At 33.2% G+C, this 132,040-nt stretch overlaps 1 protein-coding gene and 1 long non-coding RNA gene across 5 annotated transcripts; both read left to right on the top strand.

The window, feature by feature from the left end:
* Positions 1–25,936: 25,936 nt before the first annotated feature.
* Positions 25,937–131,090, top strand: LOC126748660 (toll-like receptor 2). Of its 3 annotated transcripts, XM_050458038.1 has the most exons (6): positions 25,937–25,998; positions 26,544–26,758; positions 42,564–42,746; positions 74,205–74,595; positions 82,812–82,991; positions 130,776–131,090. In XM_050458038.1, exons 2-6 carry the CDS (start codon positions 26,714–26,716, stop codon positions 130,778–130,780), a joined length of 804 nt encoding a protein of 267 aa, XP_050313995.1. In that variant the 5' UTR covers positions 25,937–25,998; positions 26,544–26,713; the 3' UTR covers positions 130,781–131,090. The 3 variants fall into 3 exon arrangements, with proteins under 3 accessions (XP_050313995.1, XP_050313993.1, XP_050313994.1); XM_050458036.1 differs by lacking the exons at positions 25,937–25,998; positions 130,776–131,090 and adding an exon at positions 129,141–129,722 and having other exon boundaries at positions 26,556–26,758; XM_050458037.1 differs by lacking the exons at positions 25,937–25,998; positions 26,544–26,758; positions 130,776–131,090 and adding exons at positions 29,963–30,266; positions 129,141–129,722.
* LOC126748661 (uncharacterized) lies at positions 49,512–51,460 on the top strand. Of its 2 annotated transcripts, XR_007664793.1 has the most exons (4): positions 49,520–49,772; positions 50,636–50,797; positions 50,856–50,999; positions 51,253–51,460. It is a non-coding gene; the product is annotated as an uncharacterized LOC126748661 (long non-coding RNA). The 2 variants fall into 2 exon arrangements; XR_007664792.1 differs by having other exon boundaries at positions 49,512–49,772; positions 50,636–50,999.
* Positions 131,091–132,040: the final 950 nt, after the last annotated feature.

The following is a 132,040-nucleotide window of genomic DNA, read 5'->3' as shown; positions in this document are numbered from 1 at the left end:
AAATGTCATTAATCATTGCCCATTTAGATTTAGATGAGTTTTTTTTTTGCATTTTAAAAATAGCAAGGTTGCCAATTTTTCAACTTTTTATTATTATTTTATTTTGGTCATAAGTGGGGTTGCCACCCTTTACCCATAGTGGAGTTGCCACTATCTCCTTTTTTTAACCTCAGATGGAGTTGCCGCCTTCAAGCGTAGTGGAGTTGCCACTAGCTTTAATTTTTTTTTACCACAGGCGGAGTTGCCATCTTTTAAGCATAGTGGAGTTGCCACTACCTCAATGTTGTTTTTACCACAGGCGGAGTTGCCACCTTTTGAGCATAGTGGAGTTGCCACTACCTCCAGATTCCCTTTTTTTATGATAGATCCACAAAAACAATTTAGTTGTTGAAACATTTTAAAATACAATTTTTCTGAAATACTCACATTTTAATTTTAATCCTCCGAAGGCCATGGTCTCAGTTAATCATGCGCAGCTACAGAGGTCCGCTGACCATTTCTCTGCAGGACATATCTTTCAATGGGTGGTACCTTTTTGACTGCAAAAGGACCCTTATTTCGGTTTTAACTTTCCTCCGCCAGCTAGCTGTGAGTCTTCAATAGCCACAACATCTCCCATAGTAAACAATTTGGCAGAGTATCGAGACGCATTAAAATGCAGGGCTTGTTTACGTGATTTTCTCGCATCCGAAGCCTGGCCTCGGAAACAGCCTTGTCTGCGTCGACAAAATCATCACATGGAATATCTTTTAAAAGTTGCTGTGTTGACTTAATCGAGGATTTTGACCAAAATGAAGAACGCAAGGAGCGTAGCCTGTCACTGTATGGACTGTTGCATTTAAATTATCCTCTATTGCTGCTATTGCGGTAGTCCAAGTATTATCATTTTTATCGGTAAGACTGGCTCTTAATAAATTAAACACTGTTCTCATAACACGTTCTACTTGGCCATTTCTGCTTTGAAAATGCATCTATTATTACTAGGATTTGTGTGCAACCATTTGAATTAACTAACGGGCCAGCATGATCAATATGCCATAATTCTAGTATATCATTTGGTTTTTCCCCATGCTGCCAAAGTCCATGTCAAGGGCCAGTGTGTGATTTCCCCAGTACGCATGCTCTACAATTCCTAATATATTTTTTTAAACACTTGCCCATCCTAGGCCAAAACAAATGTTCTCATATTTTCTTTAAACACTTGTCCCAACCAATATGAGAGTATATGTCATGGTATAAACGCATCGTAAGCAAACGTAACAAAAACAACTTTATAGACTGGATCGGTATTTGGGTTACGAAGCACTTCTTGGCAAAACGCGTCGTTGTTTTGGAATTCCCGTAATGTTTGTTTATCATACAGTTTATTTGGGTTAATTGTTTTTAGGGCACACACTTTTAATTCACGGTCATCACTGGTAATGGGGTTTCGGCTTAAATAGTCCACGTGTATCATTTTGCTACCCGGTCGGTACTCAATCGAAAAATCGTAATCTTGTAGTTTAACCCACCATCGCGCTACACGGGGATGAAGGTTCTTTTTAAGTGATGTTGCACGCACTGAATTACAGTCAGTGAGCACGGTAAAATTCACACAGTATAGGTACGCTCTGAAATGTTCTATTGCCTCCACTATAGCAAGAGTTTCTAAATCATAGGAGTGATACCTGGACTCGTATTCTGTTGTACGTCGGCTTACCGGGCGCACTTCACTATTCTATTCTTCACTATCTTTTTGTAAAAGACCAGCTCCAATTCCAATCGAACTCACGTCAGTATGCACTTTACAGCGTAAGTTTGGATTATAAATCCGCAAAACAGGGGAATCAGTTAATTTACTTATAATTAATTGTCTAGTTGCTTCACATTCATCAGACCATTCAAACATACAATTTTTCTTCAACAAAGCAGTTATAGGCGTACTTAGTTGTGAAAATCCCTTAATAAATTTACAGAAATAACCGGCGAGTCCCATAAATTGATGCACATTTTTCACATTTTTTGGAGGAGGAGAATTAACTAACGCGTTAAGTTTCTTCTCACTAGGACGTGTTGTTCCTTCACTTAATATAACCCAAATATTCAGTTTGTTTGACAAAAAACACACACTTTTCGTAATTTAACGAAAATTCAGCCACAGATAAAGCATTTAAAACTTCTTCCAAGTTTTTTAAGCCTTCCTCAATCGATACACAGGGCACTAAAACATCATCAATGTACACCAATGCTTTTTTGTTTTTAAGAGAACCAAGGGCTTTATCAATTGCACGCTGATAAATTGCAGAAGCGTTAGTATATCCAAACGGCATCCGGTTGAACTCATAATGCCCATCTGGTGTTACAAAAGCTGTAATGTGCGTGCCTACAGTCCTCTTCTATTTCCATTTGGTAAAATCCAGATTTCATATCAAGTTTGATAAAGAACTTAGCATTACATCTTAGCACACAACTTAGTCTTGGATGACAGGTAATGGATACCTTTCACCTGCCACTTTTTTTACATCATGATAGTTCACACCCACCCTTAGTTGGCCATTTTTCTGTCTTACTAAAACTATAGGGCTGGCATACTCTGACTGACTCTCGCGAATAATACCGTCCCTTAATAGTTAAATTATTATGTCAGCAACTTGAACACGCTCTTCATAAGCTAAACGACGGGGGTGATACACTACGGGTACATTGTCTTTTAGCCTAATAGTCATCTTGCCGGTGGTGATGCGATCAGGTGTTTTGCTTTTATATTTTGATAACAATGATTCAATTTGCAATTTTAAATTTCCTGGTAGGTCTGGTTGATTAATTTTAACATGATTAGAATGCTGTAGAGTTAATACTACTTAAATGTCTTGTGGCTGATAGTATAACTCAATTCCATTACCACCCTTTTTAACAGATACAAAGGGTTGAAGGATAATATCCAGACCAATTAAAATATCGATGCCACTGGGAAAAACTCGATCGTCAATAACAACAAAATTAATTTTTTTTTTCCAAATTTTATTTTCGATATCGCAGTAAAATTTAGTGGAGAAGTAAAACCTTTATGAATATCGATTCATTAGTTGATAGGCTCTCTAATTTAAATTTAGTAGAAAATACTACAACAACAATGTCTCTCACTGCCGCAAAAGAAATTGCTCACACAATCAGACCATTCACAGGTCGACAAGAGCATTTAAAATATTTTATTAACAGCGTAGATACTTTTTTTAATAGATACGGAGCAAATACAAATGACGAAAGTCTTAAGGAGTTTGTACTTGCTTCAATTACATGCAAAATTATCAATCAATCAATCATATGCTTTATTGTCAAAAAATTAAAAAAAATTGTAGACAAAGCTAATAAAAAAAAACATATAAAAACAAAACAAAACACACAAAATAAAAATAAATATACAAACAAAATAAATACATGCAAAACTGTACAAAAACAATGTACCTGGTCAATATACATCATGATGTATTAAATCTCAATAAAAATAAACACAACAGTCAATAACAGTAAATTAATTAAACACAGAATGCTAGTGCAATTTATTTACTAAAAAAAATAATATATTCTCTATTTTAAGATATAAAAAGAGCCAGTGTGTGTGTGATACCCAAAAAGTTATCCTAGAAAAAAATCCTCCACTGCGTACAAGGCTTTTTCCAGAAAGTACGCCTTCAAAGCATTATGAAATCGAGGAAAAGAAGTAATTGATTTAATTTCCAAAGGCAAATGATTATGCATCTTTTTGGCTCTGTATAGAATAGACCTTTTTACTAACTCGGGCCGAGGGGTTTGCAGATAAGAATCATGCACTGCGTTGCGAAGTGAATAATTGTGAGACGGCCTACTTGGCATTTCTGACTTATGTTTGCGTACTAAGCAAATAGATTCAAATATGAATAAAGAGGGAAGAGTAAGTATCTTATATTATATTTCTTGACAGTGAGCTCTGCTATTTAGTCCAAGCAGATACCGAACTGCTCTCTTTTGGAGTTTAAAGATGCGCTCAAATTGAGTCACACCGCGTGTGCCCCAGAATGGAAGGGCGTAACGTAGATGTGACTCAAAAAGGCCATAATAAACTGTTCTTGATGTTTGAAAACTTAATTCCCTGGAAACTGATCTTAAGGCAAAACATGCTGAACTTAATTTTTTATATAAGGCATCAATATGCAAGTCCCATTTTAGGGAGTAGTCAACATTAAGTCCCAAGAACTTCACAGATTCAACGACGTCCAAACTGGTGTTGTTAAGTACAAAGGGTTGAATAGTAGTTTTATATGATAAGTCTTAGTTTTTGAGACATTTAGGCACAGAAGATTAGAATCGCACCACGATTTAATGGTAATTAAGTCATTAGAAATAGTAGCATGTAGTGCCCTAGCATCCGGATTGCTCCATGTAAAGCTAGTATCGTCAGCAAAAAGATTTTGCCACTGATGTTAAGATTGGCCATGTCATTTATAAAGATCAGAAACAAAATAGGGCCCAGGACTGAACCTTGAGGTACTTCACATTCTATTGGTTTGCAAGAAGACTTCGTCGTATCAACCTTTACAAGCTGATTTCTGTAACTGAGATACGATTTAAACCACTCAAGGGGCGTTCCTCTGAACCCATAGCGATTCAATTTGTCAATTAAGATGTTATGGTTTACACAATCAAAAGCCTTGGAGAAATCACAAAAAATTGTTGGTGTTGAATGATTATTATTTATACTGGTGTAAACACTATTAAAGAGAGAAAACATAGCATCATTTGTTACTCAAGAATCCAAATTCGTGAGGAGTAAGAATTTTATATTTAAACAGAAACGATAAGAGCCTTTTTTTAACCAATAGTTCAATGATCTTTGATAAAGTGGGAAGGAGTGCGATTGGGTGATAGTTTGAAGCTTGTTGTTTATCTCCTCCCTTATGCAAAGGAATAATTATTGCATTCTTAAGGCAGGTAGGAAAGACTCCATTTTGGAATGACTTGTTCATTAAGTTTGCTAGATGGATTAAGGTGCAATTTGGCAGATTAGAAAACATTTTGAGAGTGAGCTCATCTGTACCAGATGATGACTTATTTCATTTATTGTAGTTTGAAGCTCTGTTGATACAATGTGGGGTAAAAAAGAAGCTGTGTAAATTTTCATTTGGGAGATATAAACGAGGATCGTGAGAAGGTGTTATGGTAGCCATTAGATTTTTAGCTACATTAACAAAGTAGTGATTAAGGTCCTCAGGTGAAGTAGGGATAGTGCTAGATGAAGAAGTCTTATTTCTTAATTCATTTACAATAGACCATGTTTCTTTGGCAACATTACTTGATTCGATCATCCTTTTATTATAATAAATATCTTTTGCAGCTTTTATAGTCTGTACCATTTTTCTATAAAGCTTGACATAGTTATGAAAAATTACGCTGTCTGTAAATTTTTTCAGGTGTGATAATGAGCGCATGTTTTTTGCAGAAACACGTAAGCCTTTAGTGGTCCATGGCTTATGATGTTTAATTTTGAAAGGTCTAAGAGGAAACGACTTATCTGTATCGTCAGAAAGAAAATCCCAATCAGCCGTTTGGCATAAGTTCTTGAATTGTAAGAAATTATTTATGCCAAAAACACGGCCTAATTTACGTAACGTGTTTCAGAAAATCCGGAATTAAAAACCGTACAATCTACGAATTCAGGAGCAAAAGATGACACGACATAGTCGATGGTACTAGAACTATTTCTTGTTATTCTGGTAGGAAAGTTAATATGCCTTCCTATACCCATTAAGACGAAAATAGAGTGAAGAGATTCTTGAGCAGCACACACACTGGAAAAATCAATATTAAGGTCGCTACACAAAATTAATTTACCTTTTAAGGGCAAGGATTCTAGTAAGCTTAGTAGTTTTTGGAGGAAAGTCTGTAAGTCAGCGTCAGGTGTTCTATATACATAAGTAATATAGAGGTCGTATGTATTATGGTAAACTATGGAAAATTGAAATACTTTTTCTGATAAAAAGTTATCAAACTTAGTTACCGGTGAAAAATCGTTGTTTATAGACATAATCATAGTGCCCTCATGAGATAAATTAGTTCTATTAATTCTATCTTGCTATTGTAGTGTAATTTTGAACAAAACAGGTTCATCAATGTTTAGCCAGTGTTCGGTTATAGCAACTATTTCTGAAAAATTTAGCTCTTCTAATAAAAAAATAATCGGAGGGAGTCTGTGTTAGTAGGTAGGCCCTCCGAAGCTAGCATTAGCTTGACACTGGTCTTGGTGTGGCCTTCGAGACAGACGTTGGAAGGCTGGTCGTAGAGGTATGCGAAGTAGAGCTTAAGAGTTTTTAAGATGGTGGGGTCTCTCAGTCTAGCCAACAGGTACCATCCATTTTCCGCATCAGATTTTTGGGATAGTCGCACTACTGGAGGAGTCATCAGGTCCATATTATGCAGTCCATCATCATCGTTGGCCTTCTCCACAAGTTTGAAGCTGACATTTTCTTGCTTAAATGACTTAGATGCAGCTATCGCATCTTTATCTGAACCAATTTGAAGCATATTGAGCTGATTTGAGACAGGTTTGGGAGTTAAGTTTTAGTAGCTGCCGGTGGAGAATATAACGGTGGTAATGGACCCATCCTCCGTCCATCCACTACAGCACCAGCCGGCCATACGTTCGTCTCTTTTAGCTGGCTAAAAGGATCCTTGTTTTGGACACCTACTTTAAAGCTGGAGTTCACACTGTCTTCATTTTGCTTGAAGGGAAATCGAATAAAAGCATTAGTCTGGAGCTTATCTTTAACGTAGTGAGCGAGCCGGTTTACTGTATAGTCAGGAGAACTATTGGAGACGATTAAGTAATGCCATTCTTCTCTAGTTATGGTTTTCTGAGGTGAAACCGTTATTCTTTTTATAGGGGGCGAAACTTCTGATTCCTGATCGGTCTGTATAGAAATGGAAATGGATCTTTTTGCTATTGGTGGAATGTATTTAGGGATTTCTTTTCACTGTCAACTGTCAACTTTTCCATTTTAAGGACCATTTGATTAATACTCTTCCGTAAATCTTCAATTTCCATAGCAAGTTCTTGTTTGGGGGAATCATGAATCTGGATCTTGACGGATTCGTCGTGATTTAAAATAAGTGAAGACAGGTTAAAGAGCTCTTGTTTCATATCCCTGATTGAGTGAAACACTCTTTGACTCTTGACCATTTTCAGATCTACTATTGGCAAGCAAGTTGTGAATGTCATCCATTTTCTCAAACAAAACCTTCCTTTGGGATCATTTTGACTCAAGATGTCATATAGTTCTTTAATGACAGGGTAGAGGTCCGTATTCTTTTTGAGACATGAACCCAAAGCATCAACAATGTCTAAAGGAATCTGCGCTTTTTGTAACTGTGAAACCTTGTCGTGAAGGTATTTTAAAGTAGGAGAGTCACAAACATTGCAGAAGAATCTAATGTTATGGTACTTTTGATTATACAGTACCTTTGTTGTGGAATTATCCAAACCAGTACAGGACATGCAAAAATTTCGGCGACATTCTCCGCTACAGCGAAGCTTATATTTTTCTTTCTCCAAGATGGTCTTTTGACAGGAATCACACTTAAATTCAGCCATAATTTCTTAAGATTGATTTCAAAAAATGGCCAAATATTTAAATAAAAAATATTGTTTCGTGAACGAAAACTATTTGTAAAGCAGGAGACCGGAACTGTTTATTATCAAATCACACGCACTGCGAAAACTTGATGTTGTAGAGTTAAAGTTCAATAAATTGTGATTTTAAGGTCAAGTTTAGCTTAACAGGTACTAATTTAATCGGAAATCAAAACTAATGTTTATACAGAAAGCAAATCAAAACTATTTATAGCCAAAGCACACGTACAGCAAAACTTCGCGTCGCGTCTGGTAAGGTCAAAAACAGAAAGTTTTAGATAGACGAAGCTGGCGATTTTCTTTTATATCGATCAGATTTAAAATCTTGGAGCGATATAAAAAACGCTTCAAGTCTCAAATTCAGCGATAAAACGGATAGACATGTATTACTACATCAATTAAACTTTTTATGTGGAGATAAGATTCTAGAGGGGATTGGTATCCCCTCTAGAATTTATCGACAGACTTAAATTAATACTTTCCAAAATCTGTATTAAGACTCAAGCAGACGTATCATTATGGGTAGGAACAAAACAGGCACTACAAAAACAAGCTGAAGCCACAGCTATAACTGTACTCATTGCTAATGAGCCTAGCAAACTTAGAACCATTTTAATGATCCATAATCCCCTTCCTTGGAAGACGCAAACAAGCTCGTATTCAACCATAGCCTCGTTCAACAACAAATTTTTTCTAGATAGATAAAGTTATAATGGGCCGACACCCCCTCAACATTCTTTAAGGTCTAGGTTCGATAATTTTCACAATATGTCTAACCCAAACCCCACTTTAATCCACAACATAGTCCGAACCACCAAAATATTTTTCCTACTCAGCCAAAGTTTATCCTAATTAGACAAAACTTCCCTCAAAATTCTTTTTCCCAAACCTTCTCTTCGACACCTCAATTTCCAAGCCAACCTGTCCCAAAAAGTCCCAGACCAGTACCTACCCACTTTCCAACGAATAGACAAGTGTTTGGCGAACGAAAAAATGTGTTTGCACCCGAAAACTCTCAGAAACTCACAGAAAAACCGACTCCAATGTCAACAACAAGCAGAATTCCTTCTTTACAAACACGAAACTCCAGAAAAAACCATTTCGAAAACCAACAGAGAAACCCCTTTGTTGAAGATCCCCATAGAAATCCCCTTGTTTTTACAGAAGTAACTAATAGATAATGAACTTTCAAACAGACCTCAACAAAACCAAATAAATCAGATTCAACCCCATAACAATTATTAATTATACGAAAACAGCTATAACATGTACCTAGACCATGACTACGCCTACAGTAACAACACAGACTATGATCCGGAAATACCCTCCCCTAAAATTATTAATAGATACAGGATGTCACACATCACTGCTAAGACCCATTGTAGCTGAACAAAATTTACATAAAATTTTTAATTCAAACCACACCTTGGTCACCTATACTGGTAACACAAAAACAAAAAATAAAGCTTGTATTCCCTTACTAAAAGAATTTAATTTAAACGAAGATTTAGAATTCATTTTGTATAATTTTCACGAATACTTTGACGGCATATTAGGTTTAAGCGATTTGAGAAAACTTAAATTAAATATGATCTCAATAATCGTTGCAATTCTTGTAAAATTCCACTTTTCTATGAAATGATTTCAACCTCCAAAAAATAGAAATTCCACCTAATTCAACAGTTTAAAAAAAAATTAATACAGACTTACAGGAAAATTAGGAAATTTTTATGCCCCACTTAAACAATGGAACCATTGAAATTCCACCTTGCTTACTAAAAGTAAAAAATTAAAGCGTTCATTTAGGAATGAAAAACCTGACAGACGAAAGTATTATAGTACGCTTTTACCCTGACTCAATTAGACAAAAGACCTAAAACTTTAAATTTTTAATATGGAACAACTTTTAGATATACCATTAGCAGAAACAAAACAACATAAAACAGAAAATGCTGTCGAATTGAATATTATTTCTTCAGAAATTAAGAATAATGACAGTTTCTCTTTAATAAGATCACAACACCTTAATAAAGAAGAAAAATACGAATTAAAGAAACTTATTTCAGAATTTCCAGATATTTTATACAAACCAGACGATAAACTTACATTTACCAACCATGTTAAACATAAAATAAAAACTACGGATGAAATACCAATCCACACAAAGACCTATAGATACCCTTACATTCATAAAGTTGAAGTAAAGAAACAAATTTCAAAAATGTTAGAGGATGGGATCATCAGATCGTCATCCAGCCCCCCCTGTTTGGATAGTCCCAAAAAAATGGATGCCTCAGTTAACCAAAAATGGCGCATAGTCACGGACTATAGAAAACTAAATGACAAAACTATAAGTAACGGATATCCTATACCCAACATTTCGGACATACTAGACAAATTAGGTAGAAGCCAATATTTTACGACAATAGACTTAGCGTCCGGTTTTCACCAAATCGAGGCTCATCCAAATTCTGTCTAAAAAACCGCGTTTAATGTCGAAAACGGACATAACGAGTTTATCCTAATGCCATTTGGGCTCAAAAATGCGCCCGCAAGATTTCAAAGGGTAATGGACGAAGTCTTAAAAGACCTTATAGGAGTCTTGTATATATATGTACAATAATGCCTTGTATACATGGACGACATAATCATATATTCCACTTCCCTTCAAGAACATATTTCAAATTTAAAAAAAGTGTGTAAAAGATTGCAAGAATACAATCTAAAAATTCAATTGGATAAATGCGAATTTCTCGCAAAAACTGTAGAATTTTTAGGACATGTCGTAACTACAGACGGCATTAAGCCAAATCCAAAGAAAATAGAGGCCATAAAAAATTCCCTATCCCGAAAAACCCTAAGGAAATCAAATCTTTCCTTGGGCTAGTAGGTTATTATAGGAAATTCATTAAAAACTTTGCTCATTTAACAAAACCTATGACTAATTGCCTAAAAAAGAATAAAACAGTTGTACATAGTCCAGAATTCGTAAATTGTTGCGAAACTTGCAAGAAAATTATTACTAACGATCCAATATTCCAACACCCCGACTTTTCCAAACCATTTAACTTGACAACCGATGCATCGAACTATGCAATTGGTGCAATTTTATCTCAAGGACCCATAGGAAACGACCTCCCTATCGCTTACGCATCTTGAACCCTGAATCCCGCAGAAACTAATTATAGTACTATAGAAAAAGAATTACTAGCTATAGTATGGGCTACCCAATACTTCCGCCCATATCTTTTCGGGGCAAAATTTAAAGTGATTACTGACCATAAACCACTCCAATGGCTCTTTTCAATCAAGGAACCAAATTCAAAATTATTCCGGTGGAGGCTTAAGTTGCAAGAGTTCGATTACAAAATAGTTTATAAAAAGGTCAAAGCAACACAAATGCCGATGCCCTAGCCAGAGTACAAATAAATGCAGTAGATCAAAATGATCAAAACGACAAAGAATCAATCTCCCTAACTATGACTCGACGAACTACCGCAAATTTCAAATTCCGAATTGGACGAAATATTGAATAACTTAGATGCTAACTCAAAATCTAAAATTAATATAATATCTGATATCCTTTTAAGACCAGCTTTTCAAACTACACAACCAACCAACCAACTCACCTTACACAAGAACAACAAAAAGAAATAGACGAATACAAAGACGATTTAGAAACTATACATTCTAGCTCAGAAAACCATATTCTAGGAGCACCTTACGTAAAAAAACCATTAAACGTATGTAAAAAATCAATTAGTTTTTCGTTACAGCAATAACAATCAACTCAAAATAGAGAAAGAAAATATTTTTGATAAAGTAAGAACCTATATATTTTTACCAAACGGCCCTTTAGAGGATACCATCTGTGCAATAATTAAAGAACATTTTGCCCTAAAACATACATATATGTATTTTAAAAATAAAAACCTAGAACCCCTTATCCTTGCAGTATTTCAAAAATATTTTATAAACAACTCATTCTCTCTATATATTACAAACATCATCCTCGAAGATGTAGTAGAACCAGATATTCAACAAGAAAAAATAAAATTTTATCACGAAACAAAAACTTCCCATAGAGGAATCACAGAAAATATATCCTCCCTAAAAAAAGTTTATTACTGGCCTAACCTCGAGGACGATGTAAAAACATACGAAAATCTTTGCGAAATATGTCAAAATTCGAAATATGAGAGACATCTTCATAAATTAGTTTTTAAGCCGACTCCAATCGGATATGAACCCTTTGACCACATTTACATATACATCTTTAAAACTCATAATACCTACTTTTTAACAATAATAGATAGTTTTTCTAAATTAGGACAAGCGTACCCTTTAAATACTCAGATGAGTACTAAAGTCGTTGACAAACTAATTATATATTTCAATCATTACGGAGTACCCAGAAAAATTACCTCAGACAACGGAAAAACATTTAAAAACGAAAATTTACAAAACCTATGCTCACTTCATAATATATAAATTCACTGTTGTACTCCTAGAAACCCAAATTCAAATAGCCCCATTAAACGTTTTCACTCAACATTACAAGAAACTATACTACTCTAAAATATACTCCCTTTCAGATAATTAAAGGAAAACTAGACTTTAGAAACCCCTTAGAATTATCAGAAGAACAAATTATAAGTAATTATATACAGGAACACTCAGAAAATCTACAAATAATCAATAAACAACTTCACGACTCACTTACCAACAAACGGATATTTTAGAAAAAAGAAATGAAAATCGTAAGAAGGATATACTGATCGATCTCGATAAACCATTATACGAAAAAAAGTTTTCACAGGACATTAAAAGACAAAATAAATAAGAAAAACTTTCATCGCCCATTAAACAAAATGAAATGCCGTTTTTCAAAATCAAAGAGCTATCCATAAAAAAAATCTGAAACTTCAACGTTTTCTTTCAGATGAAAACCTATCATTTTCTTCTGGCTATCATGCTCTCAATACACCTAGCACCAGCTTTGGGGATAAAAGAAATAAAAAACCCAATACTTCCCGTTTTGCCTAGGCGCCGCATTCATTAGTAATTTAAAACATACGGCGCTATACCATGTAAATAGTAGTACAATAGAATTATGTTTAAGTCAAAACAAAAATATTTTTTTAATTTTAAATAATACTTTAGTTAATTATACCAAAGACCATTATATGTCTATAACATATAAGAAATTAATTTTTACTTTGGACTTCTTAAAGTCTAATGGAGATAACACTCTTATTTTTCACAAAAACAAGAGAGATAAAAGAGGTCTTATCAATATCGTGGGTAAAGCCAACAAATAGTTATTTGGTACACTAGATGCAGATGACGGAAAACGATTTGACTCTTATCTAAATTCGATAAAAGGTAACGAACAATTAGTTACAGGCAATCTTATCAAAGAACAAACTATCTTGACCAACGTAAAAAAAAAGGTTTAAATCACAAATAATTAAGATTAATGATAATCAAAATCAAATATCAAACAAATTAATATTAATGGAAAAACAAACCCTAAATACTTCTCACGCCCTTTATACTTCAATTACGTTAGATAATGTTTTATCGGAATTAAATAAATTAAAATATTTAATAGATAACATCGATAATGCAATATCTTTTGCTAAAGCAAATATTATGCACAACTCAATTTTGAATGCTAATCAACTTAATGAATTGATAATTCTGGTTAAGGAATTATACGGTAAACAAAGAATAATACATTTTAATGAATTTATTAATTACTACAACCTCTTCAGCACACAAGTAATAATAAAAGACGAAGTAATAATTTTTTTAATATACATACCAATTATCATCCCTAACCAATTTTTACTGTATAACCAAACTATAGCCCTTCCTAAACCCTATGTATTACTCAATGGAGAAATTCAATGGTCAACCTCCATACCCTGTCCAGCAATCGAAGGCATCTTTATCTACAACCAACAAGCACTATCCAATAAGGAGACCCTGCATCCAGAAACTTCTATCTACAGGAAACAATGAATGTGCAATTACCAACATCCAGTTTATGGAAACCACAGTCGAAAGACTTCATGGAGAAGAACTTCTAGTAATACCAAAGGAAAAGATCACCGTAAAGACAAATTGCCGTCCAAACTACCTGCTCAGACTAGAAAAACCAAGCAGAATTAAACTTTTAAACTGCCCAATAGAAATAAATGGAAAGATATACGAAAAAAAAGAAAAACGGATTTCCAGTACGTCCTTGAAATTCCAGACTTCAGCCTACCACAAGAACAAAACGATGTGAACCAGAATCTCATAGTTCAACAAGTCAAAAAAGATACAAATAAAAAAGACACAATTCCCAGATCTACATGGTTACTTCTCACAATTCCGATAGCAATCATTGGAAACTTGGTATTCATCGTATGGAAACTTAAGAAAGCCCTATCAAAGGAAAGTGCTCAGAAAATTCGTGAACCTGCATTTTCTGAACTTGAGGAGGGAGGAGTTATGTGACTCATAAGCCACATCGTCAATCATCAACCCTTAGATCCTTAGATAAGATATGCAAAGAACATAATGTGGTTACTTGTTTACATATTTATATTACAGTTAATATTTAAGTAGAACCTAAGACCTTTTACTGTTACTTGCTAATTGATATTAGTACTGTACGTAGTCACTTTAGTATAAGTCGTACTTTGTACTCGATTGTTAAATAAATAGTTTTTTTTACAATTATTGACTTTCAAGTTATTTAATTATATCACAAACACCAATAGCGTAAACAACTTGGTTACCGAATCCGACAAAAGCACGACTTTTATCGTTCGGCATGATCACTGCGCCTAATGTTTTATGATGGATACATCGGCGCCGCTGTTAATACGATACGTGAATTCTGGAGCTTGATTCTTGCACAAGGTAGTGGCTATGGGTGTTGTAACAAGCTGGCGTCATTTTTTGATTACTAATGCCTTCTGAGGTTTTCCATTTTTGTACCAGCAATTGGCTTCGGTGTGGCCCATTTTCCTGCAGTGTTCACACGTTAGCACGGAAACAGTTTTAAATTTGGATACTGCAGGTCGTTCATTCTGCTTAAAGCCGGTACAGTTGTTTTGTTGATGTCCATGTTGTCCACATTTATAACACTTGCCCGTAAATTCTTCCGCTATCTGAGAGTGTCGATTTTTGGCTTCGCGTACAGGTGGTTCTCTTGCATAGCGTTCAATTTTGCGAGAACTAGAAGGGCCTGCGATATTTGGTCGTTTTTCACGACGTGCATCAAACTCTCCAAACAGCTGTAGAACCTCACGTTCGCAATTTGGTTTTTGGATGCGAATAGCAGCACGTGCTTCACTATGGCTCAAACCATATTCAATCATACTGAGATATAACGGTCTCCCATGGTAACTGATCGTTAAATCTGCAGATCACTTTGAGTTTCTGATTGCCATATTCGCACAACGACTCACATTCGTTGCTGCGAAGTGTTGCTGCCGTGTATGCACGAGCTTCAGGAGTTTCCTTATCAGGAAATGCTATTGTCAGGTCCTCGCAAATTTTTTGCCATGTTCTGCAAAATGGTCGCCAATCGCAATAATAGCGATACCCACGATGACGCAAGGCATCTCCGGCTTTCGTGATCATTAATAAATCACTTACTTGCAGTTCTTCTTTTAACTTCGTACACTAATCCAACCATTCTTTAATCGGGTAGGCACTTTTATCTGGGTCAAAGTTTGAAACCCGAAATCACGTATCGACGGCAGGAGCGTGGGTGTTGGTACGTCTGTCCGAAACACTGGGCGTTGGCTGTGTCGACGTTGCCAACTTGGATTGACGCGCCAACTCAGCAAGTTGTTGCTGTTGGGCAGCCATTAAACTAATTAAGGTCTCTTGTCATTGTACCTTCATACGTTTTCTTGGGGATGCAGAGGGACCTGCAGATGACTCCTCCTCAGAACTATAGTCGGATTACCGAACAGATGGAGTAAATGATGTGCGCAAAATATAGGCCCGCCCATCGATGCAACCTTGGCAGATTTAGACGAGGAGAATTATGCCTACTTATTTTAAATTATTTTACCGTTCAGCTTTGCTTTGTAAGCAGCTTTTTTTTAAATATAATACGGTCGCCTGTAAAATGGGTCCAAACCGATTTTGAGGTTGTGCCAGGTAATGATATAATAATCCCTTTTAAGTATTTTATTATGCAAAGTTATGTTAATATATTGGGGTTTACCGAAAAGGGATAGGTAATTCTTTTAAGTAATCGTGCCAGGTCAAACATTTAGGGTGTAATTGGCCAGGTTTATCAGAACCGAGCACTACCTGACCGCTGGAAGTTTTGCCTATAATAGTAAGGACCAATAAAAATTGTCATACCTGAGCAACAATGGAGCGCTCAGGGAGCGCTTTTTTCTGATGAACCCGGCCATTATAAAATATAATTTATGATCATAATCTGGTTTTGAGAATTACTTAAGTAGCTTTTATCTTTTTTTAAATATGTGTTTTAAAATGAAAGAAGGAATAACAAGTTAAGGGCTGCGCTGGTAGGCCTGTGAGATTTAAATTTATAGATTGGATATAAGTATATATTTGCGAAGATTCAAATATTCGAATAGCAGAAAATTCAACCAAAACGATCTAAAGCCGCTCGACTAATAAAATTAAATAAAACCCCAAGTCAAGAACCCTATCGAGGCTCTAGGCCACATCTCCGGCGCAGAACGATCACGTGACCACTCCATCTGTTCGGTAACCCAAGTATATCACATTCATTTTGCCGAAAGGACGCAGATTCGCTGCCTTCCGCCATTTTACACTTCGCACCAAACCTTAGTTTTTATTGTTTTTTATAATAATTAATCCGTTCTTTGATCCCACTTCTGATGTAAACAGTAGTAATATTTTGGGGTTGATACCCTTAAATAAAAGTCATTAAATTCACAAAACCAACTTTTAATTTGCCAACTCGACAATTCAACTTATTTTATTCTCGAGCGCGTCAGGCCGGGGACTGATAAGTACCGCGTCGTATTTCCAGCCTCTTGCCGTGCTCGGCAATTCTGCTGGATCAGCTCTCTGGCGATCTGGAGATGTTTTTTTTTTTTAAGAAATCCTTTTACAAATATATAAATAGAGCGCCATTTTCGAGCATTGGAAGATGTATTTGTTGTGTTCTTATATCTCTGATAACACTTTTTTTTTCCTCTTTTAGGGTTCGTCCATTGCGCCCGAATACACCTCAGCCGAAAGGCTTATTGTGCTCACCCCGATATATATCTATACTACTAAGCCTAGAAAGGAACTTCTGGTTCCTTTTCGCACATTCGGCAATTAAGGTCTCCATTATACACTCCAATTCTCTTTAGGTGTTTTTTTAATGGCCCTGTGTCCGGTTCTGATACCTATCAGTGTTCTGAGTTTGTTCCTCCCAAATGTAAGGCGGTCTCTAGTAATTTTTTCGTTTATTTTGAAGTTCATAAACGTGTTTTCTCTCTTCAGCTGTCTCACTTCTGTCTAGTGAGCTTGATGTCTTCTTTTCACCCAGTTCCTGATCTCACTGCGTGAGTGTGCTTCTTGCATTTCCCAGAGTAGGTTCCGGTCCGATGTAAGTCACCGTCGAGCCTTTTCTTAGGGTTCGTTAAGGCCCTTAGGGCGGCTTGCCTATCTGTTATTATTAGGATCTGCTTATTAGAGTATGATCTCCTAAGGTTTTCTCTAGCACATTTTAGTATCGCAAATATTTTTGTCTGAAAAACTGGAGAATGTCTTCCGAGCGGATCACACGTTTCATGCTTAGGTTTTCCTTCAAAAACTCCAGCTCCGGTTCCCTTGTCGGTCTCGTCGATCTGTTGTGGCGTTAACTTAACAGTGTTACTATTTTGCCAAGAGTTTGCAGACGGTAGCTCAGAATTATTGGAGGCTTGGGATTGTTCGAAGGTTCAGTCATCTATTAAAGAATCTAAACTTGATTATAACAATTAAATAAGAGGGCGCCACTTAGTTTTTTTTATAAATAAAAGAAAACTAAGAAAAAGACTTGGTATATAGGTTTCAATTAACAAATAAATGACCCTGGCTAAAGTAGATTTAAAGAGGCAAAAAAAATATCTTAACAATACAACCAAATTATATCTACATCAAAGATATGTGTATTTAGATCATGTTCTAATCTGTTAAATGTTAATAATTTATTATGAATTAAAATATGAATAATGATTGATATGATTAAAATAAGTTTGACAAAAGTAACATTTAAATTATGATTTCACTACTAGGTAGATTTCAGCACTTGAAAAATTAATTGCAATTATTAAAGTTTTTAGTATATATTTGTAGTACGCAGGGGAAAGATCATGAACCTTTTTACTTAAGGCATATCAGCTTTAACCGAGTTATATCTACTTAACTACCAAAAAAGGAACTGAAAAATACTGAACAAAAATTAACTAAAATTATAGATAAGAAATTAAAGTATTAAATTATGATATTGATTAAATATTTGTAGCAATAAATTGAAATTAAAGGTATATTCATAAAAATTTAAATAAGTGAGACAAATCTATGGTTAGTAATATTTAAATAAATGGAATAAACTGGCCTGTATATTCCTCCAAGAAATGAACGGCTAGCATTCAAAACCGAGGCTGTGAATGTATGCCATTTGTAGCTCAGCTATCCGGACTGGGAATCTCTAATACTAGCTCTAGCTCCACCGCTTTCAGCAATTTCCCGGGGAAATCAAAAGCCTGCAGCCATCAATAATTGAAGAAAAATAAGAGGAAAACGGAAAAGTAAAAGCCTAAAACAACGGTTGCCATTGTATTCACTGTCCATAAAAAATGAATGGCGTTAAAAATGTGACACACTCACCTTGCTAAGTTTCATTTTCGATCCATCAAAATCTTACCAGAATTATGAATTAAACGGTTCCCTAAAGGAACAAGATTAAGGACTATAAATTACAAACCATATTGGCCACTTCCTGCTTCACAAACTTCGGAAATAAAAAACTGGCCTTTTACGTGCTCTGCTACCTGCGACACGGGAACAAGTCGTCGAAAAATGGCCCAGTACCGACTAAATCAGTAACGACCCCACCTCTCGCCTGAGCTGCCAATATCAGCCAATCAGAGGAAACATTAATTAAGACCAACCGAAAGCATGGAGAATTAAATCAGGAGAGTGATGCCTTACAGTAGTAATATGTCATTGACAGTGTGAATTTAAAGAAATATGAATAAAAGAAGTTCACTGAAATTATTAATGTAATTATTGAAATTAATGAAATATCAATGGAGCGTTAGTGAACTAAGGAGTAGAAAAATAAAACGCTACATTTACCCCCTTCCTTGAAGAAAAAAAGTTAGCTATGAAATAGTTGATTTTTTTTTAACATCAAAAGTGATTTAACAAAAAAGTTTAAACTATACTAGTTACCAATATCTAATAATACCAAAGAAAAATTCCCGGATAATTATTATCCTTTACTAAATAACAAACAATTCTGTAAATTATCTGTTCCACGATTTAAATATACAAATCTTCTCATATTGACTTAATTCAGGATAACTACGTGTATCATCCGTTCCTGAAGGAAGACACAATCGGTATGGACATAAATTAGGAAACTCTTAATATCGAGGAAGGACACAAGTTGGTAAAACTAACTTAAATTAAACTTAAATCAAAACTTAAGCTAAAATTATGTACACTCACGGCATTTAATTCTACCATAGAAATCAGTTACCATAGAACTCCAACCTAGGGGAACACTCATGGAAGTTGCAATCAAAGGAACAACTTCTCTCCAAGAGATGGTGTTGTGAGTAACAAAAAAAATCTACCCTTTTTAGATGGCGGATTTCAGCAACTAGAAAGAAACTGGCTAAGATAACTCAAGCACCAGATAATAAACACATGGGCAAAATTTGTAACAGCAATATCGATTGCCACATTAGTTACCCACTACCAAATTCTGTGTGCCCCCAAATCCATTTCTGAACGGCACTAGAATATATCTTGCAGCATATACAGCCATAATCTAAAGTTTTGATAGAATTTGTTTTTCATTTGACTCAACCACATAAATATCCAAATTAATTTGAGGTAAGGAAGGATACCTTCGTATAGTCCTCTAATAATCCGATCATGGTCGAGACCACACCAACAAAAAAAAACAAGTCTACTATTGGTTTTTCATTACAGCATTCTGTGATAAAAAAAATTTGGACAAAATCCAATAATGAACAGGTTGAACAGTAATGTTCATCCTCTGTCAGGTTCACTGACCCCGACAAGGACGGAAAATAGGCCAGAAATATAAGCTCAAACAGTCAAAGTTGACAATAGGTTTATAACCACCACTAGGTTATAACAACCCACAAAATATGGCCAAGAAAAACTAGTCAAAACTGACATAAAGTGTATACTCATTTATGGAGTATTATAACCATCAATTGGTGGCTTTCAAAATAACGTATTGTGTATAACCATATACAGTTTATAACAACCATCAAAACATAGCCCTCGGCTATAAAAATTAAAATGTCAAGTTTATGACATACTCTACATAACCACTAACAGGTTATACCCAAAAAATAAAATATGGCCCAAATGACCAGATTATAAGATAAAAAAAAAATAAATGGTAGGAAGTCCGGAATGATGTCAATACTAGAAGCAGGAATCTAAGTGAAGATAACAATATTCTATATATAATTTCCAAATACAACTACTCCAAAGAATCGGAATCATCATTATTAAAAGGCTATTATTAAAAAGCTTTAAGTCTTTCATATGCCATTTACCGGCATTAGAACCATCTTCATTAGACAAAATATAAACCAGATTTTACAAATTTTTGCGGACAATACTGTGTACATACTTGGGAACTAGTTTAGAAGTAAACTTATCAATAGCGCTAGATAAAACTTTATTCTTACGCCAAACATGATCACGTACATTAAATGAGGCATCTCTCTTACGCAGGTTGTAAGCTTTAGAGTTTCTCTCATAGGCAGTATGAAGTTTATTTTTTACTTCTGTAAATATCTCTTTCAAACCTTTCAGGTTTTCAGCATAAGTATTCCTATCTCCTGGGCAAATTTCCTGATCAATCTGAATATCGAAATTAACGTTCTTGTAATAATTTCCTGATAAAGGAATATGCCTCCCATAAACTAAAAATGAAGGGGTTAAGCCAGTTACTTCATGGTTTGAAGTATTTATTGCTTGTTGAATTCTTGGAATATGTTTGTCCCAATTATCACGTGAATCTATATAACTACGTATAGCGGTTCCAATTGTACGATTAGTTCTTTCAACAAAGTTACATTGTGGTGAATAAAAAGGATTAAATCTGATATTGAAATTATACATTCTACTAAGATTTGCAAAAGTTTTAAATGTAAACTGACTGCCATTATCGCAAATTAGTAAAGATGGAGGACCATGCACTAAAAATACTCCATCTTCCAATATCTGTTCAATATATTGTGATTTAGAACCAAACAATTTTTAACGAATTTCAAAACATCCTGGCGCATTTTTGGCCAATAATAGTATTCCTGGATTCGATTTAGGGTCTTTAGGAAACCAAAGTGTCCACATTCAGGGGGACTATGACGAGAATTTATTAACTCAGTCTTTTGTGGTTTTGGTACCAACATTTTCCATTCAGAAATATTTACCTTCATAAACTTAAAAACATAGTTTTTTTCAACCTTCCATTGGGGATAATTTTCTGGCTGAACTACAATCTTTTGACGCAAGTTATCATTATAAATATCTATTCTGTCTATATCAACCTCTCCAATCACCATTTCATTACTTAAAGAGTTATAATCATCCTTGATTTGTTGAGAGTTACGTAATAGAGACAATGCATCTGGGATAACATTCTGAGAACCTTTCCTATGAACCAAATCAAATGTATGTTGTCTCATATGAATAGACCAACAAGCTAATTTACCACTGGGATTCTTTAACGAACTTAACCACAACAAGCTATAGTGATCGGTGATAACTGTAAATTCGACTCCTTCAATATACGGACGAAACTTTTCAATATTAAAAAGGGCAGCCAAGCACTCTCGCTCAACAACAGAATAATTTCTCTCAGTTTTAGTGAGAGACCTGCTTGCATAAGTAATAACTTTTTCTTCCCCATCTATCATCTGAGTCAATACTCCTCCTAAGCCTGTATCAGTGGCATCACTCTGAATAACAAATCTTTTTGAAAATCTTGTTGTGAAAGGATTGGTGACGAAACTAACAACTGCTTTATTTTGATAAATGAAGCCTCTGGCATCAGTCCATATGATTGATTGACCCTTTTTCCGTCCTTTAAGTAGATCATTAATAGAAGACATCAAAGTAGAAAAATCTTTGATAAAATGGCGATACCAGGAGCAAAATCCTACAAAACGCTTAATTTCCGTAGTCGTCTTTGGACGAGGATAATTGACCGTAGCGGAGACCTTATCTGGATCAGTCCTAAGAGAATTCGAACCCATGATATAACCTAGGAATTTTAAAGAGGTTTTAAAGAAATCACATTTTTCTAAATTCACCGTAAGTCCAGCCTCTGGCAATTAAAATCTTGGACATATACGGGGACATAACATATGGTCTTCTCTTAAATGAAGGTGAATCACCTGTGTCAATCATACAGGTAATGAGAATAGTTCGGCCGAGCTTATCCTGGCTACTAATTTCACGAAAAGATGAAACAACTTGACCAGCAACAGTTCGCTGTTGCTCAGAAAGCTCTTCCAATAAAAACAAATCAGGACAACCACCTGTCAAATGCTCCAAGACATCAAGCTGATGACCACAAAAATCACTTCTAAGATGCCACGAGCTATCATGAGACAAACGAGATTTCATTCGGGCAACAGTTGAATCAGATGCTACACCCTCAAATTCTTCAATGACACTTGCGATGGAATCTAAACTCTTTTTAATATCAGCTCTTTCCCTATCATAATCTAATTTAACTTTCTGTAAAGTTATGCTAGATCCCGGAGAATTTTTAATAAAATCTTTCTTTTGTCACCAACGTTCCGAACAGTAGCAACTAAACGAATTTTCAATTCATAATCTAGTTCATGTTTCAACAAATGATTATGTTGGAAATTATACAAATCCATGGTGTCAAAAAAAAATTGTTCCAAAGAATTCAAGAATAAAATTAAATCCCAAAAAAAAATTAAATGTCTGAAATGACCTTATCTAAGAAACTTGATGGCATGAAATGAAATTGATCTAGGTTGAGTTTATATGACAAAACAATATGAGACCACAATATCTCTAAAAAATTGTAGAATTAAAACAATGTCAGTGGCACAATGATGCATAAACCTTTGTTTAAGGGATGACTGTAAAAAATTTGTACAGAAAAATTTAAACTTTTAGTGAGCCAAAACTAATGTTTTTTCTAAATATGGAATTGCTTAATTGTTCAAATTAAACACAAATGTAAATATTCTGGGTTGGTTCCACCCTGTAGATTTGAAAAATTGCAGTATTAAATGTTACTGTATGTAATAGCACTCATTAGTTCTGGGTATATCGAAATTGAAGAATAATATTTTAAAAACAATTTATTAATCTGTATCACCTTGTATAACATATGCATATGTTACCCATAAATTATGTTCCTTCCAAAAACTAAAAGTCAGAACAGCATTTCAAATCCCAAATACATTTGCCATATAGAAACCTAAATGAAGTGGTGACACCATGTATAATTAAAATGTGAATTTCCATAACTATCCAAAAAAAATTTCAAAACTACTCAGCAATATTTCCGGAATCCAGAATAATAAAGGAAGTGAAATGTTTACAAGTATAAACTTCTCAAAGTTTAATTTAAAGATATTAACAATAAATACCTTACCCTTCCAACTGTGATCCATTACAACTTGAACATTAAAGATATCTTGTCCCTAAAAACTATTAGAATCCTCTTAATGTCTCTGAACACCATGCAAGTAAGTACATACTTTCTTATACACCCAGCATATACTAAACACACTGTATTGTCGCAGATTGTCAAATCATAGTCCTTAACAAGGATACCTCGAAAAACAATAAATATCAAAAATATCCTATACAGTGCTTTCATTTCAAAACGATCCACCCTTAATTTTCTTAAAAAAAAACACGTCAAATTAGATATACAGGGGGACGTTTAATTATGCATTTACTGAAGTTCTGTCAATCACTTCCAGCTTACCTCACTTTAATATGTCAAATCAAACCCCCATCGTGTGATACATCATAGTAAGCAGCGTAAAATTCTCTATTCAACGTTACAAAAAAAAATGAAATCGGTAAATGTGTAAGCAAACAGTTAGCGAAAATGTCTAGAAATAATGAATATCTTATTTACGCCAAACTTGGTATGTCAATACTGGTGGTATGTCAAATGGCTACCCCATGGTGTGATACATTATTTTAAAGGGATATATATTTTATACATTATTTTTATTTTTTATTTTATATTATTCTGTCAAAAACTCAATATATTATTCGATCATAAACAACACAGACAATTCGCAATAATTCGGTTTTGAGAAACTGAACCAAATACCTTTAAATAAAGATGGTGATACATTATTCACGTATTAAATAAGGAGAAAGATACATCGCCGGTTCCAAACGATATACCAAAGCGTCGTTTACAAATCGCACTAGGCAATCCGTTATACTCGCACGTCAAATGTCAACGTCGTCAACTTCATTAACGTTATTTAATGTTTTTTGTTGGCAACACTAAAATGTTCTGGGTGACCAACATCAAAAGGACACAACCACTATAAAAATGGTGGCCACCATTTTTAATGATGGCCACATGGTTTTTGGGTATCGTGGCCATATGCATTTATGCTAGTATTTATGTCTATCTTGTATTGATAACGTGTAACATTTACTGATAGTTTAAATATTGTCTTGTCAGTTTATGCACAGCCTACTACGGCAAATTTACTTTTTTCCAAAAAATCGGGTTTTTTACGAAAAATAAATATTACTTATAACATATCGTTACAAAGGTAATTTTGCAGAGATTTAAAAAATGCAAAAACCAAAATGTAACACCTATCAGAAAAAACAAAGTTGATGATGGTTGGCAAAAGACGAAACGTCGTTTTAAAAATCTAAAAACACCGTCATGTAGCACGAAAAAAGTGGCAATGCAAAAGTGCAAATTATTTTCAAATCGAATAAGAAATAAAAAAATATATTATTTTTTTATATTATTGATTTTTTAAATTTTCGTATTTTTCCGAATAACTTTGGAACCACTCCGAATTTGTAATTTTTTTAAACGTCAAATTTGAAACACCTTATATGTACCGCGTGGGCATTTTATTAGAGGTTAATACCTTTTCTATGAATCTACAGGGTGTTTAAAAAATTAAGTGCAAAGCCCTTTAGCTTCAATCGAAGTTTCATTTTATTACATTTTTGTCTACAGGGTGCTCGTTTGTAGGGGATGGTTACCAACTTTGTTATTTTAAATATTATATCCAATCATTATATAAATCAGTTTTGCATTCTACTCTTTAATCAAAGTATTATTCTACTTATAATATACCGGGTGACACAGGAAAAAGGGAACACTTAATAACTAATTTACTATTCAAGATAAACAAATGAAATTTGGTATTTCGATAGAAATATTATAAGAACATCTTTTGACATATTCAGTTGTTTTCCATCACTTTCAGTTTAACCAGAAATGACACTAACTTTATTATTTTGAATGGGACACTTGGTATATTATTACGTATTTCGATAAAAAAATAATATTCTGATAATAATTATACTGCATTTGCTACTTTTTGTTTTATACTTATAGAAAATACCATTTTTTTTATTTTAAAATAGGGTGGCATGAATGCGTTGAAAGTTTTAATTTTTCATCAAGAAATCACGGAAACATAGTTTTCGTTACATTTTATGATTTAACTCTTTTACACGTCTATTTAAAATGTCCAAACCATTAATTTTGGCATTTACTTTATTTTTTTAACTGGCACATAATTGGGAACAACCACTTTGAAATGCGGTTTCTTTTTTTCAATAATTTGATATGATTATTTTTTAAAACGGTTGATAAATAAGCCCATAAGAAGAAAAAAATTAAGTCATATAAATAAACGCGTTTAATTAATAGAAATAGCATAGATAGCTTTGGATTTCTTGATTGACATAATAATACATGACATCTTGTCAAGATTCAAATAAATTTGCCGTAGTTTTTGAAAGAATTTCAATGGTTACTAATATTTGAAATATTTGCTGATTGTATTTCTGAAAAACTGATTTAAGTAATAAAACACAAGGTAAATTATTATTTTTCCGTAATTACTTGACTAAAAATTAAAATTTTCAATGCATTTATGACACCTAATTTTAAAAAATTATTGTTTCTATGAACATAAAACAAAAAGTGGCAAATGCATTATCATTATTCTCAGAATATTATTTTCTATCAAAATACGTAATAATATACCAATTGTCCCATTTAAAATAAAAAAGTTATTGTTACTTCCTGTTAAACCAGAAGTAACGAAAAATAATAAAATATGTCAAAATATGCTCTTATCGGTATACCAAATTTCATTTGTTTATCTTGGAAAGTAAAAAAGTTTTTAGTTAAGTGTTACCTTTTTTCTGTGTCACCCGGTATACACAAGCTTTTAAAATATTTTGTCTTTAAACTTTAAATTTGTTTGGTTTTGGTCTTAAAAAGTATACAGTGTGTTAAATTTTGAATGAGCACTTGCTTTTTTTAAATGAAATGCTCTATATATTTTTATGTCTATTTAGGGTTTTAATTCCTTTGAGTAAATATTTAATATTTAACCTGTAATTATCAAAATTACAGGTTAGTACTTCATCCTAGAAGTCCTGCTTTAGCTCTTCGGGCATCCAGTCACCAGAATAGAACTAGAAGAGTTCCAATTACGAAAATTTTTATAAATAATACTTGCAGAATGCAGCTCCAGTATAGAATAGTTTAGGAATGCCGGGCTATATTCCGAAAAACATTTGTAAATGTACGTGAAGAAAAGAAAAGAAAAGAAAGTAGGCTTTATTAAAGTAAGTCTTCAAAATAACAAAAATAATTTTCAATATTTAATTAAATAATAATGAAATGTAGCTTCCTATTATATCATTGGAAAGCATATTTTAAGAGCTTCAAGATGATGTATCAATCGACCCTATCCAAAAGCATATTATTTCACCCTTATTGGGGTTGCTGATAAGGGTGAAATAATATGCTTGTTTTTGTTCTTTTTTAATTTTATAGAAACTGTGTTTAGCGTTTTTTCGCCGTTTATTCAGTTTTTCGTTCCTTATATATAGGGTGATTGATGGTTGATGGTACCTTAAACGTTTACGGAGAACGGAAAATAAAATTATTTTGAAAATTTGGAATCATGGGTTTTAGCTAGTGATCTAACGATTAAAAACGATTTTTAGCGATGCAGCGTTGCCGCTTTTATCAAAAAGTAGTAGCAACTTTGTTATTTTAAATGAAATACCCTGTATATTATTTTATTTTCTGATCCGCTATCGCTTTATGATTGTTTTTGTATAAGATATTCCTATATCTATTTTTAGAGGTTTTCGATAAATTAATTATTTTCTTTATTTTTTGACCAAAACATAGCTCCAAATAAATTTTTATTACTACGGCACTGGAACGGGAAGAAAATTTAAATTATAAGCGTAATTTTGTATTCCACATTAGTCTTCACTATAAAAATTTGTTCCACATTATACAGGGTTGGTCAAAATTAGTGATTGTGAAAAATGAATTTTTTTAATGAAACATCCTGTATATTCTAAAAGGAAATTAAAATCCCTTTCTAGCGAGGTATCATGTTCCTATATCTAAGTAGTGCGATTTCTGAAATAAAAGCAAGTTTCTGTAAAAATCGGAATATTTTGACATATTTGCTTTACGCTGCCATGAAAGGTCATGACCAAACAATGTTATGCTATTGACGTTTGACAGTTAAATTTAGTTGATCAATAATAGTAATACACGTGAATTTTTCTTAAAAAAAAATTGTTACCTAAAAATTAATTGAAATGGAAAGAAATAGTTATGCAAATTAAATTTTGATGAATCTATTTATTATTCATGGACAATGTGACAAAGTTCAACGAAATGTACCCTAATTTACAAAAAATTGATAAAAGAAAATTTGTGCGAATACAAAATGACTTTATACAATTTGTTTCATAACTTAAGAATGAGTTAATTAGTTATTAAATTTTCCAGAAAATCTTCTACTACTGTGCGCAAAATGTGAAGGTATTTACGGCAGTTTAATGACCCTTCGTAAATGAAAAAGGCTATTTGATTGTATTTTAGTAAACAAAAAACATTAAAACTAAATTTTTCTTGAAATCCCATTTTCTTAACCGCATGTGGATTTTGATTAGCCCAAAAATTTTGATTTCTTCTATTAAAAATACCTTCTCTAGAAAACTTTGCTTCATCTGTCCATATTATTTTTTTTTAGAAAGTTTGTATCCTCTTGAGTGCGTGTCAGGAGTGTCTCACAACATCGAACGCGACTTTGGTAATCATCCAGTTTCAGCTGATGTACTTTTGAAAATTTAAAGAGATGCATATTATTGTCGTCTAGAATTTTTTGCACAGAATAATAAGTTAGGCCTATATCATCTGCTGCACTTCGGATGGATGCTTGTGGATTGCGTGAAAGTAGGCTAAAACATTCACGATGTTGTTCTCATCAAACCTTACAGACGTTACTTGGTTAAAATTGTATAATTTTTAAGTTGTGAACCACATTGTATACTTGTATATTTTATATTCGCACAAATTTTCTTTTATTCGTTTTTTGTAAATTGGGTTACAATTCGTTGAAATTTCTGCATGTTCTTGCTACAATTTTGTCACATTGCCCATGAATAATAAATAGATTCATCAAAACTTCACTTGAAGAACTATTTCTTCCATTTTAGTGAATTTTTAGGTCACTATTTAAAAAAACACCCAAGCGTATTTACTATTAGTCAACTAAATGTAACTGTCAAACATCAATAGCATAGGATTGTTGAGTCATGACCTTTCATAGCCATTCAATTCTTTTTTCATTTCATAGCCAAGCAAATATGTCTAAATATTCCGATTTTTACAGAAAATTGCTTTTATTTCAGAAACCGAACTACTTTGATACAGGAACACACCTTGCTAGAAAGGGATTTCAATTTCCTTTTAAAATATGTTATATGTTATTTAATTAAAAACATCAATTTTTCACAATTATTGTATCTAGCGGTAAAATCACTAATTTTGAGCAACCCTGTATAACGTAGAACAATTTTTTATAGTGAAAACTAATGTACAATAACTTCGTAAATTACGTTTTTTCGTTAGTTACGTAAATTTCAATTTTGTGTGCCGCAGTAATAAAAATTTGTTTGGAGCTATGTTTTGGTCAAAATATAAAGAAAATAACTAATTTTTCGAAAACCTCTAAAGATAGGTATAGGAACAACTTAAACAAAAACAATCATGAAGTGATAGCGGATCAGAAAATAAAATAATATAAAGGGTATTCCATTTAAAATAACAAAGTTGCTACTATTTTTTGGTATAAGCGGCAACGCTGTATCGCTATAAATATTTTTAATAGTTAGATCACTAGCTAAAATCCATTATGCCAAATTTTCAAAAAAGTTCCATTTTCCGTTCTCCGAAAACGTCTAAGGTACCATCAATCAACCTGTATGGCCATTTCAAGTTTTTAAATTGTCTCCCTGTACATTGGTATAAGAAGCAAGGTCTTACTTTAAAATTATCGTATATATTTTAAATGATATATTTAGAAATCACATTAATATATAAACATTGTTTTAAACCAACCACGTTTCAATAAAAGCATTGATAGAAAATTGATCAAAACCGCGGTTACTAAGATTAGTTAAAAGTCGGAATTATAAAAAATAATTATTTTTTTACTAATGGAATTTGCCGATTAAACTTATTTAAAATTAAGCTATATGATTTATATTATTAAGAATTAAATTTCTTGGAAATCAATTTAGATGATTGTTCTCCAATTTTAATTAGCTTAAAGTGTGTATAAGTTTCTTTAGAAAAAAAATATTAATAAATATTTAAAAACTGTTAAATTTACCGCAGGCACACATTATGCCCGGATTAAATTAAACTTCGCCTGAGAACATACGATCTTATTAAATTGGACTCTTGACAGTCCGGTAAAACACCATTTTAATTGACTCAATTGATGTTCTGCTTTGTTCAGAACCACCATCAACTTAATCTGGAACAAAAATTAGTTTGTGTTTAAATAAAATCAATTTTTTTCTCACTTCACTAATTATTGAACAAGGGCTTATTTTTGACAATGCATATTCTATTTTGGTGATATAAAATAATGCGGCTCATTAAAGAATAATTTCAATTTATACTAATCAAGTTTATTAGCTGCTACTTTAAACCAGTGCGTGCTCGCAGAGATGACTTCATAACAACTGAAACGAATAAGTAGTAATGTGAATTTTTTGTGGTTGTATACATATATCTAAATTTCTGTAAAAGGGGGTAAGTATTTCTTTTTTTTTTTAACTTTAATTCAATTACTTAAAATTGTTAAGTCCTATTTATTAATTGGCTAATTTTTAAAAACAAAAACCATAATAATTTTTTACTTAACAAAAATATTTCAGTTATCTGTAGGTGTAAGGTGTGATTCACATAATATGAATCTATATATAAAATCCTTCTTTACACTTCAAAACTTTTATATTTTATTTATAATTGAAAATTGTAATTAAAACTTACATTTTTCTTTTGTTGGAAAACAAAAAATGTAAATCATTTACACAAAAGATTTATTCATATTTTCTATTGTAACTAAATACTAGCCAAATACTCCAATATAGTCAGCGTAAATTCGTGTACATTTTGCATATGTGCCAAACAAACTATTATTAGGTTAAACTCTTTTTTTATAATATCAGGTAATTGATTTGGCATTGACCACACCAATTTTTTACAATACAATTTGGACCATTCCTTTTGAATTACGGCCTTTAATTGGGTATTGTTTCATATTTTATGGCTTCGTAAAGCGACTTGCTAAGAGTCCTATACATTTTTTAACCACTGTATTTTATAATAGTCCATAACCTTTTTCCTTTATTACCGTAACCTGTTTTTATCACACCCTTTTTTACCTATTATTGATTTGGTAAGCATGGTTAATTGAAAATACTGTGTTATTGAGAAAATCTTCTCGCCTAAAGAAATTTTACTTACTACTCGCCACAAGAAAGAGAAAATAATGGGAGTGGACTTCGTGAGGGCTTCTTCAAAAAAATGATTTAAATGTCGTATCACATGGTATATCGCATAAATGCATATGTAATGTATTTTTTAAGGTACTGGAGGATTACTAAGTTTGTTGAAAAAGACTTCTAACCAAGTATACCTCAAAACGGTAATAAACAAACGGAACTACTATGAAAAAGTGGAAAGTACAGCCATGAGTAATTAATTGCCTCTCTTTCTTCCTAGCAGTGCTCTTCATGAACCGTTTTGAGTTAAGTGCAAGAAATACATTCCGATACTTTCCACGAGTTTGGTTTAGATATGTTGATGATGTGTTTGCCGTGTTCGACAAAAGCAAATGCAATATTGATAATTTTGTAGAACAACTCAATAACTGTTTTCCATCTATAATTTACCCTCGAACAAAAAACAAATAACCAACTTCCATTCTTACTCTTGTCATCAAAAATAATAATTAGTTAGAATTTGATATGAGGCATTTATTTCCAACAGGTTTGTTACCCAATTACAGGAAAGAAAAAAAAGAAACAATAAAAAATATGTTGAAGTTTTTACTTTAGTACATGCAAAGCAGGAAAGAAAAAAGAATATACCAAAATATGTATAAAAATGGAAAATCAAAATGCTTAACATTCTATGTACTCAAACAGACTATTTATATACATACTAGAAAGACTCTGCATCACCTATTTACTTTATTATACTTTCTATAATGGACCTTAAACTGTCAACAAAAATATCGAACCGTTCATGTAAATTAATATTAATATAATTCTAAATGCCTAGAATTTATTCTGGGTACCCGAAAATTTAATCTAGCCAAAAGGGTGGGACAGTCAATCTTGTTATCAATAATGTTATATAAGAATTTTATGGAAAGAATTTATCTTCTTTTTGCTAAGGGTATAATATTAAATTTATTTAAGTATCCAAATCTCTGGCTGGAAAGACACCTTCCTAAACCAAATAAATTAGGTACCAAATTAGAGATCCGTATTCTATTTTTGAGCGTATGTAAGAGAAGTATGTGTTAAAGTATTTCGAATCATAAGTAATTCCCAGATCAATCGCCTCATCCACTCTGGCTAACACAACATTATTTGCTCTATAGTCAAAATTTTTTATAGTGAAAACTAATGTACAATAACTTCGTAAATTACGTTTATAATTTCAATTTTGTGTGCCGCAGTAATAAAAATTTGTTTGGAGCTATGTTTTGGTCAAAATATAAAGAAAATAACTAATTTTTTAAAAAAATTGATTGGCAACAGTTTTCTAGAAAATGAGAGAATAGAGCATTTATTAACATTTAAATATAGTCTATTGACATTGCACCAATTCTCTACTTTATTAAGATTTACCTGAAGGAATTTGCAATCGTCTTCAGTATCTATTTTTGTGAACAATTTTATATCATCCGCAAACAGTAAACTCTGACAAGACAGTAATTTGGCAAGATCGTTTATAAACAAAAAAAAAAGAAGCGGGCCCAAATTAGATCCTTGCGGAACTCCCGAGCACACTTCATATATAGGAGACTTAAAGCCTTCATATTCAACGAATTGTTTACGACCTCGTAAGTAAGATTTTATTAAAGCAACTAAATCCTTAGAAAAACCAAAAAATGTTAGCTTATGAAGAGGTACTAAGTGGTCAATTTGGTCAAAAGCTTTGCAAAAAATAAGGTATATTACATCAACCTGATCTCTATTATTCAAATGCTGACACAAATACTCATTTAGGCAAGCCAGGTTTACTGTAGAGGAGCGATTTTTGACAAAACCAAATTCATTAGGTGCTATATCTAATTTGACATGGGCATATATTCTATTATAAAGAACTATTTCAAAAAGTTTGGAGAAATTACATAAGATCGATATAGCTCATTAATTTTGAAAGTCGTTCTTCGGTCCCTTTTTGAGTATCGGGGATATTCTTGCAGTCTTTATTTATCGGGAAATACTGTTGAAGACAAGATAAGATTAAGACTCATTATTATAGATAAGCTGATTAAGACATAGGTTTAAAGTTAACTTTAAAAACTCTAACACATTTCTACAAGATGAAAATAAGTAAACTTTAGCTGCAATACCATACGATCCTATCTTGATGAGAGGCTTTAATAGGGTTTTCAAAGACTTAAATCTCAGAATGGTCTATCAAAGTTCGGCCGAGTTACGATGTCTTTTATGAAACCCAAAAGATAAAATAAGACCAATGAAAAGTCTGAGGTCTATGATATTAATTGCAACGATTGTAATAAGAAGTACATAGGACAAACCAGAACAGTGTGGCGTGTGGCTGAACATGTTTTAAATACTAGTCACTTTGTAGGGATAGACAACTAAATAATTAAAATTACTAAAACCAGTTAATAATAATAGAAAATCAGATACATATGAAAGTTTAGCAATATTCAAAAATAAACAAAACATTATTAACGAGGATAAAGGTGCAATCCCTTATAGTCACTTATTGTTAGTATTTAAGATTTGTTCGGCCATGCTTTATTGGATTTTCCGCTCTATTAAATACATAGTTAGAATATAAGGCCATTTGTAGGTAGTTTTAGTAACTAGTTTAAGATACTAAAATCATTAGCGAACCACGTGTCGAGAGTAAAAATAAAGAGTTTTGTGTAGTTGTTAGTGGTAAAACTGTTTTGTAATTTAAGTGTTACAAGTAATTACAAATACATTGTGAGCTTATGAAGAATACCTTATGGTATTAAACATCTGGGGTTGCCAAGTTTCTGTGAGGCCTTCCTGAATTTTTTTTGGAATTTTCTGTATGTTTAATTTGTATTGTTAATCTTGGCGTTGAGGGACAGATTTTTCGCCTGGAGTTTTTCAATTTTGGGTATAGTAAAAGAAATATTATTTGAAGATAGTGGGTATTTTTGTTGATTTATGATAACGTCACTTTGGCTAAAAATAAGAGCACAGTCCAAAAAGGTTACTTTTTGGAAGTGAAAACAATTCTCGTCGACAGTTTCTGGCGATTTTGTACAGAAAAGTAAGGATTTGTTATGAGCCACTGTGTGTATTTGGTAGTTGTTTTATAGCTTAACGACAATTAACAATAGCTATTATTAGCAATGGGATGAGAGCACATCCAATTGGAACTTATTTATATATTAATATTATATTACTGAACTTATATATTAAGCATTAACACAATTTAGTACAGTAGCATTTATTATTAACAACTACTTTTGTTTCGTTATTAGGTATAGAATATACATATTTTAAATCCCATAGTTTTTGTTGAAAAATAGTTATTTTGATTACTAGAATTGCCAAATAACTTAAAACTAAGAGGCCAGTCTTTAGGTTTGTTGTGAGTGTAGAAGCATTCTTAATATCTTCCGTTTTAAGGCATTGCCTAAGATGTCCTGCCTGATTCTCTTTAGTGCCGGACATCTGTATAGGATGTGCTCTGCAGTCTCGTCTTCCTCCATGCATAGTCTGCATTTGGCGACTTCCGCCAAATCAATCCTATTTATGTGGTGATGCAGTCTGCAGTGGCCGGTATACATTCCCATTAGGGCTTTTAGGTGGTTCCTGTTGAGTTCCCTTGTGGTATCTGTTACCTTCCTTGTTACGTCCGGTATGAATTCTTCGCATGGTTATGTCCTGGCAATACCTCCCAGTAGCTTTGTTGTGCACCAGGTCTGAGATTGTGTGTTTTGCCGTATTGTAGACAACGCCTAATGCTGGTTCTGAACCTGGACTAGTTCAGGTTGGATGCTACTCCTTTTTTGGCTAGTTTGTCAGCCGCCTCATTTCCTGTAAGCCCAGCATGTCTCGGAATCCATGTTAAGGTAATTTTGTTTCCTTCCCCAAGCAGTATGAGCTCATTTTTGCAACTCCATATTGCTCTAGATGTGCAGGTAGAAGATTCTAAAGCTTTCAGAGACGCCTGACTGTCACTGTATATTTTGATGGTTCTGTTTTCAATTTGCATTTGGCTAAGCAATCTTGCACAGATTTCAATGGCATATACTTTCCCCTGAAAAATGGATGAGTGTTTCCAGAATAGACAGACCTTTCTGTCCTTGGGTGACTGCAGTATATTCCAGCTCTTACTCCAAAATTGGTTTTGGAGCCGTCTGAATATAATAATAATAATAATAATAATAATAATAATAATAATAATAATAATAATAATAATAATAATAATAATAATAATAATAATAATAATAATAATAATAATAATAATAATAATAATAATAATAATAATAATGACTTTTATTTTCCCATATAATACAAAGATAGAAACTTATTGCTAAGGTCTGTTACGGCGCAGTCTAGCTTATAGCTACTCTACTGAACCCTATACCTTAAGCTAAAACTAACTACATAACAATTTACATAGGTACTATAATTTATATAAAAAAAAGCAAATTATATCTAAATCAGATTAGCCACTATAAAACATCATAATATACTACATCAAATATTTAATGTAAGACCTACTTTTTCTTTTAAAATATACTTCCGGCAAATGTTTCAAATTATTTGGAATCCTGTTGTAAAGCTTCGCTATATTATAAATAAAGGATCTCTCAAAGATAGACGTGGAGTGACGTGGTATGGTTATAGAGCCTTTGTCGCGAAGATCTAAGTTATGTATTTCAGTGCGAAACTTAATTTTTTTGTATAAATATTCTGGACATTTCCTTGCTATTATTTTATAAACTAAAACTATTGAGTGATAAATACGCCTCTCATCCATTCTAAGCCAGTTCAACTCTCTTAATTTAGCCGATACTCCCTGTTCCTTGCCCCGCAGACCCCAATTAACCTTACGCAATGATTCTGTATTAGTTGGATACGGTATTTATCTCTCTAGCAAACATGGTCCATATACTACATCTGCAAAATTAAAATGGGAAAGCACTAAAGAGTCACAGAGCATCCTTTTCATTAAAGTTGTTAATAAGTGTCTTTGCTTAAATATAAGTTTTAAATTAATAAAGGCTTTCTTTATACACATATTAATGTGTTGAGTGAACCTTAAACTGCTATCTAAAATTAGGCCCAAATTCTTAGCAAAATCGGTGACAATAAGACTTTCGTCATTTAACGTTAATTTAATATTAGGTAATTGTGAATTTTGTGCCCTGTTTCTACCAAAAAGTAAGACTTGAGATTTAGAAGGATTGAGCTCTAAACAATGTTTCTGTGAGATTGAAAGAAGCGTACTTAAATCTTCATTTAATTGATTTATGGTTTGTAGCAATTGGTGTAACTTACAGGATTTATACATTTGTGTATCATCTGCGTAAAAATGAAGAAGTGCAAATCTAATGTATTTGGCCATCTGTGAAGTATACAATGTAAACAGAAGATGTCCCAAAATGGATCCCTGTGGAACACCAAATAAAAGCTGTTTTTCATTGGACAATTTACCGTTCAATTTTACCCTTTGACTTCTACCTTGTAAATAACTAGCAATTAAGGTGCATGAATGTATATTAAAACCCAGATATTTTAAAATTGCCATATACTGAGATGTCCGCTTTCTCTAGTTCCATCCGTTTCTGCTCCCAGTCCGCTCGGTCTGATATATTGACCTGGAACACTATTAACTCATGTTTAGTGTTTTTCTTGACATTAGGTCTGATGGCATACCAAGTGTGCTGTGAGTGCACACCTTCTCAACCAGTTCAGTTGATTCCATCCAGACTTTGTAGAGATGCCATTTATGATATGGTGCAGCCTGTAAGTAGTTCTTATGGCTTCGCCTTGCAGGTATATGTGCAGAGGGGTCAGTCCAAGTAGTACTTCCATCGCGGCTGTCGGGGTGAATCTAATCGCCCCTGAATGAGCAAGCAGGCCTGCCTTTGAAGGCAGAGTTTTGTTGTGTTGCTTTGCTCCATCACTCTAATGTCTGATGACCTGTGCGTATAACCACTGCATGTGTTTTGGGTTCATTCCCCAGGTTTTGCCGCATATCCTGCGACAGTTCCGTAGGGACAGTTGTCAAGATGCGAGTTCCAATTAACGGTCCTATCTAACGTTATATCAACATATTTCGCCTCCGTTGCAAATTGAATGGTTTCACCTTTCAAGATTAGCGGTTTGAGTTCGCCCACATTCCTTTCTTTGGTGAATGGCACTATTACCATTTTAAGCGATTTAATGGACATTTCTTTGCTCTCGCACCATTTTAGAATGATGTTGAGCACTTTTTGTAGTGCTATTGATATTGCTTTCTCATCATTCCCTTTTATTAGGATCACCAGATCATCTACTTAAGCTTGGACTTCGACCTCCCACACTCGAATTATGGCCAACAGCTCGTCAATGAGTAGCGACCACAGGAGGGAAGTTAGTACACCTCCCAGGGGCATCCTCGCGCGATCTTGAAGCGCACACGTTCGCCTTGTAAGGTGGTCGTTATTCTTCTGTCACTTAGCATGGCTTTGATCCTATTGCAGATAAGAGGGCTGACTTCTCTTGCTGCTGCTCATTGTGGACATTTAGCGGGCGGAGGCGAGTCTTACATACTAGTGTTAATTCAGATAAATGTCTTAGTGGCCAAAGAGCATTTTTAGGATAGTATATTTCAAGATATTGCCAAATGACTTTAACTTTTTTAAAACTCAATATTTCAAGATCTAGTCCCTAGACGAGCAAAAAAAATTATTCGTAATAATTTTTCTAAGATCTCATTAACACTAAGAATTTGTGTAACTGCAGTAATAATAACAAATTAAATTCGCCATAAAGGTTTTGTATTTTGGTTTTGAATTTCTCTGCGTTTTCACTAATAATTACAATGTTGTTCTCGAAATTATGTTTCCTGCAAGAGAACTAAGGTCGTTTCTGCATGAAGTTTATTTGGTGTTGTTTTGAAATGTGCAAATTTTGCGAAATAGTTGCCAGGTCATTATTGTCTAGTCAAAGTCGTTATGCCCTTCTAATAAATTTATTTTTAGGTTTTGTGTCTTCTTATAAACCTTTTTACATGCGACTTCAACGGGTTTAATAAATATATTGCGTGGGTATAGATTTGCAATTTTTGGGGTAATAATGGAGTCGGAAGCGCTAGAATTAATAAGAATGGTAATTTGTTTTTTAGGATGATAAAAGTAAGGCAGCTCTATTTTTTGGGCTATGTTATTTAAGTTAATGTTTGGGTATAGGCCTTGTCTTAAAAATTTTGAAGGCCTATATGTCTAATATGGAGAGTCAGTAGAATATTGATTGGAGACTTCAATAATATCAGGGGGTTGTTCGAAAAGATGATAAGGATCAACATTGTTGTGGGCAGGATATGTCTCTACGTTGGTTGGTTCTTCGGCTGGTGAAATTTTTAGGGTCTAAGCGTTGCAAAATATTATCGTGTCTAATGTTATGTTTGGGGGTTTGAGACGGGCTTGTGTGTTGGAGGAAATACGTTCTTTGGTTTACCGAAGGTTTGGGCGTGAGTGGGATAATGTCTCTGAAGAGTTCTTGATTGTATTGGGACGGGCTAAGGAATTTATGGTCTGATGGAAATAACATTGGTTTTGTTAATTAGCTTCAACAATGTGAGTTCAATTGTTAAAGCTGATTAGGTCTATGATCTTGATTTAAGCAAAGTTTTAAGCGTGTGTGGTGAATTAGCAGTTAAAATTAGTACATGTTGGTTTTTTAAATTTGACTTAGCTGGGCTAATTTTCAGGGTTCATCGATTTCGTTCCTATTTTAGTATACTGAAAATTATTAATTTTAAATTTGGTAAGTTATTGGGTCACCGAATTTTAATCTTAATGCACCTTTAATTAAGAGCCAATATGTTAAATCAGGCCTAGAAAATTGAAAGTCTCTTCTTTTATCAGTGAACTTACATTTTATTGCCGCTAAGACAAATTTTTTGTGATCGTCTTTATCGTTATCGTATAATGATCAAAAATCGTTTATGGATATAATAAAGCTTTCTAAGTAAGTTTGTTCTCCCAAAAGGGCTGGTCAAAGCAAAAAACGGATTCTTAACTTTTCCATATCTGAATAACTTACAGGTTCGAAAACGGTCACCACAGAGCGCAATCCTAAAATTTTACATATCTGGGGTAAAAGAATATTCTCCCAATCTAGGTGGGAGCGTGGTTCCATTTGGCATGAAATATATATATAACATAAATAAATTATTACAAAAATAGTACCAAAGCAAAAATATTAGCTTAGTACATCAAGCAGTAAAAAGAGCAGATAAAAACTATACACGTATGAATTTGCCACCTGCAGCTTAAAACAGACCGGTTCACTGTGTACATGTATACAAGAAAACCAGGTCAATGTGACTAGAAATTACAGAAAACAGATTGTCTATTTTTTACATTTGTCTCAGATTTGTCTATTTTTCATTTTAGGAGGATATATTTTCTGCCAGTTATATCTCTAATTTTTTATCTCGAATTTTCCAGGAATTTAGATTAAAAATGTTAATAGTGGCCAACTGTTTATTTACCAACGCAAATTTTCTGTTGTTCTTTATTATCATTGATTTAGCATCTATAAATGCCAATGAAATTAAATTAGGTTTTTCGTTTTCTGAAATCATGGATATACCTTTGCGAATTTACTTGACGAATTCCACTTAAAATACGTGTTGACGTAGTATTTATTCGACTTTTGAAATTTTTTTGTTGACTGATACGAGTGAAAGAGTGAATTTATGGTTATTTATTGTTCTGCTGTAAATAATTGCAGTTTTTCTATTATCTATTTAAACGCAATTTCATATCTGCAATTTTAAAGTGATGTGGCAGCAGTGATTCTTGCATTAGGTGATAACCTGAAGGAATACGAAAAACTTGATACAAGGGATTAAATAGGCAAACCATTAAAATGGCTTGAAATGTCAAGTGGCTAGAATGAAATAAAAAATCGAGTTCAATTCTTAGATGCAAAAATAAAATGCTCAAAATTATTTTCAACAATTTTCTAGTTGCGCATAACTAATTATTAATTTGTAGCCAAAAAATTAAATAATAACGCAAAGACAACAACGAGAATACTTATCTTTTATTTACTTTATTACTGCTTTTATGTTTAGGGGATATGTCATTCGTTTTAAACAGCCTTTGTAGTATAGGAATAATCTGCTTAAGCGTTACTAATTTATAAGCAAGGCTTCTACATTTGAAATAGTAGGTTTTTGTCGGCGAATAAATTCTTTATGGACACCGGTAGTTCTTGAATCCCGGTAGTGTGGGACTCCGGCCCGGTTACCCAGTAGACCTTCCCCAGCTGGTTGGTACCAGTTGGTCCAATTGGCCCAAGCTATTATTCTCTTTAGTAAGAGCTTCACTTTGCCCAGGACTGTCGCCCTGGTCTGATTAAATGCGTTGCAGAAGAATATTATGTGAAGAGTGCTTTCTTCCACTTCCTCACAATCTCTACATAGTGGTACATCTACTTTTTCGGGTCTGTGTAGGTGTTTCCTACAGGGTGCATGGTCTGTGAGCAGCCTTGCTATCTTTTGCAGTTGTTGCATGGAGAGTATGTTCTCCCCCTGAAGGGCGTGCTAGGCCAAAAGGTATTTGGAGAGTTCCAGCTTTGGCATCTATTCCCAGTAGCTTTTATGCTCAAATTCCAACCGGTGTCTAATATCCCTTTTCCAGATTTTTTTTCTGACACAACATGTGGGTTCAGAGCCTATGTGTATGTGGCTGGACACCTTCATTGCAAGTTGGTTTGACCTTCTTGCAGCACCATGGTTGCCTATATTCTGTGATAGGATCACTCACTGGCCTTTTTTGTTCTTTGGCAAGGGATGCAGGATCCTCCCAGCAGTTTTGTACAGTCTTTGACCTGGTCCCAAACTATTATAAAGCGTTTGTTGCTGCCTAGTCTCCTGTAATAATTGCGATGGTTCAGTCTTTTTGCGCCTCTTCTCTCATCAGTTGAACACAGGTCTGGATTGGTATTATGTCTGCCTGTAAGTCTGTAAGAGTTTTCATGACCTTATTTGTATTATTTAAGTGCTTATTGTAGCTTGTTTTTAACCAGAGGCACTCCTAGATATATGATCTTCTCTTCGTGCCAAGAGCACTCAGTCTCTTATGGACTCTAGTTTTTTCCTTTTTATGAAGCCAATTAGGGGGATTCTTGCAGGTTTTGCCCAGTTAGTCGTGCGACGACAACATTTAGATCTTTTTGCATTTTTTCGAATACATGAGTCTGGTGGTCCCTCCCTGTGCTAGTCGAGCGATGTCATCTGCGTATCCCACAGCGAGATATGCTATCTCTCAGTAATGTCGGCAGGCTTTCACAGCAGCGGTGAGAGTACTTCCGCTTCCGTTTACATCTTACACACCTTGGCTTTTATCTGTTTGGTAGGCATCTTAATGTCGATGTAGAGGGCTAGCCTGTAGTCCATTATTGCTAATATATCTTTCTATGAGGTTTTTCTCTATTTTCAGTAGGAACAATGTAAGGCAGATTGGTCGGAAGGTTTTGGTAGAATACTTTATATTTACCTTCACGGGAAATGAATCACAGAGGAGGAATCCTTTCTGATATATGCGCCGTGGCTCGTCTAGCCCGGATTATTTTGTACAACCGGGTAGTAGCAGTTCTTTGCCCTGCTGGAACATGATATGTATAATGCCATTTATTCCGGGAGACTTAAATGGTTTGAAGGTGTTTATCGCCCATTAAACTTTCTCGTAGGTCTCGTAGGTAACAACCATTTTTGCCTGTTTTCCGTTGCTTGAAATAACAGAAGTCGGGTATTGGACCTGTATTGAATGGAGAATTTCCGAAGTGGATGTTCAGCATTAAGCTGAGCGTTTCCTTCTCGGTTGTTATATGACAATGTCCCAGAGAATATATGGTCTCCATTGGAATTTATGCACGAAACAAGGATCTGTTGCGGCCTTTTCGCTATTGCCTTGTGGAGTCTTGCATATGCTGGTAGCTCAATTAGGTCCATGCATAGTTTCCTCCAACCTTCTCTTTCCGCCTTTTTTATCGCGTCATTCTATCTGGTTAAGCTTTATCTATATTGACACTCCCAGTTCTCTTCATTCTGAGATTTAATTTTAATTTTTTTAAAGAGCTTTCTTACGTCCTCCTAAGCTCACTCAGTTCCACCAAGAGGTGTGTCCTGCCTGACATTATTATATACAATATTAGGTTATTTTTTGCCTTAGTTTCCAGCAATAAGCATTTATTCCACCTTCCACCTAACTATTATAGGTATGAAGCCATATTGTAAAAATACTCAATTTAAATAAGCATAAAATTTCCTTACTAATTATAAGCTACGGAAAAGTACCGGGCCCAAAATAAGACCACATGGTGCTAAAAGCAATCCTAGGCTAGGACGTGATATGAATACTAATGAGCCTCCGAACAATGGTGGGAATCTACCCACATCTGTTATCCAATTGTTTGGGAACAGAACAGAGGGTCTTTAGGTCTTCTAGAATATTTTTAGAAAGGAATAGCTGAGAGTTATGACCACTCGTGTTTTATTTATAGAATTTTGGTCGTTTATAAAATAAGAGTTTATTAAATATTTTTATTTTAATCACATTTTGTTTTTTAGGTTTATCGTTCGAAAATGGAGCTGCTCTGGATTATGTTCTTTATTTTATTGGTACCTCAAAGTCTGTATAGCTGCCAAGAAAGTAAAAAATGTAAAACGACTCGAGTTTATGGCTTAAAAACATCAGATTGCTATAATAAAGATATAAAGGAGTTTCCAAAATGTCTGGCGTCAAACGTAGAAGTAAGAACTTTTATTCAGTAAAAATAAGGATAACATTAGTTTAAATTAGTAAAAGAATGATGTGTACTTTATCTACATTTTAGTGCAATTTTAGCATTTTTTTCAGCGTTTTGAACGATGAAGCTTTTCACACCTTTACAGTGCAAGTGTGCTTTTTTATGTGATTGTTTTATATACCACTTAAGCTTACTTTTTTTATGACCTTTTGTTAGTAAAGTTTTTTGTTACAATTAGTGTATTCCGGCCTCATTTTGGAAAACTTTAAAGTGTTTTAATATAACACCTAAAAATTCAAAGTTACCAGCTCACTCCAATACTGTTATCGATGCTGAACAATTTAATTACTTTTTTATTAATAGTATTTCGAAGACTAATTCATTACCTCTTAATAATGAAATAAATACCAAATATATTAATATATATTTATATAATACAAATATATTATATAAATATATTAATATTTGGTACATATTAATATAAATATATAAATATATTAATATTTATACCCTGATGTTGAGAACAAGTTTAAGTTTAGGGAGATGAGTGAGAGTGATATTGAGAATATAATATCTAATATAAAGTCTGTCTCCATTGGGTCTGATGCTATTGGCATTAAGATGATTTCCTTTTTAGTCCCTTACCTTACTCCTTATATCAAACACATCATCAATAAGGCTCTTTCGTTATCCAGATTTTCCAGCGAATGGAAAAAGGCGGATTTATTACCCATTCCCAAAGTAAATAGGCCTGCTGAGCTCACGTTACCGTCCTATAAGCATCCTACCTACCCTTTTCAAAATACTGGAAAAAGTCGTGCACCAGCAATTAAAAACATTTTTTATAAATAGTAAAATTATTCCTGATACCAGTCTGGGTTCATATGCCGGCATGGTACGGAAACAGCACTATTGCATGTATACGATGATATTCTTCGCGCTAAGGATAATAACAAAGCTAAAGCTACTGCTGGATAACTAATGGATAAAAAGAAGCTACTCCAATGGTGCTGTTAGACTATAGTAAGCATTTGATACTCTTGATCATTCTATTTTGCTTGCCAAATTAAAATATTTTGGCCTACACGACTCAGCTTTGTATCTTCTTTATGATTATTTGGCTAATAGAGTGCAAAGAGTACGTCTCGGCTCAGCATTTTCGCAATTGGTCAGGGAGTTCCGCAGGGTAGTATTCTGGGACCACTTTTGTTTTCAGTTTACACGTCTGATTTTCTTTAGTTTCTTAAAATATGCAAGTCGCATCAATACGCGGATGATGTTCAACCTTATCACTCATTTTCAATTAATCAAATTAATACCGCCATAGGGAATCTTGATGCTATTGTGCAGGTGTCTAGTTGCCATAAGCTGGCTCTTAATGCTGCTAAGTCAAAACTATTGGTTTTTGGGATTCCTGTGTGGAATGATTTGGGCGTAAATGTCTCCATCCAGAGAGTTAATCTGCCGACTAGCTGCGAAAAAAACTTAGGTATATTTATCGATAATATCATGTTTCTAATATTTTACAAAAAGCTTACTATAAATTAAAAGTCTTGTACATGTATTAAGATAATTTATCAACTAACATTAAGTTAAAGTTAACTCAATCATTAGTCCTCTCAGTGATCAGTTATGGAAGCGTTTTATTCTGGCCAGCCCTTGCTCAAAGAGATAAATATAGCTTGCAAAAATTACAAAATGCTTGCCTAAAATTTAGTGATTGTAAGCAAAAATATGACCATGTAACAACGTTATTTATCGAATCTCAATCGCTAAGGCTGGAAGAACGATTCAAAGTTTATATGGCTAGTCTTATTTATAAACTGTCCCCAGGTACTTATATGAGAACCTGGTAAGTTCATGGTCGTGATATGCGTCATTCTAAAAATTTTTGTACCCCAAAGCATAAAACTACCAACTTTTAAGCCTCATTTAGCTATACCGGTGTTAAAATCTATAATACATTCATTGCCTCATGATCTGAAGTGTAAGCACTCACTCGCTTCCTTCAAAATATCGACCAAACTCCATTTTAATAGTAGTTTCTAGTTTAGTATTTTACGAAAATCATGTTTTTTCTTTTTTTCACTTTTTAGTTAACTGCATTACTTGATTAAATGTATGATATGATTATGTCTATATAGGATCGTTTTGTTTTATAAGCTAATTTATAGTTTGAACTTATATATGTATTATTTTGAAGTACTTTTTTTAAGTGTGCGGTTAGATAGAGTATTTATATTTATTTATTTATTTATTTAGAGTATACATATTTATTTATTTATTATTGTCAATATTGTTTAGTTATAAACATTTTGTAAGAAAAAAACAGATAAGTTAAATGAAATTGAAAATGTTGAATATACAGGGAGTCCCGAAATTACATCGCAATATTTTACCAGCCGCATCTTTGTCTAAAAATAAGACAAAAAGTCCATATACAGTATGGTTCAAAAGTGCATCGTTTTTAAGTTACAGGGTGTTTTATGAATCATGTTAAACATGGTTTTTTGTTAATATATCCGGAACGCCTAGTTGTAATCTTTTGAAATTTTCAACATTTACTATTGGTTTTATTAAAAACTGATATTGCAACCATTTTTGCCAAAATGTGTACAGGATCGTGTAAAATAAGTGGTCGGTAAAGTTTAAAAGTTTAAATGTTAAAACTTTTCTTCTAGCAACTCCGTGATAATTTTGATATTAGAATTGAAAAGAACAAACATTTTTACATAAAAAAGGTGCTCTTGTCTAATTTCGATAGGAGCTTCCGTTTTCGAAAAAATCAATTATTAATAAATCATGAATTGGTATTTCAAAAAGTAACGACAAATAACATCTTGTAAAATAATAGTTGGCTGTGTTTGTTGACAATTAGTTTATTTGTTAAATTTTGTTTAACGTTTTGTTGACATTTCACATTTTTTAAATTTGCTTTGGCAAAGTAAATTAGTTCTTTTTTGTGATTCATTTTTCAAAAATTATGGATAGATTGACAAATCAAGAGTTAGCTGACATGCATTTTGTTTATGGTTTGTGTAATGGCAGTTCATTAGCGGCTGTCCGTGAGTATCTCCGAAGATTTCCCCTAAGATATGTTCCAGATCGTCAAGTTTTTATAAACACTCACAGAGATTTATGCAATAACGGAAGTTTTCAAAGAGCTCGTGTACAAGGCAGACCACAAGAAGATTATAATTTAGAACATGTTTTAAATTTTTTTGAAGAAAATCCGGGGGCAAGTATAAAAAATGTGTCAAGAGCCACACATATCCCTCGCTCTATAGTAAGTAATTAAAAAAATTACTTATTGTTACGATAGTAATTTAATTTTTATTAGATTGGAAGAATGCTAAGATCCCAAGGGTTACATCCGTTTCATTACCAGCGGGTCTAAGATTTAGAGCCAGACGATTTTCCGTTGAGGATTCAATTTTGTCAATGGGTGATTAATAATCCAAACTTAATTCCTTCCATTTTATATACGGACGAAGCCACTTTCACACGAAATGGTTCATTTAACATGCATAATATTATGCATTGTTGGGCAGATCAAAATCCAAGAGCCATAAGGCGTAGTAATTTTCAAAGAAGGTTTTCGGTAAATTTGTGGTCGGGATTAATCGGGGACCAACTTATTGGCCCGATAGAATTACCCAATCGGCTAACTTCGAAGAATTATCTTCATATGCTGGAAAATAATCTTGTGGAGCTTCTGGAAGAAGTTCCTCTTATCTTACGCCAAAACATGATTTTTCGTGAGTGGATGAATAACCATTTTCCTGAACGTTGGATTGGTCGAGGTGGTCCTATAAATTGGCCTGCTCGATCTCCAGATCTAACTTCGTTAGATTATTATTTATGGGGACATTTAAATGAGTTGGTATATGCCGTGGAGATAAATACCCGTGAACAACTGATGCAAAGGATTAATTGGGCTGTTAATGAAATAAAGAGAAATCCATTTTTTGTTTTAAGGGCTACTCGCGCAATAACGCGTAGGGGAAGATTGTGTCTTCAGCAAAATGGAAACCTCTTTGAACATTTGTTGTAATTTGTGCTTTTTTGTTTGGTGTTTTTATGTTTTTTTTTTATGTAATAAATTAATGGTTCCTTTTTTTACCTATTCAATTACATAAAAAAAAAACAATTGAACTCGAAAAACAATTTTTGATATTAAATAAAGTATTTGTGATAGTCTTAGGTCATGTTTATCCCCAACGGATTTTTAAGATGCTTTTTAATTTTATTAACTGTTACCAAAATAACTTACGCGTTCTCTTTGCAAAACATTTACATCTAATTTTTTCGAAAACGGAAGCTCCTATCGAAATTAGTCAAGAGCACCTTTTTTATGTAAAAATGTTTGTTCTTTTCAATTCTAATACCAAACTTATCACGGAGTTGCTAGAAACAAGGTTTTAACAATTTAAACTTTACCGACGACTTATTTTACACGACCCTCTGTACATTTTGGCAAAAATGGTTGCAATATCAGTTTTTAATAAAACCAATAGTAAATGTTGAAAATTTCAAAAGATTACAACTAGGCGTTCCGGATATATTAACAAAAAACCATCTTTAACATGATTCATAAAACACCCTGTAACTTAAAAACGATGCACTTTTGAACCATACTGTATATGGACTTTTTGTCTTATTTTTAGACAAAGATGCGGCTGGTAAAATATTGCGATGTAATTTCGGGACACCCTGTATAATCAGTCAATGGCTCAACAATAATAAAAATTTGATATAATACTTTAATATGGTTGCTCTAAATATAGCTCATAATCTTCATAATAGACCATTTAACACTTAAATGGCTTATCGATGTAACGATATATTTAGCATCGCTAGTATTGGCTTTTCACACGATGGTAATTACTCCAACCCTTAGGGGTAGCATTCACCCTTATTTTTTAATCTTATTAATTGTTGAAACTGTCCGCTATTTACGTCCATTTAATAGTATACCAATTGTTCAAAGTATTCTCAGACATTGCAAAAAATATCGAGTGTAAGATTATGACATCTACTAGTGATGCAGTTTCTTAAATGTTTTAAGAATTCAGGTCGATGGCATAAATTTCGATTTCAGATGTCAAGGGGTGATCTCGTGGGCCAAATTGAAAAGAATGAAAATTCATATAAAATCACTGTCAACTCCAACACCTTAGGGGTAGCAGTCACCCTTATTTGTTTAAATGGGAAGGACTACCTAGTTTTAACCTTATTCATTTCTTAAAAATGTCGGCTGTTCACCTCCAGTTAATATTATATGGTAAAGGTTTAAGCTCCTAATATTGTAACGAAATTCAGGAACACACTTTTATTGGCAACGTCAAAAACTCTAACCTAACTCGCGTTGACTGTCGTATAATTGTTTTTAAGGTAAAAACTGAATAAGCAATTAAAACTGAATAAAATGTCCCGAAACGTGGTCTCTTTTAAAGATATATGGAATAATTTGAAATGTTTAGAATTTTCTACATTGTTTTTGCTGAAAGCGATTAATAATAATACTGACTTCCAAAACAAATATACAACTTCTGGAAAATTTAAATTAAGCCTTCAAGCTGTTGTGAATAAGTATACCAAAAGTTTACTGTGGCCGTTTTGTATTTAAAGTTGAACAAAGTAGCGACATCTAGTGTCATATGTTGTTACTTCTGTGTTTGTCCACTATGCGAATGTCACTCTGTAACGGTGTTAAGTTGCAGTATTAAATTAATTATTATATTGCGTATGAGCGTAAACAAGTTGTTTTCTTTCATCTCGCTTTAGGTTGCGTTTTATTTCGGGTTAAACTGTAAAAAGTCTGTTTTATAACATCACAAACAAGATGAACTACTAAAAACTATACACTATAGGTAAAAAAAAATAAACTAAACGTAAGTAGAACCCTAAATAAGCTTGACCAATAAACTTACATTTCAAAATACGAGCAAAAGAGTGTAAAACTAAAAAACTAAAAATATTTAACATTTATATAAATATATTTTATTAATAATTTAAAACAATGTCATAACCTTAAAAATATTTTTTTTCTACAAGATGGGGATAAGGGCGCTTGGCAGCCTTTGTTAAGTAGCTCTTAAGAAATTATTAAGTTTTTTAATAATTTTTGAGCACGAACTTAATAAATATACCTGGACTGCTAATGCATATGGCCACGATACCCAAAAATGACCCCTGGCTGGTGGCCGCCATTTTTATAGTGGTTGTGTCTTTTTGATGTTGGTAACTCTGAACATTCTTAGTGTTGCCAACAAAAAATATATTAAATAACAGTAATGAAGTTGACGACGCCGACGTTTGATGTATGAGTATAGCGGATTGCCTTAGACAGGCGATGTATTTTCCTCCCTATTTAATGCTTGAATAATGTATCACCATCTTTATTTAAAGGTATTTGGTTCAATGTTTCTTAAAACCAAATTGTTGTGAATTGTCTGTCGGTGTTGTTTATGATAGACTTAGAACATTGAAAGGCTAGAATTAGTAAACAACAACTTTGTTTGAGTCCAACATGTGCACAGGGGCAAGAGGGGTGTTTTGTTTACAAACATATTTGCCGATTCTCTGTTGTCAAGTCGACGCAAATTTCCAACGGACGAAATTTTTAGCTATATTTTAACAACCATTATAACGTTAATTTAATTTATTTGTGTTGTATTTTATGGGAAAATTTAAAATAAAAAGTATAAATACTACAATTAACCTATTTTAAGAAAAATAATATCCTTAAGCAAAAAAAAATAAAATTATTAACATTCTTATCCCTAAAACTGCTTCTAAAAAATTTGAAGCGACAACACCGGAGCTTAAGCGCCTGAGCCATACGCGTAGTGTCATCTGTCAAACGGCTTTTTGTTTATTTTCGGGATTCGTGTATTTTCTTTAATTTTCGGTTTCAAAAGGAAAAAGGCCACATTTTAGTGTTTTTTTAAATTGCTAGGATGGGAAAAACTTGTGTCGTTTGTGCCGCATCATGATAAAAAGGTGATTCAAGCCGATCTTTTCACAAGTAAGTACCGATAGTTTCATAACATCACATCATGGGGTAACCATCATCATAAACGTAGAATAGGGGATCTTATAGATATAAACTTAATAAAAACTTGAATGTGAAAGTGTGTGTAAAATACCAAAATATTTATATTTTTAAATCTAAATATTTTTTTGAACATATTCATCTATCAATAGGCTATAAAAAATATAAAACTAGAATTTTGTCCCTGGTTTTATTGCAGGATTTTATGTTTTTTTTTTGTTGTTTTGGCAAAAAGAAGGCATACCTAATACCCATGTACCTATCTATGTATAGTTATGTTTTTTTAATATAGACATTAGGTAGATAGATGAAATTACTAATTTTTTATTGCCTTTAAAGAATTTTGAAATTTATTTAGATATTGATATCTATGTATAAAGTTAATTTTATCTTTCCCTAAAATTTGGTCGATAATTTTTTTTCTGTTTTACCATATTGCAACTTACAATAATATATATAGTAATTGGCACCACATATTAATTCATTACTGTAATTTTTTTTGCTTTTTGATTAAATATCAAATACTTATTATAGACTGCCTAATATATGCCCAAAGGGAACAATGGATTTCATTAATGGAAATCAACGCAATTAAACAGAACATATTTGTTTGTTCAGATCACATCCTTAGAAGTGATTTCTTATATAAGGAAGATAATATTATCAGTAGCCAGACTATAAAACAAATCAGCTTTACCTCAAAGATAATTTTTTTTAAATATATTTTTCTAGTATAAAAAAATCATCACAAAAAGGATTAGTGTTACTCATATAAGCTTTATTTATAACTAATACTAATTAAATTAGGTAAGTGTGTAAAACTATTTTTTTACTAGGATTTCTGATGCACTGGTTAAAAACACAGCAGCGGATAATTCAGTTAATTTACCAAGTGATTTATCCTTCAAAGCTGCAGGGGCAGCTTTCCTGAAGAGTGCAAAAACTTCTTTAGCTTCCAAAATGGTATATAGTACAAACAGTGAAGCTAATATAGATAAGTATGGATAATTAAAATAGATTAATATTTTTGATACACCAAATTTTGTATAATTACAGATCTGATCATTCATCATCAACAATAACTGCATCTGAGATTAATAGTTCTACAGTAATCGTGGGGTCTAGGTCAACAATTACTATTTCTCATCAAAGCCGTTTTTGTTTAACTGGTACACATTCCCTAACTCTGCCAAGGAAAAGGTAAAAATACACTCAAAATAGACTACTAGTTTTTTGCCATGTATTATATATATCTTATTTAATTGTATTATATATTAAGTGATATAGTATTTTATTGTGTTATATTTGTTTAATATTAAAATATTTAATATTAATTAAATGTATGATATTACAAAGATTCTTTATAATAACATACATTTTATTGATCAATTGGATTATCATAATACATTTTTTTAATTTTGGTTATACTATATTTTTATGTATATTATTCTAGGGTAAAATCAAAATGATATCCTGAGGACCTAAGCACTGATGATTCCACCGTTTTAAAAGCTAAATCACTTGTCACCAAATTATAGAAAAAAAAATAAAGAAAATTAAAATTCGAAGATTGCAACAAACAAATTTGCGCCAAAGAAATTGAATTAGATCTCAAGTCATTATTAAAATACTTAAGAAATAATAACATGATTTTCGAAAAATGTTGGGCAACATACTACATATTTTATTTGACTTGTAAAAGTACTTGTTTGTATATTACTAATAAACTATCTAATCTATTGTACATAGTCTTTATTCTTAGGTAAGCTTTGTTTTTTAATATAAATTAATATGATATAATAATTGGTATTATGTATTATATAGGTCACTATTAAATGTTTCAAAACCATTATAAGGCTAAATACTCATAATAAAAATCTTATAACCTACAAAAAACCTGCAACTCCTTCACAATTTGAACATCCTTGTAGTTTTAACTTTTTCCGCTGAAGCAATACTGTCTCTTTGAAAAAGTCAGCACCATAGAATAATAATATATATAGAAATATATAGAATATATTTTATGTAATATAAGTAAGTGATGTAAAACTGAGTTTTGTCCAATATAACAATAAAATTTTGCAAAATGTTAAAAATTTGTGTCTTAAAACATGATTTATTAAGAAATCTATAATATTATATTAATAAAATATTTAATTTCCATAAAAATGCTTTGACAAAAATGCTGCCTTTTATTAGGACCTTCCTCTAATGAAGACCGTTAAAAAAAACACATAAATAGCTCATAAATGGTAATATTACTTATAGTCAAACTCTTTAATAATTAATAAAAATTTATCAGGTAAATATTTGTTGACGACGTCACTGGTAAAGAGTGCTTGTATCGGTGACGTCAACAATGCGATCGAGCGGCGTTGCGATGCCATTACCGTTTTCTCGTTTCTTCGTACTTTATTTTCATTTATTTAACGTATATTGACTTCAATATATTCGATATCTTATCAAATTTATTTTTAAAAAATGCTTGATATTTTATTAAAGGGGAGCAGTAGTATTGTTTTAAGTTTTCGGAAAAAACTGAAAATTTTTATGATATTATAAAGTGATTTTTGCCATTTCTCTATAAGCATTTGGCATCATTGTATCAGAGATGTTGCAAGCAAACAAACCTGCCCATAGTTCCACGGCATGCTACTTCTAGCCTTTCAATGTTCTAAGATGATAGAATAATATATTTTTACTATATAAACTCTTGCTAATTACAAACCTTCATAAAATCATCTATATTTTGATTTTTATAGATGGTTGTACCTATTAATGTGAAAACACTGTACATGGAAGGAAAGTAAAACTCGTAATAGTAAAAATAGAAAGAAAATAAAAGTGTTTTTAACTGAATTTTAAAGTGCATGCATTTATCCCAAGTTGATTAAAACTTTGTCTCATTTTAGGTGAGGATTACGCGCTTTCAAAAATTTTAACGAAATTCTCAAGTACAAGAAAAATCACAGATCTTGCGACTATAATTTGTGACAACTAAAATTTGTGACAAAAATTTTAGTTGTGATACAATGTTGTAGTTGGTGTGTCAATTGGTTTTACCTGAACCGAAAATTTGGTAATTTTGCAATTACATTTAATTCAATAACTCAAGATTCGCTTATTAAAATTTTTTAAAACTTTGCACAAGGGGTTTGCCAGATTGGTCTCTTCAAAAAGTTGTCTTACATTTTTTCTGTAAAATGTACAGGGAAGCCAATAATTGACCCCCTTAAAATTTACATGGGATTTCCTATGTTTCGCTCGGCGACGCACCAGCCGGTATACATAAATAAATTAGAAATATCACAGAGTGAATCGTAATTCTAATATATATTCTACGGTTACTTCAGAGATTTACGGTTTACCGAGCACATTAATTAATCTTTGCAAAGAGCGTATATAAATTTAAATCAAATTTATCAACATCGCAAATCCTATCAAAATAAATTAAAACAATGTTTTGTGAAGTCTATGTTTTGTCCTAGGTAAACCCCTGCGATATAGTTTATAGGCCATGCTGCGGCAAGCTGGTTGAACACGAAATCAAAAACTTCAAAACAATTGCCTACGATTTATCCACGGAATTAGAAAATATAATTATATTTCTCACATTCTTAAAGATACCAATTGGTTGAATATGCAACATAGGCGATACCTACATTCTGTTACTCTTTTTCTCTTTACTCTTTTATTCTGTTACTTAGCTTTCAGACTTTACCCTACGTAAATAAGAAGGTGTGGTCTAGGAGAGACTATATTAGGAGAGACATTCATAATTTAAATTTAAGATTTTTGGGTATGCTTACCCCTCCCAAACATTCATTGGAAATCTTTAAATACTAAACTTTTACTTTACACAAATCATCATGAGTATAATAATTGAGAAAGTGTTGAAAGTCAATAATTCTTCTTCCCACTACGGTATTAGCTATCTGACTTTGATCGCTAAAACAATTTTTTTTATGCAGAAACATATGCATATCTAAGTTTTTAAAAATACGACTTTTATTTTTTTCATTTCGTTACCAAGTTTGATATGCTCCAGAATTATACCAGGTAACATACTTTTAATAGTATTATGCTCATCACTATAAAACAACATAGATTTATTAAAAATATATACATTAAAAAAAAACCTCGCCATGTTCTTATATAAAGGTATAAAGAATGTATAATATCTATAATATTTTTAACAAAGCTACACCATTATAAAAATATAAAATTACTTTTGAATGTGCGCCTGATTATAAAAGGGTTCAGATTGAATTATATTTGTAACATCAACTAAATGATTAATAGTTTAAAAAAATTGTTGGTGACTCATTTAAAGTCATTCTTAAATATTTAGATTACCACTCCATGTCCGAAGATTAAAAAAAACATTGATATAAAAATCTTTTTTAATGACACCTGTCAAGGTTAATATACAAGGCTGATATCTCTTTGTTATAATATATTATATGTAAGAGAAAAAAGATCGTTTAAATGATATCACACGACACTACTCTTTCTGGTAATACAATTTTCCTAATATTTAGGGGTTGGATATTTGGCTTAATTGAAGCCACAAAAGTAAAATTCGACGTGTAGAAAAAAGTTCCCTCAAAATAAAAAATGACACCTTCGAGCTTTTTTTTCAGATATTTCTGGGCACTGTAGTATTTATTTGTTGTAACCCTGATTAGGTAAATATAAGCCCTACAATAAAGCTATAATTCTATTAAAAAGTGAAAATTAGTTAATACTTACTATTCTTAATTGCAAACGAACACGTCTTTTGCTCTTCCGCTTTTGTGAGGCATACTTTATATTGCCAATACTGACAATTTTCAAATATCTGCCCATAATAATATTTTTAAAAATTAACGAAACAATAAAAAAAGGCCAAAGAAAAACGACAAAAAGAAATTATAAGAGATAAATCAATAAACGCACAATAGTCACATAAGTTCACCTGTCGTGTCGCACCGGCAGATTTATGCGTAAATCAGACAAGACTGTGGAATTTTGAAAAAAACAATAAAAATCAAACCAAAATTAATATACTCTAAGATTTAATTGGTAAAACAAAAATTTTATTAGTTAACACAAATACATTTTCGAATCTAAACTTTAAAAATTATTCAAGACGCGGCCGTTTAACCCAGGCAGCGGTTACCCATCGAATCCCGCTGATAGGCGGCGGCGAAGGTGGCCTCCCCGTTGGTATGCCCACGTTGCCAATTTGCCTTACTCGTCGCTTACACGACCTTCCTGATAGGGACTTCGAACTTCTCTCGAAGTTCTTGGTCAGTTTCTGAAAACAAATTTCAGTGTTTTACGGCTTACCCAAATTCAGCCTGATGGCTTGATCATACAGACGTGAGCAATGAAAATTTTTAAATTTTGTCTGGTGACTTCAGCACACGTGACTAATAATTTTTAATTCCATCTGATGACTAAGCACACAGACGTGTCATTTTCAAAAATTATTTATAATTCCATCTGATGATTAAAGCACACAGACGTGTCATTTTCAAAAATTATTTATAATTCCATCTGATGACAAAAGCACACAGACGTGTCATTTTCAAAAATTATTTATAATTCCATCTGATGACTAAAGCACACAGACGTGTCATTTTCAAAAATTATTTATAATTCCATCTGATGACTAAAGCACACAGACGTGTCATTTTCAAAAATTATTTATAATTCCATCTGATGACTAAAGCACACAGATGTGACGTTTTCAAAAAATATTTAAAATTCCATCTGATGACTAAAGCACACAGATGTGACGAACATTTTTTTTTTTTTTTAATTCCGTCTGATGACTAAAGCACACAGACGTGACATGGATTTTCAGTTAAAATAAAAAAAAAACCCTTACTTGTATCGGAGTGAGATGTATCAAAATCCTCTTCTAGATATTCAAGTAATTGCTCCATTTCACAAGCCACTGACCAGTTCTTTGGCCAGGCTCTTAATTGTTCCTTGGCAGCTTTGGTAATTGCATTTTTACCTAAACGTCTCATTTCAAATCGACCCTCAGGTGTCACACTAACAATTTCATATGGACCCATGAACTCGTATTTTTGCTTGCTCTTATGCATGGTTGAATCTCTGTGCATTAACACAATATCTCCAACTTGGTATTGTATGGTGTCCCTCCTCTTTATATTGAGTGATGAGGTTTTATCGGCATTCTTTATTAGTGCCTTTCGTACTTTTTCTCTATCCGCATTTATATTACGAACTGGCTTGATATCCTCTGATAAATTTTTAACTAACGTCTGAACCAAAGGCGTTGACGTTTTTATCCCTAGTAATGCTGGCAGCGGACTGATTCCAATTGTCTTCTGGATAGTTATGTTAAGAACCAATTGTATTTTTTATAAATGCTTCGGCCATTCTGCTTGCATGGTGGTTTCAATACGAATTAAATTCATTATGGTTCGCATATACCTCTCTACCTGACCATTTCCTCTGTGAATATCTGATGTGACAAAATGATAGTTCACACCCCAAACATCCAGGTATCGAGTAAATTCCAGATTTTGAAAGTTGCGTCCAGCATCTGTTACGATTCTTTTTGGAGTCCCGAACAAAGAAAAAAAATATTGAATTTGTTGTTTCGTTTCCTGTGCTGTAAGCGTCTTTAACGGTAGGAGCAAACAATATTTCGAAAAAGCATCTACGAATACTAGGATGTGTTTATAACCTTCAGCAGTTTCTGTAAGGGATCCCAAACAGTCTGCATGTATTGTATGCATTGGTTCGTCAGGCTTAGGTAAGGGTTCGATGTAACCCTGCAAAGGTCCGGTACCGGTCTTTTTTACAGCACACAATAAACAATGTTTGCAATAATTTTTCACAAAATTACGCATTCGGGGAAACCAAAAATGTTGCATGATATACTCAGGAGTCTTATCAGCGGCTATGTGGCATTGTTCATCATGGAAGATTCGCAAAAGAGCTAATCTGTTATGGCGTGAAATAAACCAACGTAAGATCTTTGTCCCATCTGTCTGTATCTCTTGATGCAATAAGATACCATCCTTCTCGACATACTGTTTCGAGTCCAATTTACCTTTCCTTAAAGATGCCAACATTTCTTGCACTTCCGAATTTCCTCTTTGTGCGATGCGTAACCAATCATTATGAGCTACGCGTCGAATTGTAGGGTTTCTACTCAAATAATCAACGTGCGGTAGGGTACTGCCCTTACGGTAAACAAGAGTAAAGTTATAATCTTGCATGTAAGACCACCATCTGGCTACGCGTGGTATTAGGGTTTTCTTGTGAGCGGTTGCTTTAACTGCATTACAATCCGTTTAAATTTGAAACTGTATTCCCAATAAGTAAACCCTAAAATGTTTAGGGCAGTTCACTATGGCTAAGGTTTCTAACTCGTACGAATGATAATGAGCCTCCGCAGCATTCGTACGTTTGCTGTAATAACCAATTACTTGCATTTTTCCATTACATTTCTGTAATAAAATTCCACCATATCCAATGGAACTGGCATCAGTGTGGAGCTCTGTTGGCAAGTCAGGATCAAAAACTGTAAGCAATGGTCCAGTCGTTAAATGAGTGATTACAACATCTCGCGCTTCTTGTTGTTCCTTACTCCACACCTTACAAAGGGCTCGCTATGTTTCGTCAACCTTGTTATACATGCAGTAATTGATGCAAAATTGGGAATGAACTTGCGAAAGTATCCCGCTAATCCCATAAACTATCGCACCTGCTTGGTATTCTTTGGTATAGGAGAATGAGTCAAAGCCTGAACTTTTCGAGGATCTGGACGGATACCGTCAGCTGAAATTTCTCTTCCTAAATAAATAATCTTTGTTTGAAGAAATTTGCGATGTTCAATGAAAATCGTGCAACTTGCAAAGCTTCTAGCACTTGCTTAAGAAAATTCAACCCTTCTTCTGGCGTTGAAGGTATCAAAATATCGTCGATATAAATTCCTGCTATACTATCCTTTAGACGCCCCAAAGCTTAAAAACTGCTCGCTGAAACACCGCAGGAGCATTGGACAACCCAAACGGCATTCGAAGAAAATCATAATGCCCATCGGACGTAACGAATCCGGTCTTCTCAATAGAATCGGGGTGGACAAGAATTTGGTGGAACCCCGAAGCCATATCTAGGGATGTAAAATATTTCGCCTTTCCCAAACGGTCGATTTGCATGTCGATTAAAGGCAACGGATATCAATCTTTAATTGTATGTGCGTTTAATTCCCTATAGTCAATGCACATTCTGAATGTACCATCTTTTTTCCGTACCAGCAAAATTGGACTAGCGTAAGGCGACTCGCTGTAACGTATTATTTGATTTTCCAGCAAATCATCGATAATCTATCGTACAGCAGCCCGTTCAGCAAAAAAAAGTCGCGGCGGTGCTCTATTGACTATGTGATTATCCATTTAACGAATGTTTAAACTAGCAGTCGTAACCGCAGACACTTTATTGGCAGTTGTTATTATATCAGAGAAATTATTACACTTCGGCAAACTCGTCAGGTACTACGTACGCATGTAGCATTGGATTTTCTACCACTCTATGAAATCCCGGTATCTGGTTACGAATCTTGATACAAATTACATCCAACAAGAACATCGTAATCTAAAATGTCCTTAGACACTATCAAGAAAGGTAATTCCGTCTCTACCCCGGTTATTTTTACATTAGCCCTAAACCTCTCCGTTACATTTATTTTACCCGGTACGATTCCTTTTAGCTCTGTATCATATTGCTCAAGTTTCTTTATAAAAAGCGAGCGTAATTTCTCCGAAATTAAACTGACATCCGACCCCGTATCGATCAACCCTTTTAAAATATTTCCGTCGACAATTATATCTGTAGGCATAGCGGCCTTTCCTATACTGCATAGATTAACTTTACGTCTCTCTTCGATAGAATTCTTTATAAAACGTTTATCAGCATAATGCCCTGTTTTCGCACAAAAAGAACATACCACCCGATTATCAGTGGACGTACTCGGTTTATTATTTATTTCGGGGCTTTTAACAGTCTGTTTATTACCTTGTCGTAAAGAACGGCATTGTTTACGAAAGTGACCATATTTCCCACATTTATGACACGTAATATTACGCTTCGGCTCCGGTATTTCTAGCCTACGGCGTTTAAAAGGCGATTTTCGTTTTACAGTCGTGCATCTTTTACATGAGATTCTTTAATTCCATAAATAACCAATTCTACCAAATCAGCTTCTTTCTATGTAACTCGCAAATTTCGTAATAACGATGTCTTTTTATGTACATATGCATCATATTAAGTCTCTTCCATACTGTTCAGGCACACCAAACAACACTCACAAAATAGTCATGAAATAGTCACAAAAACAAATTATTCGAGAACTTATAGTCACAAAATGTTCAGAACGCATCGGTCAAATTGTCCAAATGTGGATTTGAGAACAATCCTACTTCTGATCTAAGATTTAATTGATAAACAAACATTTTATTAGTTAACACAACTACATTTTCGAATCTAAACTTTAAAAATTATTCAAGACGCGGCCGTTTAACCCAGGCAGCGGTTACCCATCGAATCCCGCTGACAGGCGGCGGCGAAGGTGGCCTCCCCGTTGGTATGCCCACGTTGCCAATTTGCGTTACTCGTCGCTTACGATACCTACAATTACATAAATAGGCCAGCCAATAAGATGGTTTTTACCGCCTGACGATAATGTCGATCAAAAAAATTCTACTCATATCATTGCGAATAAATCGCCCGCTCCGCCACTTACTTTACAGAGAAGGATCGCTGGTTATGAAAGCGAGATGGGTCTGCGTTCAGTTTTTCAGCGAAAGAAATTTTTTATTAAATTAAGAAATGGGTCAGCTTTTGGAAAAGTGTTTGAATAAAATGTTTTTATAATTACGTGTAGATTATTGGATAGTCCATATTTTTTTGTCTAACAAATAGAAAGAATTATTTTTCCAAAATTTTTAAGTTTTTTAATAAATATTGACTCTCCAATATTCCTTAAATAATTTAAAACAACTTTTATTAATGACATTAATGTATTTTTTCCAATAGTAAACCTTTCGAATGAAAACGCGTTTTGCGGGTGTCCGGAGGCCTTTTAAGTAATAACTAGTCAGGATTCACCAAGACTATTGCGGTTTAGCTTAACTTGCCTTAATCATAAAATTCCAAAAGGTTAACAATACGGGATGTCCAAGATAAGGATGAGGTACATGAGGTCTCAAAAGCGGTAGACGAGGTCAGTTAAGTTAGAGAGAATTGGGTAATTTAGTACTTGAATGTAATTTTAAAATTAAATAAAAAAAAAACAGATTATTTCTGAAATTAAACGCAATTTTTCAAAATATATTTTTTTCAAAATGTTATTTTAAAAGCTATATCGAAACAAACATTATAGTCACACTTACACGGATGACTATAATATGGTTAATGATTATAGTCACACTTACACGCGAGTTTAAAAACTTGAAATTGTCGTACATTAGGAATGAAAAACTGAATAAAAAAAGTTGAAAACAATTTTTATAAAATGAAGGGGGAACAAACACAAGCGTATTATCTGACTCTTTTCTACAACCCTTTGGATATTTGGATAGGATGAGATGTACCCCTAAAATCTTAAATATAAAGGGGGAGAGTGATACATCATCTTGAAGTTCTTGAAAAGGGTTCTTCTCTAGTTATTAAGAAAAATAATTTTTTGTAATTTTTATTCTTATTTAATTAAATGTTCGCAATGATTTCAGTTATTTTTAAGACAATAATAAAATCTTCCAAATTCTTGACGTACATTTACAAATATTTTTCTGGATTTAGCTCTGCTTTATTTGACTTTGTCGTTTAGGGATAAATACCTTTAAATAAATAACTAACAGTTATTATTTGTCGTAGGCTAACTATAATTACAAAAGTAAGTTTGTATACAAAAAAATTGAAATAAAAATAGGTTGTGAGTAATTTCTGAACTATTATATGGTGGATAGCTCTAGTGACTCAGGTTGCATTTTAAAAACCACAGATTTTAGGTAGCCCCACAATAAGAAATGAAAAGGTCCGGAAATCTAGGTGGCCATTTAATAGGACCTCTGCTTCCAATCCATTGGTTAGGATAATAATGATTCCAACCATTGCCTACCAGGAACATGAACATGAAGGTTATAATGGGAAGGGAGGACCTTCTTACCTATTGAAATGATAATAAGCAGTTTTCTAAAAATTGTAGAGATTGTAGATTGAGAAGGGAGTCGTTTCGGGTGATTCGCCGCTCAGCACTGCTACCTGTGAGATATTTTGTGCATAACTCTACTTGTCTTAGTTTGTCTCAAAAAGTCTTAGACTTCTGCCGTACAAAGCTATATTTTTGGGAGATAGTTGTCCCACTTCTTGAGGTGTTGGTTGTACCCCTTCCAGGTACTTGAGCCTCTTGCAAAGTTGGGTCGGGCATTCACAGAGCAGGTGTTCTGCTGTTTCTGTGGCATTGCTGCAGAATCTACATTGGTCGTCCTCTGTTATACCTATTGCCTTTAGGTGATATTTCACTGGGCCATGACCGGTTAGGAGTCCGACTGCTGTTCTGATGTCTGATCTGTTCATGTCTAGGAGCTGTTCAGCTCTTTTTCTAGAAGTGGTTATAAACTTTTTTGCCTGTCTTAGTCCTGGTGCTCTTCTCCAGTGCGACAGCAATTGTTCTTTTTCCCACCTGTTTAGGTCTTCGGTGATGTGGGTCTTCATTAAACCACAGTATGGCTCTGGACCATAATATGGTGTTTGAGCCCCTTTTTTTGCAAGGCGATCGGCTTCTTCGTTCCCCTCTATACCCCGGTGGCCAGGTAGCCACATTAGTGTTACTTGATTCTTTGTTGTAAGGCGCTTTAGGGTTTGTTTGCACTCCCAGACTAGCTTTGAATCACATTTAAAAGCTTTCAGGGCCTTTAGAGCAGCTTGGCTGTCTGATATAAATATGTGTTTTCTTTGGAGGCCTTGGTTGATGCACTCTTCTGCGCATATGTCTATGGCAAGCACTTCAGCTTGAAAGATGTTAGGGTATTTGCCCAGTGACTTTGAGATCTTAATGTTAGGGCCTGACACGCTCAGTCCTGCTCCTTCTGTTAGTTTGGAACCGTCTGTGTACCATAGCGATGCATTGTCGGCTTTTGGTACTTTTTTTCTCCCATGATTGGCGATCATCTATGATCACTTCGAATGGAATTTCTAGATCCAGCATGGCCGTTATGTGGTCACGTGGTTTGCTGGCATTTTCCAGTTTAATTTCTTCGAGGATGCGCAGGTGACCACTTAAATCCCCAGGCTTGAATTTGCCGGTTTGGAAAAGCCTGTAAGCACTGTTAATTGCCTCTTTTTTCACGCTTATGTGAAGTGGAGGCATGTTTAGCAGTGTCTCTAAGGCTGTGGTAGGACAAGTAGACATTGCCCCGGTTATTCCTAGACATATCAGCCTTTGGACTTTGTTTAATTTGGTCTGTGCGGTTATTTGTTTGGTCTTCGGCCACCATACCAGCGAAGCGTATGTGATGATGGGCTTAATGACTGTTTGGTAGATCCAGTATACCATTTTCGGTTTTAGCCCCCATGTCTTGCCAACGAGTTTGCGGCATGTCCAGATTGCCACTATGGCTTTGGAAATGGTCTTGTCTAGATGATTGTTCCAAGTTAGTTTGTGGTCCAAGGTAACCCCCAGGTATTTCACCTCGTTAGAAAATGTTAGCTGAGTTCCGTTTAATATAGGTGCTCTGAGTTCTAGCTTCCTTTTTCTGGTAAACGGCACTAAAATTGTTTTTCTAGGATTTAAAGATAATCCTTCAGTTTCGCCCCAGTTTTGTATAGTATTTAGGGCACTTTGCATTCGATTCGATATTACGCCATCGTGGTTGCCCCTAACTATTACTACCAGGTCATCTGCGTAGCCTAGAACTGTGAATCCGGATCTACTTAATATGTTAAGAATTTTGTTTACTACTAATGTCCACAGTAGAGGTGACAGAAGCCCTCCTTGGGGACATCCTTTTACTGTGGTTACTGTTGCTGTCGCTCCATTTATTTCTGCTGTGATGGAGCGGTGCTTGAGCATTGATCCTGTCCACTTTACGATGGGGGCCTCCCCCTAGTCTTGCAAGGCTTTTGTTATGGACAGGTGTGAGGTATTGTCGAATGCTCCCTCTATGTCAATGAATGCAGTAAGAGCAATTTCTTTACAGTCGTTTGACTTTTCTATGTCTCTTACGAGGCAGTGCAGTGCACTTATTGTAGATTTGCCTGCTTGGTAGGCAAATTGTCTAGGGTGGAGCGGTGTTCTAGAAAGAGTTACGCTTCTTATGTATTGGTCGATTGCTTTCTCCATTGTTTTTAGAAGAAAGGAGGTTAGACTAATCGGGCGATATGATTTTGCTTCGTTTTCAGGACGACGCCCCGTTTTTGGTATGAATATTACATTAGCCTCTCTCCAAGTTAGTGGTACGTGTCCTAAAATGAGGCTGGCTTTAAAGATTTTTTGTAGGTGTACTTTTAGTATCTCATAGCCTCTTTGTAGCAGAGCTGGGAAAATTCCATCTTTGGCTGGAGATTTGTAGGGCTTAATTGCCATTTGATTCTGTTAGTTGTGAGGATTTTGCTTGCCAGCCTTTTACTTCTCCCGTTTGGGTTTTGGAGCCCTTCGTTTTGGAGGTTTGACTGGTTCTGGTTATCTTCAATAATCTGCGATCCCGGGAAGTGAGTCTGAAGAAGTACCTCTAGGCTTTCTTTTTGATCGTTACAGTATTCACCGCTTGGCTTTTTTAGTAGACCAATTCCGTTCGAATGATTTTTTGAAAGGATTTTTTGCAGACGTTGTGCTGGGGCTAATTCATCTATTCCCTCGCAGAACTGCCTCCATGATTTCCTTTTTGATTTTCTAAGCTCTTTGTTGTACACGGTGAGGGCTGTTTTGTAGTGCGCCCAGTCTCCAGTAATTTTTGCTTTGTTAAACAGTTTCCTGACCTCTCGTTTCAAAGGTCCGAGTTCTTCGTTCCACCAAGGCACGTCCCTTCGGATAGCCTTCTGTTTTACGGGACAGCTGTTCTCAAAGGAGTTACTGATTGCGTTGATTAGATTGTTAGATGAATCTTCTAGTTCTTCAGTTGTGTTTAAATCGGTAGGAGTTTCATCTAAACTCAGACAGAGACCCTCTACATAGGAGTTCCAATTGGTAAGTTTTGGTATTCTCGTCTCTTCTGAGTGACATATTTTTGCCTCTAAATCAAACAAAATAGACTGATGGTCTGAAAAGGAGAGTTCGTTTGACACATGCCAATTAGTTATTGTGTGTGATGTGAATGAGTCAGAAAGGGTTATGTCTAAGACTTCTTTTCTGACTGCATTGATAAAAGTGGGTTTGCTACCTTTGTTGATAATGTCTATGTTGTTAGAATTCAAGTATTCAAAAAGATGCTCACCTCTCAGATTTATGTCGGTGCTGCCCCAACCAATGTTGTGATGTGCATTGGCATCGGCCCCGATGATGTAGTGTCTGTTCCTTTCTTTACACCATGAAATGAGACGTCGTACCATCTCGGGTGGGGCTTGATCTTTGTCCCTTGGAAAGTAGGCGGAGGCTATGAGAATATGCCTTGTACCACCCGCTGTTGGCACTTCTACGATTGCAGTTGCCAAGTCTTGGGTGATAAATTCTGGAACAGGTAAAAATTTTAAATTGTTGTCGAGCAGCAGAGCTGCTCTAGGTTGTTCATGTGTAGTGCAGTACATTAGCTTGCATGATTTAATGTTGAGGCCCTTTATGCATCCTCTGTTGATCCAGGGTTCTTGTAATAGCCCTATATTTATCTTCTGTCCAAAAACTCTCCTTCTTAGCTCACTCGTGGCGGCTTTGCAATGCTGGAGGTTGATTTGGATACATTTGACTTTAGAAGTGGTGTGGTGTGATTTTCTTCTTGGCTGTGGGTTAGCCATTGAAGAGTTATTGGGGACTTGGGGCTGGTCCGGGGGCACCTTTGCCACCCTCTGGTTCTGAGGGCTTTGTGCCTTGTTTGGAACTGCCAGCGCGGTCGCTTGAGGAGCTTAGTTGCCCCTGAGATTTTGGGTTGTTCTGCGGCTTTATGGTGGTGTGACCAAACTTGTAGCTGATCACATAGCCCTCTTTTTTCAGTTTCTCCGCGGACGCACTGTCCACTGAGAGAGTAAGTGTCACCAGGTGACCCTCGGCATGGCGTCTTACGACTCGCCAGTTTTTGACGTTAAGGCCTTCGTTTTGACCTTGCACCAGGTGTAGGATCTCTTCTCTGTTGAGTAGTCCTCGCTGCCGGGGAATCGAGCAATCATAATTTCGGAGTGAGGAATTTCTGATTCCTCTGCCATCCTGACAGATGCTCCTTCCCAGGGTGTTATGGTTGTGACTATGGTCTGCAGCCACTGCTTGGTGGCTATATTTTCGCAGACTAGCGCTAACCAACCGGGTCTGTTGTGGGCGCTGAGGAACTTCGGTCTAATGTTACTTTCCGAAGTCGCTTCGTCCACTATTTTGTCCATGATGGCTTCTTTCGTGGCTGCGATCTGAGCCACTGTCATCAAAGCATCAGGGAAGTCTTTGGGCAATATTGCTTATACCTTTACTTATACCCTTATGCCTCCAGCCATTTGACTGAAGGTTGGTTTGGGAGCTTTGGAAGGCGGAGCACTGCTGCTCGTTTCCTTCTTTTTGGAAGGCGGGGCACTTGTGCCTGTTTCCTTCCGTTTGGCTCGTTTTTATTCATGAGTCTCTGGAGTGTGGGATTCCGAGCGGACTCTTTTTGGCCCCTTACTAGAGGGATCAGCCCTTTCTCGGATTGGCTCCAGTGCTTTCTTACGGGCTTCTTCAGCACTCAGCCCTTTGTTTATAAGGAACTTCATCCTCTTTCTGGCTGCACCGCTCAGCTTAGCCCTCTGTTCACCCTTTAGTTTTAGGGCGTTCAGGTCTTTACCGAGTTCGTCATCGGTGGATTGTAGAAGCTCTTCTTCGTCTTCTGTTGCTTTCGTGAGGCTTTTGGAGTCCTCGGTGTCCATATTTTCAGATGTTTTTGAAAGGTCATCCTCCCCATTTTTATTTTTGTTTTGGTCCATAGTTGGTCCCACGAGTAGCAAGGGAAATAGACAATACTCCCGCGACAGAGCCCCGCATGCCCCGGGTCGGGCTATTTAAACCAAGGGTCGCCACGTCCCTGGAGTCCGCATAGTATCGATTAAGCTTTCCCTTAACCACGCATTCATTGGCCCATGCTGTTCCACCGTGAATTCGAGGGATTTTTTATTGTGGTTTACCTTCCACTTGGTTGTTTACCCTCACACTCTAGGACTCTTTCTCAGCAACCACCGGTCCTAGGGCACGAGGTATACCAGGCAGGTTTCCGCGGAGAGAGTTCGCTCTGGCCCCACTCCCGAAGTAGGGCACAGATGCCCACATTGCGGGATGAGGTCAGGGCAAAGTCTCTCCTCCACGCTGTTTCCCCTGGCATGGAGGAATGAAAGGACGTAGTAAGGTTACGGGAGTAAGAGGGTATTTTGTGGTTTGGTGGGAAAGGGGTAAAGGACAGCGGTCAGCTGGCCGGGGTGCCCTGGGTGCGCTTGCCCGTGCATGGAAATTTGTTAAAATATCAAATTTCTACGCCCCTGAGGAATTTCTAAAGATACATTTCCATGTCTTTCTGATTTTCTAATTTCCGCATTACTAGTCGTCTGATAGACCTCTGTAGCATTTCAGCATACATGTCGCAATTTAAATTTCCTGGAATAAATCTCCCATTATACCAGCCCAAAGATGAGTTTTCTGGGTGTACTGGGTATGTCCTTCTCATAAACCCGTGGATTCTCGTAAGTAATGACAATTTTGCTTATTAACATGCCCATTTAAATAAAAGGTACAATCATTACTGAAGCAAATATTTTTAACTAGTCGAGGTTCTGCCGTTATTTCATTAATAATATAATCATTATTTCACAAAGCGTGATTCTTCTATCCGGGTTGATATCACTAAATTCTTGCAGAATTTGCAGTTTATTGTCTTTTTGGAATTGATTGATAGCCATCGTTTTGAACATTTAATTAGATAATAATAAAAATGTCAAAAATGTGTTTTCGTATATTGGTTTCCTTAAAAAACAGAGAAGAATTTTCTAAATTGTGGCATTCTATTACATATCCTTAGAAAGCATTATTCAAGAGCTTCAAGATGATGACCTGTGATGATGTGTGATGATCATTTGACCTGTATCTTTCTATTTAAGATTTTAGGGGTGTATCGCAGCCTGTCCAAAGGGGTCACCCTGTATACACTTTCCATTATAATAGCGACCTTGTTTTTTCTTTTGGGCGCCATATTATAATTTTGCAATTTTAAATAGCCCTTTTGAGTACCTTTTTAACAGTGCACCACACTTGCATTTCTAACACAAGGTAAGAGCTCCGTAAGCGAAAGGTATATCATTTTATAGGGGTGATCCTAAATACTCATGGATGATGGCTCTCTACAAATAGAACGTCGTATCTTAAATTTAAGGGTGTTATCGTATAGGGGAGTAAAAGTGCTCACAATAATATATTCATTTACTAAATAATTTTCTTATATACGTTCAAATAACGCCAGAAAAATGTTTAAACGATTTTGCCAAATTTCGGTTTTTTCCCAAACTTTAGGAAGTATTTTAAATTTATACTATGCTATTATAAAATGGAACTATATCTCGTATTTTCTACCATTTCCGAGATCCCCATACTGCTCATCCTTATTTTGAACATCCTGTGTAAACGTGATACAGGGTCATTAAACACATTTTTTTTAATGCTTTTTATTTAAACACTTGACACTTGAAAACAGAATGGAGAAAATATCATGTTTGTTGTTAGAATTGCAACTCGTATTAATTTTTTTTTGGTCATTTTGTAGAAAATACTTTTTATGTCTTTTTTTTATTTATTAATTTTCGCCTCAAGAGCAGGTTTTGTTAGTAATTAATTATTTGTTTATAAAATGTAACTTCTAAGAAATTTCAGCACGCCTCCACCCTCAAGTACATCACTCATAACTTGACCACCTAAATGACAAAAAAAAACGTATTGAATATTAAAACGTCGCTGAAAACTACACTCAAAGAAGCCAGCAGCTTAAATGAATCGTTCCTAAATTTGCCGCTTCCGAAGCATCACTCACTCGGTGAACAAAACTGGAGGGCAATCGATAGTCGACCGAGTACTTATTTTAAAGCACATGATTGCGTACCTTCATTCTTAAATATTCAATCAACGGTGTAACTATCCTTAAATAGTTTGCTCTTTACTTTGTGCGTCAAGCGCCAATTTTATTTTAGGTCAATGTTGTTTAACAACAATTTATTATCATAGAATTTACTGTAGTACGTACAATCCTATTGCTTTGATAAAGGCTAGTAATTTTAACGGCTTTTGTGACGGGATGATTTCATCTAAAACTTCATAGCTGCTAAGATGTATACTCGTAATGACCATGTTCTACATTAAATGCTGTCTTGGGTATGCTTTCTGGATCCATTTCTATCTGGTGAAATCCGCTTGCGAAGTCTATGGTTGTAAAATAGTTACATCGGCCTTGTTTATCCAATATGATGTTAGGAATTGGGTATCTATCGCCTATGATTTTTTTGTTGAATTTCCTATAATATATGACGATTCTCCATTCCTTTTTTCCTGTCACATTTCTTGACGATTTCTTGTTTAAGGATATGCGGATATCTAAAGCTTTTAGTATAGACTGGGTTTTTATCGGTAGTAATTATTTACTTGATTTGAAAACGTTAATTTATCTCCGGGTTTGTGAAGACTTTTTTTAAATTTTCTTATTAGCTTAAAAAGTTCTCTGCGTTTCTCTTTGTTTAAATGTTCGTGTCTAATCAGGGATTCAAAGTTTAAATCGTTACAAGAAATATTTTTACTAAAATGTATTGTTTTAAAGTTGTCGCAAGGGATTTTATCTGAAGGGGTTAGAATCATAAGGGTCTAAGTGACAGCTTAAAAAAATATTAGTTAGACTCATGTTTGCATAGTTAAATGTAGTGTTTATTTTCTGGCAAAGAGATCCAAGTGATTCTCAAACATTTGGCGCCATCTATTATCCGACCAAAAAATGTACTAAATTTTATTATGTTAATTCTTAGAGTCAAAGGGATCTAAGCGCACTTGGATCTGTTTGCTGCTAAATTTTATTATAAAGTTTTGTAACATAGATTTAATATTATTGACACGTGTATACCGGCTATTGTGTTTTTTTAATATTTTGTGCATTTTAATATGAGTAAACGGAACATAAATATTTCCGGTAAGTGATTGTATTTTATAAATCATTATAAATAAAAAAAAATAACGGTTTTTCGTTTAAAGAACATTTTTTAGTATGTTAAAACTCTTCCTAGTACTGTCACCCATTTAATCTTCTACAGTGATCAATGTGGGGACCAGAACAAAAACAAAAATATTGCAAAATTGTTTATGTATCTGGCGCAATCTACTGGAAAAAATTGATCACAGATTTTTTGAAATTGGATATTCATACATGGATTGCGATTGCTTATTTAGCCGTATTGAGGAAGTTAAAAGAACTTTTGTATCCGTTTTTGTTTCACAATACTGGACCAAAATTATAAAAAAAAAATCTAAAAAATTCACTGTGTACGAAATGCAAGAAACTGATTTTGTTTCATTTGAATATTTTAATAGTCTAATGATTTACCCAAAAAAAGACACTGAAAAAAAAACCGATAAAGTGGCGTGAAAAAGTGTGGTTCCAATTCAAAAAAGAAAACTTTTTTTGTTTTTTGTACAGTAATGTAAGAACTTCTTCCATTCCTATGAATCAAAGCGAGAACTGCTCAATGCTTAAAACCGGAAGACCATCTTGGTCGCTAAATGACAAAGTATTTAAGAGCTTATATCCCACTCCATTGAAGATTCCGTACCTAAAATGGGAAAATTTAAAGCAACTTTTATCCCACCCTTATTTATCATGATTTTTATTTAAATATGCCACATGAGATCAAAGGAAAGAAAAGCTCTAAGAAAAAAAGTCAGAAGACAGAACTGGATGAAGACAACGACAGTATCGTGTCAGATTACGATGGTTAGACATATTTTAGTTAGTTTTTGCTGTGAATTTCGATAATTTGTTGTATAATAAAGTGTAAGTTTAGCTTTTTTCCTGACTAAAAAAAGTGCTCAGAATCATAAGGATCCAAGTGACATAAAACCAGTGAACTTTAGATTTTTTTAATCTCAAGTATACGGTATTTAAAATACTTACATAAACCACATTCTTTTATACAAAAACCATTTCAAATGCATTTAAATCAAATTTACAATAATCAATTAACTTTAACCTTAATTATCTCAAGACAGTCGCAGACGCACTTAGACCCTTATGATTCTAACCCCTTCATCTAATATTTCATAATTATTAAGTTCAATCGGTTCCAAGGGAAATCCATTGGATATAATATGACCTTCTAACGCAATTGATCTTTTAGAATGATTAAAAATATTTATTACATAAGATTTATTTTTGATCGTTACTAATGTAGAGTGAATTGTTAATTCTTCATCATGAAAATAGGGGGCTAACCAAGTTGTATTGTTGGGAAGATCGGTTTTTATTATATATTTTCTCGCTGTATTTTGATTACGAATGCTTCGAAATTTTCTCTATAGTGGAAAGGAATTGTTAAATATTGGTTTACCAAATTTTGATTTTCTAAGTCAATTTTTAAGCCAAGTTTACGTAAATCTTTAATTTCTAAAATACCATTAAAATATTCATGAAATGAGAATAAAATAAACTCTATTGATTTTCTATACCAAAATTTAAAAACAAAGGAATAAATCTCTACTTGTGCCTTTTTGTGAGCCTGTACAAGTTTGTAGGGTACTAATGTATGGTTGAATTAATTCAGGAAAATAAGTTTCTGCTAATGAGGGTCTAAGAAGTGATGCGTGTGAATCTGTATCTATGAGTAATCGAATATTTCAAATAGGAATGTGTATGAAGGAAGGTAGTTGATTAACTTGGAAACTATTTAAACTTAAACAAGGTTTGTTTTATCTGAGGCTTCTAAATGAAAATTTTCTAATTGTTCTATTAGTGAATCTTCCGAATTATCTTCAGGTTCATCATAGTTGTCAGAATGTGGGACGTTTTCGTTATAACTATCAAAATATGGGACTTCGTTTAGATTTTCTAAGTATGTCAGCTCATGTTTAGGTGTTCATGTTATGATGAGGCATTTCTCTTCTAGGTTGTACACTTACTCCAGACATGGGTTGAGTATATTGGGGTTTTGTGTTAGTGTATTGTATTCCGGACATTGGTTGGGGATATTGAGGTGTTCATTGCGGGTTTGTTTGTATAAACTGCTGGTTTTGTAGTTTATTGAATGGTTGGTTATATGGTCTAGATTGATTTGGTTCATTTTGTCTAAATTGATTTGGTTGGTTTTGTCTCTGTTGATTAAATTGATTTTGTTTATATTGATTAAATTGATTTTGTTTATGTTGATTAAATTGATTTTGTAGTCTTAATTGATTATTGCTAATCTGTTTGTGTTAATTTATTTGTGGTTGGTTTGGTGGTTTGTGTGAAGTTGTCTTGCAGCATTTTAATTATGAAGGTAGGTAGTTATTTTTGAATTGGTTTTGACTTTTTAAAATTTCATAGTTTGTAATAATATCGATAGCTTGATCTAAGGTTTGCGGATTTTGAACAATTAGTAATGTTCTCAGTTCATTAGGGACGTTCGCCAAAAAATTTTGTGTAGCTGTTAGTTCATTTTGATTAATGAGAATTGTTTTGGCCTCGATATTATTAATTTCGGAACAAATCTCATTATTAATCTTATTAAGTAATGACTTTAAGCGTTGAATATAATCATTAATAGATTTGTTTTTTCTGTTTAAGAAAATTAATTATTGCTGTAAATTAGCCCTAGTAATTGGATCATTAAATTTCTGCTGTAATGCAATTTTTATTTCTGCCCAAGAGTTTAAGTCAGATCTTTTCAATAAAAAGTGTTCAGCCTCTCCTATAATTTTTGATTTAATAGCTAAAATTACATTACAATTATCAATCTGGTTTAAAAATGTCTCTAACCTGGATGGTTGAGCATCAAAGCTTTTGAGAAGTGCAACGGTTGATTTTAATGCATTTAATGATTTAATGCATCAGCCATTTTATTATTGTTTACTAAATTACTATTGTCTAACGTTAAATTTATACAAAGCTCTATTTATATAAAGCTCGTTTAAGCCAAAATTTAAAGAAGAATTACTGTTTGAAGTTCATCCTAAACTTCAAAAAGGAAAAAAAAAATAAAATTCAAAAATGAATTATAAAATTTTCAAAATATTTTCTTAATTAACAGGTTTTCCAACAGTTTCCAGAAACAATTCCGTACAGTACAATAAAAAGTTTCTAGTGTCTGAACTGTATCAAATGATGTCTCTGCAACAACAGCTATACTGTAGTGAAGGCATCACATGTCTTGGAAGCTAGCTATGCTAATTCTTCCTACTGGCTACTCGCAATGGCGTACCACTTTTCGAGTTGTTGTTCGAGTTGTTGGCCAGGAATCACTCAGCTCGTCTCAGTTTGCTCAGGAATTAAATTCTTGATCCTTGAATTCTAAACTGTTAAAACAGAAGAGTGAACTACTGATAATCTGCACTTTCCAGGCACTAAGCAGTGTATCCGCGCTTATGGCTAAGGGATCACGCACTAACGTACTTACGTAATTCGCGTTACGTAACTCGCGACTACTCGCATCTGAACTCGACGACGATGTTCACAGAGATTCTCCGAAAGGATCCTACCGACTGCTCCTATTTTATTTAATAAATCGCAACTGAAGAATACAATTTAAGTTACAATGTTGCAACGCTTACTTATGACTGCGCTAAGATGACTAACTGCTCCTCTTTCACATCCTCTATATATATGATTATAAATGTTGAATAAGCTGTGACAATTATTATCTTAAACTAAACTTATATTAAGCATAAGTGGCCATATAATTGAAGCATATCATGTAATTTAAGTTTTAATGTATTATTTGTAAATAAAGGTAATAATAAAGGAGTCCGATAACATGTTATCGGATATATTATGTACTTTTCTATCGAAAGGATTCGAGGTTCATCCTTCTTATATCCGAGATAAGTTAATGATCCTTCCTTCCCCAAATTTATATTTTATTGAATACGATTTCTTTCAATAAAATCTAAATATGGACCATAAGCAAAATCACAGAAGACTAAGGATTGGCAAAGCATTTTGCATAAATGAAGATTTAAAATATTGTGATAATTATATATATTTTGTAATGTTAAAAATGACTTTGGAATAAATAATTTAACCTAATTGTTGTTAACCAAACTTAAATTGTTGGCACTATCCATCTTAGGAAAACTAATAAAAAAATATTCTAAAATAAAAAAAGATCTAATAAAATTCATTTAATACAATATTCAAACAACTTTCAATTCAAATAACTTTAAGGAAATCCTTTTTAAGATTAAAAATCATGGATTAAAGGGGTTAAGTTTAACATTGTGCTCTGAGGCTACTTTAATTTAAAATTAAAATAAATTTGAGTGTTATCTGCAAAAGCCTCTATGTAGTGTACAATACTTATATAGCCTTTAGTAGATCAGAAGTATAAATAATTAAAAGTAGTAGGCCAAGAATAGACTCCTGAGGCACTCCGGATAATAAAAACACTTCGTCAGAAAAAGAGTTGCTGAAAAATTTTCTTTGAGATCTTTTTTTTTAAATAAGAGTTTATAAGTTTTACTGACTGATCTAAAAAAACATAATAATTTAGCTTTGCTCTTTAAATGTAATTCTTCGAAATCTTAAAAAGATTGAAAGTATAAAAAGCCTTCGGGAAATCCAGAAGTGTCAGTGCTGATAAATTTATTTTTCAGTGGCTGTTATTATGTATCAATGGCGGTAGCTAAAACAACGCCTCTGCTTAGATACTTTTGAGACCTACAATGACTTTCTGGGATGATTTTATTATTAATCCAATATTCAATCGGCTGATTGTATAAAACCTTTTCAAAAACTTCGGTAACACGAAAAACTTGCTGGACTTTAGCTATTTCATCATACGGCATATTTTAACAAAAGATTTTCAGTTATGCCCATATTATATATAGGTTGCGTCTAATAAATGGAAATAACACCTTAAGCCTTGTATGATAATTTTATTTATTAGCAAAAACGAAAAAATTTACTGTATTCTATCTAAATTATTCGCTTAATGAACTAACATTATTATTGCCATAATAATTTTTTAATCAATGATATATATTTAATAACTTCTCTTCTTTTGTAGGTTATTGATTTATCATACAACAGGATAAGAAGAATAAGCAAAGATGACTTAGAACAGTACCCGTACATTACTCATTTATACTTAAGTGATAACCTTTTAACAAAGCTGGAAAAGGACACCTTTAGTCCCCTAAAAAACCTACAAATTTTAGATTTATCCATCAATGACTTATCAACAGATTCAATCTCAGAAGTTTTCCAAATACCAACGCTAAAAGCATTATATTTAAGTCAAAATATAAATTCCAATATAGTAGAATCTATTGAAAAAGTAAACCTTAGTTCACAATCCACTCTTACTAAGTTGGATATAAGCTATATTACTGCAGAGGGATCTTCGAATTTTCCTGATTTGTGCAAGTTTCCGATGATAGCATTTCTTAATGTAACAGGTAATACAATTTTTAACTGGTATTATAGAGGGTGTTTTCAAAATTAAGTCATTTATTTTAACACCTTATAGAGCTCGTCAAAAGAAGTTAATATATCAAAAATAACGTATATAAAAGTTAACACAATAAGAAAGTTATTGAAACATTATTGAAAATTGTTTTTAATTTTTTTTATTATGTTAAATGGTTATCGTTTTTAGAAAAAAAGTTTCCATTTGTTCAATTAACACACAATCTTGCTCGGCGAATCCACAACTCTTATCTACAAGCTTCGAAAATAAAATCCTAGTGTCCACGAAATATTAAATCACAAGAATTTTTAATTTTCTTGTCAAAACAACAAGTTTAAATTTCTTCCGGACTATTTACTGGCTCATACACCCTTTGAACATTGAAAGGCTAAAAGAAGCATGCCGTGGAACTATGGGCAGGTTTGTTTGCTTGCAACATCTCTGATGCAATGATGCCAAATGCTTATACAGTGTGTCCCAGGATGAGCGAATTTATACGTAAAAATGACAAAAAATTTTGTAGTAAATTTTGAAATTTGACCGTTTGGCATCCAGCCCTGCTTGGTTAAAAAATAAAATTTAGCATGTTTTTTTTTTAAATCAAGCATGCCTTGATAGGAGCATTTTTAAAATTTTATGAGTAGGTAAAGTAGTATTTCTAGGCAAGATATAAAAAAAGTTTATAAGAAAAAGTTGTTTAGAATGCAAAATTATCCCCGAATACTGAATTTCATAACCATAGACCTACTTTGATTTTTACGTTTAAGTTATTTATTAATTAACAAAAATCAAATAAATATTTTACTTTTTACGATCGGTAGAAATTTTTTGCTCATGGAATGCATGCCGCTTAATATATTGGGTTATTTTTTTGCTGCATTTACGAGTTTTTGTCGAACTTTTTAAAATGTAAACATTTTCAATTAAATGCGGCAGCTACTTTAAAATATCACTGTCAAAGTTATGCACAAAAAACGTACTTAAGTCATTATCTTATTGTAAAGTTTATAAAAGGTATTAATAATATTATCACAATTTAAAGAAAAATTTGAAATTTGGAGCAGAAAATTTTCATTGTGCAATTTTATATGGTAGTGGAAATAGTATGTCGTTAAAGTACGTTTTGAATCTTTTCGTGAAAAATATCCGCAAGTCGACGTAACAATATCTTCTGCGAGATGACTAATTAAACTTTTTAAGGCCACGAATAGTGCTGAGATGAAAAAAAAAGCAGAAAAAGAGATACGATGACAACGATGCTGCTACAATCCTTGCTTTGGAGTCAATTGCTGAGAACACTCGGATGTCATTGAGAGCTAGGTCGGCGATGCTGAGTATAAGCAACTCTGAATTGCAAAGAATTTATCATGCCAGCAATATTAAAGCATTCAAACCAAGGTACTTGCATACTTTAAAAGAGAGGGATGAAGCGCGCCGTTTATCATTTTCTGCTTGGTTAAGCGATACAATTTTAGAGAACAGATATTTTAATAAAAAATAATATTCTCGGACGAATCTTCATTCACGACAAATGGTGCAATTTCATCTCAAAATTATCGGTTTTGGTCCAATGAAAAGCCAAACTTTGTAATCCATGGCAAGAGGCAATATTTTCAAAAGGTCAACGTATGGTGCGCCATATCTTACCATCTAGGTATTATTGGACCATATTTTATTGAAGGATCTCTTATTCAAAAACGTATCTTCAAATTTTGGAAAGATTTGTTGAAGAATACTTAGAACCTTTCAGTTAATCAAAAAATAAATCTTTATTTTCAACACGACGGCTTTCCAGCGCACTCCACTATTCAAGTATCAGAATGGTTAAATAGAACTTTTTCGAATCAGTGGATTGGAAGACGCGGCCCAATTGGGTGACCGCCAAGGTCACCTGATTTAACCATATCTGAATCCTATTTATGGGACCAGCTCAAGCAAATTCTTTATTTCGAGCCATTACCAAATTACAGGGAATTACTAAAACAAAGAATTAGAGATGCTTGTAATTCAATTTCCATTAAAAAAATTAGAAATTCTTTTAAAATATTTAGGAAAGATATTGAAAAATGTTTCGATAATGGAGCTACATTGAATAAATTTAAAATAACTAAATAAAATACATTTTCTGGTTAAATTAGACGTACTATTTACATTTTATTACAAACATATTTTTAAGGATTGTTTGTAATTCTTAGATCAGTAATTTAACTATTAGATAAATAAATTAGTTAGTTTTTTTCTAATAATTAAATATGAATAAAAAAATTAATTGGTACATAAAACGTAAAAATCAAAGTAGGCCTATGGTTATGAAATTCGGTATTCCGGCATAATTTTGCATTCTAACCACCTTTTTTTTATTAACTTTTTTATATCTTGCCTAGAAGTACTACTTTACCTACTCATAAAATTTATAAAATGCTAGTATCAAGGCATGTTTGATTTAAAAAAAATAAAAATATGCTAAATTTTATTTAATAATCAAGCAGGGCTGCGGTCAAATATCAACTACAAAATTTGTTGTAATTTTTACGTATAAATTCGCTCATCCTGGGACACACTGTATATAGAAATGGCAAAAATCACTTTATAATATCATAAAAATTTTCAGTTGTTTCCGAAGGCACAAAACAATACTACTGCTCCTCTTTAATAAAATATCAAGCATTTTTTTTATAAAATATGATAAGATACTCTACAGAACGTGTTATCGTGAGCTACGTATTACCCAAAATAATGGCAACACCGCTTGGTTGCGGCTTGCAGGCGGCGGAATTTTTCGTTTTTATTTTTTGAACCGGGAGTCAGTCACTTTGCTGTATTACTGCACGTTGCATTAACAATTTTTGAGCGTTATTTTCGTGTTTTTTTCACTATGGCTGTTTATACCCCTTCCAAAAGAGTTCAACTAATTAAATGGTTTTATGGAGGCAATTCGGCAGTACAATGTAGAGATTTGTTTTCAGTGACATTTGAGAATAGACCGATTCCTTGTGCAAAAACGGTTTTAAATGTGGTTACAAACTTTGAGACATCTTTTTGTCTTCAAGATTGTAAAAAATGCCACACAAAACGTCAAGAACAACCTGTTGAAGTGGTCCAGGATATCGAACGGCGGGAAGAAATGGTTTGCAGTACTCTAGAACTTGATTCGACACGGTCCACTAGAAGTGTTGGAGCGGAACTGGGAACTCATTCCCAGTAAATAAAATCCCAATAAAACTGTTGCTCGTATCTGGAAAAAATATGAGTACAAATGTTTCAAGTATTCAAAAACTCAGGAAATATTTCCTGAAGGCCAGTGGCGAAGAATGGAATTTTGTGAAACCATGATGGAAAAGGCAAATGAAAACGAATATTTTTTAAAAAATATTTTGTTTTCTGATGAATCTTCTTTTCCATTACATGGCAAACACAATCCTTCCATTGTTCGTTATTGGTCTCAGCAAAACGAGCACAGAAGTTTTCAGTTTCGTACCGAGTATACTCAGAAATTGAATGTTCGGGCAGGTATTTTGGACGACAATGTTAGGGCCATTTTTTATTGATGGCACTTTAAACGCCCAAAAGTACCTTGAGTTGCTGTAAAACCAAGTTCTTCCTGTCATTCAAATCCTACCTGATGTAGACCTGGGATCGGTTTATTTTCAGCAAGATGGCTGTCCTGCTCATAACGCGGCTAGGGTAAAAGAATTTTTAACAAATACTTTCCTAACCGCCTTATTAGTGGGACTGACGATATTAAATGGCCTCCTAGATCTCCAGATTTGTCTCCAAATGACTTTTATCTGTGGGGTTACCTTAAGCAGACCATTTACAAGCATGAATTTAGTAGGGCAACAAATTTAGAGGAGTTGCGAAATAAAAATCGAAGGTGCCAATTCCATTTCCATTCCCTGACACTCTTTTGGAGGTGTGAAATAGCTTTTACGATAGGTTAAGTTTTTGTTTAGCGAAAGAAGGCGGTTTATTTGAGCCTTTTATTTAAAAAATGATATGTTATTAAGTTTGTTTATTAGAGTTTTATTTCTGATTTTTTATTATATTTTTATCAGAGTTGATATTATATTTTTTATTAGAATAACGCTTTAATTTTCATTATGCAAAACACAGCATATTAAACATTTTAAGATTACAATTCTATGCGGGTTTTACATGGAATAGAATAAATATTTAAAAAATGCCTGGATTTTCGCGTAATATTTTGGGACATTTTGTCGCCAAACGACGCAGCTCCCGCGAAAGTCAAATGCTTACTAATCCCGTCCTCGGGCCGGCCCGTAGCTGATCGATAATTCTAGCCTGGACACTTATCCCCGCTTCCATCGATACCTCACAACAGAAGCCGAAATCATGCGAGGCGACGACCGCGTCGCGATGGCAAAAATTCCGCGCAAAATATGTGCCCCATATTTTGCGTTGATTCGAAATAATATTGTACTGCAGTTATTATTGTAGTTTATAGTAAGATTACGCATTTAAAATTTTAAACTACCAAACTATTTTGATACTCGCTTTGAGTTTTAAAAAGAATAAAAATTCGGTATTTAAATTAGGTGGGTAAATTAACAATTTTATTTTTAACTTACATTTTACAATCTTAATTTTATTTAGAATAATGCCTACCTCTTGCTGCATTCCTGGGTGCAAAAGCAATTATAAAGTGCTACTGTTTACGCTCAGAAAAAATTAAAATGGATTTTTAATATTTTTTTTGGTTTTTTTTGATTATCTTCGGAATCATTCAAATTTTCGATTTTTTAAATAAGCAACAAAAATTTGGCGTAGGTACCTACCTAATTTTGTTTTCGGCATTAACATTTTTACGAAAAAGTAATACAGCAATGCAAAAACTTTCCCATAGCAACAAATTAACCCACAAAAGTGTCAAGAATAAGTTTTTGAAAATTTGTTTTTTTTTTCAATAATCTTCAAAACCACATAAAATATATATATATATTCTATTCGTCTACCCTCAAAATACGAAAATGGATAATTTACTTCAAAGTTGCACATTATTTACTCATAAAAGATATGCCATATAAAAATATATATATATATATATATATATATATATATATAAAAATATAAAAATATATATATATATATATATATTTTTATATGGCATATCTTTTATGAGTAAATAATGTGCAACTTTGAAGTAAATTATCCATTTTCGTATTTTGAGGGTAGACGAATTTGAAACACCGTTTATGTATATTTTTCCAATAAAATAAATAATAATAAATATTTAAAACATTTATCATATACCTAAAAATACGTAATAATAAAAAAAATATATTATCTTGTAAAATGTAAAATATTAGGTCCCGCGGTATCTCCACTTAGGCCGTCCTCCCACCAAAGATACGCGACGGCGACGCGAAGGCGATACGATTTCGCCTGGACACATTCAGACGACATGCAGTTGCCCCACTAAAGATACGCGTTTCGTGTTTCCTACGTTTAGTTGTTCAGTTTAGTTCTTTAGTTCTTAGTTATTGAGAAAAATAAAAAAAAAATGTTTGTTTCTGCTAAGAAGCTGCACAGATATCCATTAAAATCCAGTTCAGCATTTCGTTGTGCCATAATAACGCGCGACGTTGCAAAATTTCGCCTCTATGCGGTTTCCTATAAGTAACGAACGAAAACACGATCTGTATATCGAAGTCAATATACTACGGTAAATAAATGTAAATAAAGTATATTAGAGAAAATGGTAATGGCATCGCAACGCCGCTCGATCGCATTGTTGATGCCGCCGATACAAGCACTCTCTACCAGTGACGTCGTCAACAAATATTTACATGATAAATATTTATTAATTACTATAGAGTTTGTGTATAAGTAATATTACCATTTATGAGCTATTTATGTGTTTTTTTAACGGACGAGGAAGGTACCTAACTAACAAAAAGCATTTTTATTAAAATTAAATATTTTATTAATATTATAGATTTTTTAATAAATCATGTTTTAAGACACACATTTTTAACTAAAATAAGTGATGTAAAGGGAAAGGCAACATTAACTTTATACATAGATATCAATATCTAAATAAATTTAAAAAATCTTTAAAGGCAATAAAAAACGAGTAATTTCATCTATCTACCTAATGACTATATTAAAAAAACATAACTACAGGTAATATCCTTTTTTTCTGCCAAAACAACAAAAAAACATAAAATCCTGTTAATAAAACCATGGACAAAACTCTAGTCTTATATTTTTTATAGCCTATTAATAGATGAATATTTAAAAAAAAATATTTAGATATAAAAATATAAAGATTTTTGTATTTCACACACACTTTCACATTTAATTTTTTATTAGGTTTATTTCTAAACGTTTATTCCCCTATTCTACGTTTATGATGATGGTAGCCCCATGATGTGATATTATGAAAGTGTATCAGTACTTACTTGTGAAAAGATCATCTTGAATCGCCTTTTTTTCCATGATGCGGCACAACAGACACAAGTTTTCGCCTAGCTATTTAAAAAAACACTAAAATGTGACCATTTTCCCTTTTGAGAAAGAGCCATTTGACAGATGACACTACGCGTATCGGTCAGGCGCTTATGCTTCCGGTGTTGTCGCTTCAAATTTTTTAGAAGCAGTTTTAGAAATAAGGGTGTTTTTTTGTTAATTAAGGATTTTGTTTTTTTTTTGTTTAAGGATATTATATTTATTCTTGAAATAGGTTAATTCTATTTATACTTTTTATTTTAAATTTTCCTGTAAAATACAACACAAATAAGTTAAAGTAACGTTATAATGATTGTTAATATATAGCTAAAAATTTCCTTCGTTGGAAATTTGTGTAGACTTGACAACAGAGAATCGGCAAATATGTATGTTAACAAAACATCTCTCTTGCCCCTGTACACATGTTGGACTCAAACAAAGTTGTTGTGTACTAATTCCAGTCTTTCAATGTTCTAAGCATACACCAATTCTTTCAAATAGCGCTACAGAAAAAAATCGCAGGGAGTTAAATCTGAGAAGCAATGGGGCCAAGAAATGGGTTTATTTCGGTCTACCTACCTATTCGGAAACTCATTATTTAAATGTTCATGAACTTCTCTGAATGTATTCCTAAAATAAGAATGTGCGTAATTCACGCAAAGTCTTTTATTCATGTGGACATAAATGGAGAAACTTTTTATACACACACCTTATTAACTGAGGTGTGTATAAAAAGAGGGGATTTTTTTCTGGCAAAGGTATTGGTCCACTAGTGAAGATAGAAGGCATGGTGACTGTCTAATATTATTTAAACATCTTAAGAAATAATATGTAACCATATGCTGATGATAATTTACCGTTAATTTGTACATTTCAACATGACAACGATCCTAAATTGTAAAAAATTTTGAATCCTGTCAACATATTCGGGTTTTGAAGTCACTAGCTGAAAGTCCGGACCTGAATCCTATTGCGAACTTGTGGGAGCAACTAGAAAAGTTAGACAATCAAATTCTAATAAATTCCATAATAAAGAGGATTTATTCAAGCCTTGAAAGAAGCATGGAATATAATTTCTGAAGATGTTATTCATAGTCTTTTTGAATCCATGTCAAGACAATGTGCTGAGGTTATAAGGAATAAAGGTTGTGCCACAAAGTATTGGTATTTTTTTAAATTTTCTGTACAATAGTGTGAAATATAGTATGAAACCCAAAAACTTCTCTATTTTTGTCCTTAAAGTAATTTTTTTTGTAAGATTGAAAATAAATATTTTTTTTGGAAAATTTGTTTTAAGTTGGTCAGGCTTATAGGTGTTCATAAATGATATTTAAAATAGCTTTAAAATGACTTTAATAAGAAAAAAAAAAAAAAAAACAGTTTCTCCACTTATGGCTGGTCCACTGTCCGCCAGACTAAAAAATCATATCCCATCACTCAAAAAAGTACAGATTTTTTATTCTAAACAAATTTTATTTATTTTTGTAATAATAAACGAAGGGCGAACAAAAGTTTAAGGGAGACAATTCATTCAGTTAAAAAAAGGTCATAAAGTGTTTAAGGTTGACTTATTTGCAAAATATTAGACTGGGCTTCATAGCATTTTTGTCATCACAGTTAAATAAGCTTAATAAGCTTTTATTCAGCTCTATAAGTTTGACCTGCCACCTTGAGAATAATTTGAGAAATCTGCTGAGAGGGTGAGAAAACGCTTAAGATATTTACATTTGTTTTCAGGTAACCAGTTTAACTTCATATCAACAAGACAGTTTGCCGGCCTTTGCAACTTACAAATATTGGTAAATGTCAATATGAGTGCAAATTTTGAAAACCACTGCGACTGCTGGAATATTAATAAATGGTTAGCTGCGAGGAACGTAAAATTTACTGCTTTTAAATGCCCTATAAAAACAAAAGGTAATTCGATATTATATAATGTCTAAATATACTGTGTAAGTACTAAGCTCAATGCTTTTGTATCGAAATTCTTTAGTCTAAGCATCATTATCAATCGCTTTTTCAAAATATGCCTATAATAGTGCAAAGTTGGCCGCATGCTAATGTAGGTAGGACACATACCGACTTTACAAAAGATTCAAATCAAAAATATGATATGTACTTTAGTACAAATATATATGTTTATCAAACAAAATTATGATTGTTATCAACTAAAATGAATGACAGGAAAAAAAATGACAGGCATGAATGCTCTTTTATAATATAAATCATGTGCGTTTAAAGTAATAATATAAAATAAAAAACAGAAGAAATAAGGAACTGGTATGATTAACGATATGATATTATTAACGATATTTATTTATTTATTACTATCAACGTTTACATAAACATTCTAAGATAATACACAATAGGTATACATAACATATAATATTAACTTTTAAGTATCTAGAAATAGAAAACTAAACTATAAGATAACATCATGTGCACATTTCGAAATTTTTTTAACATTTCTGCAAAAGAAATCAAGACTATCTGCATACCTGTTAACGGTTGCAGAAATCCTATTTATTGGATTGTTTAACAGATATGATGTTCGACAAAAAGAAATATTCAGCAGGTCATGTCACCTCTAGTTGCATAAACAGACATTATAAAATTCTCTTCTTAGTAACAATGCAGTAATAGACAAATAAGACATAGTTTGCTCCGTACTAAAAACTACCCCAAATTTAAATAGTCTGTATCTTACAAACTTTATAAATCTGGATTGGATGTTTTCAATTCGACATATGTTGTTTTTATAACAAGGGGACCGGATAATATTTACGAATTCAAGATCGGCCTAAAGATAGATACAACGTTTTCAGTGCTGAAATATTTGTAAGATCCTTGCATGATCTCCTCAAAAAGCCTAAGAGTTTATTTGCCTTACAGATCATAATGTCAAAATGGTAAGAAAAACTAAGCTTTGAATCTAGATAAAAACATGTCATTTTGTTGGCGCCAGGAATATATTGTGTTTATATCATTTTGCAAAGTAATAATATCATTTGGAGTGAAGATTTGCCTATAGACTTTTAGGTCGTCGGCAAAAAGCAGGAAATGGGATTCCAAGAGAGATCCAAGATCATTAATAAAAAGACTGAAAAGCAGGGGTCCGAGATGGAAACCTTGAGGAACTTCAGAAGATGCCTGAAATGGTAAAGATAGCTTCGTATTTTTACTTGCTACTCACGGTTGGTTAAAAATGATTTAATCCATTGTAATAAAGAGCCGTAAATAGCAAGTTTAGCAAGTTTATCAACTAAGACGGTATGATTGACTTTATAATATGCCTTACTGAAGTCTGTGTAAATGGCACGAGTTTCGCAGCTTTTCAAAAAGATTTAAAAATATAGTTGGTACACAAAAAAAGCTTTGTTTTGACTGAACGCCTTAATAAAGCCATGCTGCTGATCAACAATTATCTCTTAAAAAACTTTAGATAAAAAATTCTTCACACAGTGCTCGAAAAGTTTGAGGATAGATGATAAGATGCTGATGGGGCGATAATTTAAAACGTCATTCTTGTGACCAGATTTAAGGATTGGACAAACATTTGATAATTTTCAATTATTGAGAAACTCGCCAAGTAATAAAGATTGATTAAAAATATATTCTAGTCTAGAAAGAGAGCATTCAACATCGCTAGGGCTTATTAATACATCAGACACTAAATTAAATCTTTCAGAACCATGATTATTTAAAACATTTCCAGTTCCCACTGCAGTGTTTAACATACTAGTGTTGTAAATAGATGAGAAGTGTAAAGCAAATAATTCAGCAATAGAAACGGCAGGCACCTTTAGAGTCACCAAGAAACATTTCACTTGGAAGGCTAGTATTACCATTATTAGACTGAGAATTAATAAACTTCCAGAAATATTCACTGTCATTGACAATATAATTTTCTGCTCTTGTAAGATAGCTAATGTAACATTCCTTGGTCAGATTTTTAGCTTCCAACCTCAAGGCACGAAAGTTTACATAAGTAGCAGAACCACTCAGCTTATATAATTTATGCGTGATTTTCTTCTGAGTTATAATATTTTTTAGTTGTTTTGAGAACCACTGGGCATAATGTTTAGAAGGAAAAAAACATATTATATGTACAACCTTATTAAAACAGTCATACAGTACCGAATAAAAGTTAGCAACAGTGAGATCCAAATCAGAATCTGACATGATGGTTTGGCAGTTGTAATCTAATAAATAATTGTTGACAAGATCGAAATCTGCATGTTTAAAATCATAATACAAAGTTACAGGTGCATCCAAAAGTTTAGGTTGAAGACAAGGTGACTTTCAAATCAACAAACAAATTAAAGTGGTGGATGATAAGGATCATGTTTAACAAGACCACTGCTTTTAACTGTAAAAGATATTTCAATATTTAAAAAGCAAAGATCCAGTCATTGAATTAAGTCAAACCTTCAAAGGCTACCGTATCACATAGCAGGGTCTCTCTTTCATGCAATACAATACTAAGATGGAGACCATGCTGATCATCACTATAAATTCATAAGATATTAGGCACATTATAGTCCCCATTTACTAGCACTTTATTTTAAAGGTCACAAGCTTCGACAATGGTATCGCAGTGCAGTTTGTAAGTAGACAATTCCATTAAAGGAGGAATGTATCCACAGCCTATACATCATTCCTGAGAATCATTCACATCATATACATCATTCTTCAAAAGAGGGGTTGGAAATGCTTAGCCTATGCGACTTTATATGACTTTTGACTGCGATGAGTACACCGCCGCAGTGATTCTTGGAGCTATTGTTGGTGCTTCAGTCAGTTCTGTACACAGCATAGCAGGGGTCAAGAAATTCAAAATCACAAATGTCAGGATCCAACCAAGTTTCAGTTAAAGCTAAAATACTGTAATCTTCGGATTGAGCAGTACACAGGAATTTTTTCAGTTTAGTTATCAGGCCCCTAACATTTTGGTAGAAAACAGCAAGATCATCATCTATAGTCCTGGACGTTCTGTTGGGCCGTGCAGAAAATTTGCAGCATTCCCAAATGACTTAAGCTTATTCTTCCTAGCCTTCCCAAAAGACTATGCCCAAATGAGCTTCCACTAATGACTTTAGAGGTACTGCACTTGTGATGCAGCAGTTTCTCAAGCCTGCTAAGTCGATCCGAAATATCATGTTGTTCATACGATTTCCCATCTTGGATTGCCTTAACTTTATTTTGTTCCTCATGAACAACTTGTAGTTGCTTCGTTAAGTCAGCGTTTGAGGCTTCAAGTGATTTGATCTTGTTTACCAGATCGCGATCCAGAGAACCTTCGCGACTGTCGCCATCAGACTTTGAATTCTCAGGAACCGATCTTTTGACCTCATTTAATGAGGACTTAATACTAGTGATAGACTTTGAGATTTCTTCCATCTTCTGGCACAAATTCGCAATATTGACTCTCCAATTCAACTAGCTTGGCATTAATAGATGTGCTAAAAGTCTCAATTTTCTGAGATATTTTCGTAGACAGTCTTTCTCCCAACTGCTCCAAAGACGCATGGACGTGCTTGTATATATCAGTTATCGAAGATGAGGCCTTCTGCTGTGGTACACGCATACAATATTACTCTTGATAGCAGCTGCGTAACATGGGCTTCTGAAATGGAGAATTAAGAACAAGCAAGGCAATGTTTAGCATTGCAAAAATCACAAATGATTTTATATTTTATTTCCTTCTAAGAGAGAGCACTGTTGCACCTGGAGCAAGACATCGAGATTTTGCGATACCGATAATACAGTGAAGCTGAAAATGTGACCCCAACCACTCCTGTATTATGTTTGTGAAGTAAACAAAACGATAACCACACTTTAAACGCTGGAAAACAGGTGCACTAATAATAAGAAAAAAAGCTCAAAGGGTGCTGTATTTGATGTGAAAAATTTGAATGTCACAGTTAGACTGAATGGTAAGCTATCGATAAATCGCGAACTCTAATGATGAAAATTTTCGAGAAAAGTGGATTGGCAGACATGGTGCAATCGAATGGCCTGTGCGGTCTCCGGACCTAACCCCACTAGACTTTTTTCTTTTCGGCTACCTAAAAAGCTTATAAAACCCCACCTGAGAGTATTGAGAATTTAAAAAATAGAATATTACAAGAATGCAGAGAAATTAGCGGGCAGTCCCTTGCCAATGTTCGTAAGGAGTTTGAAAATAGGCTTTTTTATTGTCTTGTTAATAACAGCGCGCATTTTGAACGCTTAATAAAATAAATTTGTTAAGCTAATTAAATTTGTTTTTCTACCCTACCGATTTACACTTTAATTGCTTCTTGGTCAATCAATTCTATTTTTTTTACAAACATTGATAGCATAATGAATGCCCTTTAAAATACTGTTGGCGTAAATAAAATATTCAATATTTCTAGACATTTTCGCTAACTATTTGCTTACACATTTACCGATTTCATTTTTTTGGTACCGTTGAATAGAGAATTTTACGCTGCTTACTAGAGAAAAACAAACCACCGAGAAGGGACAAAGCTGGGACCGATTTTTCTTGCGCATGTGCGAGCTTATTTGGTATACCTGTCTTATTGCCGGTCCCCTGCCAGACGTCGGTTAGTCCGGTAAACCTATATTTGTGTTCTGTGCCGGTAATATTCGACGCCTAGTTCAGTCTAGTCAAGTGTTGCCTGAATTTTTCTCTGTGTTTATCTTTTGTGTGTGTTGTCATTGTGCTCTTTATTTTATTAAAAACTTTTATAATATGCCTTATACCTGTGCTTTTCGTGGATGTCATTCAAAGACAGGGTGTGGTGCTTCTTTCTTTGCTTTTCCGCAGGAAGAAGATCGGTAAGTTCAACTTTTCTTTTAATTGTTTCCACTCAAAATAAGTTGTTTCTTTTTTTGTTTTTCGTAATTACAGTAATTCATTATTTATTAAATTCGTAATTATAGTAATTAGAGGTATTTATCTATGCAGTAATTAAAAAAAAAATACATAAATTTAGCTTTTGAATTAAACGTGTAATTTTATGACTTTCAGTGCCAAGTTATGGATGGCAGCTTGCTATAGAACAGACTTGTTTTCGACGAAAAGGACATAAAAATTCTATCAGGTTAGCTTTTGATGGGTTAACTATAATTTCTAACTAATATTAATTTTATGCTTGAAACCCTATTTTGCATATAAAAATTAATTCTGTATCTATTATATTTCTTCTTTTTAGATATTTTAATACAGCCTGCAATTATGAAACAAGCAACGTTGGCCGAGCAAAGTATTGCCGAAAAAAATTCTCCTTATGACAGAACTAAGACGAAAAATAAAAAAGTTGTTGCGTATTTTTCCTGTGTCACCCGGTATAGTTTAGGTATACCTATAACTTAACTATACCAACAATAAAATAATGTAATAGTTTTGATTTCAAATTCCCAATAAAATTTTTAATCTATTAATTGTCGTATTTCTCTCAATGTACGGAACTATTAAATTGCCAAAACGATTTTTCTCCGTTACTTAATATGTAGCGCCAGTCATTTAAGCCCGCTCAAGGGCACCAAAATTGGACCCCAGAAAATCAACGGTAAATGCGGGTTTTGTCGCTTCTCGGTGGTTTGTTTTTCTCTGCTGCTTACTATGATGTATCACACGATGGGGGTTCCCATTTGACATATTAAAGTGAGGTTAGCTGGAGGTGACGGGTGATTGACAGAACTTCAGTAAATGCATAATTAAACGTCTCCCTGTATATCTAATTTGACGTGTTTTTTTTTTTTTTTTTTTTTAGAGAAAGAAAGTTATTAAGGGTGGATCGTTTTGAAATAAAAACATTGTATATTGTACTTTTTTTAATTTTAATAACAGCCGTTGGGAAGACTTTGATAAAAGAAGTCCTGATCAGTAATTTTTTTTTAAAGTAAAACACAAAAGTACTAAAATCACGAAAAATTCCTTAAAATACACATGCTTTGGAAACACGCTAAAAAAAAGCAATGACATCTTTCGAGAACATTAAGAAGAACTATGAAAATTATGTTTACCTGTATATCAAAATATTAGTAAACATTTTAAAACGTTATTAGGTAAATTTAAAAACTACAAAATGTTTTTATTACAACTCAGACAAAAGCAGGTATTACCCGTAAAGGTACAATTGGGTTGTCTGGGTTGCGTAGCTGATATGAGCCTATATTTATAATGCAATTTTTTAACGTGAAAAGCCAAAAACTCGCGCTGTCTTTATAAGTCAGCTCTAAATGTTACATCGATTTTTTTAGAACATGATAAAGCACAGTTGCCTTTATAGAGCAGACATTTTTTTTACTGATTGTTTTTCCTGATTTTGACGTATAGCTGTACCCCCTATTTCTCAGTCTTTACGCTTATCCAATTATCCTGGTTGTGGCTTCTATTTTTACCTTGCTTAGCAACAACGAAATTTTCTTCACCTTCTGGGTTCTGGAATGTTAGATATTATTTGGTGAGAAATAGGGCTTTTTCATTAGATGAACCATTTAAAGAAAGTTCACGCTGACAGATATAAGTGATAACTGAACCTAAAGAAAAATCTTTATGCTCTGGATTATGGTCACCGTTTGGGTCATTATAATTTAATCGATAACTTTTTCTCAATTTAAGAATCGTTGAGCGTCTACTTTTAGCAATGTATTTGGAATGACTTGTTGATACCAAACCACCGTTTAAATAATGATTAAAGTTAGGACCATTCTTAGTTAATAAGGAATCCAGATTTGCGGCTAACGATGTTTCTGGAAGCACCCGAACAGGCGAAGAAAGGAGATTTTCTGAATTATTTTCACTAAATTATGTTCTAAATGGGTAGATATTTTAAGAAGAGGTAAAACTTTGTCTATATTATTTTAAAAATTCATTTTATCAAATCATACGGTCATATTTGCAAGTCCAAAATCAATGCAATCTTCATTTAAATTTGAGTAGACTCTATTTCCTTGAGATTTGCAAATATATTATACAGTTTTTCCAATTTTAATAGAACTTCTTATCAAATCTGAAAAAAAAAACAATGTAATTATCTTTTTCGGCGAATACCAAAAAAACTAAAAACACTTCTGTCAAAAATAATAATCAAATTTCAAAGCAACAATTACGTAAAATTCAAATATGTCATAAATCAGCAACAATATTTTGAAGGAATAATGGCAAAAAACACAATAAAAGTTACGGGGAATATAGCAAGGTATTCGTGCATTAATATTAATCGATTCTAGCTATCACAGAATTAGCAAAGAACCATTATACATAAACGATTATGAGAGTCCGATAAAAAAATTCGAAAATTCTTTTACCCACAGACCTAGAAAAGCAAGTGTGAAACCAATGTTTTTTCCTAGCTCTGTGCTTTTACCCCTTAATACTACTCAAAAGGAGCTTCAAAAAATATATTAGTAATTTGACTACAAAATGAATGAAAACTAATCTCTTTGCATTTGTTTGATTTTAAAACAAAATTCTAAAATCAAAATGATCATTTTTCCTGGAAGAAAATCTAAATCTTGATAAATGTCTAAAAACTGGTAAAAAAGCTTAATAACAAATTTTTCCACTATTTATGGGAGAGCCACAAAATTAAAGGCATAAACAGGTTCAATAAAAGTTTATGTATTTCATATTTTTTTATATAAATAATTAATTACACTTCTTTTAAATTCACAGCGTCAATTATCCTTTACCTGTTACCTGTTGTATCACATCGCTCTCCTCGTTTTATTATCCATGTTTTTTTTGATTGGTCTGCAGACATTGACAGGGCAGGCAACGGGTGGGAATCGTCGTTATTTATTATGTATGGTGAACTTGATCCCTTGCTATAGGAAGGAACGCACGTAAAAGACCAATTTTATCGATTTTCGAAGTTTACCAAGTATTAGGTTAGACATTATGGTCTACAATTTATAGTCCTTAATGTTGTTTCCTCTTTTGGAAATTTGGTGCAGGATGCCCAAGATTTTGATTGATTAATAATATAATCTAGTGCGGTAGGTAAGTGTTATGAAAACTTGAAACGTTGTTTCTGTATATTTAATTAACAGTTAACTTCAACATCAAACATTGTTTTAGGGTTTTCTTTTTCTATGCTATCTTTCTTTTTTATCTTTTATTTCTTTCCTTTTATTTCTTCGGGAAATTGCTTGGAAGTAAACCTGTACTCTCGAATTTTCATACTCAGTAACAATGATTACTAGAAAGGTGCAGTAGCACAACCTCAGTTTTGACGGAACAACTAGCAATTTAATAAATAAGGACCTTATGAATATTGATCTTAAGACCAGCTCACTCCTTTTTTTTACTAATCATGGATTTAACATATTTTTTTTATTGTTTTTCCTAATTATCATATTTCTTTGTTTTTTGAATATTTGAATATCAACGTTGCATTATAGTACTTCATTAGTCTATAGTTGAAATTAGTAGTATCTCTAGTCTTGTTATTCAGTATTGTTCAGTGCGACTTTTTTTAATCACGGTTAAGACTATTCCTCAAAAAAAAGATTTATGAACTTTTTTCCCAGGATAATATTTTTTTCTAAATTGTTTACTGGTATATTTTGATTATCAGAAGCCCTATAGGAAAATTCATATTTTTTATTTTTCTATCCTTTACTATTTTAATGGACCCTTTAGTTTTTTAACAAGTTTTATTATCGATTTGGCTAAAATAATTATTATTGTATAAGTCCTAGATCTAGTTTTAAAACGTAAAAGACATTCAGAGGCAAGTTGAAGAAGTAGTCCAATCTTGCAGTCGAGTTAATAATTCAATGGGTAACTGAAAGTATTCTGGTCAACCTCCACTAAATTTATTTAAAAACTAAACTCCACTAAAATTATTTATTTAAAAAGCAGTTCAACATATTTCGAATAAAGAACATGTCCATCATCAGGGATACTATAAAAGAACCAGGGGAACTTATAAGATATAGATTAGAACTCATTTTTAAGGTGTTAACTTACAAAAAGTATTAAAATTACTTACACTATTAAGGCAATCTGTCAAACTTATACGTCTAGTCTAATTTTGAAAATCACAGGTACTTTAACTAAAGCGCACCCCATCGTTTTGAAAATTTAAAAGTTTCTTTTGTTCTCGGTTCCTGTTTACAAAACAAAAATAAACCATTAAAGGACCGATTGTTTTAATTACGTAGGTTTAAGTTTTAGTAAGCCCAACTTTGACTTATTCACATGTATTTTAATGTGAGTTTTATGCGTTCAACGTCGTTTTATTTCTTAGTTAATTTAGAATATTATCATTATTGCGGTTGTCATTTTTGTTAATTTTTATTTGTTTTAACCATTTTACTTTGTCTGAGGCACTAGACATATAAGTTTGACAAAACCTCTTAATAGTATAAGTATTTCAATACCTTTCATAATGTAACACCTTAAAATTTAATTTTAATCTATATCTTATAAATTCCCCTGGTTCCTTATATAGTATCCCTGATGATTAACATGTTCAATGTCCGAAACATGTTGGCTTGATGGTTTTTAAATAAATTTAGTGGACGATGACCTGATGGACGATGACCTGAGATACTTTCAGTTACCCATTGATTTAGAGGGAACTACAGAACTGAAAAGCTGCTACGGATTAAGCGACGATCAATATCAATTTTTCTTAATCGAGATGCTTTTTCTTAATTGGTAGGTCTGAATCAAATTACTCAATGCACAAAAAAATGGTCAACTGATTTTATACATACAAACCAAACACGATCACTTAAGACTATAAGAAACATTTATTTACTAGAACCTATTTATTTTCTACTATTAATGTCTATTTTAATATCTCGCCATGGCTCTAATTTGAATTGACCTTCTGGCAGCGAGGGCTGTTTGTATACTCGCCAGATCATGGTTCTGGAAGATTCTCTAACCTTCCACCTGACTTCAGAGATGTCATGCGATATGCTCGGTTGCATCACCGAGACGATTCCGGAATTAAAGAGAACAGCTGATATATTCGTGTTGCCAATATCGTTACATTGTCCTTTTCGAAAGGACTCCAAGAATGGTGAAAATTTTTATTAGCACGTTCCCCTCTTGCAACTCCTCTTAAGGAAAGAGCTCTTGTAGAAATAACAGGCACTCTGGGAGACAGTCACACTTCGACATAATGTATTGGGATTCGAACGTGTCCCTCGATACCATAAACTAAGCAGCTTGGGAGCGCACACGTTGGCTTCTAGCGATAACATAGAATAAGTCTTTTAAGCTTCTCAACTTCGTATTATTTATTATTGCTGTAATATTATTATTATTGCTTATTTTCTTTAAGTTTATCCTCTATTTGCATTTTATTTTTACCATTTTATACTTTTTTTTTAACTCTCTATTGATTCGTATTTTGCATTTCAGTATGCATCATTTAAAAAACTGTTTTGTTTTTCTTTACGATTGCCGATTGGTATATGTTATTTAGAATATTATAGTTCTAGTAATCTAATCTAGAATACTATAGTTAACTTTTGCGTAATCTTAATGTTTTTGCTTCTCACCTAATGATTTCTTATGTCTAAAGTTATTGACGAACTTCATGCTAGACTAGACCAACTAAACATATCATCGGACTGAAACAACCTTTACCTCCTTTACCACCAGTATCAAGCGGATAATAGCCCCCAGTTTGATGAAAACCCGAAACCCGGGGTTACTTTAAGGGTGCATTACATGGAAAACATCTTGTAGAACTTGCATTGTCTTATTTATTTAATGTAACACGACGTTTCGGTTGGTAAGTATCTCCAACCGTTATCAAGTGTAAACACTTGAGTGTGTAAAACGTTATCAAGTGTAAATCTCGATCTCGAGGACATTTTAACAAGGGTAGTTACCCATTTTGATAATATAATACTTGATGATCTGGACATTGATTTTTCATGGCAGTGTCCGCATGTCAACCGACTCAAATTATTAATGGACATTTTTAGCCTCTTTCGATGAATCTTGGAGACTACAAGGACTAACTTAAATGCAAATACCTCTACCCCTCTCGTTATGATTATTACCACCCAGAGCTTGTTATTTGCTTACTGTTAAATCCGAAGCAGTATTTGAATCTTTAAAAGTCTGTATCACAATCTGTTCCCAAAGCCTAAAATAAATAGCCCCAAGAAAATGGTATTATTTAGGGACTATAATAATATAATTATTACTGATTTTATTGCGAATGGATTTTTGATCCAATGGGACGACTTGTACAACACTCTTCGAATTGACAATAAAATAAATATATGTAATAACAAGATCTTAAATTACTCACATATAAAAACTATGATTAGACTAAAAGACAAGGTCCTCAAAAGATACCAAAAATCAAAATCAGCAGCTCACTTACAGTATTACAGATAACTTAGGAACTACACAAGGCAGGCAATTATCTGAGAAAAAATAACATTTTAACCAAGTAGCGCAACAAAGAGGAGAAGAATTTTGAGTAGCTGCTGGCAAGCTAAAATTAACACGTGATAAAAACTATCTATTTGAACTGCCAGAAATAATACATTCCTCATTCATGATTTCTTTTTGAGCCGCTCCAATATGCCTGATTCTACATCCTTAGAGCCACTAAATTTTTACACAAATAGTCGATTTACCAATGAGATCTTTAGCATTCCTCTCTTAGACTCTGACACTCTAACAAAAATTATTTTTAACTTAAAGTCTAATGCAACCGACACGGATGGCAAATCTATGATACATGTAAAGTTGTGCTTGCCTTTTTGCTTAAATCCGCTGCTAAATATTTGAAATGCATATATTGTTGATCACAGCTATCCCACAATTTGGAAAAGAGCCATAAGGAAACCAATTTCAAAAGTTTCAAATCCCATAGAACTAAAGGATCTCAAACCAAGCATTATCATACCTGCTTTGTCGAAAGTAATTGAAAAATACATTTCCATTAAGCTTGGTCATATTGCAGAATTCCATAAAATTCTTCCAGAAAGCCAGTCAGGATTTCGCTTGGGTTACAGCACAAGTACTTTTCTTACAAAAGTATTAAATGATGTTCACTCCAGTGAGGAACATAAATCTGACACCTGCATGGCACAACTCGACTTTAGTAAGCCTTTGATACGGTAAATCACGAGTTGTTACTAGCGAAACTGCATTATTTTAGCCTCTCGGTAAACACTGTACAATTTTTAAAAAATTATCTTAACAGTCAAGAGTATCAAGTGCGCATTTCCGGAGAACTTTAGATTTTTTTAGAGAACTGAGATATTTTCCACTTTAGAATAATATGCTGACGATTCGCAAATCTATATACCAATAAATAAGGAAAATATTCAAGATACAAAACTCGTTCATATCTGATCTAAAAAGCACTGAAACCTCCGCAAGAGACCACAATCTTAAATTAAATTCCGCGAAAATGCAAGTTATAGTGCTAGGAAGTAAAAAACATCAGAAGAGATGTTGTTCATAATTTAAATATTAGAGTTTCAGCTAATTAGATTCCAGTTATTACCCAAGCAAAAAATCTCGGTTTTATTATAGATAATCTCCTTACTTTGGAGCCGCATATTAAAATAAAATTAAAAGTTGTCTATTTGCGTCTTAAAAATCTATATAAGCTGAAAAAATATATTCCCTCTGGGTAAAATAATTTGTTGTGTGACACTTTAGTGCTCCTCTTCCTGTTGATTATGATACCACTGTATATAATAATTATTTGCTGTCATACTTAAGAAGAATGATACAAAAGGTACAAAATAGCTGTCTAAGACCATCTTTTAATATAAATTTTAGAGAACCACACATTAATTAATAAATACTTTAAGACCTGTCAGTCATATTTACAACACGAGGTGTAATCCCAAATTTTGAATTCCTCTTGCATCATTCGGCATGATTTCAACGCTCATTCTCTTTTATTGCTACACACAGCAGGAGAGGTCTCAAAACATGTCTCAAACAGTTACTTTTTGAACAATATTCTCAGGCTTTACGTGTAATTAATAGCACGACATGCTGACTTCAGCGTCATATTATATAGGGTGATTCAAAATTGAGTGCAAAGATTTCAAGGGCGTATTTACCAGCCAAAAATAAGAACTTTTTTCATATAAACGTCTGTCCTAACTTGCTTCGTTTTCTAGATACAGAGTGTAAAAGTTTTTTAATAAAATCGGTTTTTTATCAATTATTCAAAATCCTTTTAGCCGATTTAAATAAAATTTATTCTCAGAGATTGTATTTGTTTGTGAGTCGCAATGAATTTAGACTCGTCTTAAAAAATGATAGCCTGTTTCGAAACTTCATCGTAATATTTGTGTAGCCTTGTGTTCCATATCGTTTGTTTGAAGACATCCCAAATTATATGGTCCTCAGTGATGGCCGATATGGTAGTATCACCATTCCAAGTCCAATTTCACGACCCTCTGCAAGTTTACCTTTTTTCGCAGTAACTGTTTGGCACTTGCTAACTCCCAATGTCGTACCTATATCTCCACTAATCTTGGAAATGAGTCGTATGATTGACTCTAGCTGTTGTTGGCAACAAAATTATTATTATTATTTATTATTATAAAGATTTCATCCCAAACGGCAATCCGACTCCCCCTGGGGAGAAGATTCACTTATCCCAGATATCAGAAGGATGAAGCTCTGATGCAGTTCTTTTCATATTATCGGACTCTGTTTATTACCTTTATTTACACATAATACACTTAAACTAAAATTACATATGTTTCTTAAATTAGTTGACGTTATCTGCGTTTCCAATGATTATTATTATTATTATTATTATTATTATTATTATTATTATTATTATTAATATTATTATTATTATGAAAATGTAAATAAATACGTTTGTTATTCTCTGAGTTTTTGTACTCTTTTATTAGTATTCTGTAGTTAAAGTTGATTCGTAGGGTTTATTTAGGGTTTTACTTACGTTTGGTTTAATATATTTATCTATAGTGTCTAGTTTTTAAGTAGTTTATCTTATTTGAGGGCCCCATTTTGGCCCCAATTTAGGTTATATTATTGTAAATCCCTGTATTTTTAATTTTCTAGAATTTGTATACTTGCTTGCTTTGACTGTCAGTATTCTCCTAAAATTATTGGTCTCTTTCGGCAAAAACAATGGACAGAATTCTAAATATATAAATATTTCGAAACTGTTCCATCGGTTCCATTATTATTATTATTATTATTATTATTATTATTATTATTATTATTATTATTATTATTATTATTATTATTATTTTTATTATGTTAATAAAGACCAACATGGATACACAGAAAATAAATCAACTCAAACAGCGGTCTTTTAGTTCTCTAATGCAACTTTAAACCATTAAACCATCTGGAGAAAAATAATCTTGCGCTAGGCATTTGCCTTGATTTATCAAAGGCCTATGATTGCATTGATAGGGAAATTCTTTTTCAAAAATTAGAACTATATGGGTTTAGAGATCATTTACTAAAATAGTTTCAGTCTTATTTATCTCAAAGAAAACAAAAAGTGGGAATAATGAAATGTGTAAAAGATATGTTGCAGAGGTAATGGAAAAGAAAATTAGAATAGCTCAGGGTAGTATTGCAGGGCCGATAATATATTTGTAGTTTATGTCAATGACCTTTATTGTGTGGCAAGTCAGGAATCAGAGAATATTTTATGTTATGCTGATGACACAAACTTATTAGCTTATGTTAATAAGTTGTGTCAGTCATGGTTGGCGGAATATAACTGAAATAACAGAAAATGAAGGCAATATTCTTCGCAAAGCTAGTAACTGGTTTACACAAAATAAGCTAATTTTAAATAAAGAAAAAACTAATATTATATTGTTTCAAACCAAGCCAAAGTAGAACTAGAAATTGAAATGAATACAACTTAATGAAGAGGCATATAATATTGCAAATGATACAACATTCTTGGGTATATATATTGATACATTTTTGGATTAGTCTGGTTATATTCAAAATTTATTTAAAAAATTGAACTCTGATTGCTATGGAATTAGAGTTTTTAGCAAGTATATGAGCAAAAAAACACAGAAAATCATGTATTATGCAAATTATTAATCGTTGTTACAGTACAGTATTACTCTCTGGGCGAGCAGCAGTGACATTCAAAATTATTTGTAGCACAAAAGAATTCTGGGATCAATAAAAAAATGGATATTAGACAGAGTTGTAGGATTGTTTTTACACATGAAAAGATCTTGACAATTTATGCTCTGTATATTTAATTTTGATATTTCTTGATGATGTTATTGTTAATGATATTGTTTGTCAAAATATAACTAATAATTTTAAGGGTTAAATTATAATAATTATTAAGGTTAAGATATAAAAGTAGCTTTAGGTAATTTTTGCCTTTTTGAGAACACCATTAGCCTCTCAAATTAAATTTTTAACGTTTTTCTCGACTACCTTCAAAATATTTTAATAGACTTTAGAGATTGTTTCCAATGGAGACTTTAATGTACATTTTTTAAACGTGGGCAAAAAATGTACAAATGTTTGGCATAAATGATGGGTACATTTAGTATAATAAAGTGCGAACCCATCCGGATTGCTGCTAACTCATTATCCATGATTGAGAAAAGTTCTCAAGTGATTAAAAAATTACTTCTGAAAACAATGTGTCCCATTTTAGACATTCATGCCACCTTTGCAGCTTTCACGAACCTGTACTACTTTCTTGTAAGACTAAGGGTGCCAAAAGAATTAACCTAACCCGTTTTTCGGTGACAACAGAAATTTCACTTTTCACGGAGCCGTCATAGTCGTAGCCTGTATAATATAAAAACAGGTAAAAACTGCTTTGGATACATATTTTTTTTCCGTTTAAGACTGTTTCCCCGTTACGACCCTAACTTATTGTTTTAAATATTTTTTGAAGTCTATAAATTTACCTTTTTTTGTCTATTTGAAATGATATATAATGTACCTCAGATTTTCAAAACAGAACCTTAGATTTTCTGTTTTGAAAATCTGAGGATTATCTGTTGATTTCCTTGTTTTAAATAGAATCCGCTTTAGTTATCTATAAATCAAAAGGCAATAATTTCCAAAAAACATGAAGTAAAACTATTTAATTTACAATAAATGAGCAAAAAAGCATCGCCATCTTATTCCATACATTTCCCAGTACACTTAAGAACGCGTCTTCTAGCTTTTAAGAGTGATCTTCCATCTATTGCCTAATATGTATTTAAAATTCATTAGCGGTTCTAATTTTGTATATATATATGTTATATTGGATCTTCCCATGCACGTGGGCGACCTTTCTCATGGGAACCGCTAAGTCAGCATCCTTGAATCGGATCACACCATATTATGGAATCTACAGTTCTCACGTAGTCAGCAGTTAGATTTAGTATAAATAGGTTTAAGTTTTATTGTAAAAAATAGATTAATTACAGAATATTTATAGGCAGAAACTATGTCCGTTTAAATTTTAATATTTAATAAATAGATTTTTTTTAAAAAGTGGTTCTTGAGTTGTGCGAGATAACAATTTGGCGCAGTCGAGGTAGGATCTGTCAACGCTATTAGAACAGGAGAATTCCCACTAGTAGCGGCGAATTCCATCCCTTAACAGAAGAACCTGCCAAGAGAAGTCTAACTGGGACGTCTTCAGGAGGAACAAAAGCATTTTAACCACCTGGCAGTCGAACGAGAACACGGCTCTCATGGAGTATTATTTTTTGTAAGTAAAGAATCGTCTCTCGTTTATATTATTTGTTTTTTCATTGATTTTAAACATTTTTATTATTATTATTTTTTTTTGTGTTTTGATAATTCGAAACTGTTCGATTTTTCAAAAATATTTGTCCTTGAACCTATTCCCTGAAATAAAATAAAATTTATTAGATACTTAACTTTAACCAATTTTTCCTTAACGTACTCAAGTAATTGAATTGGTATATTTTCTTTTGCATTTTAAGTAAATTTAACAAAATGGCCGAACAAGGTCAAGAACGTTTTCAAGATGCGAACATCAGTGTTGAGGTAGAGCCTTATAAGCTCTCTGAAATATTTTCGATTGTACCCGAGTTTGAGGGTGATCACATTTTTTAAAGCAATTTTATTAATGCGTGCGATTGCGCATACGATATGGCAAACGCACAACAAAAAGTATTTTTAGTCATTCATATTAAAAATAAACTTAGAGGTAGGGCAGCGCAATTAATTAGTTCGCGTAACCCCATGTCATATATTGAAATTAAACAACTCTTGAATTTACATTTTGGTGACTCAAGAGACTTGTCTTCGCTTATACAAGACCTGCAACGCCTTAAGCAACTACCGGGCGAATCGCCACTTACATTCTTTAACCGTTTACAAGTTTTGAACGCAAAAATGCATTCGTGCATCCAAAAATCACCTTTATTAACAACTAAAGAACAAAAATTAGCACAAACCACATTAATTTAGACTATGGCTCTAAATACCTTGTTAACGGGTCTGGAACACCGTCTAGGACAACTCATTCGAGCTAGCAACCCTTCTACACTTTTAGAAGCCCAATCCAGAATCCGTAGGAAGCTTCAGCTTTCATATTTTGAGAATCAGAAAATTTCGAAACCCCCTATGCAGAGGCCAACAACTCAACCAATGATGCCAAGGCAAACCCAATTGCCTAAATGTGGAATTTGTGGTCGTATTGGTCATATTACCAATCAATGTCGTTTTAACTCGCCTTCTTATGGTGACCCACAGGCATTTCAACGTCATAATCCTAACCCACCAAATTTCCGTCATCAACCACAACAAGGTGTAAATGGAAATGGAAATTTTTGCAACAACAATGGAGAACCAACAATGGAAACCAGAACAGGAATTTTGAAAATGCTAATCCAAATCAGGTCCAAAATCGTCCTTCCTTTAGTCAAAACAAACCCCACTATTCCCAGCCGCAGCAGAGGACACACCATGTGCACTATGAACAACCCCAGGAGGAATACGACCCGAATTACTCTTTGCAACACGAGTCGGATCATCAATCTTATGCTGAACATTCTGGCGATTACTATAATTATTCTCTTGATGTTCCTATTCATACTAATGACTATCAGGATTTTCTCACGCTTCCAACTACCAGCCAACCCCCAGAAAGCAACACCCAGGACCCAGTAGCCGAACTTCAGTCGCAGATACAGACCCTAAATCTGGACAACATGGACCCAAACCTAAACTTTCCGGAACAACACTTCATTTAAAATCCTTACTAACTGTAAATTCTGAAAACCTTTACTATATTAACGATGCATCAATAAGATTTAAATTACTCATTGACACTGGTGCAGGCATTTCAATTTTTAAAGAAAAAACGGCTCAAAATTTACCCAAAAGATTCCCTGAAAACCTTACTATCCAAGGTATTACGGATCAAAAATTAACAATTCAAGAATCTACCCTTGTTTCCTTTGGCCCTGGAGAGCCACATAAGGTGTATATTTACGACCTCGATATCGATTTTGATGGAATACTAGGATTAGACTTTCTTGAACGTTATGAATGCGTAATAGATTTAAATGCAAAACAGCTAATAACAAACTCTAAAACTATTCCCCTGCATAAAGTTGAAAACATAAAATCAAGTGCAGAAAATTCTCAGCAAAAGACAGCACCTGTAAATTTAATTTCAATTGAACCCCGGACAGAGAAAATTTTGAAACTCAAGTGTAACTTGTCTAATACTGATGCCTTACTATACTCTGATGTAAAATATAAAGTTAGGTTACCAAATGCAATGGTCAGAGTCAACGAATGTGGTGAATTTTTAACCACCATAGTTAATGCTAATGCCATACCAAAAACAGTTGATTGTTCAGAACTCAAAATAGAACCATTTAATGTTGACACAGACCAATGTAAAGAAAATATTTTAAACTTTAACTCAAAACCCAATAAAAAAAGCCTTGATCGTAAAGCCAAAATACGAGACCAACTTCGACTTGAACATTTAAATGACGAAGAAAAGGAACTTGTTACTGATGTATGTCTAAACTTTTCTGACATATTTTACCTTGAAGGTGACCAACTAACGTTCACCAGCGAAATCAAACATAGTATCGATACCAATAATGCTCGACCTGTCTTCACAAAATCTTATCGCTACCCCCAGGTACATAAGGAAGAAGTTAAAAAGCAAATTGGTAAAATGCTCGATCAAAATATCATTCGCCCCTCGACGTCTCCTTGGTCTTCCCCCGTATGGGTCGTACCCAAAAAACTTGACGCCTCTGGAGAACAAAAATGGAGAGTGGTGATTGATTACCGTAAACTCAATGAGCTCAGCGTTGGAGACAAGTATCCTCTTTCGAATATTTCCGATCTTCTCGACCAGTTAGGGAAATGTCAGTACTTCACTACGCTCGATCTCGCTTCAGGGTTTCATCAGATCGAGATAAATCCAGACGACATTCCCAAGACAGCTTTTTCTGTAGAAAATGGTCATTTTGAATTCGTCCGAATGCCATTTGGCCTGAAGAATGCTCCATCTACCTTCCAGCGAGTTATGGACAACATTCTTCTTGGTATCTAGAACGAACGCTGCTTGGTTTACATGGATGACATAATAATTTATTTGCCTACTATTCATGAGCACATCGCTAGACTTACTGAGGTTTTCAAACGTCTTCATAAGGCAAATTTAAAAATTCAGCGTGACAAGTGCGAATTTCTTAGGAAGGAAGTCGCTTATTTGGGACATCTCATCACCCAGGACGGCGTTAAACCCATCCTGTTAAAATTGAGTGTATCCAGAAGTTTCCCATTCCTACCACCACCAAGGATGTCAAATCTTTCTTAGGTCTTGCGGGATATTACAGACGCTTTATTCCTAATTTCGCCAAAATTTCAAAACCTCTGACGACTCTTTTACAGAAGGACACTTCTTTTAATTTTGATTCTGAGTGTATAAATTCATTTAATGATCTTAAAAAGTCTCTTGTATCCGATCCAATTCTTATATATCCAAATTTTGAGGAAACGTTTGTTCTGACAACCGATGCTAGTGCCTTCGCTATTGGAGCTGTACTCTCACAAGGACCTGTAGGAAAGGACCTCCCAATAGCCTATGCATCAAGGACTCTCTGTAGTGCTGAGACGAGATACTCCACTATTGAAAGAGAACTCTTAGCCATCGTCTGGGCTGTGAAACATTTCCGCCCGAATCTCTACGGTCGTAAGTTTCTTCTAATTACTGATCATCGTCCTTTGACTTGGCTTTTCTCAATCAAGGATCTCGGCAGTAGATTAGCTCGTTGGCGCCTAAAACTAGAGGAGTACGACTATAAAATCGAATATAAGCCTGGTAAAATAAACAAAAATGCGGATGCACTTTCAAGGGTAAAAATTAATCATGTCAAGGATTGTATAAATCTTCAATCAAAAATTACTATCCTTGCCGCCAATGAAGACCAGCCCTCTACTAGTAAAGAAACACCTCCTTCCAATGAAAATGAACCCGATGATGCCGATAAAGAAATGACCCAAGATTACAATAGATTCGTAAATTTATACAGTACTCAGTCGATTATTGATTATTCAAAAATCGAAATTTCTAATTCACAACTTTTAGACAAATCACACAAAAACATCGTAAGTTTCTTTTGTCAAACTAAACTCGAAGATCTTCATTATAAAATAATGGACGATTTACTCGAAGAGAATATCGAATTTGAAACTCATAAAGTTAATATCCTGTCAAGCACAAGTGTAAAAAATCGAAAATATTTTATTTTTCTTTTGCCAGCTAATAAAGATTTAATTGCTCAACACCTTTTCTATGCTCTTTACACGTGCAGTAATGAATTTGACCTTACTCAAACTTATTGTGTTGAAAATAATCTTAACCTACCGGTTCTCGAATTATTTTCGTATATCTTTGCCGACAAAGATATTAAACTAAGAATATGTCAAGGCATCGTTTTAACACCAGATCAAGACCAAATCCCTATCATCTTAGATCAATAACACACAGGGAAAAATAACCTACACCGTGGCATAAACGAAACAGTCAGGCGTATAAAAGAAAAATATACCTGGCCTGGTTTAACTCGCGATGTAGAAGTTTTTATAAAAAAATGTGATATTTGTCAAAAGGTAAAAATTTATAGAAAAAATCTTAGTACTCCCCTTGTAATCACTGAAACCCCAAAAACACCGTTTGAAAGAATAAACATAGATCTTTTTGAATATCCGATTAGAAATTATGCATTAACTATTAGGGACGAATTAACTAAATTCACGCAAGCCTACCCCCTACTAGATAAAAAGGCATCCTCTGTAGTTAATACACTATTATTATTTTTTCAACACTACGGTACCCCTTTGCGGATCCATGCTGACCAAGGGCGAGAATTTCACAACAGCCTTTTAAAAGATCTTTGTAAACTTTATGATATCAAACTAACGTTTTCCAGTGTAAGCCACCCCCAGTCAAATGGCTCGCTTGAGAGATTTCACGCGACGCTGACTGAAATGATTAGAGCCCATAGCGCTGAATACCCTGATGAAAATCCTTTTAATGTTCTGCCGTATGCGGTAATCTGCTACAACAACACTAAAAATAAAACTCATGGGTTTACACCCTACGAGCTTATTTTTGGTCACACGTCCAGCAGACCACCGGAAACCTTATACAATCAAGAGCAGTTAATAACGAAATATGTCCGAGATTTAAATAATCGTATGGAATATTATTACAAACTCGCTCGCTCTCGAACTAACAACAAGAAAGAAAAAGCCAAAATTCGATTTGACCGCATTGTAAATAGAAATAAATCAGAATATCAAGTAAGACAAAAAGTTTATATCAAAGAGTCGCAAATCACCACCAAAGCGCAAAACCTCTTTAATGGCCCCTTCGAAGTGTTAGAAGTTTATCAAAATTCTGCAAAATTGAAAAATTTAATCACTAATCAGACTTCTAAAGTTAATTTTGATCGTTTGAAGCCATACTATGACTAGAACAGTCCTATTTTATTTCAGATTTCTCTTGCTGATCCCAGCAGCGGTCACTCAATTCCTGCTTACGCCTGTAAATAACACGGTTGGCATATTTTTCCACGAAGAAGGAAAAGTAAGAGTGTCGAATAATAAATGGACCTTGCTTGTGTACAAAGATTTAGAGCCCATAAGGCAAGCCACTAATCATAATGATAAGTTACTTTCTATCCTCTCTGACCTAACGGCTGACTCTTCTCCCCGTATTACCGCTTTTAAAAGTATTGTTTAAACTCATTTTAGTCTTCTTTCAAGAATCGCTGACTCTGTTAATCTTAAATTGTCAGAAGTTACGGCTGGTACTAAAGACTATACCTATCGAATCAAACGCGGATTAATAAACGGAATAGGTAGTATCTTTAAATCAATAACCGGCAACTTAGATTTGTCTGACGGCGAATATTTTAGTAAATGCATAGACAAACTATCGCACGATGAACGAGAACTTGAAACCCTGTTAAAAAACTAAATATCGGTAACGACGTCAGTTATTAAAAGTTTTAATTCAAAAAAATTAAAACAAAAAATTCAAATAGATGAATTAACATTCAATCACGATATTGAAGAAATAAAAACATCAATGATAGACATTTCAGATACATTGAAGTTTTATGAAAGCCTAGTAAAAACTTTAGAGCTTTGCGAGTTTTTAATGGAAAGTTATGTTTATTTGGAAAGTTATTTAAATGATCTTTTAAACTCCATAACGTTTGCTCGCCTAAAGATTTTACATAGCTCAATCATAAACCCAAGGGATTTGATCAATTCTCTACAAGAAGTCTCGCGATCTCTTTCGAAGATGAATTTACCGTTCCCCACCTACCTTCAATACGCTGCTCAGTATCTTGATGTAATAGAATTGCAAGCCTTTCAAACTGAAAACAAAATAGTATTTGTGCTTAACATTCCATTACTTAAACCTGAAACCTATACCCTATACCGAAACTTTCCTATCCCTATTTTGGATAATCGAACAGGTCTCTCTCATGTAATTCCAACAATAAATAAATACATTGCGCGTGATGACGATTCTCTACTGTACATTTTACCTCCAAGCCTGGATAACTGCAAACTGGTTCAAATCAATAGCTACATTTGTTCCAATCTCCTACAATATCCCATAGATAGCGATGCAATATGTGAGGCACAGCTACTGAGGCAGAGTACCCAGTTACCGATCACTTGTCAAACTTCCATTCTCCAGACGTCAGACTATCATGTGCAAGAGTTGGACCAAAACTACTGGCTAATAACCGTCTCAGGACCCCTACCAGTAACCATCCAGTGTGGAAAAACAGAAGTTGCGACGAAAATCATCCGAGGGAACACCCTTCTCAGACTCCAACCAGAATGCAACTCCTTTATTGGCAGTACCAGGGTTCACTCTAAGTACCCAATGGAAGTCTACAAAAATTTTACCTATAAAAGTCATCCTGTCTTGATACCATACGACTGTTGCAAAAGCTTCCCAACCAAGTTCCATGTTCCCGAACTGAAGCCCCTTAAGCTCAGCAACCTCAACGCTGACGACCTGAATGTGGCTCAACATAAGCTAAATCAGTACTCCGAGCAACTGGAGAGGCTAATCGAAGAGCCCTTTATAACCAAGCATGTCCACTGGTTTACTATCCTGACAATAATTTTGGTAGTAACCCTCATCGTTTTGTACATATTCTGCAAGTGTCGACGTCGCAAGCCCCTTAGACTAAGCCTTCCTGCAGCCGATGACTCACCACCACGACCAAGACCTGGAACCGATCTACTAAAAAGACTGGTCCCCAAGAGACGAACCAGCATCCATCCAGAAGACCCGATCCAGGAAGAAACCATCCAGTTAAGCTCAATTTAAAAGTTGTTGCATAGCATCAACTTTTTTATTTGATGGGGAGCTGTTATATTGGGTCTTCCCATGCACGTGGGCAACCTTTCTCATGGGAACCGCTAAGTCAGCATCCTTGAATCGGATCACACCATATTATGGAATCTACAGTTCTCACGTAGTCAGCAGTTAGATTTAGTATAAATAGGTTTAAGTTTTATTGTAAAAAATAGATTAATTACAGAATAAATATAGGCAGAAACTATGTCCGTTTCAATTTTAATATTTAATAAATAGATTTTTTTTTTAAAGTGGTTCTTGAGTTGTGCGAGATAACATATATACACATCATTCTTTATGTAACCCCAGAAATAAAAGTCGACAGGGGTGAGGGCTGGTGACCTAGGTGGCCAACGAATCGGGTCACATGTAGCAATCTATTTATCATTAAACAGTCTATTAAATAATATTCTTACATCATGCAAAAGTAAAAAATAAATAATCTTCCAGCGCTCCAGATATTTTGAAGTCAACATATTTCCTTCCGGTCGAAGTGCCACCATAAAGCACAGGTCCTATTAAGCCGCACCAAACGTTTATAATAAATTGATTTTAAGGCTTTATGGGATCTGTAAGGAAAAGATTTTCTTGGGACCAATAGTGTACATCTTTATGGTTAAACATACCGAAATGAAATTTTCCCCCGAGTTCGAAGAGCTCAGAGGAATAGTGGTCGAAAAAAACTCACGTCTCCCATGCTTTCTAAATTTTGGTTGGCCGACAGGAACCAACAGAACTTGATTTCCTTGAATTTCTGTTCGAGATACCAGCGATCAAATGAGGGATGGACCGAGAGATGGTTTATTTCGCTAAGAGACAAAAGGGTCAGTAAATATCCTGTCTGTGAATATCCTGGAATGGACCATACAAAGTTCAGAAAGTCGTCAACGATATCCTTCACTGGATACAAAAGCCGCCGCAAGGTAAAGCACGAGCCATTGATCTTAACCGACTGGATACCACAAACACGCTGAGCTGCGGCAAAACCAACCAGACCCGGATTTGACATTCGAAGACTTCATAGCCCATCATTCTAATAGCCAAAAGAGTTGGTACGGCCTGACCTGCAAAGTACAATACACCTGCTTGCTGCCCAAATTAATTAAATAATTATAATCTAAGACATTGTTTCTGCACATATTATCAGCACAGGATTTGCAAATACCTTAAAGTGTTCCGTCGAAAAAATTTAGGAGCTGCGTCGGTCCAGACTCGGGCAAGCACTCAAGATAACATCATTAGATCATCAAGGTTATCTGGTGGAAAGATTTTCTATCTGGTGACCGAAGCGACGTCACATTAGAAGCTAACCTATAAGTACGTTTGGGACGCTTTGTCTTCTCTAAAGAATAAGCTGCTTGCCATGGACGTGGAGCATGTAAGCATGGAAATTTCCAAGCTGGCATGAGGTATCGATAACTTGGACTAGAGTATGATTCGCAACATATATCCACGGGAGTATGATGGATTTATCGACGTCAAAAATTATAGGGTGTACCAGGTCCAAGTTAGGGTCAACTCTTAATAATACCTCCGATTTTTATTTTAAGCATGCCAATTAATTTCACGCAAAAATGTCTGTTTAAAGCGGTTTTCACCTTTTTTCTATGTTATGCAGGGTGCGAGGCATGACAGCGCCCTAAGTGAAATTTTGCGTTTTCAGTTTGTATTTTAGACGCAAAATGAGTTAAATAAGTGAGTTACCGCATAGAATTAATTTTTCTTATTCTGTCGGCCTTCTATCTTATTTATTAATTTCTCCTTTCACCGTCCCTTTTATTTATTTCTTTCTGACGTACAATATGCTGTTTTGCCTAGATACTGAATAATAATTATTTATTTTTGATAACTGCTTATGATATTTGAATTATTATAGTTATTGCATATATTTATTTCCATCAAGAATGTGAAACAGAAAACATGAATTAGTTACGTATTAGAATGTATACCTGGCCTAAACAATGTGTAGCCAGTCTGGGCGCCTGTTTTCTTATTGTTCTCTTCTATTCTATCTTAACTATTTTATTATTATCGAATTTTTCTGACTGTAAGGCACGTATTGAAAATATCTGTCTTCTGGATTTTTATAAAATTGTTCTTGTGTAAACTGAGCTTAGATATGTTTTCGTGGAGAACTTTAAGAACTAGACCTGTGGCTGCAACAGTTATTGGTATTTCTTCAACAGTATTCTTATTATTATTATTATTATTATTATTATTATTATTATTATTATTATTATTATTATTATTATTATTATTATTATTATTATTATTATAGATTTTTTGCCAAACGGCAATCGCACTCCACCCTGGGGAAGGGAGGATCATTCACTTGTCCCAGGTATCTCAAATATCAGAAGGATGAAGCCCTGGTCGAGTCCTTTCCATGTTATCTGTTTTTAACTTAAACTAAAATTACATGATATGTTTCTTAAACTAGTTAACGTTATCTGCGTTTCTAATAAACTTTCTGACGATTCGAGATGCGGATAATATCGTCGACTTCTGTATTAGCAAATGCTTTTCTTAAGGTGGAGCAATTTCATGTTTTTGATTAAGGTCTTTGGCATTACTGTTATTGACACAATAATTGGGATTGTCCACACTTCTCTCATTTTCCATTGTCTTTGTATCTGGTGTTCTAGATCCCTGTACCTAACAACCTTTTCATTATGTTTCGCTGTTAGGTTGTTATTATTAAGACCTCAATAGCTACATCAATAAGGGCTCTCTACCTAGAAATTTTATCGATTAATATTAAGTCAGGTCTAGTATTACTTACTCGTTGTTTTGTAAGGACAGTGCGATCCCTACACTATTTGTGTTTTCTATTTTCAAGAATTGGTTCTGGCTTATAGTTATAATATGTTACCTTGGCTGCTGATAACGAGGTTGGTTTTTCTGCGAGTTCTTAATGCAGTATTTTTGCAACTAGATCATGTTGTTCTTTATATTCCGTTAGTGCAAAAGTTTGACATCCACACGCTGAATAGACTCCGTTGTTTCACATCCATAATATATATCTGTCACTTTGTGCCTTCGGGTCACCTACGACAAACTTTAAATAATTTCGTGTTGGTATTACTTGATCTTGGATAGCTACGAAACCCTTCAGTTTCAGGGAAAAGACGAAGTCATCCAGTAGTTCGACGCCCCTAAGTTGACATACTCTTGTTCGTGAACATGACATAATCTCGTGAACATGCCTTTTAAGTTTTCCGATCCCAGCATGCATTATTTCTTACTCGGTGCTCCTGTAGTTTAAGTGGTGTTGAGTCGTCTGCTTCACATGAATGTGTGATGTTTCAGCCTTTCCTAAGAATAAGGAAGGGCCCATATATCGAGGTAGCGTAGTTCGTTCTAAGGCACTACGCGGATGATGCTTCTTGGCTTTCGTTAGGAGTGTTCTACCCTTTCTTTGCAAATTTTCGATGTTCTGGAGTACAGTTTTATGGGTCCTGCTATGTATGTTGTTGTGTCTGGCGCATTATTTCCTTTGCTTTTTTTGTACATTTCTGGTTCTGATTCCTTTAGCCGGCCAATGTCTTTCCTAATATCTTTAATCTTTTTATGTAGTCTCCTTTCCCATAGCAGTGTCCGTCTTTCATTACGTGAAATACTTATGGTTTGCTGGTTATTTATTATTTTTAATCCCAGGGTTTTATTCACAGCAATACCGGCACAATAAATGATTAGATGATGAAGCTGTACAAGTGTCGTAACTGTAAGAGTGGAATCAGGTATATTTAAGTTAGCAGCATTAATAAGAATGGTCAATTTGCGGGAAGATTTAACTCTAGGAAGAGCTGGTCTTATTGAGGTGTTTGTTCATACTCTGTGCCATTGCCCTTCTAAACTCTTCTGAGGCTTCGGTTATTTTCCATTTTCATGGGTGTGTGCCACCATTGAACCCTGGTTATTATTATTATTCTTCCGCTTTAACTCGCTGATAGCGGTGTTGTCAATTTATTCGGCCTGAAGGCAAGATGAATTTTGCTATGGTAGATTTAGGAACTTTCGAACAATGTTGCATGTATTCAGTATAACAGATTTCTGTATAGTGACAATCGTCCAGGAGGAAAGGCCCAATGCGTTAAGGTTTTTAGATAGTGTTAAAGGGACAATTCCAGGAGATGAAATAACTAGAGGGAGTATATATACATTATCTTGCCTCCATTGTTGTTTTATCTCGTGAGCCAGATCTGCGTATTTAGCAAGTTTAGTGTGTGTCGTTTCTAGGACATTATTGGTATTTGGCACTGCTATGTCAATTAGAAAGGTTTTCTTTTAGGCTTTGTTTATTAAGATTATATCTGGTATGTTTGAAGTCAGCGTCCTATGGGTCAAAATAGTTCTGTCCCAGTAGAGGCGAAAGTCGTCATTTTCAAGTACAGTTTCTGGTTTGTACTGGTAATAGGGGCAAGTTTCGCCAATTAGATGATAAAGTTTTGCCAGTTCTTGATGAATAATTTTTGCTACACAGCTATGTCGGTGCAGATATTCGGCAGCTGATAGAGATGTGCATCCTGATGTTATATGTTGAATTGTCGCCGGTACGCGCAGGCATTTTCTACATCGATCGTCGATTACTTTCTCATCTTTAGTAATGTACTTAAGGTAATTTCTTGTAGCAATCACTTGGTCTTGTATAGCCATCATAAAGCCTTCAGTTTCAGGAAATAGATCTTCACGAGTCAACCAGTAGTTTGACGTTTCATAATCGACAATTTGCGTATTTTCGATATCTATTGATATGGGTTTACAATTTGAAATGTTATGATTATACTTAAGTAATAGTACTTCACAGGGTGTATCCTTATAAAATGACTCAGAATGAATGTGGCTGCATAAATACTCCTTGTCAGCAATTCTTTTACAGGGTTGATTAGAATGTCCAAAATGGTTATCATTTAGTAATAAGTATTCAAAATTAGGCATAATTATTTGAAAGTGATTGTTGCTATTTCTTGTGGGTAAAGGAAATAGATGGTATAAATTGTAATTATTTTGTTCGACTAGTGGAATTCCTATTATGAATATTACTTCTGTTTTCTTACCATAGGTTCTGATGTTTAATTGTATTTTCTATTAATAATATAGTTTCTGTTAAAGGCTCGAAGGGTAGTTTTTCAGAATTTAAGTGATTTTTCACTAATTGTAATTCAGAAAAAAAATCATATTTAAGATTGCATTATGAAATACACTTAATTTGGCAAAACTTATTGCAACTTCAATTTTCTCAAAGATATTATAAATATTTTGAAAAAGTGTATTTATTTGTGATAGTGTCGTGTGTATACGCATAAGGTCAGAAAGAAAAGCTCTTTCTGCTTCATAGTGTTCCATTGTCTCGAGTATTAAATTCATATGTGTATACTCTATTTCAGAAGTGTGTAGAGCAATAAAACCTCATTAGGTATGCAAAAGTGGTACCTGGTGATCCACCAATATTTTATGCCACTACCTTAGTTGGGTATTAGTTTCAATGTAAAATTCTTTCTTTTCGTTGATTGCAGGTAGTGCCACCCGGTTTTGGGTCAATTTATGAGTTTTGCCCATTGTTACCCACTGATAAACATTGAAAACGGTTCGCCAAAGGCGTGCAACTGGGACTTGTTTTTTACCTTATAATTAATGTACTTAAATGCTATTTTATTTTAGAAAGTTACTTTTGTTTAAATGGAATAATATTTTTTTTTCACAAATTTATTGAACATAATATGTAGAGTAAAACAGTTGAAAATGTCACTTTTGGATCTGGCACTTTTTGAACAGTGTATAACAATTTTAAATTATAATAGATTGTAGTCTTCTTCGTCATCTGACGAACTGTCATCACCTCTTGACATTATAATTAAAGGATCGACTGTCTGATCGATGAGGTTGTCAAGATCCCACATTTTGTCCTCTTGCTTAATTACATGCTGGACTGCTTTTCGCCAATTCTCTGATGTCGCTTCCGTAATGGCTTGATCAAACAGTAGCTTAACATCTTTCATTTTAAAAGTCGTGTTTTGTCTTGCTACAAATCCTTTTACCTGCGCCCATATCAGTTCTATAGGATTTAGTTCGCAATGATATGGCGGTAAGCGCAGTACATATTTTTCGGCTATATCTTCCACGGCGTATTTCATGAAACGAGTTTTGTGTAAGTTTGCTATTGCCAGCAGTTCTTTTTTTATCAAATTTGCTTCAAACGCAATACCTTTTGCAGTCAGTCAATCGATAATTTCTTGCTTTCTCCAACTTGAAGTTGGCGTCTTCTCTATTCGCCGTGAATGATAGCTTGCGTTATCAATAACCACCACCGAATTAGCCGGAAGAAATTTTATCATTTCACCAAAATAGTCCTCGAAAACGTCTGAGTTCATGTCTTCATGGTAATCTCCTGTGCGAGTCGACTCAAAGGTTAGCAGACCTTCTTTTAAAAATCCCTCTTCGCTTCCAATATGTGTGATTATAAGTCTTTTTCCTTTTCCCGAAGGTACTTTAATACCCGTAGACAGGCCTTCTATGAAAGCTTGGCGAGCACTTTCGAGGTTATATTTTTGTCTTGCCACATTTTTTGGACTATATAACCTTCGTTAATCCACGTCTCATCAAGATAAAAAAACTTTCTTTTGCTCACTGCGGTACTGCTTGATACTTCTCAAGTATTGTCGTCTCCAACAAACAATTTCGTCGCTCTCCAGTAAAAGTGCTTTGCGGTTATGCTTTTCCCAGGCAAAATCCATATTTTTTAAAGTTTTCCATAAAAGTTTTCTACTTATCAACGGAATACTGTCATCTCGGCCAAGCTCCATTAAAATTTTGTCTAGGGTGGGTATTTCCTTTTAAAATAATAACTTTTTCACTCAGCGATAGTGGAGAATTTTTAGTACATCTTTTCGTTGGACTGAATACCTCCATTTTTTAAATATTGGGATAATAATATTGTGATTACACTACAGCGTAGCAGTGACTACTAACGTTTAAAATATGATTTAAAAGTATTTATAGTCTGTATATATTACCTGACCCCATTTTTGCATATTACAAAGCGTTAAAAGATAGGTAACCTATAGGTAACCTATACAAAAGGATTAAAAGTATTTATTTAGTATTTAATCTCTTTCAAAATAAAAGCGTTTAATCCGTGAAAATTAAATTCATAAATATTATAAGTACCTGCGCCTATAACTACCACGAAATGTAGCCAAACAGAACGGAATTCCCCAGTTTATTGCTCTATACACTTCTGAAATAGATAGATAATGTTTCCTGGTTATGGGAAATATTTTTTATAGATTCCTGAAAAGTATTTATTGATTTGCTTAAAATTGTCATTTGTTGGTTTAGAGATTCTTTAAGATTATTTTGATTTTGCTTTTGGATTCGAATATTTTTATCGATTTTTTCAGCATCGTCATTATCCAGGTTTCCTGTTAGACTTTTTATTATACCGCCTAATCCGTTTATTAGACCTCGTTTTTCACGTTTTTTATCAGGGATAATTTGGTCAATTTGTTCTTTAATTTTTTGTTTTAAATTATCTGTTATTATAAATGAATTAATTAGTTCATTTTTATAGGTTGGATAGGTATAAATGTATTTTCTTAATTGATTATACTTACTACAAATGTCAAAATATTCTTGTGTTAAGTTTGTCAAGTCAAAGATTTGAATAAATGTCCAGTGGTTGGTTACCTTTTGAGCGTTTCCTATCTTGTAGGGTAAAATTCCAGGGTTATCATTTAAGTTGTGGTAACAAGAGGTCTTTTTAGTTCTTTAATATGTATTATTTCCGTTTTATCTGGTTTTTTCACATTTTTTATTTTAACACGATTGTGATCTAGAATTTCAATTATTGTAAAAGGACTTGAAAATTTTGGTTTATTTTTATTTCTGGGATATAATTTTTTATAAACCTTTTGATTTAATTTAAATTCAAAAGTTTCGTCAGCTTTTACGTTGGTTTTCGCCTCTCGTTTTTGTATACACCATCAACTTTTTCTTTATGTGACGTGACATAATCAGAGTAAAACGTCGTTGATATTAAATCAAGCGGATCACGAGAATTTGTATGACCTAATACGAGTTCATGTGGAGTAAAATTTGTAGTACTATGCCTCGTACTATTATATGCAATTATTGCATAAGGCATTAGTTCACTAACTGACTTATCTTTATCTTTTTGTTTTAATATACGGAGATGTTCGATTAATGTTGAATGAAATCTTTCTACAGGGGAATTCGATTCATGGTGTCCTGGTGTGCCAAAATGAATTTTTATTTTTTGAGTTTTTAGTAATTCTTGTAGAAGTTCGTTTTTAAATTCTCCGCTATTATCGCAAGTTATTGTTTCGGGGCATCCGAAAAATGAGAAAAAGTTAACTAATTTGTCACATACCGCTTTTGCATTTTTGTCATATGGATATAAGCATTATTTCTTTTATGTCCATATTTTGAGAATTTATAAAAAATTGTTAAAAAATTTTGCCCTTCAAAAATAAAGGTATCAATATGTAACATTTGAAATGGTTTACTGGGTGTGTCAGTTTTAATTAAAGGAACTTAAGATTTAAATCTGCTGTATTTTTGAGTTTGACATATATGACAATCATTGATATATTGGGTAACGTCTTTTTTCATATTAAACCAATAATAAAGATCTTTAAGTCTAGAATAAGTCTCTTCTATTTCACGGTGGTTTGTTTTACTTTCATGTTGTTGTTTAATAAGCATAAGTTTTTCTTCTTTTTCTAAGATATTATTGACCAATTTGGTATATTGAGTAATTTTATAGCCTCGAAAATGTTTTAAATAAACGTCGTTAAATAAAGGTATAAGATCTTGATCATAAAAATAAATATTACATGTTCTATCTGATGTCATGTAGTCTCGAATAAAATTTTTAATTTTTTCTGGGTTTGTTGGTAATTCAACATGATATATTTTATTTTTCCCAAGGTTTTGTATCGTTACGTTTAAATCTGGATGAAAAGATTTTTTTATAAGATATTATAAAGGTTTATTGTTTATTATGTCGTCAACAATGCTTAGACTATTGTTTTCGATATCAGCTTGATTACTATGTGCTGTTGAGTCAGAGGTTACCACGGGTGGCTGAATTCGCACGTCCGAGATTACATTAATTTTTTGATGACTAGAACTGGGTATATTTTCAGTGTTTCTATTGTTTTCGTTATCTACTGGATTTTCGGCAAGACTTCTTAAATAGTCTAAAATATTTTCATTGTTGTCGCCTGGATTATTGATGAATGACTCATTTTCGTATATATTTAATTGAATTCGGGATAAGGCATCGGCATTAGATTTTTGGGAACATTTTTTATAGATAATTTGGTAATCAAATTCTTCCAAACGTAAACGCCATCTAACCAATTTTAAATTTGGCTCTTTCAAATTAAATAGTCATACTAAAGGTCTATGATCAGTATAGATAAAGAATTTACGTCCATATAAATAAGGTCGAAAGTATTTACATGACCACACGATTGCCAATAATTCTTTTTCTATGGTGGAATATCTGGTTTCAGAAGTATTTAAAGTTCTTGATGCATAGGCAATAGGTTTATCATTAGGAATTGTTCCTTGTGACAAAACGGCACCAATTGCAAAATTACTTGCATCAGTAGTTAATAAAAAGGGTTTAGAAAAATCAGGGTACTGTAAAATTGGGGCATTAATTAAAAGTGATTTTAAGTGTTTAAAAGAATTTTTAAATTCAGGCGTATGCTCTATTTTTGAGTCTTTTTTGAGACATTCATTGGTTCAAACAGTCATTGGTTTTGTTATTTTTGCGAAATCTTTGATGAATCTTCTATAATAGCCTACTAAGCCTAAAAAGGATTTTATATCTTTAGTGGTCTTAGGAATTGGAAAATGTTTGACTGCTTTTATTTTATCGGGGTTACGTTTTACACCATCTTTGCTTACGATGTGTCCTAAATATTGAACTTCTTTTCTTAAAAATTGAGATTTATCTAACTGAATTTTAAATTTTGAATTACGTAATCGTGTAAAGACTTTTCTTAATTTTAAAATGTGTTCTTGGAGACTCGTACTGAATATTATGACGTCATCAAGATAGACAAAACATATTTCATTTTGTAATCCACGCAATATATTATTCATCACACGCTGGAAAGTTGCGGGGGCATTTTTAAGTCCAAAGGGCATTCTTAAAAATTCGTAATGTCCTAGGTCTGTGCTAAACGCGGTTTTTGGAATATCGTCTTCATGCATTTGAATTTGATAAAATCCGTTAGCAAGATCTAAAGTCGTAAAATAATGAGCTTTTCCTAATTTGTCTAAAATGTCATTAATGTTCGGTAAAGGGAATTTCATTTTTAACTTCTTCACGGTGGATTTCCGGGTATCTATAAGTTTTTGTAAAGATAGGGGTTTCGTCTGATAACTTTATGTCATGTTTAGTAGCATTAGTAAATGATAGGGGAATATCTTCACAGTGGAAAATATCTTTAAATTCTAAACAAAGTTTACGAATTTGATTTTTTTCTTCAATGTTACATTGCTCTAAATTTATGTTTTTTAAATTGGCTTTTAACTTGTTATTAGTTTCACGGTCATATTTGTCTTCATATACAGGGTAGTCAATAAAGTTTACCTCAGTTAAGTCAATAGGCTCGATATCAATATAATCTAAAATTTTTAAACTTACGGCGTCATTTTTTGGGTTTAAAGCTGTTGTATAAGCGTAATTATTTTCAATTTTAATAATGCATTCTGGAATTTCTACATGATCTGTTTTTTGATAAGGTAATTTCAAAATACAAGAACCAAAATCTAGATTAGCATTCAATTGAGTAATAAGGTCTAGTCCTATTAGTCCATCAAATTTTTCCGAAAAATTTAAGAGATAAAATTTATGTGTACCTGGTGTATTAAAAGTAGGAAAAATTGGAATTGTAGCGACTTCATTATGAAATGAGGTAGCATGAGCTGTTTGAACTTGAAAAATTTCCTCGTGTATTGAATTTGGAAAACAGGAATAAGCAATATCAGGTTTTATAAAACCTCTTGTGCTACCTGTATCTAGGAGAAAATTAGAGTTGATTTCTGGTATAAAGATATGTGAGATATGTGGTAACTGAGTGTTATAGTTATTTAGGATTATTATGTAACATTTGGTGTTTGGCTCGTCATAGGAAAATTTTCATTATGACAAGGATAATCAAAAGTTTGTTGATAGTCAAAATCTGAGTTAACTGAATAACTTTGACTTTTATAAACAAAGCTTACAATTGTAAGCTTTGTTTACTTATATGTCAGGTGTTTTGTGTGTGTTATGGTCTGATGATGCTCTAGTCGAGCGAAACATGTAACCTTTGTAATTTTATTAAATGTATTTGTGATGCTGTAGATTTCGTGCTTTTTACCTTTATAAAAGTGTGTGACCAGCATCTTTGGGATAATAGATGAATTTTTCGAGTTAAATAACTTTGAGCATTATTGATATTATTTGGGTCATATGGCTCTTGATAAAATTCTGCATTATGATTATTTATCTCTAAATTTAAATCAAAGTCATAATTAGGGTCGTTTTGTTGTTGGTTATCGTCAACAAACTGTTCGGAGTTTGATTGTAATACAACTTGATTATATAATTGTTGAGAAACAATTTTTGATTTGTTAAAATTATTTAGTACAGTATTTTCAGAACTAGTATCCATAGGTTCTGTTTTTTTATTAAAATTTGTTCTTGCTAATTGATGAGAGTTTATACCAAATCTTTGATTAGTTTGAAAAGGAATATTATTTGGTCTAGGAAATCTTTGTTGATTATTAAAATTTTGAATAAAGTTTTGGTTATGATAGCCCTGTTTTGGTTGGTATTGTGGCATGTTTTGTTGATAATTGGGTCTGTTATGTAAAAACGGTTGTTGATTGTGTTGCAAGTATGGTCTATAATTATTATTATATTGAGGTATGTAAGGGGTATACATGTTATTATTATTGTTATGAGTTGCTGGAGGTTTTTGATGTTTATTGTTTTGTTGTGTATTATTTGTATCTCTGTTAGGATTAAAATTATGTTGTTGAACATTTTTAAAATAAATAAAATTCTCTTCTTTTCTAACAAATGCCATAGCATGTTCTAGTGAATCAGGGTTTTTTAATCTAGTTACTAATTGTAAATTGTACCGAAGGCCATTAAAAAATGTTTTCAATGCAAATTCATCATAATGGCTTATTTTAATTAATTTTGTGTCTGCATTATCATTACTAGAGTTTAAATTTGAAAAAAGCAAGCTTCGAGAGTCTTGAATTTTCATGCCAAAATTAATTGGGTTTTCATTTTTATTTGGTTTTAAATTAATCAAATCTTGGATTAGACAATCGATTGATCTTTGATCAGAAAATGTGGGTAATAGAACTTCTTTTATTAGTGACCATCTATTGAATTCACTAGGTGAGACAATTAATTCAGCTGCTCTGCCTGTAAATTTACTTAAAATTGTGTCAAAAAGACAGGTATTAATTGATGCATTTGGATTATTAATATCCTGAAAAGCTTTTAGTAAATTTTCCACAGCGCTTATAAATCTGTTTAATAATTTTGGATTTCCATCAAATTTAGGAATATTATCAGATTGATATCTTAATAATTGATAGTCTGGTGGAGCCATTTTTTGTTCTTTTAGTTGTAAAACGTTTGATTTTTGAATTCGACTCAAGAATCTACGCCAAATTCGAAAATATTTAGTCCCTCAATTTTTAAAAAGTTTTGAAATAAGATTATTTATAAGATATTAGAAGTGCAAATACCAAAAATAAATAAAAGTATATAAGAAACATACAAAAATTCGCAAATAAAATATTTAAAGAAAAATTATACTTTAGGTGTACAAAATAGATACGAATATAGATAAAATATATAGATATAGATATACGATAGATATAAATTTTAAAATGTAAAATATGTGAATACAATGTCAAAAATATTTACATAATACCGCTATCAATATGCCTTTGATAATTTGTTGCGTTAATTATAGAAATATTTTCAAATAAAATTAATAAAATTTAAATATTCAATTTGCAGGAACCAAGTTAAAAATACAATCGAAATTGTTCGTGCAAAGTGGATATTTATAACAAAAAAAATGTTAAAACTTACAGTATGGTAAGAATTAATAGTTTCATAAATATTTATAACAAAAAAAAAATGTTAAAACTTACAGTATGGTAAGAATTAATAGTTTCATAGTTGGGCTGACTTCCTTATTAAAGCTCAAGATCCTTATTTTCTGTCTGTTGCATTTTCAGTCCAAGGGCGTCCAACGATGTTCTGGATGACTGGATAGATGTCTTAGATCGACACTCTCTTCTACCTCGTCGTCCGGTGATTGGTTGATCGGCCTTTTGATCGGCACTTTCTCTCCTTATGTCTTCCAAATGTCCCAGAAGCTGCCTTAGATCGGAACTATCTCACTCCTAGGCTTCACCTTAAAATCGTCTTAGGACCCTTTTTGAGTAAATTCTTGAAAGAACCCGTTTTTTCACGTATACGGCGTCGTAAAACGTCTCAAAATTCTACCCGACTTTATTATTATTATTATTATTATATTATTGCGTCCTGTTATATTATGTCTTCATACAGCCCCAAATGCCAACGAACGAACTGATCGCACAGTATATCAAATCTCATCTCAAAATTTGTCTCGGATTTCCCGTGCCTTCAGATTGATGTTAGTGTTTGCTAGTGCTGTAGTATATAATAAATATATAGCACGATGTCTTGGTTGCTAACCTGAATTCGGTAGGAAAAACGTAGTTCCAATAAATATGGTTCTTTTTGCCTCAATTTCTTCTTAAACAAATTTTAAACCCTGCGGTAAATATAACTATTGGCAGCGTATACTGAACAGGCTGACAATAGATGCAATAGTGTCGGGAATGTTGGTAAAGAGTTGGTAAGGTATATATTTATTTTAAAGTATTAGGCCCAGTCTCAGACTTAAGCCTAGCAGATTCAAAACCCCAAACGTGCCCAAAGTTTACAGCTACATATACAATTTTACTAACAAAATATACATATACAGTGCTTTCATATTAAACTTCCATTCTACTTGCCTAATACTGCAAACCAAAAATCCGCCAAGTGTCGTGATGTGTCGGACTATGCCACTGAAGACAAAATAGGACCTCTACAAGATGGTTATCAAGGTACTAGAGAAAAAAAAATTTTTGGGGAAAATCACCGTTTATTGGCTAAGGAAAACAAAAACTTAAAGAAAAACCAAAAACAACAAAAAAGTGATCTTAGCAAACTGGAAAATATCCCGCCAAAATTAATGATTGACATCATTAACCTGACGCATGACGTTAGTCAACAAACCTTTCATCAACCTGACGCATGACGTCAGTCAACAAACCTTGGATCCAACAAAAAACAGGAGCAGCAAACGTAGGCAACCTTCTGCTTCTAAATCCAATCCTACACCAACCTGTCAATCGCAACCCGAAAACCCTACAAAATATGTGGCAACGTCGCATACGAATGTCAACGCAGCCGCAACACCACTAGCGCCAGCAGTGCCAGCACCATCAGCCGACGTCAGCAGCCGACGTCACCATCGTTATCGTATAACATGGCCTCCAAAATCCAGCCAAAACAACAAAAATTTAGAAAAAGTAAAAAATTTTAATCAAAATAATCAATCTGATGTCAGAAATGGGGAACAAGACGAGTGAAAGGTGGCCCAGTCTAAACGGTGATAGGAAAGACCTGATCCTCTACATGTATGTGAAGCTGGCGTCCGATCGATGTCCAGCAACCAAAATCGAGAACGTAGCATATGTTGCAACAGTTGCCAGCAACCAATTAATAGTCCGCGCTCTCTGTTATTTAATCAATATAATATATATAATATTGCGGAGGGTTGTTGGGTGGGGCCAGAAATAAAACAGAAACCTGTTTACCTAGATGTCGACGTTTCGACTTATATTAAGTCATCCTCAGGACACTGAAATGGATTCAAGTAATTACAGAGATAAAACAAAGTAATTTCAAGTACATAAAAAACACTATTAAAATAAATGTTCTTTAAGTTACAAAAATTAAAACAACAAAAAAAACAAATACCACGACACAGTTACATTCAGGTACAATCCGTTAAAAATTTTTTTTACAAAAAAAAACAGGATAAAATTAATTTTTTTTTATACATTACACCTCTTACCTAAGTCTAGGTTTCTTAAGTTATAATTAAAACACATTTATAATAGGAGCGTAGAATTATTTTTAAAATGGGTTAAATTGTAGGTGTTATTGTGGGCAAACTAGAATCAACAATAAGCCAAGAAACAATTGTTTTTATTCTTCCGAGCGTTTATTTATTTAATTTTTATTATTCAATGTTATGTTGATAAGTTAAGGATTAGTAGATAAGGAAGATGTATGTATCTATACGTTTAAAACCAAAAACGTAATTTGTTAATACACTGTGTGATCTAAATTTGGGACATACACTCTTTGACAAAAATAAATTTTATGTTTTAGTTTTATCTTTTTGGTAGTAAATTAATTAAATTATAGTAACTTGCATTTAGATCATTGGTGTCTTGTTTTTTATTAATGCTTTCTTTATACTTTTTTATATTAACCATTTCTAGTAAAATTCTTTTTTTTATAATTTGATTCTCTGCCAATGATCCGCAATATTGAAGATATTGGGGCACGAAACTGAAAATAATATATATATCCCGTATATCCTAAAATTTTAATAATTTTTTGTCAAGATATTAACAATGAATACCTAAATCGACTTATGATGGTCTCAAACCTCTACTAGCTAAGCTTTTGTTGTAAAAATTAATTAAAAAGTCAAATGTTAAAGAAATGAAAAAGGCTCAACTCCCAAATTCCCAAAGGTTTTGAATAAAATTTTTTTCTATAAAAGATAATAAAGATCTAGACATGGGGCATGGCGGGTCCTTCAGGAGACCTATATGCACAATTGCCTCTGGCAGCCCACTGTTTTGACAATACATGTCCAAACTAATTTTAGATGGTTGGAAACCTCGAGACAACAAACGAAAGTTTTTTGGTAAAAAATTATTGAACCTTTGTAATGGCTCTCAGCATGGTTTTCTCTCAGGAAAATCTATTGACACTGCTACCTATGATTTCATAACAAAAATTCTTGAAAAAAATTAAACAAAAAAGAAGACACTTGGTGCTTTCTTAGATTTGTCTTTCTTAGAAGGCCTTTGATATTCTGGACCATGGTTTTCTATTAGAGAAGCTTCAACTATATGGGGCACAAGGACCTGCATTAATGTGGATAAACTCTTTTCTGGGAGGGACGTCACAAAAAGTTTGTTTGGAGGGAAATAGTCAAAAAATCTACTCAGATGCGATAGCTGGGAAGCATTTTGGGGCCTTTTCTTTTCTTGGCCTACATAAATGACCTACCAGACTCTGTAGTTAGTGATTCGTCAGATTTAGTTAATTTTGCTGATGACTCTAATATCCTTTTTTGGAATCAAACTTTAGATCCACTTACCAGTTTAGCAACTAAAACATTAAACAAGGCAGAGCGGTGGTTCAGTGGAAACAAGATTTTGCTTAACTGCGAAAACACTGTTTTTATTTATTTTTGAACAAATCAATCCCGTATAGAATGCCCAGAGACAGTTAACTTTCTATTGCAGAGTATTAGACCTGCTAAATCTGTAAAATTTCTTGGCATTTATATCAACCAAAACCTTAATTGGCAAGATCAACCGCATGTTTCTCTATAAGGATTTTGAAAAATTATGTAAGTCAGAAAGTCCTATTGTCAGAAATACTATACCAACTTTTGTTCTATTTTGAGATATGGGGTGATTTTTTGGGGTGAGGCGGTTAATAGTTTATGGCCTTTACAGTCCAAAAAAAAACAGTTAGAGTTATTTTGGAAATGGCACCAAAAGCATCGCTTTGGCCCAAATGTAAACAACTAAACATTCTTTTCTTCTCAGCTATCTTCACATTTTTTTTTGTTTAAAAATTTCAATTTTTTTGCCCATTTGTTACCTAAACATGAACACAAGACGCCTCAATTTAAATGTCCCACAACATAAACTGTCTTTAACACAAATAAGTCCCTTGTATGCTTGTGTAGAATTTTTCAATAAACTTCCAAACTGCATTCAACAGGAACGGCAGTTAAAAACCTTTAAAACAAAAGTATTTTAACACCTCATCAGCATAGAGGCTTACTCAGTAATGGAGTACATAGCCATATTCTTTATGGTCTTTGTGTTTAAATTATGTGATAATATAATGTGATATTTATAAGTAGTTTAAAGTTTGTATTTTATTTGTTATTTTATGGAATTGTTTTAAATATATTGTGTCATCTCATTTAGGCAAATACTCTGTATGTTCTAGTTTAAGCTTAAATAGGTATTTTATTATTTTGTTTATTTATTTAGTTACTAAGTTTTTTGTGACATATATATTTGCTCAATTATGTGTAAAAATTTATGGAAATAAAAAATCTACTCTACTCTAAATCCTCTTTTTCCTGCTGACTTCTTAGAATTTTTAAAACTATTTTATGATATACGTCATAATGAGTTACTTGTTTTATTGGGTATTACGTCACTTATAGCAAAAATCCATTTAGAAATTACTATCTCACACACTCAAAAAATTGTAAAGAAGAAGAACATAGACTAACTCACGTATTTATTTCTTCTTCTTTTCAATTTTTTGAGCGTGTGAGGTAGTAATTTCTAAATTGATTTTTGCTATAAGTGACGTAATACGCAATAAAATAAGTAAGTCATTATGAATTCGTCACAACAATACAGATTTTACTTTTATACATCATAATGCTCAGGTACTTGTCTTGAGTGATTCTTCATAACTCAGTAGAATAGAATATCCAGTTTTGTATCCTCGCTTACCTATGTTTGTTCTTATCTAGGGATACTTCTTTTATGTCCATGAGTTCTGAATTACTCCTCAATTCAGAGTACTTTGACTCAGTGGGGGCAAATCAGGATGATTTTCTCGAAAGAGGGCTACTACTTTATTTTAAGTTTGCATCCGTTTGTCAAACTTAATCATCATTAGAATTTAGATTTTTCAACTTTTTGTTAAGTAGGGCATCTTTTTTTGAATAAATACTAACGAATAAATACTGGTTAATTATTTTAACAAAGAACACTTTTCTAATAATTTCCATCCATTCTTTAACGATTTATCTCACAAAAACCTATTTATCTATACGTTTCTTTATTAAACAGTAATTTGAAATATTGTATTCAGTTAAAGGTAATCATGTACATAATTTTGGTACGTTAGGTCATTGTATAGCGAATAATCACATCCTCAAGATAAATAAAATACGCTTTTAACGTCGCGATATTTTGTCTTCAATTTTCATTAGTTTTGACTGGTCGTTATTTAAAAAGCAGGATAAGAAAACATAAAAAAGGCGTTAAGTCTGAAATTTTAGATCGAAAAATAAGATTTTGTACGGCTGCCATTCTTTTCCAAAAATATACCCATAATGCTCATCTTAAAGTTGCATCAATGTGCCGTTTCATGATTTACAACGAAAGGCCTTATGTAAGGATAGATATTTCTGTGTAAATACATTTGAATATTGCTCCCTTTTCATTGTAACTTTCACTTTTTATAATTAAAGGAAAACGTCTAAATATTTTAATTCCTTTTTTACAAACGTCATATAAATATACATAATTTATTAAAAAATATTTCTTTTTTAATATTTAAACCTGTATGTTTAACATTTTAATTGACCATCTTTAGATATTTTAACTAATTAATTTTATTTCATAATCTTGTTAAGTTTTTAAATTATTTAATTTAAAAAGTTCATTGAAATTTAATCCTGTCAATTTTTTAAGCTTTGACTTCATTGTATGGATGTAGGCAGGCTTTCCGTGATACGGAGTTTTTTTACCTTAACCTGTTCACGATAAGTAGACAAAAGTAATGTTAAATTTTCTTGGTTAAAAATGTACATTCGTTATCATTTGGGCTTCCTATTTCAGGATCCTAGAAAGGTTAAGGGTGTCTACATTTTTGAAAAAGGTCATGCTACGGCTTATATTTTTTAAGGGCAATTATTCAACTCTTTTCACAAATATTAGCGCTATAAATTTAAATGTTGTGACAGGGTGGTCATCATTTGGGTTGATTTCGAATCAGAGATCAAACCTCGGGGCCACTCGCTTAGTTTCCTTAAATACAAATGCTCCGGCGTTGGCGATCGTGTTTCGTGCAAAAGTCGCGGTGGTAGATTCACATCACAGAAAACAAAGAAAAGTTAATTTAGTAAGTATTCTGTGGATTCACATTGGCGGCCTGGCAGAGGACGCAAACGTGCATATACTCCAGATTTAATAGGCCTCAACCTGCTTGTTTGCGTGTGAGATTATTACGGAACACCAATAAAAAGAGATGCAAGCTCCGATGTAAATGCATAATTTTGCGTGTGTTGTCTGCTGCCTCCACCAATAGTACGGTTAAAAAGCTCTACGAGCGACACCTTTCATGAAAAACAAAACCGCAAAATAGATTATTGGTAGAGAAAACCATACTGATGTCCAACTTTCGCAGTTCCTCTCTAGACCATTTAATCACTCCGAAGGAATAAAGCATTATTCAAACCGCTAGCATGTTTGTAACAACTTTTGTATTAGATACCTCGGATTCCAAAATATTCCGTAATCCTTACTTCAGTCAGTTTTGTTACTTCTCTAACATCGTGTGTTCTGTTCTGCTCGTATAAGATAAGATTATCCTTGAGATGTGACCATTCTGATTATTCTAAGGTGGGAATATTATTGCCTGAACATTTTATGATCTATATTGCCCTTACTATTCGAGCACATAGAATTCTGGTATTTACCAATTAATATAACTAATTAGTTATATTAATAAACTAATTTAAAAAAAAAATAGTTTATTTAGTTTAAAACTAAATAAACTAATTTTTATTTAGTTTTAATATAACTAAATAAAAATTAGTTATATTAATAGTTATTAATAACTATTAATATAAAATATAAAATGGTTATATTAACTAAATATAACTATTTAGTTATATTTAGTTAATATTCTGATAGCTTATCTCTAAGCTATATGCAAGATTTTTAATCATTTTTTTTCGAATAAACAATTTGTTTCAGGTTGACTAGAATCTGGGTTGTTTTGCCAACTCCGATAATTATTCTAATAATATTTAATATAAGTCAATATTAAAAAAATATTTGCAAAAGATTTATTATTGAAAAAAGTTCTTAAAGCTAAAATGCTAAATCTAAAATGACCAAAGTCTAAAGTAAAATATAAACTACAGCATAATTACTGAAGGTAAATCTATAACCCAAAAACGTAAAAATGGTAGCAAAAATGTCACAAAATAAAGGAAAAAAGCAAACTAGCGAAGAGGACCGACTGCACTAGTTAGGTTATGGTTTTATGGACAAGCCTTAATGTATGAATTTTTAAAATTCATACATTGTTGATCTTAGGTGCTAACTTGTTAACTAGAGATTAAATAATAATCTTCATCTTATTCATAGGTACTACTGATATTTATAAGGAAAAAAATCATTATGAAGCCTTTGGTTGATATAGATTATAATATAAATACATAATATTGATGGGTATGGCAGCCTAAACTATATGCTATAAAAGATATGTACTCTGTTAAAAACCTACATGTTTGATCAAGCCTAGCCACTGTTATTAAAAAAGCAGTTACTTTGGTCCGTAGGAACCAGTGGAAGTTTATACATTATACAAAAAAAAACAGTAAAACAAACGAAAAAATAATATAGAGATAATAATAAATAATAATATATAATAAATAATAATAGGTAAGATTTAAATGTCGTAATCGAATTTAATAAATCAAACTCACAAGTCCAACAAACACTAATTAGTTATTTAGTTTCAAGAACAAAAATTCAGCGTATTCATATAAACAATCTTTACTTAACTAACTCCTGATTCCTTATCCTCTAAAAATACAATATATTTAATCCATAAATATTCTAAAATGAAATGTGTTACTGATTCAGACATGATCCACATACACACTTCTTTTCTCACGAGTTTGAATGGTTACATTGAAAAAGTATTTGGAGATAAGGTAAAGAGATAAAGTAGAAAAAAATTGAGACAATTTTTTTACGTCAGAAATATTATGTATACTCGTCTTACTATTTCCATGCAATGTCAATTCATTTCCATTTTTATGCAATATATCATGTTGTAATATTGGCAATATCCGCTGTTCTCCACCATTTCGGAATGACACAAGTGGACACACCGCACACGACTCTCTATAAGGAACCCCGTCATCGCTGGGAAGCAATTGACAGTTCACTTCAATAGTTAAGAAATAGTTCACACTTGCAGTATAGTCGTCGATTAAGGGACTAGATAGATTTGTGACAAAACAAGTGGAGGGAAACTGTAGGATTTTTATTTTACCTTAGTTCACTTCCAGTTCACTTCAGAATATTGGCGCGATATCTAAATCGGACATAATTAGTAGTAAATTATTAGATATTAATATTGATTAAATTATAAGATTTTAAAAAATCAAGCGAAACATTTCTTGTATACAATTAAAGCCGTTAATGATCGAAGTCAATAAATATCTAAGTTTCCAAAACTAAAAAGGCGTGGCTTTTGCGCAAAATTAATATTAGGAAAAAATGGATTTCTCTTTCGACTCTCGCCTTAAGTATCTCAGCTTGTAAATTATATTTAAAAATGCTACATCCTTTTAAACCTTAGAGATCTAGCTTTAAGAGGACATAAACCAATCTCAGCTTTATGCTGTACAATATTTCTTTTTGTTTAAAGATTTGTAAAAGAGAAAAATATTTAGGGTGAGTAATATTGATCAATTAATAGTCTATTGTCAATCAAAATGTATATTGATAAATTAAAAGCAAAAATGCGTGATTTTGTCAAATTACTGGTTCCTCTTCTTCTGTCCCATTATCAACATCATCCCTATGTGATGACCTATTTCAATATTGCTGTTAATTGCAAATTCCGCGAAATATAATCGGGTACTTATTCTGATTAGTAAATTGATTACTACATAAGAAGCACACATAATAGTTTTCATTGTTTTAGTATTTTTATAATACATATTTTAATTGAATCATATTTTTATAGAATGCATGGATGAGGCAATATCGAAGGAAAATATTATTGCGTATGAAAAGTGTAGGAAAAAGGTAGACCAGATGAGGCAATATATATTTCTGAGTAAAATTGGAATATGGATAGCAGTTGCTGTGATAATAATCTTAATTTTGGCGACTTTTTATGGATATAACTATTGGTCAAAATATAAGCGACAAAAAACCGAAACATGATCAAGAATGGCCAGAACCATATTGTATTGGAACTATTTTGCGAATAGAGAAAATTATTGTAAAAAAAGATTGTTTTAATGATATGTGATATTTAATTTATACTTCTTTAATCAAATTTACCTCTGGTAATTATAACGAGGAGACTCTTTTTTTTATTATAAATAAGTTAGTTTTAGGTTTTTATACATATCTCCACGAACTAAGCAGCAGATTCAGAGCAAATTCTGTTTTGAAATCAATTATTAAAAAAAAAAACAAAAGGAATCATATATGTTAAAATAAATGCTTTTTATTTTCGTTAAACTTTTAAATATTTTTTTTTGTTTTTTGTTGTACATCAAAATTCTCACCAAATATAGTTCTTATATAAAAATTCCAACTTGATTTTTGATTATATCCCTTTATTCCTAATTTGATTAAAATTTCACTTATAAATGTATCAATAATATACAGGAATAATATAAATTGGATTTTAATTTGTGAATTTTTAAGACGATGATTAAATTGAGTATATTATTTTATATTAGATAGTGGTGGTCATACAGATTTGCAGATTAAGAACCTACAGTGCCTAAATTGACAAAACATGATAATCTAACTGGATTGAGAAACAAACTGCTGTGTAAACAAATACCATGTTTTATTATGTCTTCTTTATTAAGGTCTTAAGGTATCATTAGATTGAAGAGAATAACAAAGAAAATACTTTAAATAAACATGGATCTTGAAAACCTATAAAAAACTATAATTTTACAGCCAAAAACTAAAATAAAAATCTGTGAAAAATATAAAAACATGGTGTAATAAACTTAGAAATTATTAAAGTTAATATTTTTCAAATATTTGAACTATTGATTTGTTGCTTAAGCAGCTTTACATTACACTGGTAAAAGCTAAAAAAAATAAATATTTAAATGTAAAAAACTAAAAATAAAGAATGTTCAGTCATTTTTGTTATTCTATATATTTTATTTTTCTTAGAGCTGGCTTTCAAGAGTATCTTTATTTCTAAAAAAGAAAAAATATCAATATTGGTAATTAATTAAATCAGAATTCTAGAGTTTATAAATAAATATTAAAAACAGTGAATTAGATAAATCCTTGCGTAGTATATCATAGTCTGATAAAGTCATAATGAAGACAGATGAGAGTTACCCATTGGTACTGACATTTTTCTGTTAAAGAGCTCTGATACTTCAGCTTAATAAATAGCAACCACATTTAAATCACTTTCAGTGCACATCTTAAATTGAGGATTTGCTTGGAGATACGTAAAAAATATATTACCATTAAAAAATTACTTCAATTACAAATAACTTGTATTAATGTAAGTAACATATTTAAGATTCTATTGTTCCACAATTTTTGGGACATTTTTCCATGAGACCAAAATACAATTAAATTATATAATTTTTTTGTATTAATTTTACAGATTAGCGAACGGATCACTATACAATCATATAGAGTTTCTAACAGGCGAGATGCTGCAACCGCCGCTGCCGCAACACTACGCTCAACGTTCGACCTCGATTATTTTAAATTTTATTTTATTAAGCGTCTGACATCGGTGGGAGCCGAATCTCTTGTGGCAGAATTTAAAAAAAAAAATTAGGCGGCATTGATATAATATTTTTCTAATGCAGGAATTACATGTGTAAAACCCGCATAAATTGATATTATTGATATATAACAATATTTTTCATGTTTTTGAAGGTGGTAGACAATGGTATAGTGAAAACATCTTGTCGGACTTGCATTGTCTTATTTATTTAATGTAACACGACGTTTCGGTTGGTAAGTATCTCCAACCGTTATCAAGTGTAAAACTGAGTTTCAACTCAGTTAAAACTCAGTTAAAACTCAGTTTTACACTTGATAACGGTTGGAGATACTTACCAACCGAAACGTCGTGTTACATTAAATAAATAAGACAATGCAAGTCCGACAAGATGTTTTCAATATTTTTCATGCTGTGCATTGCATATTGAAAATTAAAGCGTTGTTGTTATAAAAATAAAATATGAACTCTATTAAAAATAGAATGTAAACATTATAAAAAAACAGAAAATAAAACTTTAAATAATAAAACTAACAAATAATTCTTTGAAAAAAAGGCTCAAAAAGACCTCATTCTTTAGCTAAACAAAAGGTTAGACTATCGTTAAAGCTGTTTCTTACTTCCAAACAAGTTTGAGGTAAAATGGAATTAACCGATTCAATAATTTTGTTTCTCAACTCTTTTAAGTTCGCTGACCTACTATTATAATGTTTATAAATAATCTCCTCAAGATATTCCCATAAATAAAAGTCATTTGGTGACAAATCGGGAGAAGGCCATTTAATATCGCCAATCCCATTAATAAGGCGGTTAGGAAAAGTATTTGTCAAAAATTTTTTCTACTATAACCTCATTATAAGCAGGACAGCCATCTTGTTGAAAATACACGGATCTCAGGTCTATATCAGGGAGAAGCTAAACGGCAGGAAGAACTTGGTTTTGTAGCAACTCAAAGTATTTTTCGGCTTTCAAAGTACCATTTATGAAAAATGGCCCAATAATATGGTCGCCCAAAATACCAGCCCAAATAATCAACTTTTACGTTATCAGAAACGAAAATTAAATTTATACAGTCGACCAGATAAGTTCTGCACGCAATATATTTTTTCCATATTTAAGGATTAAATCTGATTTTAAAC

Source organism: Anthonomus grandis, chromosome 22 (assembly GCF_022605725.1).
Source record: "Anthonomus grandis grandis chromosome 22, icAntGran1.3, whole genome shotgun sequence".
Classification (NCBI taxonomy): Eukaryota; Metazoa; Arthropoda; class Insecta; order Coleoptera; family Curculionidae; genus Anthonomus; species Anthonomus grandis.
Note: the sequence above shows the minus strand (reverse complement) of the source record. Positions and strands in the feature narration are given on the sequence as shown.

Coding starts and splice junctions, on each gene's coding strand:
- LOC126748660 (XM_050458036.1), top strand. CDS start 26,714: ATGTACGTGAAGAAAAGAAAAGAAAAGAAAGTAGGCTTTATTAAA. Junction 26,759..42,563: donor AGAAAGTAGGCTTTATTAAA/GTAAGTCTTCAA, acceptor TTTGTTTTTTAG/GTTTATCGTTCGAAAATGGA. Junction 42,747..74,204: donor GTCTGGCGTCAAACGTAGAA/GTAAGAACTTTT, acceptor CTTCTTTTGTAG/GTTATTGATTTATCATACAA.